Source organism: Nothobranchius furzeri, chromosome 11, assembly GCF_043380555.1.
Source record: "Nothobranchius furzeri strain GRZ-AD chromosome 11, NfurGRZ-RIMD1, whole genome shotgun sequence".
Taxonomy (NCBI): domain Eukaryota; kingdom Metazoa; phylum Chordata; class Actinopteri; order Cyprinodontiformes; family Nothobranchiidae; genus Nothobranchius; species Nothobranchius furzeri.
This window is the reverse complement of record NC_091751.1, coordinates 45,545,487-45,687,945: the sequence shown is the minus strand read 5'-3', so window position 1 is coordinate 45,687,945 and position 142,459 is coordinate 45,545,487. Positions and strand designations below refer to the sequence as shown.

At 41.8% G+C, this 142,459-nt stretch overlaps 8 protein-coding genes across 15 annotated transcripts in view; 3 read left to right on the top strand and 5 right to left on the bottom strand.

The window, feature by feature from the left end:
• Window positions 1-5,513, top strand: part of sec62 (SEC62 homolog, preprotein translocation factor) — a 7,413-nt gene extending 1,900 nt beyond the window's left edge. Inside the window, exons 3-8 of the mRNA XM_015956372.3 lie at window positions 3,549-3,654; window positions 3,806-4,007; window positions 4,297-4,383; window positions 4,469-4,529; window positions 4,612-4,731; window positions 4,831-5,513. Coding sequence (XP_015811858.2) covers window positions 3,549-3,654; window positions 3,806-4,007; window positions 4,297-4,383; window positions 4,469-4,529; window positions 4,612-4,731; window positions 4,831-5,348 — 1,094 coding nt within the window. The 3' untranslated portion in view covers window positions 5,349-5,513. The remainder of the gene's footprint in view (window positions 1-3,548; window positions 3,655-3,805; window positions 4,008-4,296; window positions 4,384-4,468; window positions 4,530-4,611; window positions 4,732-4,830) is intronic.
• A 2,109-nt stretch (window positions 5,514-7,622) lies between these two features.
• Window positions 7,623-18,042, bottom strand: nadkb (NAD kinase b). 3 transcript variants are annotated; one of them, XM_015956370.3, is made up of 12 exons: window positions 17,877-18,042; window positions 15,599-15,836; window positions 15,429-15,512; window positions 14,755-14,884; window positions 12,823-12,931; window positions 12,415-12,500; window positions 12,219-12,321; window positions 11,971-12,140; window positions 9,000-9,099; window positions 8,732-8,889; window positions 8,566-8,648; window positions 7,623-8,478 (listed from the first exon to the last, which is right to left on the bottom strand). In XM_015956370.3, the coding sequence occupies exons 2-12, from the start codon at window positions 15,832-15,834 to the stop codon at window positions 8,319-8,321; spliced, it is 1,419 nt and encodes a 472-aa protein (XP_015811856.1). In that variant the 5' UTR covers window positions 15,835-15,836; window positions 17,877-18,042; the 3' UTR covers window positions 7,623-8,318. The 3 variants fall into 3 exon arrangements, with proteins under 3 accessions (XP_015811856.1, XP_015811857.1, XP_070412175.1); XM_015956371.3 differs by lacking the exons at window positions 15,429-15,512; window positions 15,599-15,836; window positions 17,877-18,042 and adding an exon at window positions 15,184-15,336; XM_070556074.1 differs by lacking the exons at window positions 15,429-15,512; window positions 15,599-15,836; window positions 17,877-18,042 and adding an exon at window positions 15,009-15,076.
• A 5,715-nt stretch (window positions 18,043-23,757) lies between these two features.
• Window positions 23,758-26,179, top strand: gpr160 (G protein-coupled receptor 160). The gene is given in 2 exon segments (XM_070541880.1): window positions 23,758-24,584; window positions 25,989-26,179. Coding segments are annotated over 2 exon segments (993 nt in total). The 5' UTR covers window positions 23,758-23,782.
• An 8,209-nt stretch (window positions 26,180-34,388) lies between these two features.
• Window positions 34,389-58,408, bottom strand: skila (SKI-like proto-oncogene a). 3 transcript variants are annotated; one of them, XR_008563517.2, is made up of 9 exons: window positions 58,272-58,408; window positions 55,168-56,424; window positions 41,266-41,361; window positions 40,600-40,688; window positions 39,208-39,350; window positions 36,497-36,858; window positions 35,726-35,956; window positions 34,612-34,955; window positions 34,389-34,507 (listed from the first exon to the last, which is right to left on the bottom strand). XR_008563517.2 is itself a non-coding variant. In XM_054742010.2 (8 exons), exons 2-8 carry the CDS (start codon window positions 56,284-56,286, stop codon window positions 34,701-34,703), a joined length of 2,295 nt encoding a protein of 764 aa, XP_054597985.1. In that variant the 5' UTR covers window positions 56,287-56,424; window positions 58,272-58,408; the 3' UTR covers window positions 34,389-34,700. The 3 variants fall into 3 exon arrangements, 2 of the variants coding, with proteins under 2 accessions (XP_054597985.1, XP_054597993.1); XM_054742010.2 differs by having other exon boundaries at window positions 34,389-34,955; XM_054742018.2 differs by having other exon boundaries at window positions 34,389-34,955; window positions 41,266-41,358.
• Window positions 58,409-67,600: 9,192 nt separating this feature from the next.
• On the bottom strand, window positions 67,601-106,184 carry prkci (protein kinase C, iota). The gene is made up of 18 exons (XM_015956365.3): window positions 105,896-106,184; window positions 87,899-88,020; window positions 83,110-83,199; window positions 81,740-81,790; window positions 80,933-81,018; window positions 80,497-80,634; window positions 80,340-80,394; window positions 78,496-78,551; window positions 77,488-77,661; window positions 76,708-76,805; window positions 76,133-76,219; window positions 75,907-76,042; window positions 75,701-75,788; window positions 71,924-72,049; window positions 71,451-71,530; window positions 70,539-70,628; window positions 68,102-68,217; window positions 67,601-68,018 (listed from the first exon to the last, which is right to left on the bottom strand). Exons 1-18 carry the CDS (start codon window positions 105,976-105,978, stop codon window positions 67,931-67,933), a joined length of 1,764 nt encoding a protein of 587 aa, XP_015811851.1. The 5' UTR covers window positions 105,979-106,184; the 3' UTR covers window positions 67,601-67,930.
• A 2,608-nt stretch (window positions 106,185-108,792) lies between these two features.
• On the bottom strand, window positions 108,793-112,650 carry dapk3 (death-associated protein kinase 3). The gene is made up of 9 exons (XM_015956367.3): window positions 112,534-112,650; window positions 111,649-111,754; window positions 110,679-111,039; window positions 110,357-110,486; window positions 110,172-110,220; window positions 110,037-110,063; window positions 109,803-109,955; window positions 109,636-109,681; window positions 108,793-109,528 (listed from the first exon to the last, which is right to left on the bottom strand). Exons 2-9 carry the CDS (start codon window positions 111,708-111,710, stop codon window positions 108,992-108,994), a joined length of 1,365 nt encoding a protein of 454 aa, XP_015811853.1. The 5' UTR covers window positions 111,711-111,754; window positions 112,534-112,650; the 3' UTR covers window positions 108,793-108,991.
• A 1,963-nt stretch (window positions 112,651-114,613) lies between these two features.
• On the bottom strand, window positions 114,614-123,470 carry LOC107383605 (tropomyosin alpha-1 chain). Of its 4 annotated transcripts, none has more exons than XM_015956361.3 (9): window positions 123,165-123,470; window positions 121,249-121,374; window positions 116,664-116,797; window positions 116,326-116,443; window positions 116,158-116,228; window positions 115,994-116,069; window positions 115,849-115,911; window positions 115,454-115,523; window positions 114,614-114,959 (listed from the first exon to the last, which is right to left on the bottom strand). In XM_015956361.3, the coding sequence occupies exons 1-9, from the start codon at window positions 123,276-123,278 to the stop codon at window positions 114,877-114,879; spliced, it is 855 nt and encodes a 284-aa protein (XP_015811847.1). In that variant the 5' UTR covers window positions 123,279-123,470; the 3' UTR covers window positions 114,614-114,876. The 4 variants fall into 4 exon arrangements, with proteins under 4 accessions (XP_015811847.1, XP_015811849.1, XP_015811848.1 ...); XM_015956362.3 differs by lacking the exon at window positions 114,614-114,959 and adding an exon at window positions 115,072-115,275; XM_015956363.3 differs by lacking the exons at window positions 121,249-121,374; window positions 123,165-123,470 and adding an exon at window positions 118,148-118,456.
• Window positions 123,471-127,014: 3,544 nt separating this feature from the next.
• On the top strand, window positions 127,015-140,074 carry ap1m1 (adaptor related protein complex 1 subunit mu 1). Its single transcript, XM_015956360.3, has 12 exons — window positions 127,015-127,201; window positions 127,905-128,061; window positions 128,794-128,861; window positions 129,097-129,227; window positions 131,005-131,152; window positions 131,301-131,427; window positions 131,618-131,760; window positions 133,961-134,032; window positions 134,353-134,511; window positions 134,696-134,821; window positions 138,871-138,946; window positions 139,327-140,074. The coding sequence occupies exons 1-12, from the start codon at window positions 127,160-127,162 to the stop codon at window positions 139,347-139,349; spliced, it is 1,272 nt and encodes a 423-aa protein (XP_015811846.1). The 5' UTR covers window positions 127,015-127,159; the 3' UTR covers window positions 139,350-140,074.
• Window positions 140,075-142,459: the final 2,385 nt, after the last annotated feature.

Here is a 142,459-nt window from a genome sequence, read left to right as displayed (position 1 = left end):
TCAGGAGACACAGCACTGACTTGGCCCCCCTCTAAATCAACGGGGAGTGTGTGGAGAGGGTCCACACACTCCGGTTCCTTGGTGTCCTCATCCCCGCTGACATCTCCTGGGCGGAAAACATCTCAGCGGTCATCAAGAAGGCCCAACAGCGGCTGCACTTCCTGAGAGTCCTCAGGAAGTACAAAATGAACTCAGACCTGCTGCTGACCTTCTACCGCTCGTCCATTGAGAGCCTGCTAACCTACTGTATCACGGTATGGTACGGCAGCTGCACCAAGGCAGATAGAGTGAGGCTTCAGAGTGTGGTAAAGACAGCACAGAAGATCATCGGCTGTCCTCTCCCCTCCATGATGGACATTTATTCCTCCCGCTGCCTCAGTAGTGCAGCAAACATCATCAAGGACAGCTCCCACCCTGGCTTCAACATGTTCAGACTGCTTCCCTCAGGGAAGCGCTACAGGTGCATTAATACAAAAACCCACAGACTCAAAAACAGTTTCTTCCCCAAAGCAATAACCACCCTGAACTCACACATGCACCGATAACACAGCCCCCCACTTCCCACTTCCTCCATTGACCACCACTATCTATTGATACCAAATTCCATGTGCAATAATTGTATATACATAACATTACTGTCCAAATGTACATAGCGCTGCAGAACTGTCTCCCCCTCCCTCCCCCCCAAGTATGTTTGTTTTACACTGAGTAGGAGATGCTCTGTATCTCACTTTACACCTGTATAGTGACAATAAAGGCATTCTATTCTATTCTAAAGGGTAAATGTTGTGTATTTATATAGCACCATCTTAGAGTTCTACAACCCCCCAAGGTGCTTCACAACACAGTCAGTTATCCACCCTTACTGGTGATGATGATGAGCCACAATGCAGCCACAACTGTCCAGGGGCGCACTGATGAAAGCCACAAGTCAAACTGTGCCACCATGCAGCATGGCGGCACAGTTAGTAGCACTGTTGCATTGCAGCAAAATGTCTGCAGGTTAAAATCCCAGCTGTGACCTTTCTACAAGGAGTCTGCAACTCTGCATATTAACCTCATCCATGCAGGTGTCCTCCCACAAGCTAAACCCAAACAGGTTAAATTGGAATTTGCTTTGGATTAACTCATTCGCTGCCAGCCGTTTCCTGATCGGTTAAGCCCTTCGCTGCCAGCGTTTCTCACCGTTTTTACTGTTTGTTTGTGTTTTTAAGATTCACAGAACGTTGCGCGCTAGGATGACTTCGGCGGCGGCGCCAAAACTAAGTGGAGACTCACCTCTTACATCAGGAAGAATCCGCGCGTTTCAAGCTTTATCCGTTCTTTCATAATCCGTTGTTGAATTATGATCAACAAAAGCTTTTATGGTTCATGCCTCACTTTTTTTACAGCAGTGGCCCAAAACAATCTCCTAACACATGGATTTTCTGCGTCCTGATCACGTGACGTGTGACGTATGCGGATGAAGATCGGCTTTAGAGCTGAGATGTTTGTTCTCACGATGTGGGGGCTCGTTCCGACACCCACACAGTAAAAAGATGCAAATGATGACTTTAGTCGTCATTGGCAGTGAATGAGTTAGTTTCCTACGTGAGTGAGCAAAGGTTTTTACAGCTGACAGGTCTGGAGAGTCGCTAATATAAAATCTAAGTTGTGGAAGCACAATACTATGAGGTAGTGATTGTAGCTGTTTCGTTCAGCTCGTTGTTAAGCAGTCAGAGGATTGTTAGAAGTGTTAATTGTCTGTAAGCAGGAAGCTGTTTTCACTAAAAAGCTTTCATAAGCTCGCTGTCAAGTTCGTAAAGGAAACCAACCATGGCTGAGCTAGTGTTGGGACTCCTTTAGATGCCAAATGAATAATAAAGCTAGTATTGAGTGGTGCTAAGGTTGATTTATTAACTAACCCCTTAAGCCTGATTCATGCTTCTGCGTCAGTGCGGAGACACGCAACGCCATTATCCGTCCTTGTGGGCCTGCTGGAGAGCTCCGCAAGGACGGACAGAGTCGAGTTCTCTTTTCTAAACATCCATCCGTCGAGACAGACAACGCAAGCTTGTGATTGGTCAGGACGCCGCTGTCGTCTACACCGCCGCCATTGCGCCCTCAAAAACATAAAGAGAGCCGAGGATAACTAGCGGTAGACACAGAGCAGCTTGAAGAATACCTCGCGAAAAAAACTCTAAAAACATGAACGTTTAATTCCCCCGTGACTGGAGGAGTGAAAAGATGCACAGCAAGCGTTTTATTTGTGGACGGAAATGACAGGAAGCGTGGGTTTAGCAGTGGCGAGCGCATGAAGAGGTGGAGGAGGATGAGAGACAAATTTGTCTGTGTTAAAAAGTCTCTTATATACAAAAAACACAATATAAACGCACTATCTTGGACCGATACATGACAGGATACCACAGAACAGCGCTACGCCCTCTGTTGTCCTGGCGAGGGATTGCTTTGCAACACTCCCCATGTGACGGAGAAGCATGAGGGCAAAGCATCTCCATCCGTGCGTGCGTGTCTCTCCCTTGTGGAGCTGATGGAGAAGCATGAATCAGGCTTTATAACACAGTTGAGGCATAGGATGGAAAATCCACTTTTTGGAGCTTTTTACCATGTGATATTGTGTTTTTCCTTATGAAAACAAAAATCCAAACTCGTTTTTGGCAGCATTCATGCATTTTCCTGTTTCAGCTGCAAATTTTGAGTTTTACTTTGAAAATCCTGTACCGCGCCATTGGAAACGAATCTCCCAAAAGCTAATCTCTTCTGAAACCCGTCTCTCCCCTGGCCAGCACAGGATATGTATCTTAGGTGACTATTGCTTCGTTACTGACTTTGTGGTGCAATGTTTAGAGTGCCAGACTGGCATGTAGCTCTGCTCTGGTTTGCATCTGACTGACAGACTGAGCAGTATATTTTTCTTCGTTTTTAGCTACACTTGCCAGGATTATGTTTTCGACCTTTTATTGATAAACTTTAAAAAGTAAGGAATAATCTTCTTTTTTTTTTTTTTTTTACTTTTTTTAGCCAGTGTGAGTCCATGTGAGGTGAGCAGAGTAAATCAACTAAAATGCTGCTTGAAAATGACCAAATTCAATGCTGATGTTTAGAGGCACAAAATGTTTTGCAGAAAATAATCAATAAACCTAAAGTATAAAAACATTAATTCTGCTTCAGCTGGCTAAATAAATTACTGCCGAGTGCTGACACCACCGGGAGTCAAGCTGGCGTCAGCACGTTAAAACTAGATGAAAGGAGCTTAAACCCGGAACTACCAAGGCCAGTACAACAGCAAGCAGGCCTAAGATGCTGTTATAGGTGCGTTTTGTTAGAGCTTCATTGAATCGAACCGTTACGTTTCCGGTTGTAAAATCAGGCTGATGAAAATTACTTATATTTAAGATAAATGACATCTCAATAGTGTCATTGACTTGTTATCATATACTGTGCCTACCTCAAAGGTGTAAAATAACATGATATGGAACATTTTTATTGATCACTGTGGAGACTTTCTAAAATAAAGCCAGATTGTGTTCCTGTGTTGCTGCATGTAGCTTCCAAGGCAGTGGACTGTCTTCTGGACTCCAAGTGGGCCAAAGCTAAGAAGGGAGAGGAGGCGCTGTTCACCACCAGGGAGTCAGTAGTGGATTACTGCAACAGGTCAGCTATATTACACCTTTGCTTTTTAAAACTTCATGTGACACGTGATTACATTTTTTATTTCGCATTGCACAGTGGTGTTGCGTGGAGCAACCGAGTTTACAAACTTAAATACAGAGCACATCTAAGTTGAGCCTTTGGTCTTTCACAGACTCCTAAAGAAGCAGTTCTTCCACCGAGCTCTCAAGGTAATGAAGAAAAAGCCTGAGAAAGATCCCAAGAAAGAAAAAGAGAAGGAAAAATGTAAAACTGATAGCAGCAAGGAAGATGAGAAAAAAGGGAAGAAGGAGAAAGAGAAGGACAAGGAGAAGAAAAAAGAGACTGAGGTTGTCGAAACGAAGAAAGAGAAAAGTGTAAGCGACTCAAGACTCGTAAATATTCATGATTTACTGTGAAATCTGTGCTGATTGAGATCCTAACCCTGCTGTATGAGTTTAAAGGGCAGATCATTAAAACTGTAATGGTCATGTGACACGAGAAGATGTTCCAAAGACAAGAAAACAACTGTGAAAGATCAGTTGGTTTTGGTTGAAGCTAACCACAGATAACTGATAAATAAGTAGTGCTTAGCAAAGAATCCTATTGCGGTTTTTCAGTCTTGACACGCCTGACTCTATATAAATGCAAGTCCTTCATTAACAGGATGACAGTCCTAAGAAGAAGAAAGAGGTGAAGAAGAAGTTTAAACTGGAGCCTCATGAGGATCAACTGTTTTTGGATGGCAATGAGGCGAGAAACTGTGAAGATTCATAAAACCAGAGTGCTTGTGATTGTTTGGTACACAAATAACCTGAAGCTCGTCTCTGTCCTGCAGGTGTATGTGTGGATTTATGATCCCGTCCATTTTAAGACGTTTGCTATGGGCCTAATCCTTGGTAAGACGTCACTAAAAAAATCTTAAAATGGTTTAAAGTAAGTGAAGGATTATCTCATGTGGATCCTTATCTCCCTCTTTAGTTATTGCAGTGATTGCAGCCACACTATTCCCACTGTGGCCAGCTGAAATGCGTGTTGGAGTTTACTATCTGAGTGTTGCAGCCGGCTGCTTTGTAGCCAGTATCCTGCTTCTAGCCGTTGGTGAGTATTTTTAGTGAACTAATGCATTAACCGCCATTTAAAATAAGTAACATATTTTTAGAGTTGGTTGGTTTTCCCTGTGGTGTCCTCTCTCTTCAGCTCGCTGCATCCTCTTCCTGATCATCTGGCTGGTGACCGGTGGCCGGCATCACTTCTGGTTCCTCCCCAACCTGACAGCAGATGTCGGCTTCATCGATTCATTCAGGCCACTCTATACTCACGAGTACAAAGGACCAAAAACCAGCGACAAGAAGGGCTCAGACAAGACCAACGAGAAGGACAGCAGCTCCTCCAACAAGGCTCAAAAGTCAGACAGCGAAGAGAAGTCAGACAGCGAGAAGAAGGATGCAGATGATGAAGAGGAGGATGAGGAAGAGGGCGGGCGAGAAGAGAGGAAAGAGGCAGATGGGGAGGGAAAAGAGGACAGCCAAGACACAGACAGCGACCGCCAGGACGAAGGCTCGCAGCACAGCAACGGAAACGACTTTGAAATGATCACCAGGGAGGAGCTCGAGCAGCACACGGAAGAAGAGGAGGAAGAGGAGGAGGAGGAGGAGACACAAGTGAGAAAAGAAGGGGGCAGCAGTGAGACTAAACCCCAGACTGCTGAAACATAAACTTCTCCCAGTCCCATCACCCTTGTTTTCTCTATCCCTCCCACCCTTCCTGCTGTGACCCCAGGACCTGCTGGAGGCTCCATCTCTCGTTGAGATCTTCCACTAAACAGCACCGGGATAGATGCAACACTCAAAACGTTTACGGCTACCACAATGCATAAAGCATAAATTGAAGCCTTATGATGGATATGATTCCTCCCTCCTAAATGTTATTTATGCTTAACGAAACTGCCTCTGGATGCAATTGCCTGAGGAACCTATCAGACCAAAACACCCCCTTCAGTGGCTGGGCTGTCTTTTTCTTCTTTTTTTTTGTATCTGTGTCATAGTTTCTTTTAGTCCATTCAGCTCAGTGTTTAAGTTCCCTGTCACAGGTTTTAGTCCAGGTCAAATGAAGACAATGCAGAGAAGCCATGTTGAACTAATTGTTAGTCGTGGTGGTGCACATTTCAAATCTTGTTAAAAGCCAGCGAGTCTGATAGTTTTCTCAGGCAGAGCTTAAAGCGGAACGATCCGTGTATCGGCTATGAAACCTGAACTAAGTCAAATGGACCAACTCCTGTAGTTTACTCAAAGAAAACTTCCTACAAAAATCAACCGTCTTTTGACAGATCAAGTGTTTGGATGGCGGTAGTGCAGGTTTTTGAGGTACTAGCCATTTAATTTTTTATGTAAATGGCTCATGATCATAGTGCAATTCTCTCTGTGTGAGCAACTAGACAGCGCTGGCATAGTTTTTGTTTTAAAGTAGCAGAATTAGCTAAATAACAAAAGCTAGATTCCATACAGCTGACTGAATCATTTGTGAACTACCCGATACGAAGTAAATCCAACTCTAGTGCCAAACACAGTAAACATTATGCATGGTTTAAATGTGAAGGGCTGAGTGTGAAAGGAAGAATTTTGTTAATCCGTCTTGAAACTGCAGTGTCAAATTTCTCCAATTGTTTTGCTAAACCGACAGAAAAGCAAGCACAGTACAAGGTTGTTGGTGTGCAACTAAACAAAGATTTTTGGTGTCAATGAAACCATTAGAAAGTCTGTTCGACTCACTGAAGCAAATTTCATTAAGTCTTGCACAAGTCGTGTGAAAATGAGCGTTTTTATGTTAAAATCCAGCTCCACTCACAGGCAGCCGTGGTCCAAGCTTCACTGTCTTCAAACTAGAAATGTTTTAGATGCTCTTTTTAGTCATAGCGAGGATTATATTTAAATATAAAACATAAAAATCTATCATTTATATATGGATTCTATTAATGTATCAGATATGTGCATAAATTACTCAGAGCTTATGAAATCATGACTTCTCTTATGTGTTCGGAGTAAGGTGTCTGTTCGTGTTTTCATATGCTTAAGTGAAATTATTTAAAGGTAACATCTGGGATTAAAAACAAAAAATCTATAGATCTTTACATTTACCAATGTTAACAGAGCGATTGGTCGTGCATTGCCACATCTGCGTTTCGTCTCTCACAGCTGTTCTCACCCTTGACACCAAGCTTCCCTCCAACCCAATCTACCCTTTCTGTGTTTTCATGTTTCTCTAAATCAAATGTGTCCAGACTATTTAGCTTTCTGTTTCCTGCCGTCATTTATTTACAATTTGTAGCTTTTGATTTTCTGGCTTGTTGTCTTTTTGTTTATTTTTCTTCATAACGGGAAAAAGTGCATCTCTGTCTGCAGTTGTCCGCGTTCCAGTGGCTCCACTCAAACCATTTCACAAAGAGAGATTCTCCCAGTTTTTCTTGACTGTTGCACAGTATCAGTCTAGTTGTGTGTTGTAGTGTTATTAATCTATGCTGCTCTCATCACACATTACTGGGGAAAGTAAAGATTTAAATAGAAAACGTCCGTGTTTTATCTCTGGTCAAGAACGCCAAGTCGATATCATTTTTAAAACTGTCTCCTACATTATTGGAGTGTAATTTACTGAAATTGGATCTCTGGAATATATCTGTATGTTATTATTGCAATAAAAACTAGAAAACATTTTGTTAGGTTTGATTTCTTCCCTGTTTTTTGCTTTTGATTGCCGGTGAAAACATTAGTTGAATAAATTGATTAGCTGGCTGGCTGACAAGTTACGAGGCAGGCTCTTTGATGAAGTTAAAAGAAACAAGTGATGAATGAAGATTAAACCTGAGGTCATTTCCCTTTAGCTTAAGAAGCTGCAGAATTCAGTGGTTGGACAACAGCTGACCTTTAAATGTTTGCACACAGGCTGCAAATTCCTTTTGCTTTATTCCACGTAAAGCTACAGACGCAAAAATTAGACTTATTTTCATGTTACTGCTTTCTTTTTAATCATGAAATTAGTTGTTTACCATTCTTGGCCTCATTTCTGCTACATACAATCTGAATCAACCCAAACTTCAGACTAAATGAAGGCTCTGGATTATGTTTTATTTGCATCAGAAAACAATTAGTTCCAGCTTTCCTTGATTGCCTCAAGATATAAATTAAGTTTCAAGTAATTATAATTATTTCCAACTGAAATCTTGAAGTTATGTCATCGAAACATAAATAGAACCTGACATATATTCCTGCTAGAATCCTTTATGTACACATTTACATTTCAGGACTGAGAAGTTCTTATTTCCAATTGACTAATGTTATTTGGATTTTTTACCCATTCATTTAAAAGCCAGTCATGTATTTCTTCTATAGGTAAACATACAAATGAATGGGTTGTCAAACTAAAGCTGTCTACTGAATATTATTCATGACATTTGCGTACTTATCACAGTTTAACTTGTCATTTATTTGTTGTCATTTCTGCATGAGAGACATGCTTTTGCACTAGAAGCTTCAGATAAAACTGCACTGGAATGAGATAATGACCGAGACACTGAATCCCTTTTAGGATGGCTCTTTAAGCTTATTCCATTGCAGTCCAGAGTTTCCCAAACTTCTCCTCAGCCGCAGTGGGAAACTCGGCGTCACCTAGCTGCAACAAAAACATGCGAGGCTTCAGTTTTCTGTATCTGACGAGTCGGACACGTCTGCCAGTCGGGCCTGCCTCTTGCGAACGTTCCAGTGCAAACACTGGGCCAGACTTTCAAACCAGTCGTACACCAGGTCATGACAGCAGATAGATGGAACGGGGTAACAAGAGGTGGTTATCTTAATGCTGTCAGAAGAAATGAAAGAGAAGGAGAGTGGTCAGACATTAAGGAAAGAAAAATGTGATCAACAGCAACAGATAGGTGAATCTCACCAGTCTCCATGCTGGATCTCCTGCCTCCTCCTGCCATCAAATGACACCCACACGTTGTTTCTTGCATCAGGGGACAAGGCGATCTGTTTCAAAGAAAACTCACATCGTCAGTCACAAAATACAAATTAAAACTTCTTTCCCTGAATATTCATCTAAGCCTTTTTACCATGAGTTCTACTCCAGCAGGAACCACGATGGGCCTGAAGGAGAGCGAGTGTGGGCAGATGGGTGTGACCATGATGGCGGGGACATTGGGATGGATCATTGAGGCTCCCGCTGCAGCTGCATATGCTGTGCTCCCAGTAGGGGTGGACACAATCACACCTGGAGGGCAAAAATACTTTAACCGTGTTTATGTGATGGCCAACATTCCTCTGTTAAAAAGTTGAAAAGCATCGGCTGAAAAATAGGATTCCATATTTCAGTCTGCTCACCGTCTCCCTGCACCGAAGTTATGAGTCTTCCGTCCAAGTACAGGTCCACATTGGATAGGTAGGAGGATGGGCCGCGATCCACCACCACCTCATTTAACACCTACACACACACACACACACAGAGGGAGAAAGAGAGAGGCCACAGGTTAGATCAGGGTGGTTTTAGAGACCACTAAGGATGCACAACCTTTACAATCAGAATGCTGTAAAACAACCGGCCCATTGTGTTATCTACAGGTCTGTAACTGACATGTCCTCTTGTGTTTATGTAGCTTTTTAAACTGAGGTTAATTTGAACCAACTGAAACAAAAGCCCATTTAATTGGTTTCATATGGATGTGGAGCAGCTGCACAGCAGTAAAGATTAAAAACTAGATTGTGACGCATCTTCTGCTTCTCTGGAGTCTGCGGTGTGTAATTTCCCCTCACAGACATAAATCTGATCAGTGCTGTCAATGAAAAATAATAAAGCCTCCAGCAGCAGACGTTATTACGACCCCACAGCCCTAAAGGGAAAACACAAGCCGACTGACAGCACACCATTCATGTTCCACACTTCAGTCTCAGCATATTGCACCGCTGAGCTGTGATGTCTGACAGATGTACTGACGTCAGCTGAGCACAACGCAAACATCCTGTTGAGACGCAGCAGACGTGATGTAATGTCAGTAACTACAGTTTAGAGACCTGAAAAAAACAACATTGTTGCTTTTATTGATGAGAAAAGGCAGGTGGGAGCGGCGATGAAGAGGACAAAACACAGTGTGTGTGCATGTGTGTGATTCCAGCAATGAGGCATGTTGTTTAGTTACACTCTGTGCCAGACTGAGCATCAGGAATCATTAAATATCCATTTGGCGATGACTATGCTGTTGACGCCACTGTCTCCATAGCAACTGGCTCAACAGAACTTCACAACATTGGACATTCTCGCCCAGATCTGCGTCTTTGTTATGACTGTTGCCATGGAAACCTGGATGATGCTCCCTCACTGACCCGCACACACAAATACATCTGGGAGAAAAGAAAAATCTTGATATGTTAAAGCATCAATCTAAGGTCACATGAGCTCTTTGTCACCATGGAATGAAGGAAAGAGGCTCCAGGTAATGATTTCAAACTGTCAAAGGCACAGAGAGAAGAACCAAACCACTGCTGTTCCTGTCTTTAGTGAAACCTAAACTCTGGTTGCATTTTTATAGGTAAAAAAATGCAGAAGATGCATCCAAAGATGAAATGTAGAATAACAATAATTGAGCATGCAGAGTGATCATAATGCCTTTTTCCTCAATTTAAAATGTTAAAATTTTATTTATTTTTTCCTTTTAAAGAATATTCTTACTAACATTAAACGGTCTGCACACGGTGTCGTTTTCAGGATAAACTATAATGTGGCTGTAATTAGGAGTGAAAAACATAAATAAAGAATTAAAAGAAGGAGAAAAGTTTTGCTGGTTGCTTGGTAACAGCAAGATGACTGCAGCTAAAGCCAAGTGGTGCTCGCTGCAGAACCACAAAGGCGGAGCAACACCAGAGTCAGCCCCGCCCATTCCATCAGAGTCAGTCCAATTCCTTCCAGTTGTCAGACTTGATAGCATTCTGGAACCAAACAGGGTGTTATAGCTAGTATCATCTAAAATGCAAAATTGAGGACGGAGTTGAGAAGTTAACTGAACAGTTTTTGTAAAGGTTCCATATAATTAAAAATCTAACTTTTGGAACTTTTAATCATGTTATATTGTCATTTCCTCAAAAGAAACACGCCAAAGCCATTTTTGGCCTCATTCATGCATTTTCCTCCCATCTCAGCTTCAATTTGGTCTCCTCCCCCGAAGCGGGTCTGGTCTTGGTTCTCAAATCTGGATATTCTGTGAATTTTCTGACAAATTATTTCTGAAATGATTTCTACTGAGACACCGCCGAAAAATCATACGTCCCATCTACAAAAACACACTGGATGCCACAATTACATGTGACGCCACTTGCTTGTTATCAGATGTGGTGGTGAAGTGGTTATGGAGTCAGATTGGCATGTAGTTTTGCGCAGGTTCGCCTCCCGGTAGTGGCGCAAACCCTTTTCTTCTTTTCTAGCTACACTTGCCAGTACTGTTTTTAACCATTTATTGGTATACCGTTTACAATATAATGACTAATGTGTTTTTTTTTATTTGTTTATTTAGCCAGTGTGAGTCCATTTGTGAGCAGAGTTTTAACTAAAATGCTGTTTAGGAACGACCAAATTCAAAGAACTTTTAGAGACATAAATATTTTGCAGAAAATAAACTTTACAACTAAAATAAAAACAAATTAAATGTTTCAGCTGGATAAATAGATTGCTGCCGACCCCACCAAGCCTCGAACCAACATCAGCTGACGGGAAAGCAAAACTTAAGATTAACGATCTTGCCACTGGACTACCAGATTACACTAAAAAAATTGTTGTTAAATGCTGTTTTATGCCGGTTCTGTTGGAGCGGCTGTGGGCAGATATTCGCTAAAAGAAACCTTTTCATTTCGGGATATATTCAGGCTTTGTCAGGTAGCAAGTTATATTTATCTTGTTTAATTGGAGCATAGAACATAGCATTAACATTTGTAAAGTAGTAACAGCCGTAATTCATGTGGATCAGGTTAGTTTGCGATCAAATAAAAAAATAAAATAAAATAAAAAACAGAAGAAGTCAGTGGGCTAGGCTGTTTGCGTGAATGGGCGGGGCTGACTCTAGTGCAGCTCCGCCTTTGTGGTTCTGCAGCGAGCACCCTCTCGCTAAAGGGGCAACATCCACTAACATAGTAATGTGGCATTATCACACTTAAAGGCTGTTTATTCTGCTCTTTTTTTTTTTGGGTTTTTTTTTTGGGGGGGGGGGGGGTTGTTTTTTTTTGTCAAAATAGAAAATAACTAATTGTGAATTGCAGCAAACAAGGCGAGTAACAGCTGCCTCGCTCCTGCAGATAGCTGGGGTCTTACCTGCAGCTGCAGGGTAACCTTTCCAGCTTCACTGTTGGTGTGACCATGAGGAAGGAGTCCGTTGTGTTCCTGCTGCGTTTCTCTGCAGGTTGGCTGCTGTCCAGTCCTCTGAAGCATATCTTTCACCACCTTCACCTTCAGGCGACTGCGCAAAGTGATGGCCGCGTTCCCTGAGATCCCAAAATGATCAGATTGACATCAACTGTTGGCTAGATATTTACAGATCTCACAAAAAATGTTGTAGTCACCTTCTAACACTTTAGCCACTTCAGTTTTATACGATTCAAACTTGAAAGGTGTCAGAAAACCCAAAGAGCCTAGGTGGAACGCCATAACTGGTGGGACGCTGCCCTGCAGTGAGGAGAGATAGACCTCATTAATTCAAGATTTAAAAAACAGGTGTTAAAAGTAACTTTTGTTTCTGACTGAACAAAAGCAGAATACCTGGAAAAGAGAAGAGGCATAGAGCAAAGTCCCATCTCCGCCCAGACAAATGATGAGATCGATGCAATCAGAGATATCATCATAACCTATTAAAAATATACATTATAACACAAGATTGTAGCTTTTTAACTGAAATGCATCATAAAAGCCTTAAAAGGTGAAGAATAAAATGTCCTGCAGAAACAAAATGAAAAATATTTTCTAAAATCTGTTCATCTGGTGAATTTTAAAGCTTGAAAGAAAACATTGATTCGTTGGATCAAAAAACATAATTACAGCTAAAATTTCAACAATTATGACATATTTGTCTTACATTCATTTCTGATTCATCTACTCCACATGCACTCAGTATTAAAATGTTCTGGCTTCTCTAGGACAGCAATAGTTTTTACTTTAGGACTGTCTCACCTTCCCTAAAGGTGCAGAGCTGATTGCGGATGGAGCCAAAGGCCTCGTCCTTTGACAGTGTGACATCGTCAGCGACCCTGCGCTCCACATACACCATCATCTGTTTCTCCTGACACACAAACACACAATTTAATAACAAAAACATGCACATATGCTTTTTCAAAATAAATCTGAGCACAAGTCAAACATGCGCAGCTAACTATGATGATGTTTGTGTGGAATGTAAATACGTGGGGATTTTTAGGCCAGCGAGAACAGTCTGGTTTCCCAGGTTCTATTTCTAGAAACATGTGGTTAAAGCAGCTGGATACCAGACTCCACCACTCCCCCACCTGTCTGAAACACTTCCTGGATTATGTTGTTTGCATGTGGTTTTGTCAGCAAGAACATGTGTTTGGTTTACACGCTGTAAAAGAATTGTTCTTCAAATGAGTCCAGATGTTGCCTTTTATGTAAATTTAAACCTGCATAGCAAAATCGTTTTGCTATTGCTACGGTTGGTTTGGATTTCTAGGCTAGTCTGAATGCAGAACAACACCTTGGACTAAGGGAAGACCGACATATCGGTCCAACATATGCCATTTTTTATATATCAGCATCAGCCAATATACCTCCGTAGTAAAGACAAGAAGCCAGACACATCCCCGGGCAGCCTGGTGCTGTTGCAGAATTGCTCTAAAAATGATTTCCAATTAAAATTTATTTTTATTTAGCAGTTATAACTATTTAATACTTGGTCGATTTACTGATTTTTTAGCTTAGTTAGATGTCTGATTTTAACTAGGGATGCACCGATCAGGTTTTTTGCTGCCGATCACCGATACGATATCAAAGACTGCTGATCACCGATACCGATCACGTGGATTGGCCAGAAATTTTCTACAACATCATAATGAGTGCTACAAACTAGATAATCTGGGAATAAAGGAAATGTAACCTAATCTAAAATGGTCTGATCGGTCTGCTTTGATCCATTTTGAAAACTCCGATCAAAACCGATACGGGAGCTATCGGCCGATTGGGATCAAATGCCGATCCATCGGTGCATCCCTGATTTTAACACAGCAGTGCACAAAATTAAGATTTAATAGCTGGATAAATTTAGTTTTCAAAAACTGATTCAGCTTCTGAAATTTTTTGCATCAAATGATACTATTAGTGACATTTTAGCATGAGAATAAGGTGGAAAACATCTAGATATCGGTCATAAAAATCAGCCCAAAATACCTGCAGCACAAATCGGCCACTGGCTGACCATGACCTTTGCCTTTTGCCGTCTGTATCAGCAACAGAAAAACCAGAATAGGTCGACCTATACCCTGAACACAATAAACCTACACTGTTTTCTAATGCTTTAAAATACTTGTGTTTAGCTGATGCTGCACACATCTCCTGGATGAGAAAAAGCATTCTGTCAACACTAAGGACTGTAGAAAATCTGAGTGTAAATAACACATCTATTTACCAAGCTTTAAATATTTAACAAACAAACAGTATGTAAATAAAAATTTGTAGAACAATTACATTATAGAAGAAACCTAAAGAATTAACTTGCATCCAACCACAAGTAAATATCCTTTGTTGTATTTTACAAGCTTTGCTTTAAATTAATAAAAACAACTTTTTATCAGCATTTGTAGTTAACGTAGGACCAAACGTAACTAAAAATGAACAACCAGAACGTTTTACTGAAATTAAAGTAATCCTGTGTTTATTGTTTATTTGCTTAGATACTCTTCTACTTAATGTTAACAGGAAAACAGGAATGCTTGGTGGGGTGTTTTTTCGTCACAAAAATAAATTTCAGTCAATAAAACTATGTGTTTTTGTGTCAAATGTCGCATATTTTCAATCACAAATCATCATAAACAGAAAGTATGCAGGTTTTCTATAAAGCAACATAAAAAATTTGTTTGTTTTTTTTTCGTTTACCTCCACTAGAAACCCGCAGAGCTGTTTGAACGGCTCGACCAGACTCTCATCTCTGATCTTCCTGATGACGAGCACGTTGACTGGAGGTTTGTTCCAGGTGAGCCTCTGGCTGGCAGGGTCCTGGATGTGCCTGGGAAACAAAGCGAAAAATTATTTTCTCTCACCCACGTGAGCAAAACAAGCACATAAATGTGACGCACAAAGACAACTAAAGCCTGTCTGGACCCTAAAGTGAGAACAAACAAAAAACTAACAGAGAAGGATGGCTGATTTTTGTTAGTGTGTATTTTTTAAGAGACGAAGCCATGATCGTATTACGTTTTCTCAAGCAGGCGAGTCATTCATTAACTCTTATTGCACTCGGTTGCAACTATGAAGATCAAAATCCAAATGTGACGATGCAAAAAATAATTCTCATTTTCATTTTACCATTTGTTTTTTCTCTTTACGCAGCAGACGGCAGGCATTGTGCAGAAAATTTCATCTGCATGTTTTCAAATATGTCCTAGAAACCCCTTTCTGATCAGCTGTCCTGTGAGCCATCCCATCTCATGAAAAGAGCCAATACCGTTTCGTCTTATTTATCTCATAGTTGCACAAAACCTTCTGTGTCAATGTTCAAATGAGCAGTTTGAAGAAGCAAAGTTCAATTTATTCAGCGCCCTCATGCTTACATGACAGAAGTTGGGTTGGGAAGAATGCAGGCTTTGGGTCCGAAGTGAGTGGCTGGATAAGGTCCATGTAGAAAGTGAGCTCGTCTGTGGGGGAAATAAAAAGAGGAGTTAAGACAATATTGTCCCCTGCCAGTGACACAGCAGACCAGCTGGCAACCTGCAGAGCAAACCTTTTAGGAGAGCTTTCCGCTGTGTCGCACGACGAACCAGAGGGCTCCAAGTGCTCGTGTTGGCCTGGCAACCTCCGACGCTCCATCTCCCACAGCAGCTGTTTGTGATCATCCCCTCGTCGCTGCGACCTCTTCCCCTCCCGCCGTCTCCTTGGGGACCTAGATGGGTGCTCCTTGTTCTTGGAGGGCCTGGCTGATTCTGACTGGTGATCAGAAGAATTTGAAGGTCTCAACATGCCTGTCAGACAGTGAAAGGGACCTTGATGAAAGACTTGTCTCTGGATTCTCCGTTCTAAACAGAAGAACATTCTCATTCTAAACAACAAATGATTTTTTAAGTAAAACAAAAACAGTATGAATCTTGAAATAACAGAAAAATGTTCCCTTTATCAAATAATATATTTCTATAACTAGTTAACTATGCTAAAGGTGTGGAACACTGAAAACCCTTTTTTTCATTATTATTTCTGATTATAATCGGTCACTCTGAGTTTCTCGTGCAGGCTGAACAGGAAAATAGTCTCCTACACCTATCTCCTGCATTAGCTTTGGATGATAGAAAATAGACGGTGAAACTCTAGGATTTGAAAAGCCTGACAGACCTACATCACACCGTCACAACATTGATGGACTCACCCATCTTGACTCGAGATATGGAAGGCTGTTGTTGTTTTAGCATCCAGGAAACATCTCGACTAGAAGCTAACCGTTAGCATTAGCCACTCCACCATATAGCATAACTCCTTCAGGCTTGGGTTATTTGTGGAGATAAAACATCCATGTTGCAAAGCAAACAAAGTCAGTGTTAAATCACATTGCTTTTATCCAATCCCAGACAAGATATCTAAATATCAGAAAATAAGACTCCAAATCCTGCTGTCTGAAGCACTTCTCTGATGTGGCAATGGTCTAGTTCAGTAGCCTAGCCTGCCAGACTCACCCTCTGTCTCTACACAGAGGACAAGTCTTGATACTCAAGAGGCAGAGAGCACCATGAGGGGTGGGAGTAGCCAGCTCAAAAATAAACAATCAGAAAAAAGGCGGAAATGACGATTGTTTTGCTGTAGCTTTTTAGCTGTAGTCAAAGGTGTCATCTGGTGATGGTGCAAACATCTTTCTTAAGAAAAAAAGCTTTTAGCGCTTCTACTTGTTGTGGGGTTGAAGACATGTCCAAGTCGTTTAGGACAGAGGAAAGAGCCGCAGCACACTCCACTTCAGATGCCATCTTCAATGTTTATGAGAAACTGACCATTGCAGTATGTGACTTATGCTGCTCAGTGCTGGTTGGCTTGGTTAGAATTCTCAGGGGTGGTGTTATAGCGTTACTGGGGCCTTTGCATCCCACAAGAAAGCATTGGCATGACTGGCTAGGCTACTAGTTCAGAATCAGAATTCAATTCCTGTACTGGAGGGCCGGTATCCAGCACGTTTTAGTGATTTCTCTGCTCCAACACACTTGATCCTGTGGTTGGATATGAATGACCTGTTAAATACCTGCCGATTGAAATCAGGTGTGTTGAAACATGGTTAAAATTTAATCATCCTGAATACCGACCCTCCAGAACCAGAACTGAATAACCCTGGTCTAGTTCCTGAAACTGGTTCACCACAGCTTTTATTCTCCTTAGCATTCCTACTAGAGACCACTGCAAATGTATTGATTAAACAAGTGTTCCACACCTTTAAACATGATTTGGTGCCAGATCCAACTACTTCACCTCTTCTGGTATCATTATTTACTATATTTATTTTGTTCATTCAAGGATTTGAAAGATAGAATGCCAACATTTTCAGCACTACATCCAAACAAAAGTTTAACAAATTTTTAAAATAAGCATGTATTTTGTAATCATCAACTAGGCGCAGAGCTGCAACATTTAGATTGTTTTAAATATGGATTAGTCTGTGAATCATTGGTCAATGTTGGAATCAGACTTTATTTTAGACATGTGGTTTTTCTAGACATGGGGTTTTAGATTTACTTGTTTATTTCTGTAGGGAGAGGCTGAAATTAGATCGTGCGTCTAAATACGCTGAAAGCAGTGCTTAAATTTATTTGATTATGCTACGTTACACAAGATGTTACCTTAACTAAACAAAGCAAATGAGACCAAAATGTTAATCTTTTCTGCACTGTGGACATAAAATTCAGGTAACAGACCTAAAATTATATCAGTATCTGTCAGCCAAACAAACCGTAAAGCGTTACCTAGCAATAGCATAACTAGGTAACCGCGACTCGGGCACACCGGCAAAACGGAACGAAATAACATCTTACTTGCTTCACAAACAAGCGAACAAGCTCATATCAGTTCAAGCCCAAGATGACTCGGATATTGTAAGACGTCACTCGAAGAAAGACGAAAGGACAAACGTTAACATATAAAACAGAGTTCAGGACAGAACAGAAACGGAAGATGTGCCGCGTCACTCGGAGTGTGACGGATGCACACTGAAACTACAGCGCCTCATTTGCCCCTGCTGGTCACATTTTGAACTACAGTCACAGTATTTTGATTTGTACCTGTCACTATCCAACCTGTCAATTTTCGTTGTCGACTTTTATTCGTCGAGGAAACTGTCGCTCAGTGTTCGTCATAATTCAATCTTTTTCGTTTCGTTTTAATCCGCAAAAAGCCATTCATCACGAAAAAACCGAAACGAATTTAACACTGACTGGTTTTGCACAAAAAGAGCAGCTTGTTGTGCTTAGATCCAGAATGAGCTTTATTCATGGTTTCTCCAGTTTTTCCAGGGCTGCTAAAACCACAGAAAACACCCCAAAATAAAAATAAAACATCCAACTTTAGAATTACAGTGGATAATTGGCATAATCGAATGTCTTCCGATCGTCTGGTGATCATCTGAGGATTTGCTCTTTCTGTGATGGAGGAAGAGAACAGTGATGGGATGTCACATCAAAACGCACCAATCAGAGTTTTGCAACATTTGAACTGAGAACTGGGAAGCGCTTCCTGTTGTCAGCGGGGTGCTGCAAGTAAGCGATCATTTTGCGAAATAATGTTTGTATGTTGCTGTTATAGCTTGATGAGCAATATAATTTCATACATAAATAAGCATATTGATGGACTAAACATGAAATTAGAATTCAAAACATCAACTTCACTTTTAGTTTTAAAAATGCTTGTAAGTAAAAATATCTTTGAAATGTATTAAGTTGACTTTAGTGGATGTGTATGTATTTAGAGTTTGTTTAGAAACAGGTGTGTGTGTGTGGGGGGGGGGGGGTAGTATGATATTTGATTAGGTTAGGCAACAGTATAAGCTTCTGCCTAAACCTGTTCAGTCGTGGTATGTTCAAGTATATGAGGTTAGATGGGTGCCAAAACCTATGCTTTGGGCACCCATCTGACCCCATACTAGTATTCTTGTGTGTGTGTGTGTGTGTATGTATGTATGTATGTATGTATGTATGTATGTATGTATGTATGTGTGTATGTGTGTGTGTGTGTGTGTGTGTGTGTGTGTGTGTGTGTGTGTGTGTGTGTGTGTGTGTGTGTGTGTGTGTGTGTGTGTGTGTGTGTGTGTGTGTGTGTGAATGTATGTATGTATGTATGTATGTATGTATGCATGTATGCATGTATGTATGTGTAACCCAGGTTATCTTCCAGAGTTACTGAGCCTAAATTCCTTTAAAAAAATTCTCCATTGTTAGGAACCGTTTTTCGGTAGTATAAAAAACTACGAGGGTTACTTGAACGCAGCATGGAGCCGAGCTGCCTCCCCACACCGGAGAAAAGAGGAAAAAAAAAGGTTTTTGTCCGTTAGGCTGAACCATAGACTGTACATACTGGACAAAACGATTCCATAGGCTCCAATAACACGTTTTTTGTCTATAATGGGAGGTGGCCACCACCGCCATTTTGACCGTGTCACAGGTTCCGTCCAGCCCAGACAATTCCATAAAAGGGAAGAGAGGAGGAGCTGAGGGTGGGCTGTAAGGCTGGGATCAACTGACGACACCCGGTCGAACTAGCTACAAGCTAACCCAAAGCTAATGCGGAGGTGGGAGCTAAGCTAACGGAGGTAGCAACCTAGCTACAACCGGAGTTAACTGTGCGCAACACCAGAGCTTCTGAGTCAGAGATACGCCGGGCTGACCGCTGGGTAAAACTGGGTGGAACACAGAGGTCCCCGAGACCTGTGGAAAGGTTTCCATCCCAGAGCTCCACGTCAGCCCGCGCAGCACACGGAAGCCGCGATCAGACAGATGCGCCGAGCTGCTGGGAGAACCAGCCATCAGCCCGCCGCAGCAAACAGAAGCCGCGATCAGACAGAGATGCGCCGAGCTGCGGGGAGAAGTGGTGTATTTTGGCGGTTCTGGCTTGCCATAAGAACCAGCCGTCAGCCCGCCGCAGCACACAGAAGCCTCGATCAGACAGCGATGCGCCGAGCTGCTGGGAGAACCAGCCCTCAGCTCGCGCAGCTAACAGGAGCCACGATCAGACAGAGATGAACCGGGCTGCGGGGAGAAACAGCCGGCATTCCGGGTGGAAAACATCGGTCTCCCGAGAGCTCCACAAGCCGATAGTCGGAACCCAGCTCCACCAACATGTTATATTTCAACCCATTTTCTAAAGTGCAACATTATGTTAAATGCACTGGGTTTTACCCTGTTACATTTAAATTTCATGGTTAAACAGTACATGTTAAAATCTAAGCTCAGCTCGGCAGTGACCTAAAATACATAAATATAATTTGACTTACTGAAAAAAATGAAGTGGAGACTCCTTGGACGCTCTATTAGTGCAATTAATGCCACAGCAAGTCATTTTGTCCAACAATTGCACAAAAAATATCCAAAAAAGAATACACAAACACAGAGACTCAAAATGCCGGAGCAGTTCCCAAGCCAGGCCGAGGCTCTACTGAGGACTTTCCACGGAGCTAGCTCTGTGGTCACGTGGGTCTGATGCTCATTAATTATACACAATTTTAGGCTTTTAATACACTTAAACAGAAGAGTGAGAAAAAAAATCACCCCCTCAGAGTTGTCATGAGTGTAAACTAGATAATTTAGACAAAAAACATGTTTTGGTACCAGGCTGTAAACATGTTTATTTCTGCTGTGAAATTGGTATTTTTAACATGGGAGTCAATGAGGATTTGCTCGCTTCTGACACCAATCCCCAGCGGATGAGGGTGGAACTGCAATTTTTGTACTTCCGGGTTTGACTCACTTTTAGAGCTCCATTGTGGGGGCTTGGTGTAGCCAAATTTTTAAGCCATCCGGCTAGCTGTTAGCTCAGTTTCTGTGAGTAGATGTGTTAAACGGTTGAGAAAATGAATTGTACACAAATTTCCTGTGAAGATAAGGTGATTTGTTTTGCTTTTATAATTATTTTGTAAATGAAATCTACTTTTCCAAGTATAGTTATTTTGTGAGTTTGGAAGATAATAGAAAAAAGAGTGGCATTATTATAATTTTGTTGCATATGTTTTATGTAGGCTTGTTGATTGATGTTTAAATCACCTTTTCCTGCCTGGAAAGCCAACACATTTAAGGACTCAGATGCACTGCTTTGGTCCACTGGAGTAGTGATGTGTCGGTCGCGAACGAACCGGCTCTAAGAGCCGGCTCTTTGAAGTGAACGACGGGAGCCGGCTCGTCATTGGGAGCCGTCCCCTCCCCTCCCCCCTCCCCTTTTGCTTTGGTGAAAGCTACAGGCGATTGGTCAGCATGCGTGTTCAGACTGTCCACACACAGAGCAGAAGGGGCAGGGAAGAGGGAGGATCAGACTCAGACACACAGCAGAGCACATGCGGGCGGAGGGAGACGAGAGGCAATGAGGAGGAGGAAAAAGGCGAGAGAGAGGGAGGAGAGTGCGACAAAGACGGTGAGAAAATGAGCGCCAGCAGTCGGAAAGTGGAGATTTCTGAAAGTGTTCAGTTATTAAATCCATAGAAATGATAAATATTTGATATATTGCATTTTTTTTACATTAGTAAATTATTTTACTTATAGTTTTGCATTATTTTGATTATAAATGTACTCTACGCAACAGAAAATCTGAGGAGCCACTTGGGAGCCGAAAGAGCCGGCTCTTTTTGGTGAGCTGAGCCAAAAGAACCGGCTCTCTAAAAAGAGCCAGAATTCCCATCACTACACTGGAGTATTAATGGGTATTAATACTAATGGGTGCCACATCCATGGCAGGACGTCTTCATCATATCCTGTTTCATCAAAGATGTGGTAGGATCATTTAAGACCTCTACACTATTCAAAGGACTAAGGTTTTTTTTCCCTTCCTGAGTGAGGGTTTGGACACTTTTTTTGGCAACTTTCCAACATTTTAATGGACTGAATTATCCATTTGCCCAAAAGCAAGAAAACTATGACATAGTCCTGAATACATTGTTAAAGGACAATTGGTTTTATTTATTTATTTATCTATTTATTGATTGTTCGATTTTATCATTCCTCTAAGAACCCTCTAGGACAGTGGTTCCCAACCTTTTTCCCAAGGGACCCCTTTTTTACCAGTAAAATTTTTGACGACCCCCTCACAATCTCTCTTCCAGTACAAACAGTATTAAGAAATAATAAAATTGTTCAAGCACATTTTAATATGCTTTGATTCAATAGATAACAGTAATAGTAAGCTCCAGTACAGAACAAAGTCATTAACAAAACCAAACAGAGCATAATGTGCTTGACAGTTTGTATTACTTTTCTGAACACATTGTTTCTTGTAAACACTGATAAATCAATCATTCCTTTCAATAAACATTTGACACATAAAAAATACACTGAGCAAAATGTACATAAATGTGTATATTACTGTTTATACTAGATTATTTACTGTAAAGGCTGTGATTAATCAACCAGTCCTATTTTTAATGAACTTTTGACACTTGAAAATAAAACAGTGAGCTGAGCAAAACGTTCTTAAAAGTGTGTTACTTTTCCTGTACTAATTATTTCCTGTCTTAATATCAGTAAACTTTTCACTCATTAAAAAAAATGTGAGCAAAATGTAGGCTATAAACAAGTAATAAATGAAGTTTTAACCCCTTAAAGTGGAGAGGTCCTGGCGACCCACTGAGAGGCTTTGGCGCCCCCTTGTGGGGGTCGGGACCCCCAGGTTAGGAACCACTGCTCTAGGAGAGGGAATTTAGCATTTATTTCCTTTATGATGAATTTTATAAACTGTTACATACTTCAATATATTTAATTTATTGAATTGATTGTTGTGTGTGTGGTTTGTGGGTTGGAGGTTTCAAACCTCAGATAATGAGCTACTACTGCTAAGAACCCAGCAATAGAGTTCAAAGGAACAAAAAGCAAGAAACTTTAGGAAATAAGACACATTTGATCCTGTAGCTCCCACAACACTTTAACCTTGAAGAAGTATTCCGCGCTGATATATTTGAATACAGATACTCAGTTTTTCAGGGAGCCACAGGTTACATATGTATGTATGTATGCATGCTTGCATGCATGTATGTATGCATGTATGTATGTATGTATGTATGTATGTATGTATGTATGTATGTATGTATGTATGTATGTATGTATGTATGTATGTATGTATGTATGTATGTATGTATGCATGTATGTATGTATGTATGCATGTATGTATGTATGTATGTATGTATGTATGTATGTATGTACGTATGATGCCTTTGTCTGCATGGATCAGTTATGACTGAATACAAATAAATAATTACAAAAACTATGTTACAGCTAGAATCTGTGCCTTTTTGTTTCACTCACATTTATGTTGCAAGCGACTGCAGCTCACTCAAACTTAGCAGCTTGTTTTCGTGCGCATGTGCAATGTGCATGTTGGTGTCTGAGAACAGGAAGTCCTGTGCCATCCAGTTCTTTCTAAACTTCCTCTCCTTAAAACACACACACACACACACACACACACACACACACACACACACACACACACACACACACACACACACACACACACACACGTTGAACCTTGTGTACCTTGTTTTGTATCTGTTGGCTGCATGAATAGCATTCATTACTTCAAAATAGATTTACAGATTATGACTACAATTAAATTCTGCTGCATTAAAATAAGCAGTTTATTTGATCATTTTTCATATTTTATTTTATTTTTTAAATGTATTTTTCCAAATAATTTCCAACTGGTTTTTCTGTATGTCTCACAGCTGCTGAAAACATCCTCTAGAACACACCTCATGTATGTCTCCACCATCTCCATCCTTCTTCATCTGGGAGGCAAATGTCTGCTCAACTGGTTCCTGGTGTTTCTCCAGAGGATGCACATCTCCAGAAGCTTCCTGGGAATCTTCAGCGTTTCTCTTGCTGCTGTAGATACAGCTCTGACTTTCTTTATCATCGTCGTTCACATCCAGAGAGGCGGATATGTACTCCTCCTCGGTTACCTGATGACCAAGTATGATCTGTGTTTGCTTGTCCAGATCATCGGACAGATCAGCAGAGTTCTACGCTGGCCCATTGCGGTCGTGGCGGCTGTGGATCATTTCTGCATTGTGACTCAGAGGTTCACCTTAAGATGAAGATGGGTTGTCTATTTATTAGTGACCATCTTCCTATGGTTCCTTACTGCTCTCTATTTCTTCCTGCTGTTTGACTTCATTCCTGATATTCCCAACCACGACCCACTCAGGTGCCGGGTCATCCACTCCCTACGGACCATACACATCATAGTGCTGCTCTTCCTCGTTCTGGCCTGTGTTGCAGCATTTTCACTGATCAGCCCTGTAGACCAAAGTCAAATTCCCTCACAGAGAAGCTTTATTCAACAAACACTGCAACGATTTGTCTACACTTGGATTGTTTTCCCGGTGTTCCTGGCCATACTCCTCTTTCTGCCGATGGGAATACCTTCCTACCTGGATCTGAGCATTGCCTGGCTCTGTTTTCTTAACAGCCTTCTGGTGGCCGTTGTTTTATGTGTATTCTCTCTGTTCTCACAGGGACTGCAGGGCTTGGTCGAGGTTCCTGCAGACAATTTCTGTGATTGGAGTATTTAGACAATTTTAGCCTGAATAGAAAAAAAATTGAAATAAAACATCAAGTAACCTGTAGAAAAACATATTTTCATTATCTCTGTTTCAAGACTTGTGGCAGGACTGTGTGTATTTGTTACCACTTCACCTTTACCACAACTGTTGTTTGATTTTTTTATATATATATACATATATATATATATATATATATTTTTTTTTTTTGGCGTACCAATATTGTTGCTTTTTTATTTTGAACCACTTCACAGCACTAAAAGACATAAAATTCCAGCTTTGATGGGATGAAAGATTAGGGTCACACAGAACTGGAGGTCAAAGCAAATAAGCAGAAAAAGCACCAGAACCTCCAATTATTCACAGTTCTGCATGATAGCTTATGAGAGGGATGTGGTTAAACTAAAACACTAGACTGAAATCACGTTTAAACTGTATTTAGCTGTATATTTGAGTGTAATCCTGCAATGATTTATTTTAAAATCAAACAAAAAAAAAGATATTGGCAAAATTCCTTTTATAGGCATCATTTTAATATCTGGTGTTTCCAATGATATAGGGATTTAATCAATAAACTCATTTCCTTGAGTCGAAGAGAGAGAGACAAGAAACAACAAGGCAGACATACAACCAAATTATAATTTGTGACAAGAGCACGAGGCAAATGCCCCGAATTCTGCTCACAGAGTTTATTTATTACAAAAGATAGTGAGGCCATGTGAGGGAGAGAGAGAGAGAGAGAGAGAGAGAGTGTGTGTGTGTGTGTGTGTGTGTGTGTGTGTGTGTGTGTGCGTGCGTGCGTGCGTGCGTGCGTGTGTGTGTGTGTGTGTGTGTGTGTGTGTGTGTGTGTGTGTGTGTGTGTGTGTGTGTGTGTGTGTAATGGGAGGTACAAGGACCAGAATGTGTGTGTGAGAATGCTTTCGGGACATTCAGTTAATAGGATTAAAGTAATGAAATGTAAAATTTCCATAACATAATCCCTCCTGTTTATCCAAATAGGATAACCAAACAAAAAGAAAACAACAAAGAACAATTAAGTAAAATAATAAAGAACGAATAAGTAATAAAACACGATAAGGCAAACACGACTGACGATAACATCAAACAGCAGTTTACAGATATATAAGTGAGATCATGGAAATCAGTTGAATCAACGCCATCATAAACTTAAGAAAAGCGATTTCTTACATATTTAAGTGAATTCACTGTAATGCAACAGTTCTGCAATTTATAGCAGTTCCTGTAAAGAGGTTGGGAAGGGTTAGCGAAACCATATTACATACAGAAAACCTCAGTAGAGTTTATTGAAACATCAAATGAATTTAATTTAAAGCTTCAAGTTGCAGATGAATCTTTCTGTGAATGAGGAAAAATGAACGTGTAATATTAATTTATGCAGCTCTAACTGTGGCAGATGCTGAGGCAAATCAAGCGTTCTTCATCGAAGGGCTTGTCCGTGGACTGAGTCCCGGTTGGAGAATAGTTTGGAAGGTCAGAGTCCTCTTCCATTGGTCAGGACGGTTTCAGTCTCACGTCAATGAGAACCTTGAAGTCCAGGTCCAGAGTGCAATAATGGAGTTTGGGATGTGAAAGCGCACAGTTCAACTTTTCAATAGGAACATGTCAGGGTCCTTCCATGGCGTGTCGAGGCGATTGTCCAATTGTCAGGGAGCTGATCTTGTCCCCGAAAAGTCCTTCTGATCCTTTGACCGTGAAACCAGGTTGGAGATTGGGTGCAGGTGATTGAAGCAGTTGTCCTTTTCCAGCGTCTCGTCGTCGCTGTGTCCTGTCGTAGGTGCGTCCAGGGGGTCGTCAGCCGAGGTGGGTACGATGTCATGTAGGTGTGTGGTTAGGGAGGAGCCCCAGTCCGTCGTTCCAGTTCCAGTTCTTGTACCCCCTTCAGATGCTGCTGTCCCAGTTGTTCCGTCAGGTGCTGAGAGGCGGCCCAAGTGCAGGGCCACGGACGTGCACCAACATCACAATGTGGTGAACCCATGTTAAAAAAACCGGGGCTGGAAGTGACAACCTTAGCTAATTACAGGCCCATCTCAAAACTCCCTTTTCTTTCCAAACTGCTGGAGAAGGTCGTGTATTCACAATTGGTTGCCTTTTTGGACACAAATGATTTATGGGAAACCTTTCAGTCAGGGTTCAGGAAAGGTCACAGCACTGAATCTGCTCTTTTAATGGTTTTTAATGACACGTTTTTAGCCTGTGACATGGACAATGATGTTGTTCTGCTATTGCTTGACTTATCTGCAGCTTTTGATACAGTTGACCACGAAGTCCTTCTGGACCGACTACAGCATTGGGTGGGGATAACTGGGCAGGCCCTCCAATGGCTTCGCTCTTATCTTCAAGACAGGACATTTAGTGTTCAGATGGGTGAGGTAACGTCACCCAGCGTGAAACTTCGTTGGGGTGTGCCACAGGGCTCTGTCCTTGGTCCTCTCCTATTTGCAGTTTATTTGCTTCCTCTTGGAGTCCTCCTTCGCCAGCATAATATGAAATTTCATTTCTTTGCTGATGACTGCCAGATCTATCTCCCTCTTCAACGTGGGGAGGATAGATCTGTTTCTCCTTTACTGGATTGCTTGAAGGACATAAAATGCTGGATGGCTTCTAATTTTTTACACCTAAATGAGAGCAAAACGGAAGTTATAATACTTAGTCCTGGCAGAAGAAATGGCTCTGGTGCTGTTATGGACCTTGGCCCATTGACACCCTATGAAAAGAAAATGGTCAGTAATTTGGGGATTAAAATCGACTCAGCACTTAATCTTGACACTCATGTAAATACAGTGGTGAGGTCCTGTTTCTTTAACCTGAAAAGACTATCCAGGATCAGGCCTCTGCTGTCCAGAGCTCATCTGGAGTCCGTGTTGCATGCCTTCGTCCTGTCCCGGCTGGACTACTGCAACGCTCTGTATGCTGGTCTGGCCCAGTGCACAGTTGCACGGCTCCAGTTTGTGCAGAACTCTGTGGCTAGGTTCCTGACAGGCACTAGATGTCGAGAGCACATTACCCCAGTGCTGGATGCTCTGCACTGGCTCCCGGTAAAATATCGAGCTCAGTTTAAAATCTGAACTCTCGTTTATAAGGCCCTCCAGGGCAGTGCCCCCTCGTATATTATTGCGCTTTTGAACAGGTATGCTCCATCTCGGGCTCTTCGCTCAGCCGAGCAGGAACTTCTGGTGGTCCCCCGGTCAAAATTTCGATCGAGGGGTAGTCGTGCTTTTTCTATTTTGGCTCCAACTCTGTGGAACGAATTGCCACTGAGCATTAGACAGGCTCCATCCCTTCAAGTTTTTAAGTCTCGTTTAAAGACTCATTTTTATCTGATTGCGTTTCAGCGCTAGGGTCACTTGAATTGCCCTAACATTATGGTTTTAACTATTCTCCTTTTTATACCGGATGCTTGATTTTATTTTGTCTGACATTTGTTTTTTTTAATCGATTGGTCTTATTCCAATATCTCTTATCTGTAATGCTGTTTGCTTGCTATTTTATGATTTTATGTTTTTATCGTGCTTTTATGCCCATGTATTGAGAATGTTTTTCTTTTAATGATGTTGTTCAGCACCTTGGGCTTCGGATAATGTTGTAGAAGGTGCTATACAAATAAAATTTGATTGATTGATCGATTGATTGAACCCAGCAAGCTTGATGCAGATCTTTATCTTTATCTTCACCGAGGTTGAGACATAAATACCTATATATAACTAATTAGCCCATTTTTAAATTTCAAAAGACATATTTTAAAATTTGAGTGACATTCACGAAATCCACAGAGCTCCAAGGAAATGTTTATTTTCCTTATTGGAAGAAATTAACCCTCTCAGGCTCAAAAAAAGTTTTGATAAGGACGAACAACTGAGTCCTTCAGGGGTACTTTTGAGTTAAATAATGCTCGTGAAATACTTATGTGGAGTAACCAGGTGCCTCCTTTATCAAGCTTGCTTACGCACAAAACGGGGTCGGAAATTGCGTAAGCAACTTTCCACGCAAACTTTGGGATTTATCAAAGAAAACTTAGCGGAAAAATGTGCGCAACTTTAAGTTGACTAAGGACCTGGCTTACACACTTGTTGGACATGGAGAGCACCTGCAGTGCTGCTGCTGAGAAGGATACAATTATGAAATCCTGCAACATTATCACTTGTACCGCTTCGTTTTCACACAGAACAAGACCTCCCACATGCACACACGCGTGCGTACACACACATGCGTGTGCGGCGCACACACACACACAGCCTGAAGCGCAGAATACGGAATGCAGAATATCAGCAGGGGGACAGACTGAGACAGAATGTCATGCATCTGTGACAGTGTGTGTCCTGTCACTGTGACCCGATTGATCATGTGCCCTGGCTGCTTGTATAAGAGAGATCCCTGTTTGGCTGACTGGTTGGAGCGTGTGACTTTCATCCGGGAGATGGGAGATCAAATCCTGATTTGATCATTTATTTTATATCCACCACAGATCTCTCTGAAGAATTCACAACATTGACGGCTTCAGCAACGCTGTACCACTCCGTGGATTTTCTCTTATTTGTTTTGCAAAAGCACTTCCTTTCATTTCTCCACCTCACCCACAGGTACCTCAATTTCTGCTTCTGTGAAATTGGCTTCCTTAATCTGCCTTGATCTACGGTCGCCATTGTCATTGGCGGAGCGCTGCAACAGCCGACTCATGTATATGCATGAGATCCACAAGGCACTTTGCATTGACTATTTATGGCAGTAAGTGGGCGTGGTGAGGGCGGGATGTGACTAAAATGCAGCTGAGAAACATTCTCCTTAGTCTCCGATTTATGAAGCGGAGATTGCGTGCAGCTGTGTGTACTCCATGTTTGATAGATCACAAACCTACTTGGCGTAAGTACGTTTGTTTTGCTGAGTTTAAGTACGGTTTTAGTAAGGATTCTACGCAATGTTTGATAAATGAGACCCCTGGTAGGTAGGTTTTAACAGTTGGAAATCTGCAACGCCTGCCTCCAGAAGGTTAAAGGAAAAACATTTGAATTTATAGACTTTTTCTTGATTCTCATAACAGCACATTTTGGTTTTAAAAGTGTGTGTGTTTCAAGCAGCCCTTTGAAAAGTAAACAGACTCATACACTATAACAGGCCCAAGTTGTGGAATTAAAGGTGTGTGAAAGTCATTTAATCAATACATTTGCAGTGGTCTCTGGTAAGACTGAATGCCTTGCAACTTGAAAGTCTTACTTGGGGCAAAAAAATAAGGGCACGGACAAGTGTGCTGCTGCACAGAGTGGAAGCAGGTGATCTTATTCCCTGATGTTTGGACATCTTGCCTCAGATTGGATAACAGCAATGGAACTGTTTGCTCCGTTTTATCTCCACAAATAACACAAACCTGGAGGAGTTCTGCTGTGTGGTGGAGTTGTGAATGCTAACGCTTAGCTTCTACTAGTCAGGACATTCTCTTCTCCGTCGTGAATGTTAAGTTACAGAGTGTGGAACATCTAAACACTCATTCACCTGTTGGCACACACTGGTTAACTTAATAACTATAAGTAATTCATGAGGTGTCACAGCAAGTGTTGATGGTTTTTTAAATATGTTTATGTAAAGTCAGTCAGTTAATCTAAAAACATAACAGAATTCTGCTGAGAAATTCTTAAAAACAGCAGCAGGCTTTGGAGTACGCTGAGATGCATTTATTTTTGTTCATCTTAATTCATTGATAATAATGACAATAATAATAACAATAAAAATGATGATTTGTGTCTTAAGTGTTCATTTTTTGAAATTAAGAAAGTTCAGTGTGGATCTGAGGATTTTCAAATCCTAGTTTCACCATCTATTTTCTGTCAGAAGCTAATGCAGGAGATAGGTGTAGGAGACTATTTTCATGTTCAGCCTGCATGGAAATCTTACAATGACCAATTATAATCAGAAATGATCATTAAGAACACCTTTAAACTCTTTATTCAATAGTGTTTTTGTCTTGTTTGCACAACATAGAAACATAATGCATGACCGGTGTTGCTTTAAAGTCAAGTTTCAAGTGTAAGAATTTAAACATGGTCATCAGCAATGACCAATGATTTAGTTTTTTACTCTTCAGATATGAAAACGTGGAATTTTTTTAATCTATTGGAGCTCTACAAACCAAATTTATTCCAGTTTTATATTGAAATGGCTTCCAGCTTAATATTTTCCATCTTTATCATTTAGGTGAGATGCAACGCAGACTGGATGGGTTTGAATTATTGTGACATGATTTATATATGTGGAAAAAGTGCAGAGACCATCTCCATCCATCCACGAAGGGTCGCGGGGGTCTGGTGCCTAGTTTCCGGGTGAACAGGTGGGGTACACCTTGGACAGGTTGCCAGTCCATCACATTGCTTCAAATTAGCCAAATATTCTTGTAGTCTGATTATAATTCTTCAGAATAAATTAGAGAGGCCAGCTTCTTCATAAGGGGATAAATAATCTCAGGAAGTGACATTTGATTTTTATTCTCTTTCAGCTGGTCACAAAGACACAATTTGGTGCCATTTCTTGAGCGTCTTGCTCTTCTTTTATTTTCTTTTTACATATTGCCCATTACGATGTCACGATCAGATTTAAGGACTGAAAATGAGCAAACAGGCTGCTGACGTTCAAAGAAAACCTCAAGAGATCCTCAGAAATCCTGGAGAACGAGAAAGTCTGACTGCTGGCAAAAAGATTTTGAGCAGCGGCAATAAAAGACAACCAGAACAACAGTTTTGACACTACAGAACTTTACTTGAATTTGATCCAAGTTCATTGTCTATACAGGGTTTATTTACAAGATCCGAAATCAGAGAAAGGAAAAAAAAATACAGAAATAAACAAACACTAGATACAACTGAGGTATCAGCTCAAAGCATTTACAGGAACTAGGAAATAATGATGCTCAACAGTTAAGAGATGCAGTGTCTTCTGCTTAAAAAACATCTTATATCACAACATGAGGTAGGAGAACAGTGTCTCTATTCATGCAAGAACAAAAGTCTCATCACACTGTAGTATTGGCAACGTAGTATGCAACGGTCATACAGACACAGAGTTTCATGTTTCAAAACAGCAGAGGGAAAAAATGCATTGCGCAAAGCAACAGATCATTTTTCTTTAATATCATTTTAACTTTAAACAAGGTAAAATTTTGTGATCAGTGTGATCAATCACCACTGCAGCAATATCAAATAGTTTAAAATTAGACCCCCGGCTAACAAAGCAAGCCTCCTGCAGCACGGTTGGTGCTGCCTATCAGAGATGTTGGCTCAAACATTGCTCCTTTTCCTTGTTTTTGTCTTTTTTGGCAACATCGACACCCAGAAATCTTATCTAAGTTAGATCTAAACTCTCATAACACTGCAAAAAGCAAAAGAAAGAGCCCAACATGCTGTTATAAAGGATTATTCCATCCTATCTGTTAGTAATTGTCACATCATAGTACATTAAATAGGCTAAACAGCGCCCCCATGTGAATGAAATGCAAACTACGCTACAAGTTACAGAATGGGCTTCAGAAATTTGCTGGATTTGAGGAATATTTTAGGTTTCTGTTCTGCTTTGGAGGGAAATAAGTGAGTAAAAGCTAATACTGATTATCATCTGAAAGACAAATGACTGGATAACACGTGATTTAAAAAATGTGAAAACAAGCATCAAGAGCTACATGGGTGGGTTTTCTTTTTCTTTCCCTCATCAGAGCATCAGACACTCACACACGCTTTCAACTCAAATCAGGTGACAATTTACATTCTTTTTATCTCACTTTAACTCTATATTCAACTGGCGTCTTTAACCATTAAAGATATTTACGTTTCAGTATTCATGCGTTACTTGGGAGGGAAGCTTTGCATTTAAAAAAAGAACAGTGTAACCTGGAGATACAAAAAAGGGCAGCAAAACATGCAAAAATGTTTTTCTTTTGTTTTTGTTGATCAAATCTTCAAATGAGCTCAGGAAATTCAAATAGGAGCCAAAAACTAAAAAGCTTACATTACACGTTACACAGTCTGCTAAGATGAAATCCGTGAAAACAGACGCATCACTTCTAAAAGTGGGTGAGAAGTGTGTAACAATGTTTTTTTCCCTGTTGTCTGAGTAAACCATGCATTTCATCCCCCCCCCCCCCCCCCCCCATCCACTCAAGAAAAGCCAAGTTCTCATTTCTGCAAAGACCATCTGTTTATATAAAAAAAGCAAAAACAATAATAATAATAATAATAAACCATTTAGGCCTTTTGGAGCCTTCTGGTCTAAATTATATACCATTTAAAAAAAAAGATTATTTATATAAGAACAGTTAATATATTAATGACTACTTTATTTACAAAGTGAATATAAATCTTTAATGTTAAATATTCTCTCTCATCATCTTAGTAAATGTTTCAACGGAACGACGTTTGTTGCGTTTTGCTTTTATCTGCACTTGCTTCCGTGATTACCAACAAACCATGGCTGTCTGGGCGTTTCTGTAAAGGGAAGCTGTGTGAGAAAATCTGCATCGAGACAGGATGGAGCACAGTGGAATGTCTTATCAGTTTGCATTAATAGCAGATGCATAAAAAAAGCTCAGAGTTTAGCCGAGGCTGATCCCATTACACACTCTCTCTCTCTCTCACACACACACACACACACACACACACACACACACGCTCACTGGGACCGTCTTAGTGGCAAAAAAAGCGCTTTTGCCTGGCAACTGACACAGTAAAGTTCTTTTTTTCTCTCTCTCTGACCGCACGTCTGATCACTTTTGTGGTCATCTAGAAAACACTTTGAGGCCCCGCCCCCTCCTCAGAATATGGGGTGCCCCAACAGAGGGGAGAGGGCCCCAGACGACAGCAGCTGCCCTCGTTTTGGCGGTATATAAAAAAGGGATGCCTCAGTACCCCAACCGTCCAGGCCACCCAGCTTGACGTGAGTGAGGAGGAAGAGCAACACACCTCCCTTCTCTTCCTCTCCCTCCCTTACTACCTGGACATGGCTGTTGTCATTTGTTTAGATGCCGCTCTGACACACAGCGAGAAGATAAAACCTTGCAGACAACGAGCCCAAAGAGCAGCAACACTGGAAACGAGGGGGCCGCCGTTCTGCTCCAATGCCTACGACACACTGACACACTCAAGTGTGTGCATGCTTTTGTACATCTCATCATGATAACACAGCCCAGCTACAGCTTGTTTTCCTTCTTCAACAAAACAACCTCTATGTCCAGACATTCTCCTCTACTGCAAGAATTCTAAAGAAAATAGCATTTTAAGTGCAACAACACCGCTTTTTAAGCTATGCTTGCATTTCTGGCAGTGCACCGATGGAAGCTGTGCGTGGAGGGATGGAGCAGCTGGTGGATCGAGGGAGAAGGCAGGAAAGTCTTAGGGGCACTGCCCAACAGAGAGAGGAGGGAACAAATCTGCTATCTAGGCCAAAACATTTTATAGCTGTCTTTTAAAAAAAAAGGGAAATGGGGTGTCACTCAAAAACAGTCAATTTCAACTTCAGCATCACTTATTGGCATATTTTCACGAGGTTTTACAACAAATGATTTCTTCTGTACAGTAAAGGTCTTTTACCTCCTTAAAGACTTGATATTGTAGCATCTTATAATATATTTGTGTCAAAACAAAAAGAAAACAAAGTAAAATTGAAATGTTTCTTCTGTCTCCTGCACCCGCGGGTGCTTTTGGGGTTCATGTTTATAAAGACAAAGAAGGCACACAGCTAGGCAGCTGCTGTGCCAGGTAGTAGCGTGAAGTGTTGTCAGTGAGGAGCGGAGAGTCCATAATCAAGCGTTTCGCTCCAGGGAGATGAGAAGAGGGTCCATTAGGGTGGGCGACATAGTGATGGATGTAGTTGGTCTCTTCTGTGACCAGCCTCATGTCTCTAGAGCAGCTGTTTGTTCAGTAAAATCTATAAATTAAATCAAACATACATGCCCAAAAATGTTTAAATACTGTTTAATGAGGAGGGGGAGACAAAAACGTTAAATTAAAAGGGAGAAAAGGATGGGACACCTCAAAGACAGTCCTCTCTGCCTCTGGTTGTAGAGATGGTAGACAACGGGAGGAAGAGGTGAATAAAGGGAAGGAGGCACCTGGAGAGGTTACTTTTGGGCCATCGCAGGCGCCTCAGACACGGAGGAAGAGCAGGGTGGAGAGTGGGCATTCAGGGGTCCGGTGGAGGGGGTGAGAGGAGGAGATGGGCTGCCTCCCATCATACCAGACTGGGCCATCTGCTGCTTGAGCTGGGCGATGGTGTGCTCCAGCTTCTCTCGCGCCTCTCGTTCCCGGTGCAGCTCCTCCTGCAGCTCCTGCCGGTCGGCCTCGGCCCGCTCCAGCCTCTGACGCAGCTCCAGCAGCTGGGAGGACAAGCAAAAACAATAACATCAAGACACTTCTGGTTCAGCATCAAATGTCTAAAGCTGTTAACTGTAAGGTAAAATTATGTCATCATTTCCAGTTATGTATTATTCAACCAGCCGCCCAGACAGGAGGTGATAGTGCAGCTCTGAGCTCCAGCCAACACAACACAGCCTGCTGAGATTAAATCTGGTGGAAACCTAAACAACAGCCCTGAGTGACTCACTCAAGGGAAAATTAATCATATCTGGAAAATCCACAAGAGAAAGAGCAAAATGCTCTTCCCTTTATTCTAAAGGGCGTAATCGGAAGGTTGCGGGTTCGAGCCCCGCTCAGTCTGTCGCTGTCGTTGTGTCCTTGGGGCAAGACACTTAACCCACGTTGCCTGCTGGTGGTGGTCGGAGGGACCGGTGGCGCCAGTGCTCGGCAGCCTCGCCTCTGTCAGTGCGCCCCAGGACAGCTGTGGCTACATTGTAGCTCATCCCCACCAGTGTGTGAATGTGTGTGTGGATGGGTGAATGACTGATTGTGTTGTAAAGTGCCTTGGGGGGTTTCAAGAACTCTAGAAGGCACTATATCAAATACAGGCCATTTACCATTTATCTAAATATAACAATATACAAAAATAAAATAGAAAAGTAATTAAGTGTTGATATTTTAGGAGCAACTTTCCTCTCGTTTGATTTTCCCAGATTTAAAAAAAGCACACTAATCTAATATTTGTAATTCACTTATACTTTTAAAAACAGATATTGCTCCAAGCCCGTACCTGTGCCGTGTAATGAGCCTCTTGCTGGCGCTGAGTCCCCAGTTCGCAGGCGCAGGCCTGCTGTCGGAGCTGCTCCAGACGGGTCTCCAGCTCCAGCTGCTCCTGGCGAGCCTGGCTGAGCTGCCGAGTCTGCTCGTTGTGCACCGCCTCCAGCTCGCTGCGTAGCTCCCGCTGCTCGGCACTCAACTCCCGTAGCCTCGCCGCTTCGCCCCCTCGCAACGCCTCCAGCTCCTGAAGACACACAGTCGAGGGGAAATTACAATATTAATGTGACACTGTGCTGACCCCTGCAGGAAGAACACTATAAAAAAGGCTGAAGTTTGATGCCACAGAAGGGTCAGAGCCGCCCAAATCCTGACCGAATCCAAAACTGTGCGTTTATAACCTCTGACACACATTTTCATCTATTCAGTGGGAGGGCAGCTTGTAATAACGGGCAAAAAAAAGAAGTGGAAAGAAATAAATGTGTACATAATTTAAAATAATACAATTTGCTGATGGATTCACTCCAAGTCCCAATTAAATAAAGACATTTGAAGCTGTGAACAGCAACAGTTCTGTTTTCATGAACTTTAAATAATGTAATTTACTCTATATGGTCTACTAGCTTATACTAAAACCAGCCCAGGTGTGTCATGTGACTGGAGGAGGAGATGGAGGGGGTTGGTGGAAGGCGAGCATCACCTCCACATCAAGGACACTTCTAACGACGGGAATCGTCACAGTCCCTTTAATCCTGCCACAATTTATCTTTCCCGCCGCCCGACTCACCATTTCCAGCTGCAGCTGCTTATGCAGGGTGGAGTTGAGCTTCTCCTGCTGCCTGCTGTACATCTGCATGATCTCCACCACAATCCTGTCCTTGTCGTCTTCCAGCCCCCCCACTGCTGCTGCAGCGGCAGAGCTCGTGTCCTTCGCCGCTACTTCCGCTTCCGATGACAACATCGACACCGACGAGGGAGGTGGAGGAGGAGTGTGGGAGGGGATGTGGGTGGCTTTCCTGCAGCTTGGGCTGCTCGTCTCCATGGAAACTGCCAGGGTTTGGCATTCTCGCTCGGTGGCCGAGGCAGCGGCGGCACTTTGGGATTTAGCCTCCTCAATGGGAGCGGCGACGGGAGGAGAGGCATGGAGATCTGAGGAGCGAATGGAAAGGAGAATGAAGGAAAAGATAAAAAAATAAAGAGGAAGTGGCTGAAAGGCGAGTGTCGTGTCAGCGCACACTCCCTCACATGCTTAGTAACGCCTTCACACAACCTCATAAAAGCTCAAACTTCTTCCTAAACGAAAGCACTCACACACACACACACATCCACATGGCAACAGCAAATACTCGCCCACAAATTCTCTGTACTTTTGCCCTCAGACACACAGAAAAAGAATAAAGGCCTTGTGTAGGAGCGCTGCTCCACTCTGCATAAACTCCTTGTTTCTTTAAGCTCTGGTTTGCTCCCTTACTGTGGTCTGTAGATTCTGCATCATGGGAATCAATAGGTGGGATGGTAATTTGATTTGATTCTGAGACTTTCATTTAAATTAGATTCTCTTTTCGAATAAGTCTGGGAAAGGCCTCCACACGCCCGAGTGAGACCGCTGTCACCGCCTGAGTTCACAAAAGGTGTTTAAATACGTGTTTTTGTAAAGCAAAACAATTTTTCACAGGTAATATACATCAGGTTTCCTATAAAGAGTTCATGTTTTTTCACAGAATAGAGGGAGATGAAAGGGGGAGAAAACACAACAATAAAGAGATGAAAAAAGTAGAGCTCACAGCAGGAGAAGAGGAGTGGGAGGAGGGTTTGACAGCAGAGTGAGAGGGAGAGGAAAGAGACAAAGATGGATGGAAGAGAGGAGGAGTACGGGAACAGACGGAGAGCCGAATCAGAGAGGACGGAGAGTTGGCTGCCAGGAAAACAGAGAAGGAGGACAGATAGAAGGCAGACAGATTGGTTAGAGGAGGGAGAAAGAGATGGAGGGCAGCCTGGCAGTCAGACGTTGCGTTAATAATGACAGACGGAAATCGTTCCTGTGATTCATCCTCTGTGTCTCCACAGATAGGTCACTGCTGCTTCCACAGCACTGTTCATCGATAGTCAGGAGCCCGCAGAGCTGTAATATGAAGGTCAACGAACGATTCTGTGCATCACTTCAGGCTGCAAAGTGTGTGTGTGTGTGTGTGTGTGTGTGTGTGTGTGTGTGTGTGTGTGTGTGTGTGTGTGTGTGTGTACTGTATGTTTACAGTAAGCATGTGTCAACTCTGAGTGAGTTGTGTGAACTTGATCTGTCAGTCATTTCTGCTTATGCTGCATGTAGACAGCTGCTGCTTTCTGCATTGATTTCAAGTATTTATAGTAGATGTGCGTCAGACTGTGTCTGATACACACACACACACACACACACACACACACACACACACACACACACACACACACACACACACACACACACACACACTAGCTCAAATTAGAAATGATTTAATGGGGAAAAATCTATTTTTTCCCCGCTATTTTATAAGGAATTAAAAAAAATTGTTCAAACAAAAGCTTTTTTTTTTGTCAAACACAACAAAAAAATGAATTTTAGATTATATTTATATATGTGTCGTCCAAACAGACAAAACATATCTGATGAATAATTTACAGGTAAAAGTAAATGAGTAAGTATTTGGGAAATGTCAGTATATATTTATAATTTCATCTGAATTTCATGGAATGATTTGTTGTTGTGTGTTTAAAGCCTTTATTACTCATACCCAGTGTTTACGGCTTTGTTTACTGATGGAAAGAGCGACCTAAATATTAAAGGTCACAGATGACTCAGCAGTTTTAAAGCACATTTGCTAATGTTTAATAGATATTATTATAAATTACTAAATTTTTTAAGCTCAGAAAGAAGTTATTAAGTAAAATCAGATTTCCTCAGCAATAATAATCATGTAAAAGTTAATTACAGGAACATGAAACTGGACTTTTACCTGATTTCTGGTGTTATTTACTGTCTAAATCTTTCTACAGGTTTTCTTAAATTTATGGTAATTTTCTGTATTATTCTTTCCTTTTACTATTTATAGCCTAGTTTTTACACTAAATATTTTAAAATTTCCAGTTTAGCAAGTTCCATTGGTCATCATCACACACTGGTGTAACTGCTCCCCAGGGGGAGCGGTGAGCTGCAGCAGCGGCTGTCCTCGGGAACTATTTGGTGGTTTAACCCCTCAAACCAACCCCTTAAAGCTGAGTGTCAAGCAGGGAGGCATTGGGTCGCATTTTTAAAATCTTAGGTATGATTTGAACTCCGATCTCCCAGTCCCAGGGCGGACTCTACCACTAGACCACCAAGAAGGTGCATAAGCAAGTTTCCTTCAAAGAAAGTGACATTAAATCATTCTTCTCAGACTTATCCTCATTAGGAATCACATTTTCTATACTGGACAGATTTTTTTTACTCTCCTATAATTAATGGTTGTTGAGCGTGTCATTACTGACCCATGGGCGGCTCATCGTGGCCCAGAATTCGGCGACTGTAGTGATGTTTGAGGAGCACACCGAGCATCTCCGGGCTCATCTCCGCCTCCCTCCTCAGCGACACGTTGGGAGCCACCATCTTATCGTATGTGTACAGGTAGTAGCTGTCACAAAGAAGCACACAGAGAGAAAGAGACACTTAGAAATGGTTTGTTTAACAAGATTTTAGTACTCTGTATTCTAATCGAACGGCTATCGGTGATTTATGTCCCTGTCCAACGAACGTATCTGAACAATCTTTGATTGGCATCAGTTTTAACTTAAAGCAACATCTGAAGTCGGGAGCACAAACAGGATCTGTCGACAGGATCTCACTCTTAACAGACCTTCAGCTCATCACTGATGTCCAGGTAGTGGTCCAACTGGGAGAGACGCACTGCCTGGAGATGCAGTGAAACCATTAAAAAACATGTTCAGTTTATTCTAGCTTTGGACCCCTCCCCCGTTCAGTCAGTAGGACCCTCCAGACAGCGCTGAGGCTTGAGCAGTGAACTAGGCTAAGCCTGACAGCCCAGTGGGCCTCTGCGTGAAACGCTAAAGCAACCATGTCTTCCTCTGACGTGGACGAAAATGACGGACTGCAGGTTTGCAGGAGCATCAAGCAACCCAGATGAGATCGATTTGATGTTTGCAGCAAACTAAATATGACTGAGTGTTATCTGAGGGTCTTTTATTATATTTTAAACAATGACTGGTTTGAAGTAGCAAGATGCTGGCAGGTGATCACGGCGTTAATCCTCCTCCATTTAGTCTGGTCTGATGTCTGCAAGCCTTCACAAAGCATGCCAAGGGCCGGTCACATGTAGTAACAGCACTATAAACCCTCTAATTCCAGGTTTTAATCTGGGGCAGATTATTGCTAAAGATTTGCTAAAACTGAGCCATATTCAAACAAATGGTGGTGCCACCCGCGGACGGAAATGAGAGCCGGAAGGAAAGAAAAAGGAAGGAGGAAGAAAGACTCACAGGAAAAAGAGCAGAAGAGTGGCGGCATTATCTTGAAAAAACAAAAAGGATGAAAATGAAAATAAAGTCAAACAGAAACTTAACAGAGGAGTAGAAAAACCACCTCAGATCAATGTTTTTCCAAAGGTGCAGCTTCTGGCTTGTACGTGAACAAAGTTCCGGGTTGTTTACAATGGCAGCTTCTAATCTTCTCTCGGACAACCACATAGAAGCTAGCCACCATCGTATCTAAAGCCATCACATCTTAATGATCACAACTGAACCTTTGGGCTGTCTGTGCAGCACTTCATTTGCTGCCATTTGAAAAACACATTACTACAAACTGTAAAAAACCTGCTTCGATTGACCGTTGGTTGGAGATGAATGGACACAGGTGGAGTGTAATACCTGGGATGGACCAGGGTGGGGTGTCCTGGCTCCTCCTTGATGTCTGTGAAAAGACGGTTGAACACCAGAGTGGGCGGAGTCGGTTTGCCCTGCAGAAAACCAAACACACACACAAACATCACATTAAAAAAACAACGTTATGATGAAAAATGTGTTCATCTATTAATAAACTTCCTGGTTGAATAGACGAATCACTATAATGCAGCTGAACCACACACACACACACACACACACACACACACACACACACACACACACACACACACACACACACACACACACACACACACACACACACACACACACACAATTATAAAAGCAAACAGCAGGAGGAGAGGGGAATGTGTGCCATCTCTTGAAGCTATAATCTAATGAAGCTAATATATGCATGCATAGATGGGATGCGCGTGAGGGATTACCCATCAGGCATCAGCTGAGACACTGAGCACGACTCAGAAGAGAAGATAATCGAGATAAAGAGCTTCTTCTCTGCATGTTAACTTGTGTGTGCTGCGGTGGGGTGAAGGAGGGTGGGCAGAAGGGGTGAACTTTGTTGTGTGTGATGGCCTGTGTGTGTGTGTGTGTGTGTGTGTGTGTGTGTGTGTGTGCGGAGGAGGGTGATGGAAAGGCACATGAATGTTTACAATAAAGGAAACAACTACTGACCTTTCTCGCAGGCTCAGCCTCGGCTAACTTGTCGCCGGCGGAGCAGAGATCTACCGAGGACTTCCTCAGCTGAATCTCCTCTTCCTCCCCTGACTTCTGAAGGGCAAAAAGACAACACAGTCTAACAAACCATCCTCAAAAGAAGGACAGAGCACAGAATAGATTTGTTATCACACTTTTGAAGAACCATAAATGACTGAGTCTGTTCAAAAGCGAGAGGTAAAGAAAGTCTCGGAGTCACAGAGGGAAATGAAAATGATAAATGACATTTAAAAAAAGATTTATATGAGGGGGAATGCAACAAATTGCATTAGAGGTTGAGTAGCAGTCAGTGAATCAAGAGGATACTGTGCAAGAGGAGGAAAAGGCAAATCTGCAGAGCAAGGCCTTTGAATAAAACACAAGTTATGCATGACCTGCCATCCTCTGTGTTTGATTTACCTGTAACTCAGTCACACACACCTGCACATCTCAACATTTTGAAGTCCTCATGTCAGCGTCTTAGCCTCTTGAGGGGCCTCCTGTTAGTCTGTTTGCACCTTTCTGATTCTTTTTTTCTTTTTTTGTATTTAAAGGAAAGACAGGGCACGCTCCACGAGAGGCCACAAACTGACAAGAGTCGATGCCTATCGGAAGCAGACGAGCTTCTCAACACACACACACACACACACACACACACACACACACACACACACACACACACACACACACACTTTGAAGTGAACTGGCAGATAGTGCAGACACCAGAGACACGAGAATTTCCAGCATTGGATTATGCACTGCTAGGTAGCCGTCCGCCACGAATGAAGGATAGAGGAGAGGGGGTGGGAAGAAGAGGAAGAGGAGGAGGAAGAGACAGAATTTGATGGAAAGCTAAAACGGTGAACAGAAAGAGGAATTGGAGACGGGTTGTAGAAAGCATCAATAAACTTAACTTTTAAAGATGTCTATAAACACACATGCACACACTGAACATTAAACCTTTATCTGATTTTCCTCAGGGATGCAGCCGGCAGCTTATGTCTGAATTATTTACCATTTTATCATTCAGACATATTCAATTAAAAAAGAGAAGATATGGAGGTTCCTTCTCAGCTCCTTTCAGCTGCTTCTTCCTAAATTGCCTTGATCAGAGAGTGTGTGTGGGTGTGTAAGACAAACACACACAGGTCATCTAGAGGTCCTTTATATGCTTGACCCCTTCTCCCCATGACAGCAGACACGCTGTCGCTGAGACAACGGCAGCCCATTAGGAGTGTGTGTATCTTTATCTGTGAGGACCAATTAGAAACAGACTTAGTTTTATGTTTCAGACAGAAATGAAAGCATGTGGAAGAATAGAGGACACATGTATCTGTGAGCACGCATGTCCACATACAGGCGCTAGTCTCATACGCAATAATTCCAGCTCACCTGATAGCTTTATGCCCAACGCCTACACAAGGCCCCCCCCCCCCCCCACACACACACACACACACACACACACCCATGCTCATTATCACTGCTGGTCTCTGTTCCTTAATGAATGTTTGCACATTTCAGCACAACTGCTTTCCTCTGCTACTGCTCCTCTCCCACCCCCACTTTGCTTTATTAACACACACACACACACACACACACACACACACACACACACACACACACACACACACACACACACACACACACACACACACACACACACACACACACACACGGCTGCTACTCACTGCTAATCTGCTCTAACGAAGCACTTCTCTTATCTGGGTTGTGTCTGCGACACACATATGCACACGTGTAGTGCACACAAACAGCCCTTAACCCCAGCGGGTCTCCGGCCCTTTGTCGGGCCGAGGCTCGACTCCTGACAACGTGGATTAGCATTCCATGCACTCGCTCTGATGAACTCTGCCCTGTTGTTCCTAATCACCAGCGGTCCGCCTGCTGCTGCTTCTGCAGCTATGCTCATCCAGTGCAATGAAACCCTCCGCTCCAGACACAAACATGTGAACTCTCACAATGACCCACTTCCAGAGCCTCTCGTTTAGACCCCCTCCTGACCGTCAGTGCACGTGACATTTCTGCAGCAGATGTACTAATGTAGCAAAAAGTGCTTTTTGAGTGCCGTCAAATCCAAACTGTGCTGCACTCATCCATAACTCCACATTACCATAAACACTCTGAGAAAACAGGCACAGTAGAATCACTTGAGCCACATCTTTGCATCTCTGCTGAGTGACACCTGCAAAGCACAAACATTTAACTTTTGCACCTGTGTGCTTTTTCCTTTTAGTCTGAAAGTGACATCAAATGGGATGTTTAAAATGTTTTGCAAACAGAATATATACATGTAAATCGAAATTTTGCAGTTTTTTATTTATTTATTTTTTGGTCTTAACCAGTTTTAGGTTACAAATGTAACAGAGTGTCATCCACGTGCAACTGATTTCTGCTTGAGGTGCAAAACACTCCAGAGGATACAAACAGTTTCTACTCTCTTCTTGGACTGTGTGTTCCTCTAAAGATGAAGGTGCCACTGACACAGACTGACACACTGGCAAACAGCGCGCAAGCTAGTCTGCGGTCATGCTCTCCTCCTCCCGGTCACGTGGATGCTCCAGATGACTGCTGTTGCACAGTAACACACACACACACGCGCGCAACGTTACTCTCGGCTATAAATACACATGCTGTCTCCTTACATGCATAATGAAACATGCAAAGTTCTCAGAACACACACACACACACACACACAGACACACACTCATCTACTGACTAAAGTGCAGCACTTTCTAATGGAGTGAACTTTTCAATTATTTAAAATTAAATTAGGAGGAAATAAAATGTACTTCTTTAGTTTTTTTCTTGCTTTCCTTTTTTAGAAGAATATCTAAAAGTTTAAGATCAGGTAACTGATGCCCAGGTGAAACGGTAAAACACTTTCAGGATATAAACACACACACACACACACACACACAAAACAAGTCTCGACAAGCCTGATGGCAACTGTTATCAAGGGCACAATAAAGCTTTGGCCTGACCTTTCATCTCAAACCAGTGGATTCGTTTGTTTGTGAGTGATGTTAAAATCCCTTCTGAAGCTCAAAATACGAACTGTTATGTTCACATCTGTTTAAACCTTAGCATCACTGGCTGGGAATAAAAACTGAAACGCACCACTGGCAGGCACTACAACCCCCCACTCGCCCCATTTTCAGGACTGTGAGGCAGAGGAGTCTTAGCGGCGGAGCAGCTCATTCTTCTTCTTTACCCCTGCAGGAGGAAGTAAGCCGCCTTTATTTGGGTGCAATCTGCTGCAGACAGTTAAATGGAAATTGGAGAAGGACATGTACAGAGCCGCTCAGTGAGACACTCGGTCCCACCCCGTCTGTGTGTCTGTCTGTTTCCAAACCACATCCTGTTCTGCTGCAGTCATGAACTGTGTCAAAGATCAAACTGAAGAGTCAAACACTTCCTGCTTGATTCATCCAAAACAAAAATACAGGAGATGCCAGAGTAAACGATGTAAACATTTATGCCTCTATTAGTCATTTCCTCCTTAAAAGATTTATATTGGTGAAAATATGTGTGTGTGTGTGTGTGTGTGTGTGTGTGTGTGTGTGTGTGTGTGTGTGTGTGTGTGTGTGTGTGCGTGTGTGTGTGCGCGTGCGTGTGTGTGTGGGTTACTGGGGTCCTGCCCTCTGGAGGTCCCACTGGCACACCCCATAGACACTAGGGGCTTTTATAGGAAAGTCTTAATCCAATAAGCCATTTATCCATGGACTGGGAGCCACGCTTTGTTTCAACAGCCAAATCAATAAAAACCCACAAGGGAACCAGGCAGTAAAGTGGGGCAATTAAAGGAATATCTTCCTGTTGTTTTTTTGTTGTTGTTTTTTTCTACAAGATTCTTGATTAACACTGTGAAAGAATACAACTGGACTTTGTTTCGGATCTATATGTTCAGTTCTTCACTAGTTCTCAGAAAAACGCCTGGCCTTGTCAAACGCACAGGGCAGGCTGAGTACAAGATCTTTTATTTTCCTCTCGCTTTGGCCTTGCACAACGAGATAAGAGATCATAAAACACAGAAGCCCCCGGGACGAGGACAGGTTTGACAGGTGGCCGGTCAGACAATCATGTGACGAAGGGAGGGGGGTTAAGCAAAGAGCCAAGACAAATAAGGAGACAGACAGACAGACAACATGTGACTGTCAGCCTCTGTCCTCAGAAAGACACACACAGAGAGGGCAGATAAGGACACGTACCTCAGAAATGTGCCTTGGCTTCAGGCACCGAGTACACTTTTTGTAACACAAGGGCCCTGAGTCTAGACGGCCAAACATGCACACTCGTCCCTCCTCCACACTAAAGTGTTAAGCTCCCTCCTGCACAGCTAGAGTTCCAGTCAGCCATCTTACAAACATGTTAGCTAAAAACCAACGGGCCACAGTCTGATGAGAAATTATAGCAGAAAAGAAAACTAGTTATAAAAGCAGAGATGAGGAATCAACTCTTTGCTTACAACACTTCCCTAAAAAGCATCTCTTCATTTCATTCATTCAAGCTTTCTATTCATTCTCCTCTCCTTCCTTCTTTTTTCTTGCTCCAGATAGGGATTTCTCTTACAGATAGAGTGAGACGCTCGGTCATCCGGGAGGGGCTCGGAGTAGATCCACTGCTCCTCCACATTGAGAGGTGCCAGTTGAGGTGGCTCGGGCATCTAGTTAGGATGCCTCCTGGACGCCTCCTTGGTGAAGTTTTCCAGGCACGTCCAACCAGGAGGAGACCTAAAGGAAGACCCAGGACACGCTGGAGGGACAATGTCTCTCACCTGGCCAGGGAACGCCTTGGGATTCCCCTGGAAGAGCTGGCCCAAGTGGCTGGGGAGAGGGAAGTCTGGGCCTCTCGACTTAGGGTGTGGCCCTCACGACCCGACTCCGGATAAGCAGAAGAAAATGGATGGATGACAGATTGACCAACAGCACCCCGCTGCAGTGATGAAACATCACTTCAAGACACTTTGAGATGTACTTCCCCTAAGGATGTTGCATCATAGGCAAAAAGTACCATCGGTGTGAAGCAGAGTGCATTCTTACAGACGGCTTTTACTGCTGACTTTCAGACACGTTCCGAGAGGAAATACGAGCAAACCTTGTGAAATTCATACATAATATGAACATTTACTGCACATTTGAGATACTGAAATGCAATTTAGCTGCTCATCTTACTGAAGCATCACAGAAAACGATCAGACCTAACGCTCTTCCTAGATTAAGCCATGATTTAGACAAAATGATGGCTGAAACTCCTAAAAGTCATAATATCTAACCAAGCTAAGTCCTCCGTGCACCCATATCAGCATTACGCCTGCTCACACGTGCATGCAGTCCACATAAAAATCAAAGGGAGTTTGAGTCAGTGACAGACATCTTTAAAGAAAACCCTCCCTGTATAGTAAACAGGACAGCATCTGAATCACGTGCAGCTCGTCGCCTCCAGCTTCATTAATTGCCAGCGCTTCCAGGACTCACCTATGTGAGCAAACCAGGCCCGCAGAGAGACAGCAACACATGCACACACACACACACACAGATGCAAACAATTGAGTAAACAGACATCCCATCAAACAATGGCTCCATCAAACAGCTTTGTGGGAGGATGACGCCGTTTACTACAAGCAAACAAATGCAGACAGACACGAGCACACACTCAACGCTCCCAGGAGGACACGCTGACTGAGAACGAGGCCAGTGGGCCCTTGTCTTGTCTGTGGATGACTGTACTCATCATCTGAGCTTTATCGGGGCCAGCGCCGGAGTGGGTGCGCGTGAGATTTATGATCTTCACGAACCAAAAGAGAAATTCTGCAAAAATGCTTGCCATCACGGAACGATCTTTGGAGGCAGGTTCAACTTCACAATCGGGGAACAGACGTGCACACGAGTCAGCTGCCTGCTCGTCTACGTACGGGAACTTGGCTTACGATTTGGATGGATGAAAGGAGTCAGAGCGCTTGGAGACAAGAGGCGAGTGAGAGAGCTGCAGAGAGGACGAGCGTTGCTAAGCAGACTAAAAGCTGAGAGAGACTGTCGGCGAGCCAGCAACGCGCTGCTAACAGAGAAACAGAGAAACAACACAAAATGGAGACACAGCTTCGTTTTAATAAATAAAATTATTTCACAAAAAATGGTTCAGAATGCATCCTGGTGCCTTTTTTAACTGTGCTTAAAAAATCTCAAGAATTAAGCATCAATCTTGTTCTCAAACGAACCAAAGCTCGCCTCTTTCTCCTTTTTAACCAGATGTTTCTACGTCTTTTCAAAATATCAAACTGGAATGGTTTCATTTCCTGTTCTGGACCTTCTGTGAGGTCATTGATTCATAGTTTGTGTATCCGTTATTAATGTCAGCACTTAGGTTGGCTGTCACTGTCTGTACTGAAGCCAGAGGGATGCAGAGGAGAGAAGGATGGAGAAAAATGTAGAAGTGAAGGAGATAGACCAACGATGCAGTCCCAGTGCTACAAAGAGAAAGATCCACCTGGCCAAAATGCTCCCGCGGGGTACAATCTATCACAGACACGAGGAAAGAGAGGCTGTTAAATCCAAGCCGGCCCCAGGTACTCTGACTGTTCTGCGGGAAGCTCGGGTCTCATTCATATTACATGTAGGAGTGTGTTTGAAGCCTCTGCTGCTCCTCTCTGCATGAGCAGCCTGGCTTTGGCGTCCAGACCCTTCGGGTTTCTCTCTCCCTCAAAAACACACACAGCTACAATGCTGCAAATCCATCAGCTTTCATGTCACCACGCGCTGTTTTCTGAGAAAGTTTCTGATAATCATTCCTTCCTGACTCCTGCAGCGAAAACCCCTCTTTATATATAAATATAGATTCCTAAATGTGAATTAATAAAGGAACTGAAACACTCGCAATCTCCCTCATTCACACACACACCGACATCTGAGGCGAGCCTGACAACAGACCAAGACGAGCACGTTTGGGTTTGGAAAATCTCATTCTGGGTTGAGTCAGAGCTCCAAGTGAACACACCTGGGCGAAGATCAAACAGAGAGAGGGAGAGAGACCAGCAAAGTAATAAATCTCCGTCCCGGCTCCACTGTGACGCTGATGAGTGGAGAGCAGACCGCAGCACGGATGGAGCGCCGTGACTCATGCTGCAGGACAGGACTGGCATGGCGAGGGGAGGAAGTAGCGGCTGCTGGTTGTGTTTGTGTCCGTGTGTCTGATTGCATGATCCTTTGACTGCCTTTAGGAACAGGCTGTGACATCTGTGCCGTGTGCTTTTTTTTTAATGAGAGAAGTCATCATATGATTCACCAACTCGTGTTTGATGACACAAGGATGTAACAGCGAAGCTCACCAGTGGATTTCTTTTCAAATAAAGATCCACATCTTAATCAAAAGGAAGAAATAAGGAATCCTGCCAAAAACGTGCATCATTACACCGAGGGCTACAAATCTTCCTTCAATGTGAGTCACCCTAACGAAATCTGTTCTGCATGTGGCCTCATCTGGGACCAGGATGTGTCTCAGACAGTTAATTTTCATAGCAATGACAAATTGAATGTCTGGCGTTACAAAGTGCACATGTCATAGGAACTGGTTAAACTGTAGCCAGACTGTAAAACCACAAGGCAGTGCTGCACTCTCCGAAGGATAAAGTCAAGGGTAATGAGACTGTCATGGCCAAGTCTCCCCGGCAGCAAGGCTGTTACAATATGAGCCACTGCGAGGGCGGAAGCAAATCTCAAAATAAATGAATAAATAAGAGCTGCTTGCTCAATAAGAGTCCCTGTGCAACTTGGAGATACTCATCTATTAGCTCCAATGTATGGATGGTGAAGTGCACTCACCGGTTTCAACACACGCAGCCACTAATCGGGCTTCCATAGCTGAAGCACACTCAACTAATTGCAACAGGAGGTCAACAATTTTGAAGACAAGTCTTGCTTTTCAGCTGGTGCTGTGAAGAGCCGAGAGGCTGAATATCCAGATCTAGAGGTCTTCTATTCACGGGATCTAGATGAGCTCGTTTTAGCGCCCGAGGGACGTGATGAGGCAAAGAAAACAGTATGTCTGCATGTGTGCATCTGCCTTTAGAAATATCAGCGAGACAGATCATTCCCATGAGCGCCGTTACCGCAGGAGGGAATAACAGCAAGATAAACACATCAGCGTCTGGCAACGCGGAAACACAAAGTAATAAAGGACCAGGCGAGGAGCAAAATGTCACTTGTTTCTGCCTCAACTATGCAGCCTGCTTCCCAGTTGCTAACTTTACAGTCTTGCCTAGAGCAACATCACTCAGGCCCCTTGAGAGATTTACAGGGTATGATAGGGTTTGAAGTTACTGGAGCAAAGGTGAGAATAAAAAAATAAGACTTAAAGGGTGGCGAGAGCTTAGCAGGGTTGCACCCTGGGAGTTTTTCTGTTTGTCTCGACTTAAGGTCAAAACCAGCAACAAGGATGTGATAGCACCTAACCTGGTGAGCTTTTAAGCATGCGTGGCCCATTTGACAAAGGAATGCAGACGACTAATCCCAAACAACGCAAGAATTACTTCCACATGGAAATCACCAGGCACTGCCACACCGGCAAATCAACTACCAGCAAAGTGGGGATTCATTTATTAGTGCGGACCTCTCTTTCCCCTCATTCTTAGGTGTTTGCAGCATGCATAATTGATCAATGTGGTGGCTGGGTTTAATGTGTTGTGGACGTGCCGTGTGGCAGCCCAGTGGGACATGCCTTTGATACCCTGTTTATGTCCTTCTCTGATAGGAGCCAGGGGGAGAATATATGAGAAAATGAGTTTAAGTGCCTGAAAGGTGGTTCTCCTACGGACAGTCTCCTGGTTTCTCTGTTTATATCTTCATTAATCACGGTTTCCCCACAGGGAAGGCGGCACGGAGCTCCTTTCAAATGCAAACACGCTTTTCTGCCTGCACACAATAAACACATGCTGGCCATCTCCCACTGGCCCATTACAGTAACCCCTACTACACACCCTGGCCTCAGCGCAGCACACAACCAGCTCGTCTCACTGTCTCCCGTGGAGACCAGACAGTGGACAACTAATCTCCTCATCAGCAGGTCGATTAATTAATACTAAGATTATTCCGGTCTCATGGAAAACAGCCCAGACAAGCAAGTTGGGCGTGTAACTCAAGCCTCTTTCTCTTCTAAAAAGTCTTGTTTGGACTTGTAGCTTATTACAAACTTCACTCTTTTCACTTTTATCACCCTCGTTTAACTCAGAAACAACAAACTGGTCTGACACCCTGAGGGGAGCAGACAGCAAACATGCAAACAAGCTGTCAGTTTAGGACACTTTTAAAGTCTGCAGGAGAGTTGGGGAGGAGCTCAGCCAGTTTGTTTAGTCTGCGAGACTGCTGGCAGAGCCTTCTCTGCTGCTGTCGGGAGGGTGCTCGTTTCAGGCTTGCAATAGCACGACTCTCATCTTCAGGTGTTGAGGCGAGAAAAAGAGTCCAACTGAAAGAACGGTCAAAGCTAACGAGATGTAGCCGAGGAGCGAAATGATCGCTGCCAACCAGTGGCACATTTTTTATGTGTAGATATCACGTAAGTGACAGGCTGTGCAATGGTGCATAACTAATGCATGTAATGAAATGAGCTGGAGCTGAGGCCTGTGACCACATGAAACCCCAACCCAAAGAAGATTCTTATCTGTTTAGGACAGACTGAGGAGGGATGATTTTGGCATCCATCCAGTGAGCTAGGATGTTTTTACAGCTCTGTAATACTGGCACTGACCTGATGGTGACATACCAGAGGCCCCTAGGCTCAGCCCCTCCCACTTTGAGAGGCCCTGTTTAGCCCTTTACAACAGGCAGCAAACGTTGGCCAAGGAATGGCTGCTTGTGAACGCTCTCCCCCCTACTACTACACACAGCCAGGGTTTGTCTGTGAAAAAGCAGCTGTGTGTAACTGTTCTCTGGAAAGTACAGGGACATAAAATTATGGATATGGGAATGTTGGGTTGGAGAGATTTGTAGCTGGGGAAATGCGAGCAATTGGGCAACCAGGAGGGCAGTTCCAGGACAGATTTGTGGTTCAGCTAAGGTCGCGCAGAGGTTAATTTTCAACTCATGGGAGAGGAGAGCTGGGCCCCAAGTTCAGACGAGGCCTGTTTCATGGAAGACCACCAAAGAGTAGAGCTGTTTGTGACTAAACTGTAGCTTTTATCAGATTTTCATGTCAGTCCCACGCCACAGGGCTTCAACTTTTAATTTAGTAGACAGACAAACACAGAACGAAACTCGTGCAGCTAGCTGGGATCAACGTAACAGCATGTCAACATTTCACACCAGCCCCTCTCCAGGAATGCGTCTTCTTCCGTTCCACGTCCACCACAGCTCGCCACATTTATCAGGCACGCAGACCTGATCAATAACCGCCGGCATTTCCTCCCATCCAACTCGCAGGCGCACACAAGTGGTCTTGTTGCTTATGTAACGATTGTCTCATCGGGTCATTTGGCTGCTTGCTTTGTTCCCGTTCGGTGACTGGGGCCTGGAGGGGGCACGGACATATCCATCATCGACAACGGAACCGTCAGGTTTGAAGGGCGTGATGATGAGCAGAAGATTGCGGTGCCAGGAGCAGATTGCAAGTAAGGAGGTGAAATGCATGAAGAAGAGAAGACTGATTAAAGATGGAGATGGAGGAGAGAACAGCAACCACAGAACGGGGAATGATTAGCATGGGTGCCAAAATCCAATTAGATTCAACCCAAGAGGAAGACTGACAGGCAGACAAGACAGACAGGAGCCAGCCAAGGAGTACAGCTGCACCACTCTGTGGTAATGAAGTCACTGGTTTCCAAATAGCAAATAGAGGAAGCCAGGGAGAGAGATGCAGCTGTCTGCCGTCTGTGCCGCAGCCCAGCCGGAGAGTCAGACAGAGGAAGGCTGTTCTCTCCGTCTGACTCTTCTGACTCCGGGCCAGAACAAGGTTACAAACAAGGCTCAGGCAAATAAGCAACACATGTTAGGGGTTGAGTTTGGGAGGGTTTAAAGGTACAACCTAAACCATCAGCGGTAATCTGAAACCAAATGAAGCAAATAATGAAACACTCATTAATTATAATAGTTATGTTAGTATTTTTTTTCATTTAGATATTTTGAAATCCATTTCAGCACACAAAATATAATCATCCACTCTTTAATTCTGTTACTTCCCATTTTCTTTTCTTTTTTTTTGAAGTACAAACTAAAATCACCCACTGACATGACGCCACCTGACGCCTCGGTGCATGAGTGACTGTCACAGCCCGTGGAAGCTAAAATGAGCTCATTGTTTGAGGAGAACTAAAATAATTTGTGCAATAAGGCTTCTGGTTTACTTCTGTCTGTTAGTGGCGTCCGTCTGGCAAACTCTATTTACACAGCAGGGATCTGTAGACAGGGCAGCGGTGCCTCCAGGCACAAGGCGCCATTTATAGAGCACAAGCCCTGAGTTTTAAATGCACCTACTCAAGCCAAACACTCCTAACAGGATATGGGACTGCTGGCCACTGGAGAAAGTCAGAGAAGAAAAAAAGAATCGACTTCCAGAAGGACGCTCTTGTTTTGCGACCGTCTCTTCTCGTCCCAAAATGAAATGGCTTGTAAATGGTAAATAAGGTCTCATGGGGAAAACGGTCTTAATTCGGGGTTAAAGCAACACCGAGGGGTGAGCCAACATTCTTCAAAGCGTGTGTGACTGCGTGAGCTGCCCGGCTGGCCCTCTGCTTACATCCAGTGGAAAGTGTGAGTCACACAGAGCAAGGAGACAGTTGGACACGGAGTCTGGAGGATGTTCAGGGTGAGAGACATGTCCTCCTCACATCCTGTTCAGTCAAACACACTTTCATTTAGCAAATACACAAACAGAATGGGTTTCACTAGAAGGGGGAAACCACGGCGTTGTGACTGAGTGAAGTGGGACTCTGAGTTCACGCTCGGTGAGCAGTTTCCGACCTTTGATACACTCATATCTGCTCCAGAGGGGACAGCTGAAGTGTCATCCTCTTTTAAAGCACGAGATCACCTGCTTCCTGGAAACTTCCAGGCTCTCTCAAGGAACGCGTCCTTTATGGAAAAATTCACTGACACGTTACTTTTTCTAATAAAGCAAAACCTTAATAAACAGCAAAGAGAGATAGGGGGAAAAAGCTGTGAAAATCACCTCGCAGAGAAGACAGCACCTCACACTGTGGTGAGACACAGGCTCCAGAAAGCCTGGCAAAGTGTGAGACAGAAAGACGAAGATGTGTCATGCTAGCCTCCAATTATCTACTCTTTTACACACATGCAGAGCTGCAATGTCTGGCACACAAAAACACAGAAAGACTCATAACCACCCCGACATTACATATGCTTGGACGTTTGTGACGCCTGTTGTCTGCGTCCGCTTCTGTTTACACTCAAAATGTCTCTTTTGCCTCAGAGAAAGAATGTCTGCATCGTCCAAGAGGCATACCTTAAAGTGATCCAGAAGAAAAGGAGAGGGACGCTGGGGAAGAGGCGGGACGGGAATGCGGTCGGGACGCGAGACGAGACAGGAGACGGCATTTCCGCCACATTCACACACCGAGTTAACCAGAGATGGAAGATACTAATTATTTGTCTGTTTCACATAAACATTTGTGTGTTTGTGTGTGTGTGTGTGTTTTGGACACCTGCAGTCCCTATAAATACACCGTGTGGCCTTTCTGCTCCACAGTCTTACACACAAACAGCTAGTTTGGTGTGGATAGAGGTAAACAAACCATGAAAGCAAGGGTTGTGGTTTTCGTTTAAACGGTCGTAAAAAAAAAAAAATTCTGGATGCAGGAGTGACAAAAATATAATCAAAACAATAAAGACAGGGGTGCACGAAGCTCAAATGAAGGTCAGGAATCATAAAACACTCAGTGGCAGAAAAAAATTAAAATCCTGAACAGCATCCCCACCCCCCCAATCGAACATTGACTGTTTTATTGACTTTCTGGCCTTGAGGTTTTCATCATTTTCACATTGAAATATTTTTCTTCTCACTGCAGGAAGAAAAAAAGCTAAAGCATCCACTGTGGGGGACCGTAGCATTTCAAGCTCCAGTTATGAGTGGTTTTATTGCAATGAAGCAATTTCAATTTCAGGTTTGCCCGCAGGTGAACGATGGACTCCTGAAAAATGGCTTTTGCCACATCTAGAAATGCTCTTCCTCCAACGAACCCTTTTTGTTCCAGGTTGATTAACAAAAACGACGTGTGAAAAATGACAAATTCCACAAAAATTTACTCTGTTTTTTAAGCGCTACACAAATGACTAAATAGGTAACTGCTTTTAGAGTCTCTCAGAACCTCCTACTTTAGCCTTTAGCTGAGCGTCATTCCCGCTGACCTCCAGGTGACCTAAGGGAACAAATGATGCACTTCCTCCTCAGCCGTGACAGCTGATCTATAACTGTGTCTGATCTGATGATGCAGATGTCACCACTTGTCCACGGCTTCAGACACACCCAAGGTCAGGGCTATTCAATTCCGGGCCTCAAGGGCCGGTATCCAGCATGTTTTGGTTTTATTGCTGCTTCAACACGCCTGATTTCAATCAGCAGGTGATTAACAGGCGTCTGCAGAGCCTGGTGAGCTGCTGCACAGGTGATTCAACCACTGAACCTAGTGTGCTGGACTAGAAAAACCACTAAAACATGCTGGATACCAGCCCTCGAGGCCTGGAATTGAATAGCCCTGCCCTAGGTCATAAATGATTTATGTAAATGCCAACCATAAGGTAGTCTCCCACCCATCAAAAAGAATGAAAACGGCTTAAAAAAGGCCTACTGAGATTTTTGTGCATAGAAAACATGCAGAAACACAAACAGCTGACACCAAATGTTACCGTTAAAAGGTGAACTTACTTTGTCTAGCGACCTCTTCAGTTGATAATGGAACTTCTCTTTGACCTCGTCCAGGAGCTGCTTGAGTTTGGGTTCCTCGGGCGTCCCCTGGTACTTCCTGGCAAGTTGCAGATAGCATGGCCACTTGGCTGAATCAAAGCCCCAGTGGCAGGTCCTCTTATCGGGTGACTTGTGTGAATGCATGACAAACTTCTGAGGTGAAAAGAGCAGCTGGCACTCGACACACTGGATGCATGGTGCCTCAGGCTGAGAGTAGAAGTGGGGCACGAAGAGACCTTGGCACTTCCCCAGACACTGGTGCTCCACCTGGAAGCTGGCCTCGCTCTCCTTCAGCAGGCCCTGGACCGACAGCTTGCCGCTGGGATCGGCGGGCAAAGCTGCCCCGGGACGCAGGAGAGCATTGCACAGCCGCTGCGCATCAGTCAGCGTAATGAGGCCGCAGGACGGCGCGTTGAACGGTAGAATGCCCAGAACCTTTAGGATGTGCAGCTGCTCTGCGTCGCAGCGAGAGCAGTAAACGTACAGCTCGTCGCACACCGTGTTGATCTGCTGCAGCGAAAAGTCACGGAGCACAGAGTTGAGCACCTGAGGCAGGCACAGCCTTTTCTCCCCACCAACGACAAAGCAGGAGATGGACTCTCCTTCCAGTAGCGAGTGGGTGAGTTCAGTTGAGCTGTCACATGGAACCAGTAGAGGGCCCCCTCCTAACACAGGAGGGGAGGGCAGGGGGGGCATACCAGCAGAATGCTCATGGCCAGTTCGGGCTGAGAAGGCAGCTGGGCCCCCGAGGGAGCTCTGGCTGCTGAGAGTAAACTGGGCCAGTGTGTGTTTGAGGCCAGGACTCAGGTCCAGAGCTTTACCTGAGCCCATGACATGCATTTCAGCCCGGCCCTCCACATCCATGTCAACATCATGGTGCAGATCCTCCATCTGCTCCCTCTTCACTTTAGGAGTTTTGGTGAGGGGATCCAAACCACGCCGCTTCAAATTCATTTCGGCCATCAGTCGCTTCTTGATGGGTGCGTCTTCCATTCGCTCTCTGTACAGACGCTTCATGTTGCCCTTGAAGGAGGTCAAGTCTTTGAAAGGAGTTTTCAAACTGGTCTGGGTGCTGGCCATGTCCAAGCACAGGGTTACAGTCGCTTGTCTCCTGTTCTTCTGACTGTTTCTCGTTTTCCTCTGGCTTCTCACCCCCTGGAGTCTTTTTTTAAATGACGCAAGTCTTCATGATGGTTAGGTTGTCTAGGTTCTGATCTGCTGCCTGAACATGAAAAATGAAGCAATTTAGAAAGCAGAAGAGACAAAAACTTTAAATTCCAGTGTCATCGAAAGGTGTTATGACCAGTGTTTTAGGTTTTATGCCTTCCCTGTTTGGGACTTCAGAGGCTGTTATTATGGTCCAAATAAACCAAATGGCAATTACCATACTTCACACAAACACGAGGCTTTTCTTAGCTCTTGCAATTGAACCCAAGAGGAAATTCAAATTAAGGTTTCAAGCACAAAGTGAGAATTTTAACAAACCGGTTGGCTGGGATTTGAAATTCACCACCCACCCGGTTCTCATTACATTGTTAATGAAAGGCAAATACACAATGGTCAGGGGGGGGGGGGGGGAAACATTTCACTTTGCAAATGTAAAGTGTCCTTCCCAGAGCCACACCATGCCATCCCCCATTCGTCTGTTCACCCATCAACCCCATGAAGAACATGATAAAAGCGTTACCAGCGGTCAACCCTCCCCGCCTCCCCTCTTTGGTCCTCTCACAGCTTGACATGCAGCAGCACTACGGAAAAAGCAGCGTTCACCCCTTTATTTGATATATACATCAGCAACCTGATCATCATTTAAAACGCAGTGTTGACCGTGGCCACTGCTGCACTAAGACACGAGACACGGCAGCTTTAACCCATTTCAACTTGGAGAAATTTGGATTTCCATACGGTGAAATGCTCTAAATGCAATTTTTCGGTCTTGCAAATGAACATAAAAGATGCAGGTGTGTGTTTTTAAGACATAAAAAATAGTATCCCGTTTATTTTTCCCCCAGAAATCAGGTAAAAACGCAGCTGCGGAGAAAATCTTGAATTTGCAGGTTGATGCGTGAGGGCGTTTTAATGGCAAACCCCCACCGTGGGTAGACTCGAATCTACACGGCAAATCACCGACCAATAAGTGAGGATCTTCGGGGGAGCCACCTTCGGCTGGGATCCCGCTGGTACCAGACAGAAAACGAGGCGCGCGACTTTTCCTTAACAGAATAAACCGTGAGTAAAGTCCGTCTTTAATGTCACCCCCCATGTCTGGAACCGTTTTTGCTGCAAGGACACCGCGTATTACGCTGCTCCTGCTCCCCCTCCTCCTCTGCTGGCTCGGCGCAGGTATGCAGACAGCGCTGATAATGACATTCACTGTCTACACTACAGTCTGGTCTGGGAAGGCACCGCGCTTGTCCGTTACGCACATGCCAATTTAGTGAGGGCACGGCGGGGTTTCCGACCGCGATGTGTCCATACCCCCCCCCCCCCCCCCCCCAGCGGTTGGAAAAGCACCATTTAACACTCCGCATTCTGTCTGAGCGTGAAAATGTTTAACTAAATTACCAGGGCAGTCTGCTTTTCTTTCTCTTTTTTCTTATCTGTGATCTTCAGAAAAAGAAGGTGTAAGAATCTGTGCAACGTGAGTGTAAATCAGTGAAACCCCGATGGGTAGCGCACCCCCAGTCTCCTCGGTGTAAACTGCTGTAAACCTCCTCAGAGCACAGACAGGCTAAATTAACCCAGTTCCCACTAAAGCGGACTGACCCGACTCGGTTCCCGTCCAAACCGATGAATATTAGCCCTTATATTTATTAGGGCAGGCTAACCCAACATAGCGACCGATAAGCAGTTTAACCCTGCGGACCGAAAGCGCTAATATTACAGCAGGCTAACCCATGATAGAGAGCGATACGGCAGGCTAAAGCTGATTAGCTTCGCCCCCTCCGTCGGAAGCGACTAAACACAGGATTTCAACCGTTTATGTCAAAATCAGATCCGCTAAAAGAACTCTTATTTACCCGGTTAATAAAAAAAATCCTTCCATCCCACCCAACAGCTAACACTTGCCTGAACAGTGTGTCAGTCGTCCTCACTCGTTCGGAGTCCTCTCAGCACTGGAAAAGCCTGGCGGAGCGTCAACAAGATGCAGCTAGAAGCTCCACACTACAGCCCGCAACGTCACACTGCACACGGGCTGAGAGGCGGAGACGTCACCCGGCTGACGGAAACTATGCGGGGGTGTCTCTCGTCTGTAGGTCTGTCTGTCTGCCTGTCTCGCACAGTCTGGGACGGTTTTTTTCTCCAGCAGCAGGTAGAGCCGAGAGCAGAGCCGGGGAAACAGGGCAACTGGGTCAGAGGGGACTCAACATTGTGGCGCGGGGACTTTTTCCAGGTCGTGAAATGGTTCAAATTTGGTCCTCACTGCAATTCTTTAACACAATTGTTCATCATCATGTAAACAAATTAAAATGTTACAATTTGTAACATACACTTAATATAATTGACTTTTAAAACCCATTTTAAGATTATTTATGACTTATGTACTTTAAGATTTTAAAACATAAATACCATTAGGCAGTTCTTGTTATTTGATGGAAAGTTACGAAGTAAAAGTACTTCATTATGTACAAGTATTTCATTATTGTACTTAATTACAATTTTTCCATGACTGTAATTTTCTCGAGGTCTACTTTTTACTTTGACTCCATTACATTTTGTCCGACAGGCAGCACACTTCCAAACACACAACTCATATTCAAATGTTAGTTGAATACCTTCATTGTTTACTTTTAAGTACATTTTCAAAATACTTTTACTGAAGTCAATATTTTCTTGGACAATTCTACTTTTACCTATGTAATTTTTACTACTTTGTCTGTACTTTTACGTAAGTAAAAAAATCAAGTAGGCCTACTTCCTCTACTACTGTTATTTAGTGAGGTAGCAAGTGCAACATAATAATTTAATATATAATCACTTAATTGTCTTTCATTAAGATAACAATAATTATACAATATATATATCTTGCACCCATGTGTCGTTTTCAATGTCTGGCTCTTACAAAACAAACAAAAAAACTCATTTTATTGAGCATTCACCTTTCAGCACTCATAAAGAAACAGAAAGCAAAAAAGGAATAACCTAAATCAACAACAATAATAATGTTGATGTGCATAATTAAATGGTAACAGATCATTTGGGTTTCAGACCTTCACCTCTTTTTATTTGCACTATTTTCAAAAAGTTATTTACTCATGTTAATACTTTACATATAACATAGCAATACATTTAATAGTAAAAAGTTATATATTAAAAGTATTTAATTATATTTATTGTAACATGGTTACCACTTAAGTTTTCTGTTGCTTGATTATTATTATTTTCCTTGAGCGGTGGATATCTGCAGCATCACCCAAACTGCCAGCTGTTTTATTTATCTTGTTGGCTTCCCCACTGAGTTCACAGAAAAGCAAGAGAATAGAAGAGGACAGACTCAATGACCAAAAGCCCCCCCCCGCGCGCTCCCTTCCCCCAACCATACAGACCTGTCCTCTGCAAACGGTCAAGAGGTCATTCAGGAGGTCTATTGTGCTCTTGGAGATGAAATAAGTTAATAAAATCCAAGTAAGAATGACAGAAAACAGATTATTTTAATTATAGATCAGACATTTCCCCTTTGGTGATGGGGTAAGTAGCTTTAACACAAGTACTTTCTGAGTCTGCTCACAGAAATCACACTAATTCCAAATCTTCTCAATCTTGGGAGGTTATCGTCCTTTGTCGACATGCGCCGCTGTTTTCTCAGCTGGAGTGCACCCTGGCCGGCTGGCTGACCTACAGTCTGATGTTACACGTTGGTGAGAGCAGAGAGGCTTGATAAAGCTTTGATAAACAACACAGTTGGCCGTTTCGCCGCAGCCTCTCTCACTGGCTTCACTGACAGCAAGGTCAGCAGTTGTATTATGAGAGCAGATGTGCATACACCCTGTTCACCCCCCAGAGAACAAGAGGGACATTGATTTTCCTGTAATAACATCACTCTGTGTTCTGCGGGGAGTAAATTAATCTCATATGTGCAATAATGTGACCTGCACTGATTGTTCATCAGAGGTTTAACGCAAAAAGTGGAAGGATGATGAGCACAGAGGTGGGAGAGCTGGGACTTGTGGACAAAGTGTGGCAGACTGGTGCATTGATAAGCCTCTCCATTAGCCCCAGAGTCTGTCTAACTGTTATTGGACTTAGTACTAAGTGGACCCTTGAGGCCGACACCTCTCTAGTCGTTTTCATACATCTCGTCTACAATCAATGGGAGTTATTGAAATGTGTCTTAAGTTGTTCAGTGGATGTATGTGTAATTTGGAGGTAATGATGCTTACAGAAGTGGCAGTCTGAGGCTTCAGGCACACACTACAAAGATTTTCTGCTCTGTGATGTGTGTCAGCAGGATGTTTCTGGTTTTATCTTGCACCCATGTGTCATGTTTTCAATGTCTGGCTCTTACAAAACAAAACAAAAAAACTCCTTTTATTGAGCATTCACCTTTCAGCTCTCATAAAGAAACATAAAGCAAAAAGGAATAACGTAATTTAGGAATCGACACTCCTGAAAAGGTGCTTTATGGTAAATGTCGGAGAGTGTGATGACATCTCAACTCCTACTCTGGTTATTTTTGTTGAATCTGACAAGAAAGCTACGAAGGTAAAATGGCAACACAATCAGTCACCCGCCCATTTTAAGGTGACAGGTGACGAGGAACTACAATGTAGCCACAGCTGCCCTGGGGCACACTGACAGAGGCAAGGCCTGCCATATGCTGGCACTATAGGTCCCTCTGACCACCACCAGCAGGCAAGACGAGTTAGGTGTCTTGCCAAAGGAAACAAAAGCAGCATTCTCTGGTGGGAGCTAGGATCAAACCTGCAATCTTTCAATCACTGGACATCATGCTCTACCCCCTAGGCTACTGCTGCACCTGGAAGCAGTTGAAGAAAAATAATAAGTTAGCTTTTTCTGTTGGTATCATGGTGGAGCATGGAAGTAAAAATAAGAGAGTAATGTCTTTGGAGGTGAAGCAAAGAGCTACACCCGGAGTAGACATTGGCGCGGCCGAAGCTAGTTTGAAGGAGCTAAAGGAGGCTACAAAATCAGGGACTGATGGTGACCTGGCTTTGTTGCTACTGGACTTGTAAGTAATCATGTTCAGTGCAGATGTTTTACATTGTGGTTTATTTTAGTATTTGTGGGCTCATGTTAGCGTTAGCTTGTTTTTTGTGCTGGTGGCATCAGGGTTGTTTATGATGGTTGTTATTCCACTTTCAACTAGCAGGATGAAGGAGCAGGAAACTGCTCATTGTTAATGATCCCCACCCCACCCCTTCCCAAGAAATATTTTATGATTATATGACATATTCTGTCATAATATAACCATTCCACAAAAAAGGATTAAATATGTATTTTACTTTAAATTCCAGTGTAAAAAAACAATGTCAAATGGATCTTTACTCAAACTAAAGACTGAGCTCTACAACCTCTGGTCACTTTGCTTCCTTTGAACTGCAGCTGATTAAAGTCGGGCGTAAGGACCCGTTCTACTGTGCTGTGGTCTATCGTCCACCTGGTCCAAACAGTTCTTTCCTTCAGGAGTTTAGTGACTTTCTATCCTCCACTGTGAAGCTGTCCAGACTGGTGATTGTTGGTGACTTTAAAATCCATGTTGATGATCCCTCTGATCACTTTGCCATGAATTTCTCCAGCCTTATGGACTCCTTCAGCTTTACCCAGCATGTTTCTGGCCCCACACACACCAGGGGGCACACTCTAGACCTTGCTTTTACCCTGAGTCTAAATGCTGACAGTGTTTGTCCTGAGGACGTTTATATTTCAAATCACCATTGCATTTTCTTTAACTTGTCAGTTTCTGCGTCCCCACCTCCTGCTCGCCGTATGGTTAGTTCTCGTTTTCTTAATGAGAGCACAGCTAGCAATTTTTCTGCTGCTTTTGATCCACCCCGTTCTTCTGATAACGACCCAGATTCCTTAACTTCTCAGTTTAATGATCACTGCCTCTCCATTCTGGACAACATCTGTCCTGTCAGAACCAGATCAGTTCCTGCAGTGAACCCTACTCCCTGGTTTAATGACGGCCTTCGCAGCCTGAAGCGCCAATGCAGAAAAATTGAGCGTTTGTGGAAGAAAACCCATCTCCACGTCTATCTGCTGCACCTAAAGAATCTTCTGACATCCTTTAACTCTGCAGTCAGAGACGCGAGGGTTTCCTATTTCTCCAACCTGGTGTCCCAGAGCAAAGGGAACCCCAAGGTGCTGTTTAACACCATCAGCAGCATCGTGTCTCCTGCCTCTCCTACAGCCTCCATCCACTCTGTTGCAGACTGTGAGAACTTTCTGTCTTTCTTTGTGGACAAAGTCAATAAGGTTAGATCTAGCATCTCTCCTTCAGCCTTATCGCCGCCTCTCCCGACTCCAACCAGGCCCATCATCCTAGATAGCTTTGCTCCTGTTTCTCTGCCTGAGTTAACCAAACTAGTTAACTCTATGAAGACCTCTGCATGCCCCCTCGACATCTTACCCTCATCTTTGTTTAAAAGTGCTTTTCAGTCCATCGGTCCCTGCGTGCTCTCTATAATCAATGCTTCTCTGGTTTCTGGTCAGGTCCCTGCTTAGTTTAAGAATGCTGTAATCCACCCGCTTCTTAAAAAACCGAGTCTCGACCCCTCTCTCCATAGCAGCTTCAGACCCATCTCTAAACTTCTGTTCATCTCCAAGATCTTGGAAAAGGTTGTGGCTAAACAACTCACAGCTGCTCTTGATGAACATAACATCTATGATAGCTTCCAGTCAGGTTTTCGTAGAGCTCATTCTACTGAAACAGCTCTTCTTAGGGTCTCTAATGACCTTCTGACTCACAGTGATGCAGGGGACTGTTCTGTTCTGGTCCTGCTGGACCTGACTGCAGCCTTTGACACTGTTGACCATCACCTGCTACTGGAGAGGCTGAGAGACTGGGTAGGCCTATCAGGATCTGCTCTGGAGTGGTTCTCCTCTTATCTCTCTGAGCGCTCCTTTTCTGTGGCCGTCTCCAAGTTTAGGTCCTCCACCACCTCTCTTACCCATGGTGTCCCACAAGGTTCTGTGCTGGGGCCTCTACCCTTCCTCCTCTATCTGCTTCCTCTTCAGCACATCCTGAGCTCCTTCAAAGGAATCTCCTACCATCTTTATGCAGATGACATCCAGCTGTACATCTCCTTTAAGCCCCATGAGATGTCTAAGCTCCAGCTGTTACACACCTGCTTAGACTCTATTAAAACCTGGATGGCTGGGAGCTTTCTTCAGCTGAATGAAGATAAGACTGAGATCCTCATCTGTGCCCCAGACAAGCTGGTTCCCAAAGTCAGAGACTCTCTTGGTCAGCTTGCTTCCCACACCAAACCTTCAGTCAGGAATCTTGGCGTGACCTTTGACCCAGCTCTTACCCTGGATTCTCATGTCAGTTCTCTTGTTCGCTCTTCCTTCTTCCATCGCAGGAACATTGCTAAGCTGAGTCCCATTCCGTCCCGCTCTGAACTTGAGACTGTTCTCCACATCTTCATCTCCTCACGCTTAGACTACTGTAACTCTCTTTTCACGTGTCTGAGCAGAACCTCCCTGAACCGTCTACAGGTGGTTCAGAATGCCTGTGCTCGGCTTCTGGCCAAGTCCTCCAAACACACTTGCATCACCCCGCTTCTCCTCCAGCTTCACTGGCTGCCAGTCAACTTCAGGGTTCATTTCAAGATCCTGGTTCTAGTCTATAGGGCCTTTCATGGACAAGCACCATCTTACATTGGTGATCTTCTTAGTCCCTACACCCCCAGCAGGTCCCTGAGGTCCAGTGACCAAAGCCTACTGGTTGTGCAGCACCAGGCTAAAGACCAAAGGTGACAGATCATTTGCTGCTGTGGCTCCCAGACTCTGGAACTCTCTCCCTGAGCCTGAGATCAGTGGACTCAGTGGTCTCCTTTAAAAAGCAGCTGAAGACTCACTTGTTCAAGCTGGCTTTTGTATGACCTTCATCAACCCCTATCTCCTTGTTCTGCTCTCCCCACCTATTCCACCTTCCTCAGGATCCACTGATTTCCCTCTTTCCTGTTCACTCTCTCTCTTTCTTAACATTTTTTTCTTTTAAATCACAATTGTCTATTTTTGCTCATTTAAAATATATTTTTAAACATTTTCTAAATGCTTTTTTTATATTTTAACATTTTTTTGTTTTTGTGAAGCACCTCGTGATTTTTATCTTGAGAGGCGCTATAGAAATGATATTTTCTTCTTCTTCTTCTTCCTCATCTCAATCAATCCATCCTGTTCTTCTAGTATCTGTTTGATACAGTCTCCCTAAAAAGATACAGCACTCGACTGACCTACATTACGTTCAGATTCTTTATCAAAAAAAACAACATCAGTGTTGTTACTGTACATGCCATTTAAAATGACCCTGGTAGGAAATGGTCTGATTTAAGATAGTCGTCCAACAGCCTGTTAAAGAGACAAAATCAGAGCTGCTGGCACTAAAATGACTGATATCTCTGTCGGCGTACACAAACGGCATGCTGTGACATCAAGAGCAGTTTGGAAAGCTTTATTTCATTTTAAAGATTTATATACACTGCTCCTCTACATGCTTCATGCTCATTTGATTCTTGTGATGGTCATTAATGCCAAGAGTCTGTAGATTAAACACATGTTTCTCTTACATTTAACTATATTAATACAATCATTAGAGGAGCACACTCCAGTCTGTAGCCAACAGCAGACGCTTGAGATCACTCATGGATTTGCCGCAATACAGTCTGAAGCAGCATTAAATGCAGTACGATGGCAGTGCCAAAGGGAGAGCTAGCCTAAAGTGTGGTGTGTGTTTTTAAGGAATAGCATTTAGCACCAAGTTTGCTGCAGCTTAATTAATCCCTTCAGGGACTGACAGAAACACCCAACAAGATAAATGCAATTAGAACAGGATGTTTTCCCCTAGTTCCTCCTCCGTAGTGCATCATTAATTAAACAAGGTTAGTCTTCCTCGTGTCTTTTGCAGGACTTTGTGCCTGGAGAGAAGCACCCCTGTTCTCAACCAGGGAGGGCACAGGAACAATGTCAAACACGCCATCAAGGGACTCGCATACACATTAATCCTAAGTGAGGGAAAATGCTCTGGCCTAATTTAGACAACATGCAGTGGTTTACTGGATCTAAAACAGCTTTATTGTTTTTGACACATCATTTCCATCATTTATCACCTCACTCAACACTTGTGAGGGCAGAGAGGAGGGCTAACAGGCCGGTGACCTTTTCACCCCACAGGGAAGACCAGGCCTCTCTAAAAGCCTGGTGGAGCTCACGTGTCCAGACATCGACAGGGGAGACCGAAGGGCACTGCTCAAGCTTAACACATCCAGTCTAATTCTCTTCACACCAGGATGCCCATATGGGGGGTTGGGGAGCTCAGGTTAAGTCTCTGCAGCAAAATGACGCATGACAGGAGAAAATGCCATGTGGTGCAGGAGCCCGAGATGTCAACGAGATCCGGTTTTAGTAGGTCAGTTACAGGGACTGGTCCTGCATGGGGAAGGTTTATAACCAAATGTAAGAAAAAAAAAACTGAATGACTTTGGTGCATTTGCACAATATCATACTAAAGTATGAATTCTAACAACTTTAGCAGAAATCACAGTATCATTGCAAATTTTTTGCCGTTTTCGCCTACAAATCATTCAAGTCACTCACAACAGGTTTCTACATCCAATGTTTTTTTTAATACTAAAAGATGAAAAATGGAAAGCAACATGCATTCCTTCCAGGACTTTTACTTATGGGATCAGTGAGTCAAAGAATCATTATATTTCAGTAAAACGTACCAAAACCTGGAATGCTGTTTAAGTGGACATTGCAAAGAAAAAAATCACGTTTTCTGTGTTCGAGTGCTTACATTTGCATTTCTAAGGCTGCTTATCAATTCAAAACAAAACACAGTCCTGCTAATTTGTTTAAGTCAGTGAGGAGTCCAGCTGGCTCGCATGAAGGGAGCTTCTCATACAAAATCCATTCTTATACACATCGGTGTGTGCCAACAAACCTGAGCAAGTTCAAAAAATTACTTTACCTGAAATCTCATCAGCTTAAAGTGCCAATTTATAATTTGCAAGTATTTGGATATCAGAGATCTTAAAATAATTATGAAATAATGATCAACTGAGTCGCATGCTGAGGTGTTAACACTAACAAATGACAGAGTAAAAACCACAATCACACATTATTACAAGAAGAGGAATAAAATGTTTATTTTACCATCTGGATTTTTTTCCTCAAATGCACTAATAATAAAGTTGTACAGATGATAAAACATCTGCAAAACACAAAACAAATACAAACAATAGTGTTAACAGCGGGTTCACACCCCATAACGTTTTGGAATAAATGTAGTGATCATTTAAAAAAATCTGAATGAACAGAAAAGTAACAATAAAGTAACAGTAGAATATGACCACATGAGCCCCAAAGCATGTTCTTAAACATGGACCATTTCCTAGTGTTACATTCAGGAGGTGGAGAGTTCAGATCTTTAAAGCTGTTTTAGAAAATCCTCACATCAAAGGTCTAAATGTAGGGCTGCAGGCTTAAAGCCACAGTTTAGGACTAAAAACTGTAGATTTAGACTGTAAACCGAGCTCTTGAATCAACAGTGTCGACAAACGAAACGACAAACATGGAATGAAGAAAATCCAAAAACAATAAGAGATTATGTTTCAGAAATATATAACAATAATACAAATGAGAAAAGATATCTGAATGTATAAATTCTATGACCTAGGACAGCACATTTTTTTGTACCATCTAACAAGTACCAGCTAGACATTTTTCATAAAAATGTTGGGTTTTTTGGTCCTGTGTGTGTATAATTCTGCGCGGCAACATTTAACCTGTGCTCGGGCATTCAGGTACTTTGTGCTATTCTTCCAGCTCATTCGTTCACAGTCTGAGAGCATCAACTCAACATTAGCGTCATACTCCAGTTTGGTTTCCTTCATTATGGGACCTGAAGCTTTTATTTTCTCAGATTTGAAGCGCTTGTCTCGTTCACTTACCCCAACTAGATGTGTAACATTTATGACTCAGATTATGTTAAATAAAATATGAGAAAATATATATTTTCATCTTTTTATAAGGCTAGTGTTATGTTTTTTTATGATATACCAGACAAAGATGGCAATTAACATGCCATTTGTGTGGCTTGAAGCTCCATCTAATGTTTTTTTTAATAATTATTTACAAATAAAATACGCATGGAAACGCCCCGCCAGCTGAAAGGAGTGGATGCTCAGTCGGCTGTGACTCGCCTCTCCTACACCCACGTACAGCAACCCTGGAAGAACGTTGCGGCCATGATGTTTACTGAATAAAGAACTGATATTTGAAAACATTTACATGGTATAAAAATAATTATGAAAGAAGGTAGAATTAAGGGCAAGTGGTTATAAATGGCAGAGTGTGAGACTGGTTTTGGCAAATAAGCGTTCTGCTGTGCACGTGTGGCCCTCGAACAAAAGGTGGATGTCGCCGGCTCGTCTCATAACCATGCAGTTTGAAGACACTGCGACGCCACGTAAACACGTACTGAAGTGTGTATGTGTGTGTGGGTGGTCTTCACAAGGACAAGCTGTCACATCTCTCACACACACTCCTCCGCAGACATCAGCAGAGGGTTGATGTACTCGAAGCCTTCGAACTCTGACTGGTCGATCTTCTTGACCACATCGCTAAAATAAAACAAAAGGATAAATGCAGCGTGAGCAGAATGACGATGAGAGCTGGAAGCCGAGGAGATGAAGAGGAAACTCACTCGTCATCGGGTGTGAGCTGGATGGGCTCGTTGGTGAACTGGGCGTCGAAGTTGTCCAGTCCGAATTCCCCTGAGATGTTGGGTTTGAACGGAGGGACCACCTGCTTCTGCTCCAGCTGAAACAGCAGCAAATAAAACAGGAATGTGACCCAAGAGGTTTTAATATAGGCTGAATTAACATTTTTAATATTGATCTGTGTGTCTTTTATTGATAAAATGGAGAGTTCACTTGCAGAAGTAATTTTTCATTAAAATAACCAAACTTTATTTGGACTGATATCAAATTAAGTAAATAATAAAATATGCATTTAAATATATATATATATATATATATATATATATATATATATATATATATATATATATATATATATATATATATATTCAAGTTGGGATATTTGTTTTCCCAATTGAAATCTTTAATATTCTTTTTTTAAAAGCTGGTGCAAAAAGCACACGTAGCACCTCATACTGCAGTGAAAATCCAGTATGACACATTTCACACGCGTAGTTCCCACCACAGAATTCATACTGGTTCCCAGAAAAATAATTTCTTCTAAAAAGCTCACTCGCTCTTTGATCAAATGTGTGTGTGTACATCAATCAGTTTAACAGGTAGAACTCATTGGCTACTTGGAAACTGGAGATGGCTCCCCCTGCAGGCCAGAGAGTAAATTAAAGGTCAGACTTTTGGAGGATTTGCATTGGGAGGGGGTGAAGGTGGAAGGGGGAGGGAGTGTAAGCTGATCTGTCCAGACACTCTGACCAACTGCTGGGTCTCTGCTCCAGACCAAACAGGGAAAAGGAGGTCATGGTGATCCCTGCTGAGCTGCCCGCTCTGTTTGTCATCCACCAGCACATGCTGGTCTGTCTTTGGAGATGAAATGAGCCTGATCCTGCTCACGTGGGCAGCTCTACATGTACAGCTGCTTGTCTGGACAGGCTTTAACAAACTATACTGTTTACATCTAAATACATTATGTTCAAATGTTGCATATGGCTGTTTCAGTGAGCTACTTTATTTCACTTGTTTTTTTTCCCCTTGATTAAAGCTGTTATAGCGAATCGACAGAACAAGTTAGGTTTTGAATGCAAACACAGTCATGAAATACTCACCCCTCCCCTCGGGTATCTTCCCTGAGAGCATTGCCAGAGGAAACAAGATAGTGCTAAACACCAGCTGCTGTTTTCTAGGTTCGTGACTTCAAATGGTGTTTTTCTTTTTTGGACTCTGGTAGTTTGTCCTAAAAAGTTGAAGTGGTAGCAGCCGGTGGTTTCTCCTGATATTATTGAGCCGAGAACCTCTCACACCAGTGGTGTTCTGTAGCTAAATATGCAAGGAGAAGAGGACGCAGGGAAGTGCGGCGTTTCGGCGACACCGACAACTGGATGGACCAAACGTGGTCCTAAACGTGTTATTGGCGGACATTTTTAGACAAATGTGAGAGAATCGCTTCATTCATTTTTTTTAATTTATTTTTTATCTTCACGAAATATTTATAGCTATACTGTTAGAACATTAAGAATAATGAAAAACAACAATTTAAGGTAATTTGTTCTCCAAATTTGCCATTGCAGCTTTAACATTTTTTTCTAGACTGAAATATTTTCCTGGATCATAGGAAAAAATAAATAAATCAGACATTGATTTTAGATCATAGTGATCACTGTCACTAAATAAAATTCATTCATTGCTGAAACTGAAAGCAGGAAGTTTAAACCCGAGTATTTCTGGTTCAGATCACATTTCACTGATATTCTTTAGAGATGTATTCTGATACGTCTCGCATGTGAGGTGCCGACTTCCTCGACTGTGTCCCACATAAAGGAATTGCTTACGAAGAAACAATACACATAATTACACATAGTTAAAGGAAAACTCGTGAAGAAAGTCAAACGTGGTTTTCAGCATCACTGACCAAGATTACAAACCACTGTTTCAGAGGAAGTTAGAGCAGCCTATCTGAATACTGGAACCTCAGTGGGTTGTTCAAACTTTCATTCTGAAGTTAGAGTAAAACCATTGCTAAAAATAGATTTCATTGTGCCTTTTTATGAACATGAACCACAGACAATTCAGACATCCACAGCTTAGTATTTTAACTCTATATGCACCATCTCTACTATCCATCTCCTCTAATACTGTTTTCCCATCTTTGGTGTGCGTGGCAGCCCATGTGTTAGTCATCCTGTCTGCTGTTGTCAGCCTTTTGCCTGGCTTGTTTGTCTGCTTTCAACAGGGATATGAGTCTAAATCCATAGTGGCTACACCTGCAGGACATGACAAGAAATATATTTTGGCCCTCTGCTGTCTAAATTACATGGTAAACGGTTCCAATTTCACTCATTTGGAGTTATTAATAAAATAACAACAACTATGTGAGAAGATAGAGAATACGGTATAAAAGAGAAAAGGCAAAAATCTCTAATCACTCACAAGATCCCAGTCAACGTTTCGGAAGAACGGATGGCCCATGATGTCGGCGAAGCCTGTCTGAGGGTGGCAGCCCAGACGCTCCTTGGGATCCTGCGGGAGTGAAGATAAGAGGGTGAGAGACGGTGGGAGATCAACCCACATGTCAGAAAACCAGCAAGAAGAAAGAAAAATGGAAGACAGTTTGTATGGGCAGTGGAAAAGATGATTTTTAATAAAAGGAAACATGAAAGAAAAAAATCCTGCAAATGTCTTAAGGATGAAGACCATTTCTGTCTATAATTTACTCATTTTATGTTGAAAAGATTGTGTATGACTGAAACATAAAAAAAGAGAAAATAAACATTTTCCTATTAGATTTAAAAACTCATGTTTCCCCTGTCTTGATATCAAGGTCTTTGCTCATCGAGTACCAGTTTCAATAATCATACCTAGTTATGCACAGCTGTTACATAAACAGAAAGAGAGGCAGTGATCACAAGAGGTCAAAAAAGTAATTTTATTATAAACAAATATGAAATGACACCTGAGCTGATGGACTGCGTTCCACCATTGACCAGCAGGGGGCGACAGTTTCGATTTATCGCCACAGTTTCACATTTTTAATGCATTTACAATGTTAAAAGTTAGCCAAAATCCCAATAAAGCATAAGAAAAATGAATTTGTTGTTTGCTACACACCGGTTTGTTTAAATACTACTCAAAATAATCAGCCCAAACAAAGATCTCCAGAGAGCTCAATAACAAAAATAAACACAAAGTACTAAAAGTAAAGAAAATGCTTGAGCAGGTTAGACAGAAAAAAGGAGGAACCACGTGGAGATCACAGGCAGCTAGCAGGGCCACCACAGTGTATCTCCCAGCAGGAACAGACATTGTTTAAGACCAATAACGACCCATCTAATCCCGTCTTACCTTGTTGAGGAATCCCTTTAGAACGCTGGCAGCTTTGACAGACAGCGAGCGAGGGATTCGGATCTGTTTTTCCAATATAACTGCAGGGGGTGGAATAAGAGGACACATTGAGATAGACTTTCCTGGTACTACTAAAATGACAAGTTCCTGACACTGCTGCAGCTAGGAGTCCAATATTACTCATACTGATTCATACAGTGGTCTCCAGTGATGGATGCTGTGATAAGATGTTTTGAATTATGCATCAAGTCAGTAAATCCAACACCTCAGTGGCTATTCTAAGAAAACAAAACACATACTGAGACCATATTTATGATGAAACAATGGGAAAACACATATTTTCACACGTTTCCCTGCAACAGATGGCATGCTCCTGGTACAGACAGAAGCCGTTATAAAGGTGTCAAGAAAAAAGTGTTGCATGCTTCCACACAGCAGGTTGTAGCTGAAAGACGTAGCTGCGTGTGTTTTACCTTGGAAGAGGTAGTCTTCTGTATTTTGGTCGGGGTTGTCAGAGCTACCGACAATGTCGAACGGCGATCGTCCCGCCATCATCTCAAACATCAGCACCCCCAGTGCCCACCAGTCCACGCTGAAACCTGAGACACACATTTAGTTTGTTACAGCTTACATTTAATGCAAAAATAATCCAAGATTTGTTTAAAACTACAAAAAATAAAAACAAGAACATTGGTGTCAACGCAACCACTTTTTTCAGGAGAAAAAAATCTGTGCACGTGCAGTATGAAAGCCTACATCTGGCTGCACAAACCAGTGTGAGAATAAACCTTTATTCTGTACATAGACCTAACTTTTTATCCAAAACATTAGGATCTCTAGTGATTTACTGCAGTAAATCTGATGGTAAAAACTAGGAGTAGACCGATATATCGGTCAGCCACTATTTACCATTTTTTATACATCAGCATTGACCGATATATGTTTTTCGTAAAGCCGATTTTAAGTCAGGCACATCCTCAAGCAGCCCGGTGCAGTTGCAGAATTGTATTTAAATGCATTTTTACGTATACTAATAACATCTGCATAACAAATACTATAAATTTACTTAATTTATGTGTCTGACTTTAACACTGAGCAGTGCACGAAGATTTAACAATTTGTTAAATTCGGAGTTCAAAAACTCATTCAGCTTCAGAAATTTTGTGCATCAACTGATGTAATCAGTAACATCTTAAAGGGGCATTATGGAAGTTTGACAGCCAAAACATGTATAGAAATAATAAATGTCTTCTTCATACATTCTCCTGCAATGCCCTGGTCCTGTAGAATGAGTCCTGGCATTTTTACTGTGATTGCCTGTTTTTCTGTAAAATCACAGAAAAAGAGATCTGCTCGGGTCGAGCAGGCTGCTTCATGCGCGTTGACGCTCAGGCGTAGCCCGTAGCATTTGCTATCCGTAGCTTTAGCAGCAGAGTGAGGTAGTGCCAACTCAGCGACTTTGTCGCTGTTCCTAACGCCTAGTGACGAACCTAGCTACATTTCTGAGGACCCTTAGCTACTTTCTTCTAGATATTTCCTGCAAATTAGCAACAAAATAGCCATTTTCACTCCGAACTGTTCTTTGAACGTTATTTCAGCTGTCATCAGGAATATAAATATTACAGATACAAAAGACGTCACTGGTGCTATAGCACATCCAGTAAAGCCGGGCGTACACTGTGCGACTTTTTCACTTGCAGCGTTCAGCTTCAGCTCAAACTGTACGGCTTCCTCGCAGGGCAGATCTCACGAGTCATGCGCTCACACTGCACGACCCAGTTCTCGGATGCGACCTGACTACTCACACTGTACGTCTGGTAGCAACACGTCGGCCCTAAAAATGTGCTAAAAATAGCAGTTTTTACTCAACACGTCAGACTTTTTTGTCTTGTTTTGCCTGTTGTCCTTCGGGAATGCTGCAGGAGGACACACAGGGATTTATGGGGGTTGGATGAGGAAAACGAAATAAAGAAAGTAAATCTGTGTTTTGTGATCAGTTTAATTTGACATGAACACGACAAACACGCTTTCTTGACAATCTTTGTGAGTAAAAAAAACGTGTAGAAACACAAACGAACAGCGTGTGTTATTAGGGAAATAGCGGGGAGCGGCGCTGATGCAGGATTGCGAATACGCCGTGAGTGGTTCTGATACTTTTTGGGTCGCAGCTGCTCGCAGCGCCGCTTCAACAGTGCGATACCCTCACGAGGGACGAGCGAAATAATAAACACGCCAGAAGTCCGTGCAACCTCACGACTGCTGATCGGCAGCTGGTCACGTGGTGTTAATCGCCTCTCGTAACCCCCTGTACACTACACGACCGCTCGGCGCAAAACTCGCCCAGATGTCGTGGATTCTCGTACGACTGGAAAATCGGCTCAAAAAAGTGAAAAGGTCGCACAGTGTACACCCGGCTTAAAACGGCGGACTCCCGTGCGGAAGACCCGGGTTCGATTCTGGGTGTGAACATAATTTATTTAGAGTTTATTTTTTACATTAGTGGTATATTTTTTTTACAGTAAGATGCCCAAATTTTTATTTGAGACTCGCCAAACGGCATTGAATTCACAGATAAAAAGATGTGTGTTCAACTTTCATTTCGGAACAATTTTTCAAGCAAGGGATGGGAATGATCTGAGCATGCAGGAAGACTGACCCATCATAAACCTTTGTCGGCTGTGCTGAAGAGAAAGGTACAGAACCAAATTATTTTATTAATTAGCTGCACGTTCTCCTGTCCTCCGGGCCTCCCACGCACGCACGCACGCACGCACACATACGGGACTGTCTCAGCTGTTATTTTCGTTAAGGAGTGTGCACGTACAGCATGTGCGCCTCGTGCACGAGCCTACTACTGAAGCTGCCGTTACGCTTTTGGCCTGAGGGGGCAATCACGAGCATAAAAATTCAAAACTCTGTAAAGTCCCTTTAACATGAAAATGTAAAAAAAACGTCTAGATATTGGCCATAAAAATGGACATATCGGCCATCGGCTGACCATGTCTCCAACATATCGACATCGGCAATAGAAAAACCAATATTGGTCGACCTCTAGTAAAAACATAACTTAGTGATCCAGGAAGAGGTGAGCAGTGATAATATTTGAAGTTTAAAAATATTTTAAAATAATTTATAACTCAACCTTGTTTTAGTTTTGAGTTCAAGGACAGGATGTGAAGTATAATCGCCAAAAAACAAAAAGAAAATTCACTGTTGTTCCCAAATGATGTGTTCATCATGGCAACTAGACGTCTGAATGGGAACAGAAATGGAACCCAGCCATTATTCGTCTCTGTGCTTCTTATTCTATAATACAATAAAAATCTGCAAAGATAAGCAGCTGATTTCATTAACTGAATTTAAGCCTTTAAAATAACTTTTTTGGGTTGTTGTGAAACTCGTCGCTATGATACCAAATCGGTTACCAAAGAGCCCTTTCTATTTTTATTTTGTTTTTACGTATATGAATTCTTGCATGCATGAGCCTCAGTCGTGATGCAGGAAGTGGTATTTAAGTGAGGCCCCTGAAACTGTCTTTGCTAAAACAATAACTTCTTAGATCTTTGAGTCATACTTGTAGATTTACAACCCTCCACCCCTTTAAAAAAATGGTGCATAGGTGTAAACATAGACAGCATTTAACTGGGAGTGTCACGGTTAAATATGAAGAAATTAAAAGAAATTAATATAATTTTTTTTTCATGTCCTGTCTGGCTGTGAAGCAAACAGAATTGATGTCTGAATGCTGGTGACAAACCTTACAGATTTACTCTCAGGAGGAGCATCAAAGCTTCTGCTTTTAATGTCACACCGGATACTTAAAACTTTATTGTTATTGTTTTTTGAATGCTTTGCAATTCCGACCAGACACGGAGACAGAGGTGAAAGAGAAAGGAAGAGACGGGGGGGGGGGGGGGGTTGGGGATTGTCCCCACGAAAATAAACATTCAATGATGAACAAGAGTCTGCTTCTAGACCTGCAGAACAAGGACACACAACAACACAACAAGAGCAAGCTATCAACTTGATGAAGAAATGTAAAATCAACATTGTTTTACTGAACAATCACACGATAATAAATCACAGTGCATTTAGTGCACAGCCTTAAGACATGTGTTGAACGTGCCCAAGTCCATACTTATGAGAGCACCATGTGAAATTCAAATCATTTTAAATAAGCAGCAGCTCAGATATTTCTCTGAAACGTTTTCTAGATGATCATCCGAAAGTGTTTCTGCTGTAATTCTCACCGTAATCCTCTCCTCTGAGTATTTCAGGAGCGATGTAATTGGGAGTACCACAGAAAGTGCTTGTCGTATCACCTGGTCTCAGCCCCTCCTGCAAACGCAAAAACATAGATCATCCACTAGAATTCACATCAGCAGCTTTCACCATGAATGACTTTACAAAATGAACAGAAAAAATATGTTAAATAAACAAAACAAAACAACCCCACCTTGCACATTCCGTAGTCTGTAAGTTTGATGTGTCCCTCAGAGTCCAGCAGTACGTTGTCCAGTTTCAAATCTCGGTAGATGATTCCCCGCTCATGGAGGTAGTTTAGCGCCAGACTGATCTCTGCTGAGTAGAATCTGAAATGAAAGAAAGAAAAAAATGCTGCGACATAAAGACAATCACTTTATTGCATTAAAATACACATAAAAGAAATTGTTTAAGCTTACCTGGCATGTTCTTCTGGAAGTTTCCTTTGTCTTTGCATGTGGAACATGAGATCGCCCCCATTTACATATTCAATAACAAAGAAGAGTCTGCAGAGAGAAAACGTGCCTTACACACCTGACACCAAGTAACAAATGTGGGGGTTTCAACATAACGGGGATCTTCCCAGAACAATAAGTGACCTCGATTATGTCCTGACCTTTAAAATAGCTTTGCTTACCAATATGTATGGGTATGTGTGTATTGTTTCAAACAATTATGACCTTTAATGACAGGATGATTTCTACCTCAAGTCTCAACGATATAAAAGGAAATCTTTGTGACATTTAAGCTATTTTTAATAAATCTAATCAAATACTCGACTATAGTTCACATAATTATCGTATAGAACTTATACCAACCAATAAATCAGGAAATCTATCAAGTGAAGCAGTGAGCAAAAAGGTCTGCACTATATGCATACTTTAACTGGTTTCATCTGACTTTGGAGAGCTCCATTAGCATTCCTCAAGACTTGTTTCTGGACACCAAACTTGTCCTGAAAATAATCAGGTGAGAGGGGGCAATCCTATCACACCTGCTTTCTGTCTGGAAACAGGAGTGGAGGCCAACCAGGAACGGATGGTTAGACGCCTGCTCAAAGACGTGCTTTTCTGTTTGGACCCAATCGATGTCCTGAAAGAGAAACACACACAGACACACCCGAATGTCAATCAGAAAACGTTCTGACATAGTGCCCTTGAACTGATAAAAGCTGAATAAGCAGCACGCTCCATCACATGTGCCAAAAAGCTTGGGGTCCACTTGTGTGGAAGGCAGCCAGCTGCAGGAGAAAAAGGCTGAGCTAGGAGAAGCAGTAGGAGGCTGCTATCGATGCTTGGACGATAATATGTTTGGACACGGATGCCACTCACGTCAACTGGGCAGGGACAGCCCGACACTTCAGCATTGATTGAGAGGCACTTGTCAATTTGTCAATCACGCTAAGTGTGCCTAATCAAAGCTAACTAGTCCTGTTGCCGCTGGCTGTGCTGCTACATGTGTTGACAGAGATCAATTTCTGATGGTTTATCTACACCTGCTTAGAAAGACCGATGGCTTTGAAGAGGTCTGTCATGTTGACAAAATGTTACACAAAACACAAAATTATTGTTCGATCACATGGGATGGGTATTGTTTATGCTAGAAATCACAGCTCCTAGTCAGCCTGCCAATTTTGAAAATTATACATAAAAAATAAAACAAAAGAGTGGCTATTAATTAAAAATGTAAACAATCTGTTTCTGTTTAATGTTTTATAAAAGTTAAATAAGTCCCTTTTACATGTGCGATCCGTCTCCCTGGGATAGATCATTACCTCGTCATCATTGACTAGCTCCTTTTTGACCACCTTCATGGCGTAGATGCGCTCCGTCTTCTTCAGCTGCACCAGCAGCACTTTCGCGTAGCTGCCTCTGCCGATAACCCTCAGCAGATCGAAGTCAGCGAGGCCCAGGCTGGCGGGCGATTTCCCCGTGACTCTGCTCCGCGCCTGGAGAGCGGGAGGTCAGATAATTAATGAAGGAAAAGAAGATTTGGTGATGACATATCACTCAAACAGTAAACAATTATTTCAGCCCAACAACATTCCTCAATATAATTTCATCTGTAAACTATCGACAGAGCTGATGATTGGGTTTGGATGCGAGGATGATTTCCTTTGGGTGGCTTTGTAAATGAAATTGAAAGCCCTCCCTGTGCAGCCTGTTGAGAATAAATCTTTGTAATGATTTCCACGCGTCTAATAAAAGCCATTATGCTGCTTTCATCAAGTTTGGCACATGTATTACAGTCCTACCTCTCTGTAAACACGACTCCCACCTTCACCATTTACTCACCCATCTTTTCTCCTGTCTTGTAATTATCTCTGTAGAGAACTAGTTCCATCTGTCTAAGCTCCAAGAGCCAAAGACTTATTTGAATTCCACTCTTTCACCTTTAATTTCATCCATCTTCATTTCTCCTGCTTCAACTAAACTACACTTTAACCCCAAACTATATACCAAACCATTCATCAGTTTCTAGAGCTAAAAGCTGTGATAAAAGGTTACTTACTTAGCTCGACCAAAGGAAATCAATATCTACCATAATGCTATGGTGCCTACGTCTGCATGCTCTCCATCACAGGAGCAGGTAAAAGGATCACCCAAATGTACGCCGTGACCAAATGGATAACAACTATCCCTTAATTACAGATTATCTGTTTTTTTCCCTTCTTGAGCAAACTATTTGTCTCTTAAGATGTTTTAATAAATACTCATCTCGTCACATTGACAAGTTGGCAGACAATGAGCCACAAATCAGCGTCTGCAAAGGCTTCTCTCACCTCTTTCTCCTCTCCGTCGTAATTCAAGCTTTCTTTGGAGTCTTTATGCTGAGGGCCTGCGACAGAGAAAGGAGAGGAAAATAAGAGCAGAGGAAGTGACAGACATAGTGACAGACACGCATAAGGAGAGGGGGAGGCCGGAGGGAGAATATAGGAGAGATGAGAGAAGAAGGAGAGAAAATAGGTGAGAGACAGTCACACACTCTGTTCACACATCAGTGCAGAGCCAGAGTAACTTGTCACTGTTTAGTAGAGGGAAAAACAAATTTTCTGTTGTTTTTGACACAAATGGAGGGGAAAGACAAAAATGTTTTACTACTGAACTCCACAACACCCTGGGAGCCTGCAAGGCTTCACAGCAGGGGTTTCAGCTACCTTTATCTTAAGCTCTCACAGTTCAGTCACCCTCTCCAGCACCTGATTGGACTTAAGTCTGGAGTTAAACAGAAACCTGTAAATACAGCCAACCACCTAATGGCTGAGGTGGTTAAAAGTCCGGCTGCAGCCAGGAAACTTTAAGCAGCACATTGCTGTTCTGTTATTCTGAAATTAGCATAAAAAACAAGAACTAGGTAGGAAATAAGTGGGAGATTAGCAAAAGTGCAAATATGACTAGGGATGTTCCAATCACACTTTTTTATTCGTGATCTGAGTCAGAGTCATTTGATTTTGAATATCTCCCGATATCGGTCCTGAACTGATATTTCAGCCAAGTATAAAAGTTGTTGTCTGGATTATTTCTTTAATCTGATGGTACCATCTAGTGGCTGACAAGCATGTCACGTCTTGACTTACTCTCATTTCTGTATTTAAGGCCGAAGGCAACGCTTCTTGTTCATGTACGCGCTCCTCTAGCCAACAATACAGAGCTAAAATACATTGTTTTACAATTATTATGCACACGTTATGTTGTGTATTCATATATTTATATTTTAAAGACTTAGTTGTCCGAGAAAGGTCGCACACCTGCATCAACCAAAGTACGTCCTTAAATGCTAGAGCACGTTCTGTGATTAACAACTGTAGGAAAGCTGGAAATGCTACTGGTTAGTGCTGACCGCCACTCAGTTCATATTGCATTGAGCTCTATAAGACGGGGGTGAGCTTAGAACGAAAAAAAAAAATCAATAAATAAAAAGACGTATTTTGTACATTATATCAGAGTACATAATAAGACAGTCACTTTTATGGATTTCTGAAAAATCATAATTCCTGAAAGGGAAAAATTCCAGAAAGCAGCTTTAAAATAACAAGAAAAAAGGAAAACATCAAAGTTTTCCTTTGTTTAAAAAAAATTATCATTTATGTATTTTTTTCTTTCTATATTATGTAATTTCTTTAGTTAATCTGCAAAAAACATTAAAATTAAGCCATTGTTGTTCCTCTATCTCAGGATGAATTGAAAGTCATGTTTCTTGCCTTATTAGGTTAAATCTGATCTTTTCCACCCAATTCCAATCCTTTGAAAATCGTGTGATCGGGCCTGATTTCCGATCACATGATCGGATCGGAGCTTCCCTAAATATGACTAAATGAGGGGAGACGCAACACTTAGACACGTAACTCTCTGTTTGTAATCAGCTTTTAAAGATTTACAAGGAGAATTGTTATTTTGGCATTAGATGTACAAATGAGTCTCAGAGGATCATAGTTTCATAGAAAAGAGATTAAAATAAGGACGCTTTTGAGGCTCTGATGTGCTTCAAATATTGAAAAAAAAAATATATATTTTCTACGATGCAAGCAATAACTAAAACTCGCAAGTTAGTAGGTGTGTGTGTGTGTGTGTGTGTGTGTGTGTGTGTGTGTGTGTGTGTGTGTGTGTGTGTGTGTGTGTGTGTTACCTTGGTGTTCAGCTGGGTCTAAGTGACTTTGTGGTGGGCCGGGCATTATTGGTTCCTGGACAACATTCATCATTAATTACGAGTGTGTATAAATAAAGTGTGCAGTAGATCTGACTGAGGAATTCTTTACACCACCTTCATGCCTCACACATCTCACCTGGATCATCTGTCTGCCACACTCCACTGTGACCAGTTTATGACACTTCTTGTGCACCAGCAGCTTGCAGTTGATGCATTTGTAGCCTTGTCTTCCCAGACCCCAGATTCGATCTGCACAGATGGCACAGTGGGCCCGCTGCATAGAAAGGTGCACAGAAATCAGCTGATTATGAAAAACACACCCACTTTATATTCCATAAAAACACGTTTCAGGAACACACCAACTAGCTGATATGAAATCAAACACCATGAAAGCTTTTTCAGATTCTGCTTCTATTGGACACAAAGAGTTTCTTGAGTTTTACACATCACATTTCTACAAATGAATAACTATTTATGAAAAACTGTTGCACACTTTGTTTATGAAGTGAGAAAATAATCAAGAAATATGCTTCAGGTCCACCTTTGAGACAACATTCAGAATCAAATCTCACCCTGTTAAAGCGTTTGGCCTGAAAAGCGTGACCGCTCGCATAATAAAGCTTCCTCCATCGCCGGGCGCCACGACGATATATCGACTCTGTGGAGAGAAGAAAACCAATCCTGTCAATTTGTGCATCTGCTTTTTTATTTATTCAGAATGTATGCTAAAATCTCCAGCATTTTATTCAACAGGAAGCTCATTTTTTTGCTGGAGTGTCATCGGATGCGAATAAAACATGCACACCTTGTCTGACTGTTTCTATTATAAAAAAATCCAAAAGGATTTATGTACTGCGACATCGGACCTGTAAATTATGCTCAGAAATAATAATAAAAGCTGTGGATTTACATTTGAAAAGCATGCACACAGACTAATCATCACCTATTGCATTTTTAATTTTGGCCAGTATAGTTCAATTATCGAGTGGGCTAAACAATTTGTAAATTAATCAAATTAGCAGACTGATCTCTAAGAAGTTAAAGACCTCTAAATGTTATTGATCAGGCATACTGTTCAGACTACATCACCATCTAATAAGCTATCAATGAAACACATCTTTCAATTAGCAGATGGATGTTGTTCAGCCTCTCCTGATCAACTGATCAAATCTAGAATAAATTTAAGAGGTGAAAGCAGACTTCCAAGGACCTCACCAATTTTATTTTCCCTCGTCCTTTTTCAGAATTAATGTTACTCAAATATAATTTACAACCCTGCAGAGCAGGGGGGTTAATGCAGCTGAAAACAGATCATAACTTTCTACTACCCTTCCTCGGGTCTTACAAATGATTGTAAATTAGAAAAGGGTTGGACTCACTGTCTTCTCCTGGACACGGCATGCCAGGTTTCTCAGGTACACATGGAAACACTGGAACAAAATCAGACAGAAAATGGTCTTTAGAAAGCTTTTAATTGACTGTTTGAGGCGGGTTAGACTAACAGCAGACACACAAAGGTATTTTTAGGCTACCGGGTCTATTTCCTGTTGTCCTGCCTGCTCAAGTGCTGTTGACTTTTCAATGAGTGAGTGAACAGGTGAATAAATACAAATGTAAAGTGCTCTGGAGAGCCTCTATGTCTAAACTGAGCTATAAAAGTCTATACAGTTTAACATTTATCACCTGTGGCAAAAACGCTATTGCGCGGTGCGAATCACAATGGGATTTCACTACAAGCTTGTTTTTGTTCGGCACTTACAGGAAATGAGAAATATAAACAACCTGATAGTAGAGGATGATGAGGAGACACAGATCCCCAGACCTGGAGCCGTGTGAGTCAGAGGCAAGGCGTGGGCTGCAGCAGACAACCTCATTACCAAGCAGACCTGGTGACCCCCTACATCTTGCTCACATCTTCTCAACGCCCCCACCCTCGATTCATCCTCCCCCATCACAACGCCACCCGCTGCACTCTAAACCTGTCGCCTCCGATTTGATTAGAATGTTACATTAACCACAGTCCCTGTCACTGCTATCCCCAGGTTGCAACCACACACACAGACAAGCTGTCAATCAAAGGATACAAACAACACCACACGTACAACCCTTAAACTGTCACGACACATCTCCAACAAGCTGCACAACTATTTTTGTCAACAAAGCTCGGCTCACACAGGAAAGTTAGTGAACTGCAAATCAAAAAGACATATCTGCTGCACAAGCGTGCACAATCATTCAGTTTTAAGTGTTTTTAATGACACATCAGAGGGTGACTGCAGGGATTTTTCAGGTTCCATGTAGTGTAGAGAGCAACTCTTCCCTCTCTACCCCTGTGAGCCGTCAACAAGCAGAGTATGGTGATCGAAGGATTGGAAACCCCCAAACTTTACTCTCAGTGAAAATGACAGTTATAGCTCGGTTAGAAATTTTTCCGATGACTGCTGATAAGAAGATTTCTCATCAGAAACCCCAATCATTATTATGATGTTAAAAAAAGAGAAAACCAGACATTTATGGATAGACAGAAACATGATAAATGCTGTTGCTGGTGCCCTACATAATAAAAAAATCCTTTATTTTGAGAGAACATTGACTACTAATTCACCTAATTTTGCCTATGCCAAAAAAGATATGTAGGTTGGGAAAGCTCACCCGCTACAATTAAAGACCTGGCCCGCTCATTTAAAGGTGATGAAGATTTTCTATTCCAAATGACATTTATTCCTAATTTGTGTGTTTAAGATCTCACCGTGTATAATAAGTTCTGAGTCTTTGTTGAGTTCATAGAGCCTCAGAGCTTCCTCTAGTTCCAGTTGAGACGATACAGTGCAAGGGTCACCTGGAGGCAGAGGAGACGTTATAAAACACGGGAGCGTGGATCAAGAACGCCACGTGAGAAACCAAGTGAAGGTGGAAGGTTCTGATGCTGTGGGACCTGGTCTGGGTTTACACAGCTTGCAGCTTTGTTAATAAACAACGTTGGATATCTTTTTCCAATAACTTTATGAATCCTGGTAAAAATCCCATTCATAGCCATGCAAATGAAAACTGGTCACCATTGCAAAGTGAGATTTAAAAATAAACAGCGAGCAGGTTAAATCTAAACAAAACGTGACAGATTAAAGTTTCTGGAAATATTCAGCATTTTAAAAACTGTCTGAATAAATGATGAGATACAACAAGAACCTGAATAAATAATTCCAAGTTTATGAAAAAGTACAATTGAAATGTGATGAATGATTTTGTGAGTAAACAGTGAAATAAGTGTTAAGCAGAACATGTAGGAGACTACAGTACATGATGCAATCATTAAAATTTCTGTTTAAATGTTCGGGACAGCTTGGTAGAAATTGTTTAAAACACACAGATGCAGATTATTAATAAGAAAAGTCGAGTGCCAGTCGAGACTCACTGATTGTAGCCGCTCTACCAACCACAACAACAGTCTGGGTATACAGTGGGGCAAAAAAGTATTTAGTCAGCCACCGATTGTGCAAGTTTTCCCACTTAAAATGATGACAGAGGTCAGTAATTTTCATCATAGGTACACTTCAACTGTGAGAGACAGAATGTGAAAAAAAATCCATGAATTCACATGGCAGGATTTTTAAAGAATTTATTTGTAAATCAGGGTGGAAAATAAGTATTTGGTCACTTCAAACAAGGAAAATCTCTGGCTCTCACAGACCTGTAACGTCTTTTTTAAGAAGCTTTTCTGTCCTCCACTCGTTACCTGTATTAATGGCACCTGTTTGAACACATTATCTGTATAAAAGACACCTGTCCACAGCCTCAAACAGTCAGACTCCAAACTAGGGCTGCAACAAACGATTATTTGGATAATCGATTAATCGGATGGGGTCTCGACACGATTAATCGATTAATCGGATTACATAGGGACATTTTTTAAAACTGCTAGGGAAACGTTATTTTTCTCCTTCCTTCACTTTATTAAACACAACATTATTAGAAAACAGTTCAATAGCAGAAAAACAACATGCCATCACCTAAATTGTCTTATAAGGTGTATAGACAGAGACCCTAAGCTACACCTATCTGTGACCTAAAATGCTTGGTCCAAGTTAAACAGCTTAAAGAGCAAGTCAACCCCTACCAGAGTCTAACTCCACTCCCGCTTCATGTTTGAAAAATGCAACACATGCTGTTGCCTGGCAGACCGAGAGGGCGGAGCCGCTAACAAATACACACACACTCAGGCTCACGACAGCATTGTGACATCATAATGTACCAGTTTACATCATAGCATACTTCTTAGCCAATAGCGGTGGCAGATTTAAATTAAAATACAGTGCAGAGTTTTTACCTGACAACGGCACAACACTGCCAGTTTTAGGCAGAATATTTAAATTTTAACTAAGATGCACTGAAGTGCCAAATTATTGACGACACGTGTCTGCAGCACGATTAGACACTCGTTTATTTAGTTTATCAGCAAAAAAAAGTTTATTTGGGGGTGACTTGCTCTTTAAGGGCAATTCTCATCTGTTTTGTTTGATCTCATCTGTAGACATTTATTATAATTGGGGATGTCAAACAACTAATTTTTAAATGTAATTAAACATAGGCTGTGAATTAATCAAAATTAATCACTATTTCCAAAAATGACTGAAAAATACCAAATAAAACAAAAGTAAATGAATGCCATCCTCCTTGCGATGATGCCCTGGGCAACTGCCATAAAGTCACATCAAGAAATGCTGCTGATCATTCCAATGATCCCAAATAGACTCACATTAGGCCACATGAAAGCAACTGAACCCAAAAATATATTAACCAGTATATAACTGCACTCACACACAACACGCCTGCAGCAACAGTTAGGACTCCTCCCTCCCTTTTAAAAGCGTTTTCGCTTCTGAGGACATTGTGGTTGTAAAGCCACATGTTAGTGGTCTGGCCCCGGTGTGATCAACCAGTTTCTGCGGGAATGTGACGGCGGAACCGGTTTGCAGCAGCGCAAGTCCCCCCACCCCCACCCCACGCCTATCTAATAGCGTCGCGCTTACAATTTTATAGACTTTTTTTTAATGAGCTTAGGGCATGTCTAGCGTGTGTAATAATCCGGGGGTTGGGTGAATCACTTTTGAAAAGTTTTTAACTTACCCGGACACAGAGCTCTCTCCCTCCTCGCTGATGATTCTGACATGCTTGTGTTTAAGACGCTGCATCATCACCGTAGTACTCCCGTGCCATACTAAGTCTGACCTACAAACGTTGCATGTCTTCACCTGATTTAACTGAAAATGCTCCCAAACTTTAGAAGTTTTTACTTTTTTGGGGTCTCGCTGCTTCTGCCATGTTCCTCTTACAAACACCTGCCGGCTCTCCACCGGTCTGCGCGCAACGGCGGGCAGGAGGGGAGGGGGCTTTTGGAAGAGTTGCACAACACAACGAATCGATGACGCAATTCGTTGCCAACGCTTTTAGTAATCGATTTTCATCGAATTTATCGATTCGTTGTTGCAGCCCTACTCCAAACTCCACTATGGCCAAGACAAAAGATCTTTCGAAGGACACCAGGAAAATAATTGTAGACCTGCACCAGACTGGGAAGAGTGGATCTACAATAGGCAAGCAGCTTGGTGTGAAAAAATCAACTGTGGGAGCAATTATCAGAAAATGGAAGACATACAAGACCACTGATAATCTCCCTCGATCTGGGGCTCCACGCAAGATCTCATCCCGTGGAGTCAAAATGATCATGAGAACGGTGACGAAGAATCCCAGAACCACACGGGGGGACCTAGTGAATGACCTGCAGAGAGCTGGGACCACAGTAACAAAGGTCACCATCAGTAACACACTACAATGGCAGGGAATCAAATCCTGCAGTGCCAGACGTGTTCCGCTGCTGAAGCCAGTGCATGTCCAGGCCCGTCTGAAGTTTGCCAGAGAGCACATGGATGATACAGCAGAGGATTGGGAGAATGTCATGTGGTCAGATGAAACCAAAGTAGAACTTTTTGGTATAAACTCAACTCGTCGTGTTTGGAGGAAGAAGAATACAGAGTTGCATCCCAAGAACACCATACCTACTGTGAAGCATGGGGGTGGGAACATCATGCTTTGGGGCTGCTTTTCTGCTAAGGGGACAGGACGACTGATCCGTGTTAAGGATAGAATTAATGAGTCCATGTATCGTGAGATTTTGAGCCAAAACCTCCTTCCATCAGTGAGAGCTTTGAAGATGAAACGTGGCTGGGTCTTCCAACACGACAAAGATCCCAAACACACCGCCCGGGCAACAAAGGAGTGGCTCCGTAAGAAGCATTTGAAAGTCCTGGAGTGGCTTAGCCAGTCTCCAGACCTCAACCCCATAGAAAATCTGTGGAGGGAGTTGAAAGTCCATGTTGCTCGGCGACAGCCCCAAAACATCACTGCTCTCGAGAAGATCTGCATGGAGGAATGGGTTAAAATACCAGCTACTGTGTGTGCAAACCTGGTAAAGACCTATAGTAATCGTTTGACCTCTGTTATTGCCAACAAAGGTTATGTTACAAAGTATTGAGTTGAATTTTTGTTATTGACCAAATACTTATTTTCCACCCTGATTTACAAATAAATTCTTTAAAAATCCTGCCATGTGAATTCATGGACTTTTTTTCACATTCTGTCTCTCACAGTTGAAGTGTACCTATGATGTAAGTTACTGACCTCTGTCATCATTTTAAGTGGGAGAACTTGCACAATCGGTGGCTGACTAAATACTTTTTTGCCCCACTGTAATTAGCACAGGAACAGAAACTATGACACATACTGTTAATGGAAATGATTAAGGTTGAACTAGATGGAGGTTTGTGACAATCACCGCGGTAAACGTTTGGTTTCAGGAACAGCTGTCATGTTTACGAGTTCACAACACAGAGGTGGAAGATACGGCCAAAGTAGATCACACATTTGCCTTTTACTGAAACAGATTACTGAACAGTGCAATCAAACCATCTCTTTAGAAACAAAAACATACAAGATCTGTACAAAAGATGATGAGCTGAAACTTGAAAATGTGTTGTTAGGCTGTGAGTTAGCCATAATTGAAATGGTGGTACAGAATAATAATTTGACCATTCTTACCATAAAAGGCACAATTAACAATACTTTCTGCTTATTTTATGAAGGCATAACTGAGGCTTCTCTTCAGGAATAGTTTGTGAACATAAATTGTGTCAGGCTGTGTAAAGTGTGTTTTTAATGGGGCAGTAGGACAAACAGCTACGGACACACACTAAAGACTAGTCATAGTCTGCAGGTGATGACAAGTGAGTTTGCCTGAGCCTAATGAGTTTTGGTAGGCTGACCTTCTCCCGGGATGAACAATCTGATAGCTCAATCTTGTCTGCGACAGGATTACTGCTGCCCGACAAGTTGAGTGACACAGAACTTGACAGGAGACTAAGCAAAGATGTCAGTGTTATTTTTTTATCAATCCTTACGAGCAAAACTTACACCTTAAATTTGGTTTCTACATGCACTTTGACTCTGAGATGAATTCCAATTTAAACATTGACAGTAGTGCTTACCTTCCTCATCGATCCACTTCATGGTGAAGAGCTGGTCGTTGTCCATGGCGCACATGTCTTTCACCTCCCCGTGAAGGTCTTCATACGAGATGGACGGTTCAAAATGAGTGATCATGATGTCCCTGCAGAAAAGGGGCAAAATGCATCAGCCAGAACATTAAACCCACTAACAGAAAAACAGCAACTGACACAGGTAATAATACCAGCAAAACTTAGTCACGCATTCTTGTGGCTGTTGGAACAAACCTGCATTAAACCCCCTTTATGACTCACGGTGTACAATAAAGACAAGGAGCATTTTATGGATATTTAACATGCAAATTAGATCATTATTGGAGTCAATCACCTTCATTAACATTTATCTCCACCAGAGTTCATGGAGAACTGTTCAGTGTAAATATCAGAAACCAATTTAAAAAAAAGAACTATTAAAATCTTTCAAATGTTAAATAGGATGACCTCTAATAATTTATTACTTTTTGAACAACAATAAACATAAAAATAGGAAACAACTGGGGGACAAAATTCACAGATGCCTGACATTTTTTAACAGGTTTCTAATCGAATGAACAGCACAAATTGGCTTCAAAGCATTTAATGAGCCGTTTCATCACGTCTCCTTCTAGCTGATGTACTTGAGGACAAATCCAGCAGTAAGCGAGTCACTGTCTTGCACTTTGTCACAGTTGTGTTCATTCATTCGTACAGTATGATTGCAGGTGTGAGGGAAGAAGAAAAAAAGAGCAAAGCTGATGCTATTATTTTTAGCCCATTTGAATTATTAGGCTTATTTGAACTTGGCCTGGCACCAACAGCAACGTGCGTGTGTGTGTGTGTGTGTGTGTGTGTGTGTGTGTGTGTGTGTGTGTGCGTGTGTATCCGTGTGTGTGTGTATCCATCTTATTATTTAGGATACAAAGAGGAGTGACACTAATGCTTTTAGGCCTTAGCTGCACATCTTCTTCCTACCTTCTTTCAGTCTGATCAGAGTATTCTGATTGGCTCATTTTAGTTGTCAGTTGTGCACAGAGCTACAGATTTAAATAAATCACCTCTTCTTTCAACCCTAAAATTGAAAGAGGATTGTAAACCATCAATCTCTGAAGAGGAAATCACCTATCCCCTTTTTTTTTTAAATGACGCGAGAATGATGGATGCAGCCTGACAGCAGATCTTTTCTTTCGGTCCGTTCACAACCTGAAGAGAGGACAGGAGATGGAGCGTACTGCAGGAGACCAAGGTCAGGGTTCAGGAGGCAAAGCATGTGATATCAGAAAAAAGTAAGGAGACAAAGTAAAAAAAAAAGACACGAGCAAAGCAAATAAGATGAATAAAAAGAGGAAACACAAGGAGAAAGGTGTTGTACTGTTTTTACGGCCATCGTTAAAGATGGACTCAAATTTCATCAACCTGAGAGCTTTACGGCAGGAGGATAAAATCCTAATGCTTAGAGTTAAACAACTCTGGATGAAGGACATCTGGTGTAGAAGGACATAATAAGTGTATGAGGTCATGGTATGGTTGTTCCTAGCAAGCACATAAATACACACTCGACTGTAATTTATTAGCAGATGATCCAATTTCACATTAATATTGAGCATCTAAATTGAAGAGTCGTAATGCAGCTTCCACACAGCAGTTAATAAAGCTGCCTGGGTGGGGAAAAAATCACACATAGAATGAATAAAGCACTCTGAGCAATAATACTCTGACGTTAAGAGTCAGTCTAAAGCTCGCCTCCCATCCCACTATTTTCTCACCCTCTTCCTCTTTCCTGCTAGTGTTAATCACTGCCTTGGAGGGGGGAGGAAAAGACTGACAACTATGCACTGCCAAAGTCTGATCTCGCCTTCAGCATAGCAACGTAGCATACTACTAGCATAGCAGTTTGACTTCCTCCTAAAACCCTGATAATACGAGAGGACGGTGTGCACACAAACACACAAAAAACTCTTTACACTACAGTTCTCACATAGTGACTACAGGCTCCACTTTGTCATGTGTAAACAGGCCTGATTTGGAGTTGTAGTTACATTTTAGCCACGTCTCGGTTGCTTTAAGCAATGTTTGATGTAACAAGCTCAGCATAGAGCAACAGATAAAGGAAACTTGCAATACCTTTGAAACGTGGCAGCTATTTTTTTTACCCAAATCCGGTTTTAAAAGATTTTTTTTCATGTTTGCAGTCTTTATAAAGGCAGAAGAGAGCCACGTGGCAGCACAAAAAAATGCAAAAGGTGAGTTTTGCATAATATGTCGCCTTTCAATTGGTTTTTCAAATTTTTACTGACTAATTTATGAAACCAACGCATAGACCTGTGTGGAACAAAGGCAGGCAAGTTTGGGAGTGACTAAGGCTGTGTGGCAAGCAACCGGGAGCTTATCACTCTTGAGGAACAAAAAGCAACAGCATTCCAAGCAGACCTGGCATTCCTCCACACTCCACCATCCCACAGTGCAGCTAAATCAGGAGGGGAGGGGAGGACTTGCAGGAGAGTGCTGACCTATGCGTTAGACATCTTAATTGTTGTGAGGACTCTGCAGTCCCATCTGCTATCCTGCAGGAAAAGAAAAGAAAAGATGAAGGCGCCCTGGATGGGACCATCCTTCTCCTCGTCAATGTAGCTGTGCACAAGTCACACAAATGCAAAGCAAATGCTTCTAAATCAAAGAAAACTTATAAGTAGATGCATTTACAGTTAGTCTCCAGTCCTGAAAATTAGCTCTGCTGGTTTGACTGCAGGTCAACGTGGTCTCCAGGCAACATGGCCCACCTGCAGAGTTGAATATGGGTATGAGGGAGAGCAAACCAAACACCCTCCAGTCGGGCCTGTGGGCAGGGTCACACGTAACATAAGGGGTATGTAAAATGTGTAGACAAAATCCCTTTTTTACACTTATTTTAGCTGCTAGCCTAGAAATCTAAATAAAACTGTAGCAGCAGTAACAGATTTTACTATCTTTAGTGAGTGCTTTTAATCTATTTAGAGTTAGTCTTTACCAGAAACCACATTATAAATCCTTTATCTTTGCTTGGATTGTGATAACACTCCCATCCTGTCCTCCAGTAACCCAGTGAGAGCCGGTGTGCAATTGGTGGATGTAGCTGAATGACTTTGTGAATCTTTGCTCGAGTCTTTTAAAAGGTAAATAGAACACCAAGGAACACTTCACATATTCAAACAAAGCCATGCCTTTAAGCGCTGATGCAGATGAAAGTCTTTTGTCAAAGAGCAACTTCTTCTGAAAGAGCTGACTGAACTGCACTGTCAAATCAGTGGAATCTTCTATTTAGGGGCAAACAGCATCAAGTCTGGCACCAAAACAGATTTTAAAATCCTGCATCTATACCATCCACGTAACAGAGGTGGGTGGCAGCAGTTGAAATTATCTACTTGTCTGAGCTTGCCGAGAAGGAAATGTGATAACAGAAATGCTTTTTAGATTCTGGCTCAAAACATTATTCCTGCAGTAATGAGGGAAGTTATTATCTTCAAAAGGATTTTACTTTTATCTATAGTTATCATTTCTTCCTGTCACTGCATGCAAATGTTTGTCTTACAGAAGAAATGCCACAAAAAGCAATTTAGATTTTTCTATAAAACAACATACTTGTAATCTGACTCAGGTTGCATAAATAGCATCTTGTAAAGCTAGCATCACATAGCATTTCTGCTCGTGTTTTTATTCAACTGTTCAAATCAAAAGGTTTAATAATTTTACTTAAAGAAGTGGGTGACTCGTTTAATCAATACATTTGCAGTGGTCTCTAGTAGGAATTAATGCCTTGTAAGTTGTTCTCAGGGGGGAACAAAAATACTGGTGCATCATTTCTCAGATTTACCCACATCACAGCTGAGCTTCCGATGGCAGGATTTGCAGTCTTATTTTCTGATATTTGGACATCATGCTCAGATTGGATAACAACAAAGTGACTCTACCAACGTGGATGTTCACAATAACACAAACCTGGAAGACCTGGTGGTGGTAGTGGTGTTGCTAATGCTAACAGTTAGCTTAAACTATCAGACGTCCATCGCTGATTACCAGCCAGTAAATCAACAGCACCCTTCCTTGTCATGAGTAAAGGTCGGTGAGTCCATGAACACTAATTCACAGTAGGGGTGCTCGATTATGGCAAAAATGATCATCATGATTACTTTGACCGAAATTGAGATCTTGATTATTTTAAACGCTTTTTAGATTATTGTTGATTTTATTTATTCGGTCATAAAATTGCACAGAGCACAATCTGGACAAAAACAAATAAGAAAAGGAAACAAGATAATCACAAAAAACAACTTATGATTCCTAGTATAAAGAGGCCAATACACTTGCTCATAGTTTGTGACCCAAAGGGTTTAGGCTGAAGTTTAGCTTATTTAAGCCTACCCAATACAGACCCAAACATCTAGCCAATATCTTGCAAATACTGACAGCAAGAATTATACAGTGCATTTATAATATAATATAAACATATATGTTTTAGTGACATTCACAAAATGTTGCATAATAATTATTTAGTCCTCTCCAGCAGTGCTGTAGGGAAGTGTACAGCAGCAGCAGGGTGTCACTCAGAGAGATGAATTATTATTTATCAGCGTGAGGAACTTTTTTTTATATCTATTTCTAAGTTATTTATTTACAAGCCTCATCAGTTAATGTAAAAATTGTCAGTCAGCGATCGGAGGTGTGCTGCACCCCCCCCCCCCCCCAACCTGATCTCACAGCAATCAGGGGCCAACTGAGTGTGCAGTAGAGCTGAAACGATTCCTCGAGTACCTCGAATAATTCGAGTACAAAAAATCCTCGAGTCAAATTCTCTGCCTCGAGGATTCGTTTAATTCATATTTAATTAATTCATGGCTTTGCAAACGCACGGGGTCAGGTTTCACCCGGACCGAAATAAGTGACGCACATGCCCACTGGACTGAATGCACACGCGAGTAGCGAATATAACTTAACTTTCTCTTAAGCCATGGCGGACAACTTGTACCCCGGTGGAGTGAGAAAAAGACAGAAAATGTCAAAGGTGTGGGACCATTTTTCACGTCGTAAGGCGGAAAACGTAGTCCAGTATAAATACAGTAAAATGGATTTAGCCTACCACAACACCACATCCTCCGTGCTGCAGCACCTGACCAGGAAACATCCACATGTAAATGTCACTTCTGCATGCGGACTCGGAGCCTCTACAAGATAATGCTTTTTAGCCTGTTTTTCTATATATTCTGCGGACACTGTGCGACTTTTTCGTTTGTAGCGCTCAGTTTCAGCTCACACCGTACATCTGGTAGCAACACGTCGGACTTAAAATGTGCTAAAAAACAGCAGTTTTTACACAACACGTCGGACTTTTTATTGTGTTGTTATTGACGTCTGTTGTCCCTCGGGGTTTCTGCAGGAGGACACGGGTATTTATGAGTGGCGGAGGAAAACGAAAGAAAGTAAATAAATGTTTTGTGATCAGTATAATTTGACAAAACCACAGCAAACATGCTTTCTCGACAATCCTTGTTAGTGTGAGAAAAAAAAGTGTAGAAATTAAAACGGACGTGTGTTAATAGGGAAACAGCCGGCGAGCTGTTTGCGCCGTGAGCGGTCCTGGTTCTGTTTGGGCCGCAGCCGCTCGTAGCGTTATCCTCCTAGTTTTTGTCTGGTTTGCAGGCTAGTAGATTCTCGCACGAGGAGAGAATCGGCTCAGTTTGTTTACTTATTTTTTGCACAGGCATTTGTTTACTGTGAAGTAAAGTTGAAGTGCTGAAGTTATGCAAACTAATTTTGAATAAAACTTGAAGAATAACTGGCAATTGCTTTCTCATTTCAAGAGGTCTTTCATAATTATAACATGCTATTTGATATCAAATCAAATCACTTTTATTGTCACGTCACATGTGCAGGTACACTGGTACAGTACATGCGAGTGAAATTCTTGTGTGCGAGCTTCACAGCAACAGAGTTGTGCAAAAATACAGTAATGTAAAAACAATTAAAATATAAAAATGGCTAATCTAAGTATACAAATGAATAAAGTAAACAATAAGATAAGAGATATAAAATGTACAGAGGTTGGTATGTGCAAAACAGTGGCATTAATGTACAGTATGGAGCGTGTAATGTTGGAACTTGGTGGAGCTCGCGACGAGGCAGCCATACTCGGCGCCATCTTGGCTCATCAATATATGATATAATGGTTTACAAACACAAAAGAGTAATTTATTAGAGTACTCGATTAATCGAAAAAAAGATTCGATAGAGTACTCGATTACAAAAATATTCGATAGCTGCAGCCCTAGTGTGCAGCACTCTACATGCGCACATTAAGCTGTTTTTTGTGGCTCAGGAGCCTGTGGGTACACCGAGTGTGTTTACATGCAGCCAGTAACCCTTTTAAAACCTGAATATTCACAATAACCCGGTTCCGCACGGCCATGTAAACACGCCAAAAACCCGGATATGCCCGGTTACTACACCTGGGGTAACCCTTTTCTAACCCGAATGTTTGGTCGTGTAAACGCATATCAGGATATCCCCATCAAAGCGTGTGTTCTGCGCATGCTCGGTTCACAAGGAATCTTGGTCTTTTGAGTAGCGAGACGTCTTGTATGAGCCAGAACACCGGAAGTAAACAACAAGTTGGGAGCAACATGGCGAGTCGCGGCACAGCACCACACTTTTGGAGTGACGAGGAAACTAAAGTGCAAACAAATGCGGTCGCTATCTCTTCCGAACTGGGAAACATGTTGTTGTTTCCACGGATACCGGAACAAGAAGAACCGGAAATGACACATATTGCGTCTAGACGTAGTCCATACGTCCTGACGCTACCCCAACGCCCGCATTTAAATCGGGTTATGCAAGTTAGGGGTAACTCTTTCTATTTATGCTTGTAAACGGGTTATACTGATCAACTCAGAAACCCGAATACCGACCTTAACCCGGATATTGGCTGCATGTAAATGTAGTCATTCACTCCAGCTAATCCAATAGGGAGACGGTTCTGAGAGCAGTTTCTTTCGCGACCGACAAATCACTACATCTACCCTTCCTAATGTCCTTCCGGACGGTCCGGTGCGCAGGCTCAGTGTTTTGCTAACCTAAAGGAACAACATGTTCTCACACCCTAAGCATCAAAAAATAATGCGGTGTGACCAAGCGTCAAAATATGACGCGTAGGGTGCCCCAGCTCGTCGGGAGAGGACGCGCTGTGCCAGAGCGTCAGTATCCGACGTCCGCGGTGAGACGGACATTTGACCGATTTGGGACCTTTACCCTCTTGCTATTCAACCCTCCCCTCATCCCCATCCTAACCTTAACCAGCTTGCGCATGCAAAGCTTTGTTTCATGTTCCGTCACTCCTCTCAAACACGCTTAATTGAAAATTTACACAGACATACTGGGTTAAGGTTAGGATGGGGTGAGGGGAAGGTTAAATCGCTAGAGGTTAGAGGTGAAATGTCGGTTAAACGTCCGTCTCACCACGGGTGTCGGATACGGATGCTGTGGGACAGCGCGTGTCCCTGCGCGACCTCTCCCAACGCGCTGGGGCACCCTGCGCGTCATATTTTGACGCTTGGTCACACCGCATTATTTTTCGACGCTTAGGGTGTGAGAACGTGTTGAAAGAAAATGTCGACGATGGTTATTCAGAAAGTGGCTAAGGGTTACCAGAAATTATTCTAGGTTGTTTTCTAGGTACTTTAAGGATTTAAAAAGGCAAGAAGGGAGTCTGAAAAGCTGTTAGAAATAGTGACAAAGTCGCTAAGTTAACAGCACTGTGGGAGGAGCGTTTCATTTATAACTCGAAGCAACGGAAGTGGGAGGAGCAAATGATCGGCTCATTTTGTTTCTATAATCGTTCAAAACTCAGATCGTAATTCACAGTATGATGTAGATATTCGAGGTGGGGAAAATGATCGATTCTAAGATGCATCGCGATTCAGCCGTGCATGAGTCTGCATCGATGCAGCAACGTGACATAATGAGATTTTCTCCCTATGTCTATGTCGGGGGTCGGCAACCTGCGGCTCTGGAGCCGCATGCGGCTCTTCCATCCATCTGATGCGGCTCTCTGTGCTTGTAAAATAATGAATGGATATTTAAATAAAATGCTTTATATTTTACTGCATTAATTTTACATCTGTATGCCAATTCTAAATGTAAAGATTGTCTGCGTAAACCTGAACAGGTCCAACCCGGTCTAACCCCGGCTTTCCACGGGAGCCGTCAGCAGCACGTTACTGCAGCAGCACGTCATAGCTGCTGATAGGAACCGCTGTGGTCAACAGAACCTTTTCCACTGGAGCCGTCGGCAGCCGTCAGCAGCGCGAGTCGGCCGCGTCTCAGGAGCAGCATGTTGCGGCCTTTACGCGCCGGTTCTATTTTCTACGCGCGACGCCTCTGAAACGGGTCAAGTTCGACATTTTTGGGGAAGGAAAGACAGGAAATCGGACGCGGAAATGGAGAGAAGCTACCGAGATTTTCAGAATAAAGAACGTACTGCCTTCCGGTTGCTTTACTTTTAAAAAAGGTTACTAACTGTGCATCCCCGTGAGAAGTTATCATCTAGCTAGCGGTCTCCTTTGTTTTTCAGGTCTGTATTGGCGATTATAAAACAGACAGAACATAAAACACAAACCATGTTGTAATTTTCTCCTGCTTGTTGTTGTTAGGGCTGGGGGTAAACGATTATTTTTAAAACGATTATTCTGACGATTATTTTATCGAATAGTCAACTATTCTAATGACTATTTAGACAATTAATCTAATGATTATTTTTCTATTGCACAGTCAATAAAAACCAAAAAATCTCTAATAATTTCCTCAAAAAAATTGATAAATTTTTACTGTAAGAGAATAAACACTACAGGCCTTCCATTTTGTATAACACTGCTTTTATTGTGTTGCGGTTGGTTATATTCTGGTGACATGTAGAACTTGGGAGTGCTGGCTGCTGCCTGACAGGTGGTTGGAGACGGAGTGTCTCCATGCTGCTTTGTTTTGGTCACTTATGTGCGTGAGGCGAGTGGTGTTACGACCCTTCCTGGGGAGTTTGGCTTGTGTGCAAAAAAGAAGGGATAATAACGGGATTTAAAAGTTAAAATGATGATCAGGTTTATTTACAACTACAAAAAAACATAAATCTTTCTATCCACAGGTCGGGAATATTAAAACTAATTCTGCCTGTGGGGAATTAAAACAAAAGTATAAATAAGTAGGGATGTCCCACTGGACAAAGATTACAGGGTTCTGGACCAAAATACGAATCTCCAAAGGTTCAAACTCTAAACTGGGCGGTTAAACCAAACTCAAGGTGATATTTTAAACTAAACCAAAAACCCACAACACTGTAAATGTAATAAAAGGGAGATCTACACCACAAAAAAGATGAACTATAAACCAAAACGTAACAGCTTGTCCAAACGCAAGAAGCTGTTAGCGGAAATGCTAACAGTAGCTTTACCAATGTTAAGTTCAAGTTACCAAGTTTGAATAAACCAAAAACACCCAGCAGCAAACAGACCAGCATGGAGGAGAGACTGCTACCACAAAAACGGCTCTCCTAATGTCTGAAAGAAGCTCCTTTATGAAGGGAGAAACGCTCCCGATGGTTTTCTACATCTGCGGTAGAGACAGAGCAGCGCATCTGACCCCGGAAGCTGTTGTCCGTTGCCGGGAGACGAAGGCGGGCAAAACAGGAAAGGAATCTAGTAGCGGACGGACATTGTTCCGGGTCTTCGGTATTTGGTGGAGATGTTAGTGAAGGCGGAGAAGAGGGCGAACTAGAGGAAAAACAGGCAGATTCCTCCTTTATTTACAAACTCCTGGGGATGCAACAAGTGGGCGTGGTCCGTCGACTACCGGATCTGACGTCGACAAATTTTTAGAATCGAGCCGTCGACATCATCGAGGCTTCGCTACAGCCCTAGTTGTTGTGTTTACTGACGAAGTGCTCGTGTGACTTCGTGCCCTGTCGGTGACAGCTGCTCCCCTGCTGCTTCGCGTCTCGTGGGAAGGGCCAAGCAGCAGCTTACGCGAGCAAGACATGCTGCTGCAGTAACGTGCTGCTGACGGCTCCCGTGGAAACCCGGGGTTACTGTGAGACCGGGTTGACGCGTCACGCTTGTGCGTAATCATATGCGCTGTCTGAGCTGACGAGGACGTGAGATTCTGGGCTTCTCCTCAGACGGCTCTTGGATGTGTCGCCACATTGGAGACAGGAACAAGCGCTATTCAGCCAAAGTTTCATAATCAGGGAACATTTTCTAAGCGACAAGTCTCGCTTCAGTCGGAGGAATCTTCCCACATGCGCTCTGGTTCTGCGACGTGCTCCAAGCCCCCCTCCACATCTTCAGCTCGCTGTGTACCTTATGTAGTACACGCTGACAGTGAGCTGCGCTGAGCAGTGTCCAGCTTAGATGTTCAGATGGGAATCTTTTCTTGAGTGATTTAGCTACATCTGCGATGTGCGTAACGAATAAAAATGTCAGTTCGTCTGCATGCTTCGGGGTAATTCTTTCTATTCTTTCTCCGTCAAAATAAACTGTGAAATACGGGAACTGTCCGGTCAACACAAGCCCTGCTTTTAACTGTTCTGTTTTCTTGTGAAAATTGTTGCAAAGAGATATAATTTAACTTGATTAACACCAGAGCCAGGCGCACTGCGCCGTTATCTCCGTCACTGTAAATGAGGGAAAAACAAAATGATCGGATCCTTTTCTGACCTTCCCCACCTACAAAGTTTAATTACAACAATCAAACGTGACAGAGCCTGGATTTGTATTCTGAACAGTCTAAACATGTTTTAAATGGGGGGGGGGGGGGGGGGCGCACAGGAATTAAGTGCTCGCCCCGCAATCGGAAGGGTGCAGGTTCGAGCCCCGCTCAGTCTGTCGCTGCCGTTGTGTCCTTGGGCAAGACACTTAACCCACGTTGCCTGCTGGTGGTGGTCGGAGGGAGCGGTGGCGCCAGTGCTCGACAGCCTCGCCTCTGTCAGTGTGCCCCAGGGCAGCTGTGGCTACATTGTAGCTCATCCCCACCAGTGTGTGAATGTGTGTGTGAATGGGTGAATGACTGATTGTGTTGTAAAGCGCCTTGGGGGGTTCCAGGACTCTAGAAGGCGCTATATCAAATACAGGCCATTTACCATTTTAAAAAGAAACGTATGACAAAAGTGGCACCTGCTCAGTAAAACCACCAACAGGGTGAAAAATATCAAAATATTGTAGGCAGAGATGGGCTACAACTTCTGGATCCATTTTATATAAATCGTTTTATTGATTATCGTCTTATGAAAGATAAATTTGACGAACACGAGCGACCGGTACCGGCTGCTGTCACCTGTTGTGAGCAGCGCTCTGCTGTCTGAGGGTAGGCCCCGCCCACAACGCCGCGGCTGCTGTGGCTCCCAGTGTTTTCTTTACTGTGGGAAACGGGTAATAATGGCTCTTTGATGGGAACAGGTTGCCGACCCCTGGTCTATGTCTATGTGAAGACAATAAAGTTTTGAGGTTTTACAATTACTTCTGGGGGCAGAGTTGCAATGACATGCGCACTGCGTTGCCCTAGAGCCAATTTAAAACAGAAAAGGCGGACAGGGATGCAGGGCCAACATTACCAGTAATCAAAGATGTACCCGTTACAATTAAATCGGATGTCTGGGCTAATTACGGTTTTGGGATCCTGGATGTGAAAGAATCACTTAACACAGTATTTGTTTACTATTTTTAAGTTCAGTAATATTCCATCTTAAAGCTGCTCTACCGAAAACATTATTTCTTATATTATTTAAGTAATTATAGGCAGCACACACTGCTCACTATAGTGAATAGATGAATGTTCTGTTTTTCAGGGATTTCGAAATCAAAAAGAAATTGAAAACTATTCTACTGCTTTTATTAAGTAATGAAAATTTTTGTGTGAAGAATCGTGATGCATTTCAGACTCAAATCGAATCTTTAGGCGAATAATCGGAATCAGATCGAATCGTGAGGCAGGTAGAGATGCACACCACTAGTAGATATGTGAGGATTTTCAAATTCTAGAGTTTTGCAGTCTAGTTTCTATCAGAAGCTAATGCAAGAGATAGGTGTAGGAGACCATTTTCATTTTCAGCCTGCATGAAAAAGTGTGACTGATTATAATCTGAAAAAACATTTTTAAATAGTTGTTCAGACAACCATACCTTTATGCTGCAAAAAAGAGTGTCTGATCCTTGACCTTTGCAAGGGATGTACAAGGTTTGCCTTAGAAATCCTGTCCATTCTGAGTTTTTTTTTTTGGGGGGGGGTTGCTATCAGTCCTTTTCCGTAAGAGCAGGGGGGTGGGTGGCAAATAAAGCGCTGGGGGAAACCCTGGAGGCACATAGTTTGCCAATAATTTCATAACTGTGTAACATCCAGCATTTAGGTCCTGTTTGACCATTCAACATCTGGTCAAAAAGGAGACACGAGACTGCATGTGTTCCCTTTAAATCAGCCTGCCTTCCTCACACCAGCTGGAGCTCAGAGCCTGCAGCTCTGACAGAGATAACGAAATCATAACATTGACATCCTGTTCTTTCCAAGGTCCCTCACAGAGCACCTCTTTTATCTAACCCCTTCTTTCCACCGGAGCTGTCAGCAGCACGTTACTGCAGCAGCACGTCTTGCTCGCGTAAGCTGCTGCTTGGCCCTTCCCATGAGACGCGAAGCAGCAGGGGAGCAACTGTCACCGACCGAGCACGAAGTCACACGAGTGACTTCGTCAGTAAACACAACAACAAGCAGGAGAAAATTACAACATGGCTCCAAAAGGTTTGTGTTTTATGTTCTGTCCGTTTTATAATCGCCAATACGGACCTGAAAAACAAAGGAGACCGCTAGCTAGGTGATAACTTCTCACGGGGCTGCACAGTTAGTAACTTTTTTTTTAAAGTAAAGCAACCGGAAGGCAGTACGTTTCTTTATTCTGAAAATCTCGGGCGCTTCGCTCAGTTTCTGCGTCCGATTTCCTGTCTTTCCTTTCCCAAAAATGTCGAACTTGACCCGTTTCAGAGGTGTTGTGCGTGGAAAATAGAACCGGCTGCTCCTGAGACGCGGCCGACTCGCGCTGCTGACGGCTCCGGTGGAAAAGGTTCTGTTGACCACAGCGGTTCCTATCAGCAGCTATGACGTGCTGCTGCAGTAACGTGCTGCTGACGGCTCCGGTGGAAAGAAGGGGTAAGTTTCCTTGCTCACAGAAGAACAGAAGAATGGTTTTTAAAATTAAATATGAACTTCTAGAATTTACAAGCTAGATAAGCATTAAACATTTGTTTATTGCTACTTCTAATAATTATAAAATAATGAGATGTTCATAAATCTGTGCTGAATGATATAAGTTTCAGCATGTTTACTTGACAAGGTCATAACATTTGCACTCACACAAGAACAAAGTAAGGTTAAGTTAAATCCATGACACATTATTAGCCTTTGTCCCAGATCAGAACCTCTGGATCAAAGAAGGCGTGTTTCTGAGATTCTTGGTAATATCCTCAAACTTGTCAACCTCTGGTTGGCTACACAATCATAACATGAGAACATTAAAACCAGATCATGCTGGTGATCCTTCAGTTCTAGAGAAGCTTCAGGCCAGCCACCTGAAGCAAAAACCTCTTTAGCCCACCATAGCTTTTGACACGTCGCCAAAAACTGTTTGCATCTGTGAAGCTGATAAAACAAAATAGTTCCTGCAGAACAAGCTGATTTGTTCAACTCCTTGAGAGTTATTCCTGAGAAGCAAACTAGTTCCAACTGTCGTTACCTGGAAATGACTCTGGACTGACTCTGGTCGTACTGCAGTTAATCTACGGACTTCGGTACCTGGGGGGCCTCTGACCCCCCCGACATCTTGGATCCGAAAAGGGCGTCTCCACTTGCAGTGAGATTGCGTCTGGATGTGGTTTTGATAACAATCAACCTCATAGCTCAACGCAAACCAAATTCTTTTACATCCTGAACTCACCTCTCCTAGATACGGACGTTCTGACTAACATCTCATTCACACATAGGTTTCATACATCACAACAAGTTCCATCCATCACAGTAAATGCTTAGTGAACTTGTCATGTTTCAATTGTTTGAAAATAAATTCTTACTTTTATAAACCTGACTGTTTTCTGAATCAAAACGAAGTGTGTACAATCCCCTAATAAATAAAGAATCCTAGAATCTTCTGATTAAACACAATAAGAGACCAAGCAGGGTGATATTCTATATTTAGATAGAGTATCACAGCTTATTGGTCACAAGTAGAGTTAATATATATATTGAGCTCCTAAAGTACTCAATTTACCTAACGCTACAACTGGGTAAAATTGTTTTGCCCGGTTATAAGCTTAAAGGTGTGGCTGACAGAAAAAAACATCATCATTCCATTTGTAATAATAAACACGTTTTCATATTACAAAGAAATACTTTTTGCACAACTGTAAATTTGATATTAAGTATTGTAGCGTCCAGCAATGGTCAGTTTAGGCACCGTTTGACCTTCCATCGTCTATTCAACATCTGGTCAGAAAGGAGACACAACACTGCTTGTGTTCCCTTTAAAAGTTCTGCCTTCACACCAGCTGGGATTCAGACTCTGTTAGTCTGAAAGATAAACAATAACTTTCTTTCCCCAAGGTCCCATCCGTCTGCCTCCAGAGGAAAGAAGAACTCCAGTTTGAATCAGTTGCTAAATTCAAGATTGACTTGATAAATCAATATTGACTCCATCTATGACTTATAATCTAGATAATCATTAAATAAACATTTTTTATTACTACTTATGATAATTATAGTATAATGAAATGCTCTATTAATCTGTGCACACTGAATGGATGTGATATTATGTTTGTCTAATAGAATCTGCAATGTATTCACCATGTTTTGACGACAAGGTCCTCACACCTGCTCCACACAATAACGAGCAAGTTAAATCCATGACACATAATTAACCTTTTACCCAGATCAGAGCCTCCAGATCAAAGAAGGCGTGTTTCTGAGACTCTTGATAATATCCTCAACTTGTCAACTTTTGGTTGGCTACACAATCATAACATCATAACATTAAAACCAGATTTATGCTGGTGATTCTTTAGTTCTAGAGAATCGCTCAGACAGGCTATCTGTAGCAAAACCTCTTTAACCATCAAAGATTTTGACACGTCGTCAAAACCTTTTTGCACCTGCAAAGCTGATGAGCAAACAGTTCCTGCAGAATAAGCCAATATTGTGTAGACTCCTTCAGAGTCCCAGATGCTCGGTTCCAGCCCTCTGTCGTGACCCGAGACATCTCTGGACTGAAAGGATCGGTACCACGGTATTCTACAGCCCTCCGGTGCCAGCGGTCATCCAACCTCTATGACTTTCAGATCCACCAAGAGGGTCTCTGAATACGGGTAATGTAGACACACAGATAGTGTCTGATGTGGGTTTGTGATAACAATCAACCTCATAGTTTAACACAGACCAAATTCTTTTACATCCAGAACTCAGCTCTCTGAGATACGGAAGTTCTGACCAACATCGCATCCACACATAGGTTCCAGACATCACCTTTAGCTCCATCCACTCACAGTACATAATAGTTAACCAATTTGTCATGTTTTAAATTGTTTGTAAAATAAATACTTACTTTTATAAACTTGACTCTTTCTTGAAGTAACACGAAGTGTGGTTGATCACTGAAAAAGCAAAGAACCTAGATCTTCTGAATTAAATCCTAGAATCTTCTGAATAATTACAATAAAGACCTCGCAGGTTAATATTTTATATTCATATAGAATATTACATATTCGTGGTCATAACAGATAAAATCATCAATTTGCCTCCGCTACTGTATTTAAATGAACTAGAGTTCTCCCCAGAATAGTCAGATGGTGATTAGAATCAGCAAATATTCATCCTATAAGCAAATCGATAATTGACCAATCCTTAACTTAAAATAAATAAATAAAAATAAAAATCAAGGGTTTTTTTTTTTTGCTGGAGCTTTTTCTTTTTTTTCCTGAAGAGAAGCATTAAAATACAATTTAAAATTTGCCAAAATATGTATCATCAAGTCAGAGCCATGCAAAAAGTTAGTGCATCTCTAGAATAAACCCAACATCTTGCTTTTTAACACCAATAATCTGTGAATCTGCATCCACTATCAGCATGCTAGTGTCTGTTCATCTTTAGATCCTCACACTGAATAAAAATGAGCCAGTAACAGACTGGGACTGCTACAAGATGACACCAGTCTGCACGTGCTGGCCCACCCAATCTGACTGGAGGCATGCAAAGTAGAATGAAAGGACACCACACAGAAAATCTATGGGATAAAGCAAGTCACTGAAAGACTCACAAAGCTAAATGTTTTTGCAGGAATAAAATAACTCAATAATTGGAATAAACATAAGAAAAGATTAGTTGCTGCTGTAATATTTGAAACAAAACATGCATATTATCAGTTCCTGATGGTAAAGTAGAAGGTTTATCTTACACAAACACCAAGCAAATTTAATTTGCAGTCTCTGTGGCTGAGTTTAGAAAATGTTAGTGTCAAGGGTCCAGACCTGATAAAGCACTGACCTTTGACCTCTGTAGGTTTGATCTGACATCAAACACCACCCCTCTTAAAGCAAATGTAAAACACAAACACCCAAATGGAATGAATTTCAGATTGAAGCAACATTTTGTAACAGGTGTTTGATGCATCTCAAAAGCAAAATATTAAAACCTTTTTTTTACGGTGTTCAGCTCTGGGTACATAGTTGAGATTGTTCAATGGCAAAGTCAGAAATACTTTGGATGCTTTGCGAGATGACTCCAAATGACAGCCATCACATGACAGAGTTCCTGAGGTGTGTCCCACCATCAGTAAAAAATACAACAGGTCGGGCGGATGTGACTTGCATGACATGTTTTTCAAGGCTCTAATCACCGTCTCCTGATGAAATAGGAACAAACTGGGGAGAGTGTGTGTAAGGAAATGTATAGTGACCAATCATTACTGTCGCTGTTTTTGGACTGGAAGATAAAAAAGCCACTCTGATTGAGAGGATAATTTAAGACTCATCAAATAAAATAGAACCAAAACATCAGACATCTTAAGACTTTTTTTAGTGTCATTTTAGTACTCCCCTCCCCAAATTATGGTTTACACTGAATTATTCATCAGTTTAGAGCAGTAACTGTAACAATGTAAATAAATGAAATATATGTTCAAAAGAAAATATATGAGCAGCTGCTCCGACACATTTATGGAGGCAAAAATGTAAAATATGTGCTCCTTCCAGGTCTCAAAATATGAATCTAGGTTCCTCCCTTACATACAGTTATTTGTTGATGATAGGTGGGTGGGTGTGTTTTGAACAAACAAGAAAACTAGCTTTTACAAAAACTGAAAAGTTAAAATGCCTACCACTAATCATGAACACATTGTGAAAACTACAATGATACTGCAAATAGTACTAATACTAATACTAGCTGTACCGTATAATATTGCCCCTATATAATGCCTTTTGAACTATTTTTTTTAAATTCGTACATATTTCAGGTCTGTATTCTTGTCACATCTATCATAACAGTTTAAAAAGACGGGGTAGCTTGTAACAAGAGTAAATCAGGCAGACAACAACCAAATGCTTGTCAATCTCAGTTGAAGATAAGTCAACTTAGTTAGCATTGTTAGCTATTTGAGCTACAAGAAAAGATTCAAAGCTTTTAAACTACTATGCAAAAGAAAACACACACTTCGTTTAAGTAATACAAAAATTTTAGATGTCCAGCTGACACATTTATGAAATTCCACAGAGACTACTTTCAGGTTGACAGGACGTCTGGACAGTTTCACCCGATCGCTCAAGTTTACCGAAACCTGCTGATAACCCAACATTAGCTTTCCGTTAGCTCACGATAGCTACCTGATTAGCAACCAAGTCTAAAACTTTCCTTTGAGAGTAAATATAAAAAATATGACAGCATAGTGGAAAACACATTGAGTTATTACCCTTTATAATACGCCTTCACCCGGACTTGGTGGGAATTTTCGCCGGGGTGGGACATGGTGCTGTCCCGCAACGTCGGCATCATCAGCTCCGCTCAGAATCACCGATACCTCTCTGCCCTCTTCAGCTCTGAACGCATTCACCACGCCCTGAAGCACTCTGATTTAATGGTCCGTCGAAAGGGGTACTTAATGAGGCCAGTGGTGATAAAAGTCGAGACGTTGGCCCTCCTCGGTCAAACCAAATCAACATGTAAAGTAGAGGTAAACTTACAGGGTCCGCCAAACAACTCCCTACCGCAAAGGCCTAACGATGGACTGAACCATTGTCGAAAAGATAAGGGGGAGAAACTTAAACGCGCACACTCGTAGAAAACAAAAAGAAAACACATACTTTTCAAAATATCAAGAAAATACGTAGTAGTTAATATTTAAAATCAGCATAACGCCAAAAACACCCCAAAAATTTCAATTTATCCACTCTACTAAAACTGGGACTGAACCAACTCATTTAGCTGTAGTCCAGTGCTGCCTTCACGTTCAAACATTTCAGCTCGGAAATCATCACGCCCCTTTAAGATATGTCTACCTTTCAAGATCTCTGGCTCGGAAGTAACAAGACAACAATGAATAATAACAAAGACAAACTACTTTATATATTATTTTTAAAATAGCCATAAGGGTTATGTTGTAGTGCGTTAAAAATCGGGGAAGTGGTGCATGTACGGGTGTGTGAACATTTGTCTCGTAATACAAATACTAATGTTGAAATATTATTACAATTTTATGTCCTTCTAATACATCAGAAAACATTTGCAGTTACAGACAAAAAACAAAATTTGAGCTGCCAACATAAACAATAAGAAAGACATATAAAAACGTTTGAAGCAATTTAATTTGAGGTTAGCATTACTATTTCACTTTTAATAATAATTTTAAAAAAATCATCAAAAAACGACCATTTCAAATCTGCTACATGTATTTTGCCCTCTGGGGGCACTGGAGTACTACACGTGGTAAATACCAATTATTTTTGTTTTTATTATTACTGTATTACTGTTTTTATTATTGCTGTAATTAAGTCCATTATTCATCATCGGAACTGTTAATTTCTCAGAAGGGTTGCAGGGAGTTTGTGCTTATCTCTAGGAGCCACTGGGGGAAAGGAGAGGAGGGGGACACCCCGCCCGCCAGAGCCATTAAGTTTTTAATCCATAATCAGATGAGTAGCTTAATCTTTAATTCACAATAGCAAGTATGAAAATTAATTAGCAATCTGATTAAAATACATAACATGATTCAAGCAGTGAACGATCAATACTGTAGTAACCATGGCAACGGCTAACTCCATCATCCACCCCACAAATAATCAGACAGTTCAGGTAAATAATTTTTTATTTTGAAACTTCACCATGTGCATTTCATGTCAGTCCACATCAATGTATTATTAAACCATTATCCCTATTAGGTTTAAACACCTAAATAAATTAATAGTGAGAGTAAAGTGGAAGAAAGAATGATATACTCACATATTTCTGCATTCAATTTGCTTTTGATCCATTGACGTGAAAAATTTGGCAATTGTTTTCTCATAATTTGGGAGAGGAACAGAAAACAGGCACGTTTTTCAAGATATTTATCAAGATGAAACAAACTTAAATACATATTTAAAATCATTAAAAGTTTTGACATGAATAGCCTCAACAATGAATGAAAACTGAATTAACTGGTATTAATTTTTTCCTAAGTAATAATTAGAGGTTCTACAATAACTCAGAACAGACACATTTATTGGCTGTTATTAAAAAAATAAATTTGTGATTTGAGAAGGGTAAAGGTGGAATTGTTTTGGTGCAATATTTGGGAAAAGCTCCCAGCTTTCATGTAATCCCGCTGAGTTCATCCTAAATCAAATGGATTTTTAAAATTTCTCATCTGAAACGGTTTCTGTATTTCAGCAAACCACCAGCAGAGGGCAGCATTTATACTCATTTCAGCTTTTTACACATGAACTAGCTTCCAAAAAGAAGCAGAATTCAGCAAATCTTGTAAACTATAAACGATTTTAATGAAAACACCTATGAAGGCACATTAAAGTGAATTTTAAGCAATTCAGTAAGAATTTGCTTCAGTGAAAATTCTTTTTGAAACAGGCCCAGACAGCTTTTCACAATCTTCTCTGAAGTCAGTGAACACATCAAAATTAATTCTGAAACACTGCTTTATTAGAAGTGCAGATGAGTACAGGATACTACAGACTATACATATATAATATATGCTTTTTGTTATATTTACAGGGAATGTAGATGCTAGATGAGAAACTGATGGAATGTATTGCATGTGCAGAGATGAAGCATAAATCCTGCAGTTTATACACTGAAAAGGTTTCCATGCACCATTTGGTTTACATGACTACTGTGCAAAAGCAGCTGCAGTTTAAGACTAAATGTGGCAAAAATGCTGTTAGCTTGATGGCAGGTGATCGCTCAGCGAGGCACCTCAGGCACTGCAAATACTAGTTTATACATTCCCAAATCAGGCAGCTTTACTTTACAGGTCTGTAATCTGATTCAGATTGATTTAATGATAATTTTCGAGAATAATTCCTGGAAGACAATATTTGGCACCAATTTAACATAAAAGAGAACCACTTTTAAATAAATTATAACCTGTAAAACAAAGCGTTACCCTAAAGCTGTGCTGAAAGTCTCAGTCCAGACATCAGGGAGACTTTAAATGTCGACTGAAACCAACAAAAGCATGTAGCTGTATGAATAAATACCCCTGAATCCCTCATAAATCTAGTATTGTACATGTATATTGGGGAACTTTCTTAAATAATGATGCAAACTTGGAAAAAAAGAAAAAAAAGACTAAAAAAGTTCTTAAAATAATAAAGTGGTAAAAAAGATGCATTCCAACTCTCAGATTGCAACAACAGCTGATTTACAGAACATCAAAGGTCTAAAATAATAAATTAATTTATAAAATGTATGGGAATGACTTCAACATTCTATCCTCTTGACCTACAAAGGAAGGAGTGTTTCAGATGAGCAGCAGCACAGCGTTGGAAGATGACAGTGTGTGACATCGTCCTACTCAGGGCATGCTGCCAGAACCGAAACCATCCATCTCCATGGACACGGACTTGATCAGCTCCTCCACCCAGCGAACCTCAGAGGCCACCTGCTCAACCAGGACCTCATAGCGGTTTTCCAGCCGCCCAAACTTGCGCTTGAGGGTGTTGGCGCTCTGCATAGTTTGCCGGGTGTCCTCCTGGCACTTCTTGCGCTGGGATTGCGTGCGCTGCAGCTCCTGGCGAATGTGGCTCAGGTCGGCAGAGATACTCTGGTTCTCCTCCTTGTACCAGCCCTCCTTCTCCTCATATATGGACAGCAGAGCCACTACATCCTCCTGGCAGGAGCGCTGGTTGCGCTCCAGCTCTTTCAGGCCCTCCTCTGCCACTGCTATCTCTTCAAGCACCTGGGAGAAGCGCTCAAAGTTCACGTAGGTGTTGTTGGGAGGCATGCTGGAGTGGGACTTGATGGTGTACTCCTTCAGCCGTGTGGTCTTCAGACGCCGACGCTCCGTCTTGTGGTCTCTGTCCTCCTGCCGAACGTTCCGTCTCTTGATCACCTGGAGGAGAAAAATATATATATAATCTGGAATAAAAAGTGACACCCAACAAGGAAGGCAAAATGTTGAGGAATCCACTTTTCCTAGAAGATAACGAAAATGCTCACCTTAATCCAGGAATGCTCAAGACTCTCATTTATTGTCATTCTCTTCCTGTGAAAGACAATTATCCATCAGTTTGAAAATAAGTAGACCAAGATATTTATTAGATTATAATTCTGATGTTTTCTTTTACAGAATATACGCAAATTTGAGACAGGAGTGTATATTTTACTTTGGATCCTTGACCAGCAGACGGCGTATAAAGTCCTTGGCCAGCTCGCTGGTGTTGCTGAAATACTCCTCATCAAAGTCGTAGTTAACAGCAGAAATATTGGTTAAAGTCTCCTGCTTGGTCTCACCCAGAAATGGCGATGCGCCGCTCAACCTAAGGTGGGACAGAGTTGGATGTAGACCTCGCAAGACCACAGTGACTCAACAGACAGACGTGATGTGATGCGTTACTCACAGAATGTACGTGATCACTCCGATGCTCCTGCAGACAAGAGGAGACAGGTAAAATAAGGAGGGGAAGCATCAGACGGTTTAGTAAAAAAACTTCTGATGAGAAGGGGGGGAAAAAAGGTACAGAATGGCATCTTACCACATGTCTGCCTCCAGGCCAAGTGGCTCGTAGTTGACTATTTCTGGCGCTGTAAAGAACAGAGGAATGAGCGCTTTAATTCAAACCAGATGTGATCTGAGGGGGAAAATCTTCCACTCTACATGGTTTAGCTGAGAGGCCTGCTTGGAAGAACGTCAGCTGAATTTTAGGTTGTGGGTTCTTACCGACAAACTCTGGTGTTCCAAAGATGTTTTTGAACTCGTTTCCAGCTTTGATCTGGTGAGCGATCCCAAAATCGATCAGCTTGATCCTGGGGTTGGGCACATTCTTGTCCAGAAGCATGATGTTCTCAGGCTGAAATATTAAAGCAGAATAAAAGAAAATGATGTGAAAACATTTTTAATTGTTGTTCCAATATCATTAATCAATATTTGTCGCTCTGAGAAACATCATTAAAGTCGTGCTCGTTAGTAGTTCTGATAAAAACGTCTAAACTCTGATTCTGCCAAATATTTTACATCCCCAGCTTCCCTTTAGGCTGCTGACCTTCAGGTCGAAGTGGGCGATGCGTTTGACGTGAAGGTACTGAACTCCGTCCAGGATCTGCTTCAGAAACTGCGTGGCCTCCTCCTCGGTCAGAGACTCCTTCTCAGCCAGGAAGTCAAACAGCTCCCCGCCGGACACCAGCTCCAGGATCAGGATGACGTCCGTCTTGTTTTCGAAGATATCGTGCAGGGTGATGATGTTGCTGTGCTCGATCTCCCGCAGGATGTTGACCTCGCGCTCAATCTCCTCACGGCTCACACCCCGCCGGCTGGACGACAGGCGGCGCTTCTTGATGAATTTGGCTGCATACTCGATACCCGTGCTCTTCTCTTTGCACTTACGGACGATGGCAAACTGCCCACTGCAGAGGGAAAGGATGAGAGAGACGCTGCATCAACAAATTGTGTTAGAATATTTTAGGGTGAGATTTAAACTGCCCAATAAATGAGGAGGTAATCTACCAGAAAATAGATAAGTTTAGATTAATGCAATTTAACAACAGAAAAAAGAAGCACACAGCATTTTACAGTGCAGTCCATTCTCCATCACTTAATATGTGCAGCTTGTCTTGGCAAACTCACAGCGTTCTCATCTTTGGAGACAAAGCCGAGGTGGAAGGACACACTTGGTGGACTTGATGTCACACTTTTGCTGCATTACTGCAGAAGAAAACCAGCTAATACAGAGAGGTGGGTTTAATCTTTAAAAAATGTTGACTCATCTCCAGAACTGTCCAGCACAGCATAAAGGGATGTAGGATTATTTTTATTGTTGCTGGTGCAATGCAAAAATTATTTAGCCCAGTTTGGATGCTGAGCTTTGGGTCAGATGAGGTTGAAACTGAGCATCTTGTGCCTGATCTGCCTTCAGTTCTCAGAATTACACAATTGTTTTTTTCCAAGCACACATTTGAGGAAAAAAAAAAAAGAAGGAATTTAAAGCATCATGATGTTTTTGATGCTGTTCTTACCTGCCCAGCTCCTCCCCCATCTCATAATACAGCTCTACATCCTCCTGCCTGAAGCCAGCCATGGTGCTGACTCGAACAATGATGGGAGAGATGCCTTAAAAACTTCCTACAGCAAAGGAGAAAAGTTAGACGCACGTAAATAATAACATACTGACGATTAAAAATGTGGCACAAACACAATCAATATGACGATTACAGCTGTAAGCTTTCATTACAAAGCATCGGAGTATTGTTCAGTCCAAAAATGGTAAATCACCCCTTATGACCTTGACTTCTTCCCTCCTTATTTGGTTCTAATCAACACAGCTTCAGTGTTTTTTTTTTCTCAGAGACTTTAGGCTGATGTCAGACCTCTGCATACCAGTCCTACTGACATCACCTCCTGTCCCGGTCCAGCTAACTCTGGCTCGATTAAAGGGGCTGGAATTTGTCCACACAGACATGTTTTAAAGTTTGTTTAGAACAACTGCAGATAAGTTGTATAGTGTAAGGGCTTTTGCAAAAGCATAAGCTACAACATCCGGCTGTTGTGTCAGAGAAGCCAGCAACACAGACCTTCCTCACCGACAACTATTAATAAAAACAGCCCGACTAAAGAGCTTTATTACACGCAGCTAGGAGAATAAAGTCGACAAACATCTATTCAATAGTAACATATTTAGAATGATATGAGAAGAACTAAATTAAACCGTGGCCACAGACGACAGCTAGCTGTACTGGTTAACAAGTTAGCGTAAAAAACACCGGCCGGGATGTCTTTGTTTTCACCACACCTCCGTATCCTGATACTTTAGCATAAATACGTTTATTGTTAGATACTAAAAGTACATTTTTATAATACACAGTTAACCCTAAGAATCTGAAGTCAACAAAATAGTTACTCACGGTATGGATGGCTACCAGCGCTGCATTCCTTATCCTGGGAACTGGGCGAGCGGATCTTTGGTCTGAGCAGTTTCAGTTTAGCCACAGCCAAACAACACGCTTCCGGTTTGTTGTGTCAAAATAAGTATTTAAAACCTGAAATAAATGTGGTATTTTAAAAATAAATTTTGTAAGAATTTTGTTTTATTCAGTTTATTCTGGTCTGTATGTTTTGTTTGGAAAATTGGAAAGTATATAATAGATTTGGTGTATTTAAATGCTTTTAAACTTTATTGTGAAATCTAGCATAACTTATTTTCCGGTGCTGACGTTTAACTTGACAAAGGTAAACATCCAACAGGACAGAAGGAAGGCCATATGGAATGACATCAGGCTGAGAGAATTGACTGAATTACGTCTGAAAAACAAGATTGAGCACGCAACTGCAATGATTAAGGCTCCTAATGAGGAACAGTGGAAAGAAAAAAAACCTTGGTTCACATGGCAGAAAGTTTCATGTAGAAAATGTTGGTTTATTTTTATATAATGGCTGGGAAATGAACAATCATCCATACACGAACGTTTACAAAATATTGGTTACGAGCATACGAGCCAAGCTAATTAGAGCCAAGGAGTCTGTCAGGAGCGCGCACTGGAAGGTCACTGGACAGGTAGCGCGGATCCAGTGGACTGCGCCTTGATTCCAACTAGTTAAACGTAGAATTAGGTTTTTCCAAAATATTGTGTCTTTACATAATCATTCAGTCTGTGACAACAGAAGGTGCTACTTTTTTTGTTTGCATTTATTATTACGACATTGCTGGATAAATGTCACCCTCTTGTGGGGATTTAGTGAGCTTAGACAAGACGTCTTTTTAAAAATGCCTATTTTTCTAATTATGGGGTTTAATTTTTTCACCTATTAGGTAAGTCTTAGCTTTGGCTCTAAATGTTTAGGAGGGGTTGATTTTAAAATCTGTTGAAAATCCATCCAAAAATGGATGAATGAATGTATGATTTTCAAATCAATTGTAGCTTTCAGTGAGAGCTATCTGAAGAAGGCAAAAGGAAAAGAAAACGGTTTCTCTTCCTTGACTTTTTGACGCTGCTTGTGTGACGTCTGTCGCCGCCTGGTGGTAAATAGTTGAAATTACAATTAAAAAATAAACCTTTTCTATGGTTACGCTTCCTGATGGAACAAAAATCATAACATCGTAAACTAATCATGTAAAACGCAACAAAAATTCCATTCAATAAATTACTATAAATTAAGAGAACTTTCAAAAAGAAAACTGTCGCAACTGTGAACATGCCAACGTGCTAAGGTCTTCTTTCTTTGGCTGCTGTTTCCGCTGAATTTATCGCAACCTGGTGGCGATTTAGTGACATTACAACAAATCAAAAATAAACCTTTCTAATGGTACATCGCTACCTAGTATTTACAGTCTATGATCGCTACGCTACCTGAACGCAATGACATATTTTATTCAATAAATTGCTATCAATTAAAATAACGTGCACAATGTTGCAACTGTGAACATGCTAAAAGCTCCATTCTTCTTCGCTGCTGCACTATTTAAGACATTCAACTCTTCATAGTAGACAGCGACTATTGCCATTGAATGAAAGAAAACAGCTCATTCAAATTATCTTACCAAAGCAGGGCTGAATGTTCTGACTTATACACGTTTTACCCTGATATAAAAAAATCAATTTAATATAAAAACAAAACAATTCTATCTGAGACATCTTCCCAAACCATTTATTTAAAAAGTTGTTTGGGGCGGGGTTCTGAATTTGTTGTTGAAATGTACATTTTCAGCCGAGTTTTAAGCTCAATAATTTTTTTGCGGTGAGAAGCAGAAGCATGAAGTTAGTACTACTAGGCTTTACAACACAGTCATGATGCAGATCTGATGATAAAATCAGAATTCAGTGCTGTGACAGTTGTGGGAACAAAGATTAGGCAACTACTGGAATAACGGAACGCACTGAAAACTGCATGTCCATACAGGTAAGCTGTCTGAGAGCGGGTTTTCTGCAACAAAGCAACAGAAATAAATACACCAAACAGCAAAAAAGACACTCTTCATCACTACTGTTCATGTATTGAAAATGACATAATCATGAACTTTATTTTTGCTCCGTTTGGTCTAAAACACAATACCTAGCACCAATACTGTAATTGTTTGGACCCAAAACCATTTTTAAAGACAAATGAACAAAAAAAAAAACATAAATACATAAATGGGATAAAAATGTTTAGCAGTCATGAGTGAAATTGAAAGAATTGAATGGCATGTGGAAACTCTTTTACAAAATCTAGTTCTTTTGTTTTCGTCGTTGTTGGATGTTCTTGTCATTTTACAAACTGTTCAGCTCCTGCAGCGTTTGGTCCAGGACTTGGTGCATTCCTACATTTTCCTCTTTTGCATGTGAAAGGTTCTCTGTAATAAACAGAAGTAGAGTAAACAAAAATTAAATGCAATTATACTTTCGTGCAACACGCAACCCCCAAAAAGTTGATTAGACAAAGAATGAATGAAAGAGGAAAAAGAGTAGAGAAAATATCTTTATTGTGCTTCAGGTCAGAACAAAGGCACAAAGGAGCGGTGAGAGAAGAAGCGACTAAATGCCTTTAAGATGCCACACAGAAGCAAACAAAGTAAAAACACAAGTTTTACAAGGTGTTCATATCATTGAGGGCGTGATCCAGCTCCTCGCTGATAGCCTTGTATCTCAGCTTCTGGGTGTACAACTCGTCTGAAGGTAGGAAGGCACAGAAAGGAGGAAGGCAGGGTGGAGAGAGAGGAACATTGTGAAGACAAAAGGGAGAAAAAGAGAAGTGAAGATAATTAAATCTTAACTACAGTAAAGGAATGAAGAGGCTCAGTGGAAGAGACAGTATGGATGGATTAAAAAATAAAAGTACAACACAAACCTTCTAGGTCATCTATGGTCTTTTCAAGCTTTGAAACTGTCCTTTCTGCAAATTCTGCACGAGTTTCCGCCTTTTAAAAATAATAAAAAAAAAAAGATAAATACATATTATTAGTATATATTAAATATTCTGTAGTACAGAAGATGACTAGGGCCACTGAAAAGAAAAAAGTAAAGAAAGAGAATTCTGACTTTTTCCTCAGGATCCAACTTTAACAACCCTGAGATAAAAAGTCAGAACTCTGACAAAAATCTATGAGTTCTGAGATTAAAGTCAAAATTCTGAGGAAAAAAAGTCTGAATTCTCTTTCTTTACTTTTCATTCTTTTCAGTGGCCCTAACCCTCTTCCGTGCTGAAGCAACCCCGAAGAGCAACTCAAAGAGACGAGAATTTACCTCCTTAAGTCTGTCGTTCAGGACTTTAATCTCCTCTTCGTATTTGTCTTCTTTCTCAGAGTACTAAACACAAAAAGGAAACGGTTTTGTTGTAATCAGCTGTAGTAATCAGTATTTATCAGTTTCTGGCAAACTTCGGTGATACCTTATCAGACTGAGCCTCCAGAGATTTGAGGTTGTTGGTGACATTTTTCAGCTCTTCTTCCAGGTCGCTGCACTTCCTGCAAGAACAACAGACACATTCTTGTTCCAGTCCTTTCAACAAATATTAAATAACAGCGCGTGGCTTTTTTTTGTGATGGTGCGTACAGTTCAGCGATTTCCGCTCTCTCTTCCGCCCTCTCCAGCTCCCCCTCGAGGATCACCAGTTTACGAGCAACCTGTTAAAAACACGCAAAATCACCGCTGATTAAAAGAGGAAATGATGTCAGAGCTGTTTCAAAACTGTACCAGAAACACGGATGTGTGAGCATGTACCTCCTCGTATTTTCGGTCAGCCTCCTCAGCGATGTGTTTGGCCTCTTTGAGCTGCATCTCCTGAATCTCCATCTTCTCCTCGTCTTTCATGGCTCGGTTCTCAATCACCTTCATGCCTCTGCAGATGAGAGTTTAACGAAGATGTGATCCAAGATGCAAAAATGAACTTGTGTTTTGGTCTTAATGTAAAAAAAAGTTCCTATTATTTCACTCTAGAGGTCAAAACAACTTGTGAAATATTCCATTTCTGTGAAGAGTCTTGGTTTTGAAAGATTAAACATAAGAATGTAAAACTTTGACTTATTAGAAGACGTTTTCTGGCTGTTCTGGTCCGTCACCTTTCACTTTCATCTGCAGCCTTCTCGGCCTCCTCCAGCTTCTGCAGGGCCGTGGCCAGCCTCTCCTGGGCCCGGTCCAACTCCTCCTCCACCAGTTGGATGCGTCGGTTCAGAGATGCCACTTCACCCTCGGCCTTTAGCCACACAAGAACAGCGAGAGATTGCAGAAGAAATGTTGGAGGTCATCCGTAAAACATTCTTTCATTCCTTCCTAGAAATCCATCGGATCAACATAATCTTACAGATAACAGTCAAATGATATTTAAAACATCACGTTGGAACACTTAACTAGTCCACAAGTCTGAACCTGAACACGAGTCGGTAGAGCACTGGGGTTGCATGACATGATGAAAACTGTGACATTACTGAATGTTGTGTTAAATTTAAAACCCAAACCAGGCATGGCCATCACGATCTGTGATGATTCTGACTGGCCCCATGCTAGAAGGGCATACTAGCCTTTGTTTCACTGCAGTCCTTCAAAAGGTGATGCTGGTATATTTTTGTTCTAAATTGCACCAATTATCAGCCATAATGAACATCCATTCTTTTTTTTCTTTTTCTCACACAAGCTCTTGCTCCAATATTCTGAACACAGGAAGTGATGGGTGAGTTTTGATAAGATTCCACATCTGAAGACGTCAACGTGCCGTCATTTAAAGCGTGACTGATGAGTCCCGACTTGCAGGAATCTGCATGCATCCCAACGTTTACAACTTTGAGATTTTTTATGTGCATTTTGCTCAAGCTTCTGCATCAAAACAGCAAAAACTGGGATCAACCTTTGATGTGTGTGAGATCACTCAAACCTCTCAAGCAACATCCCTTCCTGATCAATCATGAACTGGAGATGTGCCGCTGCAGCTATATGGCCGCCCGTTTCACCTTTAGCAGCTGTCATGAGGACTGGACTTTGCAGCCTGAGTAGACACTTTGAAAACATGCTGACACAAAGAAAAACTCTGAAAACTCTGAGACGCTACAGCTGGTCTCACAGGCTGCTTCCTGCAGGGCTGATATCTCAGATAACCACGTCTGTTGTCCTCTTCCTGTGGCCCCAAAACAAGGAGGATGCAGGAAGGATTACAGCTCCTTATTTCAGACGGGCTTTGTCTTAAAAGTTATTCAACCCTAAAAGAGTAAAGGAAGTGGAACAAAGACTTTTGGATGCTTGACCGAAAAACTGTCCTTCATGTCTCCAACTGGTGGGGAACAAATGAAATCCTATGTGAACTTTATAAACGTGCAGTTTATTTTTAATTACACTGATCATATGGAGCTGATTGTGTGGATAGGGGTGGGTTGATCAACACAGCTCACAAAATGTGGGTAATAATTAATCCAGATGACCAAACATTAGATAAAAGAATGAAAAAAGACAAGTTAAAGGATTTAACTGTAGACTAATAATGAATAACGGACGAGTTTAAACCCTTAGATGTTTATTATTTACATAAACCGGATTAAACATTAGTTTGTCTCACTTTTTCGCGCAGTTCCTGTTCTGTTTCCAGCTCCTTTTGTATCACCAGAGCGCGATCCTCTGCCTCATCAACCTGCAACTGCAGAGTTTGGATTTTCTTCTTCACCATCTCCATGTTCTCGGTGATTTTAGCGTCTCAGAGCAAAGAAAAATCCCAAAAGAGAGCTGACGGTCTCGCTTCTGAAGCTTCAAACTCTGAGGAAAAAGTTTCTTTCCTTTTTTACCGACCGACAGGAAATCATGGACGCGCAGAGCTGGGATGGGATGGGTTGGAGAGAGGGGGGGAGAAAAGAAAAGAAATAGGCTGGGAGTTTTCAGGAAATTTATGACGAGATCACCCAATCCCGGCTGGGGTGACATCACGGCTTCAGGAGGGGAGGGGGCAGCCCTTTTCCTCCACAAAAGAGGTGCGTAACGTCGGTTCTTTTAGGGTGAGGACTTTATAAGGGTGTTGGTGCGTTCTGCTGCTCTGGATGAGGAGATCAAGCTCTGGATGAGTCATTTTGAATATGAATCAGATCTGATTACTTGAAGAGGAAATGAAGAAAGCAGGAGAAAAAGGGAGGAAGAAGTAGAAAAAGAGGAGGAGGAAGGGGAGGAAGTGGAGGAAGAGGAGGAGGCACTGGGTGGGGCTGCAACAATCCCATTCAACTAGGGTTGTTGACCTGCTCTGGCCTGGAATGTAAATTGATTTGTTTGGAGACTTGACCCGCAGCCATCGGGTGTCAAAACATTCCTTCGGGGCCCCTTTGTGCCCCCTACCTCCGTTTTTTCAAAGCAGATGCTGGATTTATTCTTTCTTTCTAAACTTTCACGCATCAGCTCCCCCAGACAACAGATGAAGTAACAGCAGTTTAGCCTACAAATAAATGCACCTGATGTCGTCTGTTTGCACCATTAACCCAGAAAGGGCTCCACCTTTAAAATCTGACCTCACCTGATTTTGCAGAGTGAAAAAAAGCAATATGTAGATCCAGTATGTATAAAATGACCACTATTCCTTTACATGATGCTTCCAGCCAAACCATCATGGATTAAAATAAAATGATAAACAAATATAGTTTATATATTTCAAGCTCTAAGTCCATAGTTCCCTGGCTTTTGGGGACCCCATTGGGGGGTGATGGACCCTAGGTTGGGCCCAACTGCTCAACGTTATTATTTAAAGTGTTTATTCTCTCTCTCTCTTCTTGTTGAATGAAACCAAGATTGAAACTTATAAAATGTGTGTTTGTGTTTATTGGACCGCTTTAGAACAACAGCAAAAAGTCAATAATGCCTTTCAGAGCACAAATCAATATTTAAACATAAAACTTCCATCTCACGCTTACCTTCCCTCTTCCCTTCGAGCTCAGGTGCCACCAGAGGCCTTGGAGATGTTCTTGGAACTGAAATCTTCAGATCACGGAGATTGCTCCTTGGATCAGTTTGGGGTTCATTTCTCTGATGCATCAGCCTTCTACAACTACTCTAAATCCTTTTTCAGATCTTAGGGTTTTCCCCACTTGTTGGGTCCCTGGTTCATCTTTGCTGCCAGGTGTTCACTGAGAGCAGTTATCTCCAGCCAGGTGTGTGGATCATATCAGGATCTGATGCAACCTTATCTTTGACTTGTTCTTGGATGTCTGCCACTGTGATATGTCAGGCTTCCTGTTCTGAGAGACTGATGCTATAATCAGAGATTTGCTTTTTCCATTTGCTTCTCTGGTATTATCCAGTTTCAGCTCTTGGTCTCACATTCTTCCTCCTGCCACTGAGACTAAACCTTGGATGGTGAAGGCATACAGCGAGGTTTGAGTCCCTGTTCGATCCCATCCTAGCCAACCTTGAGCGACCTCGCTGAATGAGCCAGAGACACAACAGTGCGACTCAGATGTCACCCAGATCAACAAGGTCCACGTCAGTTATTGAGAACCAGGAAATTCTGACGAGAAATGGTCTACCAGAATAAAACACCAATGCACAATGGATGTATATTTATTCGTTTTTCTTTTCAGTTGAATTTTAATGTGTGCTTCATTAGGCGGAAGGGACTGAAATGGTCTCTTTGTTTAACCCTCTCAGGCTCAAAATAAGTTTTGATAAAAGGACGAACAACTAAGTCCTTCAGGGGTTCTTCTGAGTTAAAAAATGCTCATGAAGTACGTACGTGGAGTAACCAGGTAGGTGGGTTTTAAAGTGCAACGCCTGCCTCCAGAGGGTTAACCAGAATGACAAAAGGTTGAAAAAAAAATACACAAAAGTTTGTGTTCAAAACATAACAGAAAGAAACGATGGGTGTTTTGTCTTTGTTCAGTCTGGTTAAAAACCGTCTAACAACAAACCAGTTGAACAAATAGAAATCCCACTCAGAGATGTGTTGGGATTATGAAATCAGGAATATGTGTCATATTTTAAATATGTTGCCTAAACCATCTCCATCCTAATCTAGACATTTTAAACACAAAACATGAAGGTTCAAAGACCATTAACTATTGCAGATGGACCATAGTTTGTAATTCAAGGCCACTCAGTAAACGTGTAATATTCCCCCCACCACAAAAGGCCAAAGCATTGATTTCATTAAACACTGCAGCATGGGGTTCTCTGTTTGCTTAAGCTGCATTCCTGGGATTCCTGCTCGGCTACAGGCTGGCCGAGTTTTGTCTGCATCTGAGAAAAGTGTTTAGTTACTGCCTTCAGCCAGCAACAAGTAACCTTTTCAGCACTGCCTGGCTTAGAAGATAAAAATCACCCATGTTGTGAGTTGTATGGTTACCACAGGATGTGAAGAGTGGGGCAAATGAACGAGTTTCATAATATTGTTGCAATTCTTCAAAATAAAAGTCCTTTTTATTCAATCTTATGAGTTTTTGAGTGAAAGTCAATGTACAATTGTGCTATTTCAAGAACCTTAGGCAACAGAAGTAGAAATGTGAAAAACCGCTGCATTTATTTAAACTAATCTTTGTTTCTCTTTGTTTTGGGATCTTGTTCTGTTGTTTAGTTACTTCCATCTGCGAGAGCGGACATTGATACCCTATAGGAGAGAAACCTGGATGGCTGCGGTGGCAGTGTGGCATGAATAATGTGTTTCACATGGCAACGATGCAGCAAACTCACATCTGTGGCTTTCTTTTCCGACAGTTCCAGCTTCTCCTGAGCCTCCTTCAGGGCCTCGGAGAACTTGTCCAGCTCGTCCTCTGTTCCCTTCAGTTTCTTCTGCAGAGCAAGCAGCTCGTCCTCCAGCTGGGAAGCAACAAAAAGGACATTAATGAAAGCTGACCGGAGAAAGCATTGACTTGTTTTAGCACGATTTTTGAGTCTAGGGTTAGGGTTATGCAACCTTTGAAGCCAAACAAATAAAATATGGGTACCACAGCTACTCATCATGAGCACAGAGCACAAGACAAAAAAAATATGCCTGTTTTGCAGATTCTGAGCTCAAATTTCATTGCAATTTTACAATATTGCATTAATCTGTGTTTGTGTAAGATTTTTAAGATGATTGTAGTTTAAAACTCTGGAATGAAAGGCGATGAGTATTCTGCTTTATTTCAAGGAATGCAAGGGCTTTACTCGGTTGTTAAGACTCTTTCTGGGTATCACTGAAGCTCATTGTTTAAAACAAATATCTGTATTGTAACACATGACAGTCCATCAGTCATAGTTGACATATTGACTGGTTAAAACCCAAAGTTTTACCACGACTCCATGCTGTCAACAATTTAATGAATGTGGATAATCTACCATGCTGCCTGTGGTTGATCAGGAGTAACTGGGACACATTCCTCATGGAAACAAGCTCATCCCCTGAATTTTCCAAATTCTTATGTAATTTGGTTTTACCCACTCCTCTAATTACTGCTGAGTCCAGGGCTGGTGTTCCATGTAACAGATGCTGATACTGCGCATTAATCTTTGTGTATTTTCGGTGTTTTCCCTCCTAACTGCACCATCAGCATCTTGCCAAGAATAGCAAAGTGCCTTTCAGCGCTGCTAGCATCCACGCCATGCTAACAAGCAAAAGAGCTCTGCATAATCTTCTAGGGTTTCATGACAACTGTAAGACATGAGGAGTGTCCATGTGTGCAGCGATAGTGACAAGTGTCACTCATTGAGCTCCGTGAGGACGTGATGAGGGCATCAGTCTCCTGAGAGGGGATTCCTTCCACTTACTTTAATGCCCATCCTGGTTTTGGGTGATCTTCTGCAGCTCCCTGCTCTTTTGCATTCCTCCCTCCCCAACCACAATGATGACACCTCCTCCAACGGTGCCATAACGGCTCACATTTAGAAACCTCAAATGTCCTGTCACATCCCCAGATTCTACTTTGTTTAAATAATGGGGAATAACTACTCTGTCATTATGTTGTGCTTGGAGATGGTTCAGAGGCTTGAGTGCAGCAGCACCAAATATGGATATAAGATGTTTTTTTCTTCTTCCAGACCTCATCTCAGATTAAGATGATGGAAGAGTAACTGGAGATTAAGTGTTTTGATTCTGATAGCTTTGTATAATCATTCTGATTCAGTCATGCAGCTTACACTTGATCTTTGCTTTACTGAACACTTTCTCCACTTTCTTCTCTCTGCTGTGAGCTAACGGGCTCAACAGCTGCAGAGTGTAAGTCAGCATTGTGTGCATCTGAGAAATATCCTGACGCATGTTTAAATCATACTGTTTGTGTTTGTTGTTGACCTAACTTCAGTTTAAAACCATTTTTTACATGTTCTTAGCATTTTACTGACACATGGTTACTATAAAACAGAGATTATTGATAAAGGTTATTAAAAGATGTCCTAGAGTCAAAAACTAACAAGTTATGCTAGGAAAACAGAACTCTGGTAGACGACATGTATGACCACAGGTTTTGCTCATATGAGCAGGTTTTTCTTTGATGGTTCGGTTTGTGCCAGATAATAAACACTTCTTCATATTTAATTTTGATAAATTGGTCTGTAGGATTTGGTATTTAGACAAAAATTATATTGAATTATTTTTCCAGTGCATCTTATTTTCTATCCCATCATCTCACCTGCTTGCATTTATCCTCAGCGTCCTTCTTGTCGGACTCCGCCTGCTCCGCCCTGTCGATGGCATTCTCTTTATCCAGCTTCAGCATCTGCATCTTCTTCTTGATGGCCTCCATGGTGATTGTTGGTGCTCAGTGTCTTTTGGGAAGGAGCTTTCTTTTTCTCCACAAGATGCAACAGATGAGTTTTCAGAAGGAGGTTGGTGAAGAGCGATCTGCAGATGGAGAGAAGAAGAGAGGAGACTGCAGGAGGGGCCGGGAGGAAGCAAAGTGAGAGTGTGTGAAGCTCAGTGTGATTTAAACCTGACTGGAGGTTTGGAGGCAGCTCCAGTCCCCTGTGACAGCCCTATCCCACCCGTTCACCCCTTCTGACACTCCCCATCTTCACTCCTCTAGAAACTGCTGTGCCCCCCCCCCACCCCACCCCCCCACTGTCTTTTTCTAATCTGAACTTCACCTCTCTAGAGCTCTTTGGAGGAAGAACATGTTGATAATCTGGGAATGTTCGTGTTTGGAGAAGATTAAGGGACAATAAATTAAAGAATAAGAGCTGAAATTAAAAATTTACATTGTTCCTTTTAACGAGTGGCTGTTTTTCCTCTTTTTGGAACGTCTATAGGCCTGTGCTTTTACTTAGGAATGCTCAAATTGATGTTAATACCAGAATTGGTTAGGAAGGACATAGCTTTCGTTCTACCACTGAATAAAAAAGAGCTGGATGGAAAATGAACCAGCCAAAGAAAATTTAGGGGGGAAGAGCTGTCTGCATGTGATCTACAGCAGACCGGCAGAGTCGAGCTACGCAGAAACAAACCAACTAGAATTTAGATCATCTTAATTACTGTTGGTTTGATGGACCTTTATTTAGATCAGATGTATTTGTGAGGGGAAATTCATGAAAGTCTTTTAGATTTCTGAGACTGTTTCCAGGATTTTCTAGGTGCTTGAAAATTAGCTGAGCAAAGACTTTATGTTGTTTGTCCACAAGACTGTCGTGTTGGAAGTTAGGATTCAGAAAGAACAGAGAACAAAAGTCCATTTTTCTATTCAGAGTTTGCAAATTTTGAACTAAACTATGAATCTGAGAACTTGTTTGTGTTTGTTGATGATGTTAGCAGCATTAATGTGTCTGCTTGTCTTCAGCTCCTCTGTGTCAGCTGTCCAGGCTAAAAATAAGAATTAGCAGAGAACCAAGAGAACAGCGGTGGTTCTGCAGAGGCCATTCAAGCTACACTCAGCGATGAAAGTTTAATGAAGGCAATGTGCATCATCCTTTTTATTCAGACACATCCTAACTTCCCAGATTGTTTTTCAGAAGACTTTGTTCAACATCTATCTTGGTTCCACGATGAATCTCCACAGCTGGAATTTAGAGGTTTTAAGAAAAAAGTTTAAAAAATCTGTTGAAGGAAAATGTTTAACTATATCCTGGGATCTAGCCCATCACATTTGCTAAAGCAAAACTGACACAGCAGTGTTAGCATCATCCAACTAAAACGAACATTGTTTTTCCAGGTTTAAACTTAAGCATATCTTAATAAAGAACCTTTTTTCTGACCCTAGCTGTGCTCACGTCAGCAGATAAAGAAGTATGGAAACCCACTAGTATCTGTGTTTTATATTTTTTGGCTTCCCAGACCTCTCCCTGAGGAGAACTATCAAGTTTAACATGAAGGAAAATGCAGCTTTTCTTCCTTCTAAAAGAGTCAGCCAGTGTTGTGCCTTAAAGGTGGGAATGTTTCTGGACAAATTATGGAAACTGGCCTTATTTGGCTAAAGTTTATGAAAGTGAAGGCAGTCAGCACATATTTTGACTCAAATGATACAAACTTTATGTGCTTTGTGAAAAATACTGGCTACCAGTATTATGATTTAAAGCTTCAATAGAGACGCTACTTGATGAAACTCATTGAACGCTGGACACAGACTGTAAGAAAAGAAAAGAGAGATGGAGAAAACAAATAGAGATGGGGTGAATCAGAAGAGGAGTGAGAGAAATCAGAACCCTCCCACAGGAAACCAGGCTAAACTCCTCTTCTCCTTGTATGGTAAAAATTCCCTCAAACGCCACAGTATCGCCTTGGGAGTAGAGTCAGTCCTGCTAAGTATAAATCACAAAGCTATGGGAACAGTACAGCAGACAAGCGTTTATATGAACCCTTCCATGAAGAACGCAAACTATTGTTAACCCTCTCAGACTCAAATAAAGTTTTGATAAAAGGACGAACAACTAAGTCCTTCAGGGGTACTTCTGAGTTAAAAAATGCTCATGAAATAAGTGTGTGGAGTAACCAGGTAGGTGGGTTTTAACGTTGCAAATCTGCAACGCCTGCCTCCAGAGGGTTAATGTCCGCTTTAGCTTACATAAATAGGTACATGTATAGATTGCTTTAGTGGTGTTCACACATGTGACTAATCCAGTGTAACACTTGTGTGATACCCCAGCATCACGACAGCCTGATGCCGAAACTCTGAAGTGTTTGGAAAAGATCTGAAAAACTTTTTTCTTTTACTAGAATAAAATATTGTTTTATTTATCTTGTATAATTTGAGACTGTGTACATGTTATTCTTGTTCATGCACCAAATCTCCTGGGTTGATCTTGTAGTAGCTTTATTTTAAGCCCATGCCACATAGCAGTAGTTTTGTGTCTTAAGACACTGACAGATTCATGTGACATTTATAGATCAGGGAGCAAAAACACACTGACTTATGTTTCATGAGTCTATTACCTTCTGATGATCTCAGTGCTGGCTGCTTGGATGCCATGTTTTGCTCATTAATAGCAAGTCAGTGGAATTATTGACTGCTTCGGGGAGGGTTTGAGCAGATAAACGTCAGTGTTTATGACCACAAGGAATCATACCATTAAATAATTTAAACAGCAGTTTTAGTGATGACTGTCCCATGGTTTTGTACCACAATAACATGTTTAGATTTGATCTGGCATGGTAGATATTTGTGCAAAGAATTTAACCCTCTCAGGCTCAAAATAAGTTTTGACAAAAGGACGAACAACTAAGTCCTTCAGGGGTACTTCTGTTAAAAAATGCTCATGAAATACGTATGTGGAGTAACCAGGTATCTGTTGCAAATCTGCAACGCCTGCCTCCAGAGGGTTAAACAGAATAAATGATGAAGTGATCATGTAGTTAAAGTAGTTTTAATTAATGCCAAGGCTAGGGGAGGGGGGAGATCAGTGCAGAATTTCAGTGCAGATGAGGTACAGCATAACAAAAAATCCAGTCAACAAATCTCATTAACCATATACTTTCTGTTTTTCTGTCTCAAAATCACTCATTCATTTCATTTTAGAATAAAGATGTCTAACCTTTTAATACCACCTCCAACTAGAGCAACTACAACTTTTCTGACACAATCACAAACGTTTCTTATGGATTCCATTATTATTATTATTATTATTATTATTATTATTATTATTATTATTATTATTATTATTATTATTATTATTATTATTATCATTATTATTATCATTATTATTTTATTATTATTTTAAGCCAGACCTCTCATTTCACTCCTTTGCTGTCATGAATATGAATGGAAATGCAGCCAAAAGACAGAGAAAAACAATTAAAAGATATTTATACCTGCTTTAATTATAAAAATCATAGCTAGAAAAAATGTTTCATCCACATTCTAAAATGATTTAATTGTCTAAACATTGAGAATATCCCTCATTCGTGTTTAGTAAAATTTATGATTAAGTACTCGGATCAAGTGAATGAATTAACAAAATTAGAAAACGTCTCTGAAGGAATCATACTGGCTTTCTCTTGCAGTGGTTCCTCCTGCGCCATAGAGGGCGCTCAACAGAGACACAGAGGGCGTCATAATCAAGAAAGACTCGATTTCTTCTCAGTATTATGAATGAAGTCTGATTTTTTGTTTTAAATGTTTCCTTTAAGCGTGTGATCATCTAACATTAACCGTGAAGTTCTTATAACGAGCAAAGATAAGCTCGTTTAAACCGCTTTAAGATGTCTGCTAGCGCTGTGTATGTCCTGGATTTAAAAGGAAAGGTAAGAGACGTAGCATCGTGGCTAAGCTAATATTAGCCTAGCCTGCAGCCATCTACTTTAGTTTCGCCGACCAATTAAGATGTAGCTTTGACGATAGCCTATATTCCTTTATTAAGGGTTGATACTTTGATACAAGTCGATTACTTGCATGCAAACGTTCTGTTCGCATTCATGTGATGTGTGAAACTATAACTATAATCCAGAAATGGTTCATTCTAGCGGTCAGGTGACCAGCTGTGACAGATGGAAATAAATCTCTCCAGGAAATGTACAACTGAACGTTAACGCTCATAAACTGACATAAAAGATAAGTTTTGTAATATAAAAAGTCATTTTTATTTAAGATGGTGAAACGTTGCCAAATCACTTTAGATTTGTAAAAACTTCCGTAAATGTATCAGTTTGCAGAAGTTTTTTTTCCCTCATCTCCAGCTCACGATGATGATGCAAACATGTTACAACAATTTTCTTCAAAGTTGCTTAAATTAAACTTGATTAAAAAGTCCCAAATGCATTTTAGAGATATTTGGGGGAATTTGCCATGTGGCATTATGCCACAAAGGAAAGGAAAAATACTAAAAGTTCCCATCAAAGCTAATAATAATAAATATTTTGTGACACCTAATTCTATTCCTTCCATAGCAAACAATGAAGGACAAGGTTTCTCTTACAGTTTCATGCTAACATCTGCTTCTGATTCCAGGTGTTGGTGTGTCGTAACTATCGGGGAGATGTGGACATGTCTGAGATCGAGCACTTCATGACCCTTCTGATGGACAAGGAGGAGGAGGGAACACTCTCCCCGATCCTGGCTCACGGAGGAGTTCGTTTCATGTGGATTAAACACAATAATCTTTATCGTATCCTTTCTGTTCACACTACATTACTTTCAGACACATCTTTTATTTAAAAATGGATAGTAGGGCTGCACAATACATCGCAAATGTATCAGCATACACAAAATGCATATCGCAAAGAACAGAAAAAAAACACAATGAATGGTCAGCTCAAACAGAAGCGTGAAGTTTTTGACAAACCAAATAGAGCTCTTTACCCATTTGGCCAATCGGGTGGGTTCTTAGAGCTTAGATGCCCACCCCTTAGGCCAGGGGTAGGCAACCCTGGTCCTAGAGAGCCACCGTTCTGCATGTTTTCCAGCCATGCGTGAACTTGCAACTTCGAATTGGCTGAACACACCTGATCCAGGTAATCAACAGCAGGAACAACAAAGATAGTTGGAAAATAAGCAGGACTGTGGCTCTCTAGGACCAGGGTTGCCTATTCCTGTCCTAGGTGAACGGCACTGAATTTGGATGGCTAGCAAAATTTCTTTGTTTTTGATTATTTTTGTTTTGTTCTTGACTTACGTATTTGTTAATTGCAAGCCATATTGTCATCGAAATATTACTGGTTGTGCAGCGCACCAGGCTAAAGACCAAAGGTGACAAATAATTTGCTGCTGTGGCCCCCTCTAGTTAAGAGACACCTTTTGTTAGTGTTAGAGCCGACCCGTGCAAAAGCCTATACTAATCTTATAATCCTCCACATGTTCTACTTCATTCCCCTCTTTTCTTTAACTCACATTATTTCAGTGGTTGCAACATCCAAGAAGAATGCCAGTGTCTCATTGGTTTTCTCCTTCTTGTACAAAATTGTTCAGGTATGAATACAGGTTCTGCTGGCCTTGGTCCAAAACAGTGGGACCCAGGGTTGAGATATGAAACTAAAAATGGGGGAGTTGGGAAATTTTCTCTAGAGATAACATCGCAGTTGAAAATGCATACAAGTATAACGAGATACAGTGTACTGTTTTACTTCGACCATCATGCCAGGAATTGACAGCAGCTGTTTGAAAGCTGTTGCATGTTTTGTAAATGCTCCTTTGGATTTTTCAGGTGTTTTCAGAGTATTTTAAAGAGTTGGAGGAAGAAAGCATTAGAGATAACTTTGTCATCATATATGAGCTGATGGATGAGCTGATGGACTTCGGTTACCCTCAGACCACTGACAGCAAAATCCTGCAGGAGTGAGTATCCCCTCACTCAAAAAAATTTAACTCTTCTGTGTGTATTTCATAACTATTATATATATACATATATATATATATATATATATATATATATATATATATATATATACATATATATATATATATATATATATATATATATATTAGGGTTGTCACGGTAACCGGTATAGCGCTAAACCCCGGTAAAAAAGTTGACAATAAAAATAACCGTCCAGTTTTTAAAAAATTAAATTATCTCGGTGGGTTTACCGTGGCCGCGGTTTAGGCGCGGTGACCCTTACCAGCCACCGTCGCTTCAGCTGAAGTTCCCGCGGCGCGCGCACACACTTTTTAGTTTGCAACGGCACCAAAACTTTGAAGCTGAAATAATGGCCGAAGGAGGAGACGGCAGCGCCCAGGACATCCATCAGCCCTCAAAGAAGACTAAATCGGAAGTATGGGCATATTTTGGATTTCTGAAAAACGCTGAGGGACAGTTAATAGAAGACGGCTATCCCGTTTGCAGAACGTGCAGGAAACAAGTGTCTGCAAAAGGCAGCAACACTTCGAATCGAATGGCACATCTGCGTGACAATCACCCACGTCTCTACAGCCAGTGCAAGGTAAGTTGACATTAGCATTTTAGCTTAAATGCATGACGTGAGGACTTTTGGTTGAGGGAGAATGCAACGAGTCGCTATATACTGCAGCTGCAGCGTCCTCTGCCAGCATTTAAACCGTGTCACGGACACCCTGTTGCTGGATGAAGCATCTTATTTGTTGATGATGAAGAGAAATATACAATTAGTTCCTTGTCATTGATTTGTTTACTTATTCAATGCCATTTATACTTGAACATTTGGATTTGATTACATAGTGTAGTAGTTATTTTAGTAATTTGTTTAAAGTGGCTATTTATTTTAAATACATATTTTTTAAGGTTGACTTGTACAGTGCTCAAGTCAAGTGTGGACTGGAGTTTTAGATTTTCATTTTGATAATGAAGAAAACAAGTATATGAGAAAACAAGTGGTGTTTCTTTGATTTGTTTACATATTGTTTATGTTTTGAATGTTTGGATTTGTATAATTTAAACCTGCACTGACTACTGTAACATGTTCCAGAAAAAGAAGCTATTTGTTCCTTTACTTGTGAAAAGTTGCACTTTTGCTAAGGCTTTGTGTTATTTTAGGTTTAATAAACACTGTTAAACCTTTTCAGAACTATTTCAGTTTGTGTAGAACAGGACTATCAATGCTTTCTGAACATATGCAACACCGTTTAAAAAATACCGCGATAATACCGAAAACCGTGATAATTTTGGTCACAATAACCGTGAGGTTAAATTTTCATACCGTGACAACCCTAATATATATATATATATATATATATATATATATATATATATATATATACAAAATATTTCTGTTGCAGTATTTTTTTGTTTTTTCCTTTAGTTAAACAAACCAAAACTACAGTGCTGGCTGGCCACGCCCCCATAGACCCCATTGACACACCCCTCCCAAAAAGACCGAATAAACATGTTTGTTTACAAAAACATCGACTTAAGTTTTTGCCACCTTAAGGTGTTTTTATTTCAGTTTTTTCTACGTTTCCCAAAGGTGGATAGGATTTGGTTTCATTGCAATTGTTTACGTCCACCACCAGATGTCACTAAATCCAAACCATTGTTCTTTCTTTTCCTCTTCCACTTCTTGTCATTTCTGTGTGTCTGTGATATAACACCCGACACCAGATAGTTCATAACCTCTGTGTTTACATTTCTATCTCTCAGATATATAACCCAGGAGGGACACAAGCTAGACACCGGTGCTCCTCGACCCCCCGCCACAGTCACCAATGCTGTTTCCTGGAGGTCGGAGGGCATCAAGTACAGGAAGAACGAGGTCTTCCTGGACGTCATTGAGTCAGTCAACCTACTGGTAGGAACTCCTTCATGTTGCTCAAGGAATGTCTGACTGTATTTCCTTCCTATATATTTTTTCTGCAGTCATTTATTAATTTATTTTAAGGTTGCTATAAACTGTCTACTTCTGACCCACTGACTCTTTAAGTCTCTTTATCTTTCAGGTTAGCGCCAACGGGAATGTTTTGCGTAGTGAGATTGTCGGCTCCATTAAGATGCGTGTTTTCCTGTCTGGAATGCCTGAGTTACGTCTGGGTCTAAACGACAAGGTTCTGTTTGAGAACACTGGACGTGAGTTCCTCTGTTTCTGACGGCATATCTAAGAGTAAATGACTTAATCTTGTTGAATGTGGAACACTTTTGCAAAGCATGTAAAATATTTCCTTTTCCTACCCCCTAGCTGTCTAAAAATTCCATAAAAGTTTAGTTCAGTGTCATTTTGTTCTGGTGGAAGCTCATTCTGATGTTGTGTTTAATGCAGGAGGGAAGAGTAAATCAGTTGAGCTGGAGGATGTGAAGTTCCACCAGTGCGTTCGTCTGTCTCGCTTTGAGAATGACCGCACCATCTCCTTCATTCCTCCTGACGGAGAGTTTGAACTGATGTCGTACCGCCTCAACACCCACGTGAGTCCAGAACATGGTTTTAAGATTCTGTTTAAATAAAAAAACTTATATGCCAACCGTTTGGAATCCTGAAATACTACTACTACTACTACTACTACTACTGCTTCTGCATTTTATATATTTTTTTAACTTGTTGTTGGTCTTCTATTTTCTTCTGCTTCTCTTGTTGTCTTCTATTGTCTTTTTCTTCTAATGTCTTATTTTTCTTTTAATGTCTTCTTCTTCTACTATTGTCCTTTTATTCTGCTTCTAATGTCGTCTTCTATTATATTTTTCTTCTTTGGCTTCTATTTTCTTCTGCTTACATTGTCTTCTGTTGTCTTTTTCTTCTGCTTCTAATGTGATCTTCGAATGTCTTATTCTTCTGTCTTCTTCTATGGCCTTTTTCTTCTAATGTATTCTTTTTATATTGTCGTTCTTCTGCTTCCATTTTCTTCTATTTCTAATGTCTTCTTCTAATTTCTCCTTATTCTTCTTCTATTGTCTTTTTCCTTTTGCTTCTAATGTGGTCTTCTATTGTCTTTTTCTTCTAATGATATCTTCATTTTCCATTGGCTTTTTCTTTCTGCTTCTAGTGTCTTCTACTTTCTTCTTCCTTCTGCTTCTAATGTCTTCTTTTAAAGGGACTTTACAGAGTTTTGAATTTTTATGCTCGAGATTGCCCCCTCAGGCCAAAAGCGTAACGGCAGCTTCAATAGTAGGCTCGTGCACGAGGCGCGCATGCTGTACGTGCACACTCCTTAACAAAAATAACAGCTGAGACAGTCCCGTGTGTGTGTGTGTGTGTGTGTGTGTGGCCCGGAGGACAGAGGACAGGAGAACACGCAGCTTACTAATTAAATAATTTGGTTCTGTATCTTTCTCTTCAGCACAGCCGACAAAGGTTTATGATGGGTCAGTTCTCCTGCATGCTCAGATCATTCCCTTCCCTTGCTTGAAAAATTGTTCCAAAATGAAAGTTGAACCCGCATCTTTTTTATCTGTGAATTCAATGCCGTTCGGCGAGTCTCAAATAAAAATTTGGGCATCTTACTGTAAAAAAATATACCATTAATGTAAAAAAGAAACTGTAAATAAACTATGATCACATCCAGAATCGAACCCGAGTCTTCCGCACGGGAGTCCGCCATCTTACTGGATGTGCTATAGCACCAGTGACGTCTTTTGTATCTGTAATATTTATATTCCTGATGACAGCTGAAACAACGTTCAAAGATCGGTTCAGAGCGAAAATGGCTATTTTGTTGCAAATTTGCAGAAAATATCTAGAAGAAAGTAGCTAAGGGTCCTCAGAAATGTAGCTAGGTTCATCACTAGGCGTTAGGAACAGCGACAAAGTCGCTGAGTTGGCACTACCTCACTCTCTGCTGCTAAAGCTACTGACAGCAAATGCTATGGGCGATGCCTGAGCGTGAACACGCATGAAGCAGCCTGCTCGACCCGAGCAGATCTCTTTTTCTGTGATTTTACAGAAAAACAGGCAATCACAGTAAAAATGCCAGGACTCATTCTACAGGACCAGGGCATTGCAGGAGAATGTATTAAGAAGAAATGTTTTATTTCTATACATGTTTTGGCTGTCAAACTTCCATAATGCCCCTTTAATGTCTCCTTCTATTGTCTTTTTCTTGCAATGATGTCTTCTATTGTTTTTCCTTCTGCTTCTATTGTTATCTTCTTTTATTGTCTTCTTCTAATAATAATTACTACAGTAAAACTAAATAAAATGTAATTATCGCCTCAAATAATAAAATCAATGTCAACGATGACTACATAGGTTTTTTGGGTGTTTAAATTAAACCTTTTCCCCTCGGTTTTTTGTGTTACTTTTTTTATTATTATTATTATTTTTTTAGATTAACATTTTTTTATCCAACTATTTGACTGAACGAAGATCAGATGGAATTCAGATAGTTTTTTACTTAATTTACTGACCAATGAAAGGCGAGGTGACTCCTGAGGTTTTGTACATTTTTCTAAAATACAAAGAGTAAAAAAAACAATGTTCTGAAACTGAACATAAACAATGGACTGTTTCCTTTTCCCTTTCAGTGGTAGCGGTGAAAAATCAAACATCATCTTTGAGTCTTCTGTTGTAGTAATGATATCTACCCACTAGGTGGCGACTGCTACTTGTTATTTAAGCTTGAAGAAGTGATGTGAATAGGTAATGTAACTTTCTGTTACTCTCCTCTCACAGGTGAAACCTCTGATCTGGATTGAATCGGTTATTGAGAAGCACTCTCACAGCCGGATCGAGTACATGATCAAGGTAGGCCACTTTCTCCGCAGGAACGAGCTGCTGTGTTTTTAGCTAAACCGTTGTTATGTTTCGGTTCCATTATTCATGTCAACAATACTGAAACAACAGAAGACTGAAAGGTAGCTCAGTTCCAACTGGCCTGAGGTGAGGTCACGTGCACAGAAACATGCTGCATTGATCTTGAGTCTTATTTTCTTGTGGATCATCTTGTCAAGTGGGACAGTCGTGATTACACTGTACTTTTGTGAAGCAACAATCCTAGTCCTGGTTGAATACCTGTTTGAGGCTGCACAGCGTGTCAAACTCGTCCCGCTTGTTTTGCTCGGCAGGCAAAAAGCCAGTTCAAGAGGCGCTCCACCGCCAACAACGTGGAGATTCACATTCCTGTTCCAACGGACGCTGACTCACCCAAGTTCAAGACCACAGTGGGCAGCGTGAAGTGGGTGCCTGAGAACAGTGAGATCGTCTGGTCCATCAAGTCCTTTCCTGTGAGCAGAAAACGTGACTCAGGAGTTTCACACTAATGAATGCAAATTATTTTTGTATTTCACCCAATAATTGTCACGATTTTTCTCAAAGCACAAGGAGCACATATGATTTAACTTAAATTACAAATTATTTGTCATTCCTCTTCAAGCTTAGTTAAAATGCTTGTGCTTTAATTTGTCACAGGGAGGAAAGGAGTATCTGATGCGGGCTCACTTCGGGTTGCCAAGCGTGGAGGCCGAAGACAAAGAGGGGAAACCACCAATCAGTGTCAAGTTTGAGATCCCGTATTTCACCACCTCGGGGATCCAGGTAGGTTTGACACTTATGACCTGTCAGGCAGTAATCCTTCACAGATCATGTCAGACGTCAACAGAAAAGGCTCAAAAACATTCACCAAAGCTTCGCAGTCAGTCAAAATAAGAATAATGTGCTGCAGAGCGCTTTTCCCAAACAAACCTACCAAGTGCTTTTCAAGTGGGGTAAAGGTGAGTTTTCACTACAACAATAATAAAAACATCTGAAAACATATCCAAGCGCTGGCAAAGACACTTAGAAACATGAACAGTTCAGGGTGGGATTTGATTATTATTCTGAATATCTAATTTTAGTTTTATTGCACCATCTTTTCTCTCTCACCAGTCCGAGAAGTGAAACCTAATTTAGGCCAGCGGGGGCAGCGTGGAGCACTTGTAACCTCTGTGTGGTTAAACACATTTCTGATGTTGCACCAGCCAGAAGTGCTCATCAACATGAACTTGACCCTCTGTTTTGATCCTGATTACAGTGATAGAAAACGTCACTGCTAGCACCAGGTTAGCAGATTAATTGGAGTCTGATTGTAATTTCCATGCTGTTGAGAGAGCGAGAGAATGAGACTAATGTTTATATTTCATGTTTCCCTCACACTGACCACAGACTAACACACACGTGTTACGTTTACCGTATAATCACAGGACAACTGTGATTATATGTGTAGCGCAACAACACAAAATTAAGTTTCACCATGTCTTGTTGAGTGGAAACAAGGTTAACTTCATTTTAAAGTGTTTTTTTTTTTTTTGCCAGAACTTGATGCATTATAATATATGATTAAAGTTTTTCCACAGTTTTTCTAAATAATATTCTCAATTCTGTGTTTTTCATTAACTGGTGATGTATTTTGAGAATAAACTCTACAATTTACAGCCGGAGGCTCTAATCTCCCTTTATGCCATAACGTTTACACGCCGTCACGATTTCCAGCTTCCCAACATTTCCTATCATCATCAGTAGGACTTTATGAAGTTGTAGAGACATTATGCAGCCCACTCGGAAACGAGCTCAAATTAAAGTTAACCGACTTGTAACCAGGGCGCTGGTTTTAGATTTTTAAGATTTTCCCAACTCGATTTGTCAGTCAAAGAAATAATCTTTTTATTTTTTGCTTTTTTTGGTTGTAAAAACATAAAAGGAATATGTTTGAAAAAGTGCAACTGTATAGCTTCATTATTCAATAAAAGATTTTCTAATGTTGAAACTCTAGCCTAAAAAACGTTTAGATGCTGTTTAAAATGACACAGAATGATCATTTTAAAAACATTCATTCTGGGTTTAATGGTCTAAAAAACATCTTTTATATGTTTTAAGGGTTTGCCAAGTCACGACCTACGCCGGCCGTGCGGTCTCTGTTGATTTAGTTCTCACGTGCTCATCTGTGTTTTGGTGATGGATCCTCTTTTTGTGGTTTTCTGCAAACCTTGATGACTTGTATTCAAACACCAGTGGTTATCCTGTTCGGTTCAATCTGGACACACCCTCCAAGTGTTTTCACCGCAGCGATGAGAACGAGGCGGGTGGTTTCCTTTTATTTGCTTGAACTTTTGTCATCAGCTTTACCTGAAAATTAGAAATGAAGTGAGCAGAAAAAGTTGCATGCAGATGTTGCCTTTATTATAAATATAGCATTGAATTGTAGGAGTTTAAACTCACTAAATGCATGTAAAACCTAAAAATAAGCAGTCAGAAGCTTTAAATCTACTTCATTATAACAAAACTTCCCATGTCATCAGTGATGCTGCACCACCATATTCCCATCCAACTCCCGTGTCAAGTGTGTAACCTGTCCCTTATTACAGGGCTGCAGCAGCCTGGCTCTCAGACTCTAATGCAGCCACTATCTACGTGTGAGAAGAGGCTGTGAAGTTTAATTAGATGCATGTAAATATCAAAGCATGAGAAAGTTTCTCTTAACTCCACCACTAAGTGTAGGGCAGTGCTGCGTGTGAAGCGTGGATGATGCACGTTAAGCCCCACCGTATAAATTTAACTAGGATGCTGCGTAACCCCCACACGTTGGTTGAGGGGAAATCGGAGCCAAACTGTTGTTTTATTTCCAAATGTTGCGTCTGTAGGTGAGAGAAGCCAAACAAGTTGGCAGCAGGTTTTTTTTTTGGGGGGGGGGGGCCTTGTAGCCTGATAAGTGCAGACCACACATGTAGTCTGTACTTAACCAAAGGAGATACTACGAACACCCTCCTTCTCTCTTCTCATCCTTCAAGCCAAGATGATATTTTGTGGAGGTTGTCCTTTCATGCCGTTTTGCTGACGCTGTACCCACGGTCAGGCCCGATGCATGTTTTGGCTGCAGGGCACACGGAGAAGTGCTGCGCCGGCAGACTCTGTGATCCCGCGTCTGTGTTTGTCGTCATGTCTTTGGTGACCACGTCTCTCTCTCTCTCTCTCTCGCACCTCACCGAGAAGTGGACGGTAATAACAAGGCAGCCAGTGCTGAGGCCTTTTCACCAGAGCGCTGCCGCCTCTTGATCCACAAATTCCTGCTCTGTCTGACCTGATTCAGATGGAAGCACGGCGACATCTCCCACTGAGGGGGTTATGTCGGCTTTGAAAACGGCTGTGCCTTCACGTTGCAAATTGCAACTTCTGCTTAAATGTTTGTGAGAACGTTTTCCATTGCAGGATCTTAAAGGCGTGGAACACTGAGAAACCATTTTTTAATGATTATTTCTGATTATAATCTGTCACTCTTGAGTTTTTCATGCAGGCCGAACACGAAAATAGTCTCCTGCATTATCTTCTGATAGACGGTGAAACTCTAGGATTTGAAAATCCTCACAGATCTACGCCACACTGTCACTTAACATTCAAGGACTCACCCATCTTGACTCACGACGGGGAAGGCTGTTTTGGTTTAGCGTTCAGGAAACGGCAGAAAACATCTGGACTAGTAGAAGCTAATCATTAGCATTAGCAACTCCACCACACTGAGCAGAGTCAGTAGTGGAGTTGCGTTGCTTTTGCGAGATTTCCAAATATCAGGAAATAAAAGTCCAGAGCCTGCCATGTTCTGTAACTCTTCTCCAGCTGACTCCGTACTGAGCCCCCCCGACTTACAAGGCATTCATTCTTACTAGAGATCACTGCAAATGAATTGATTACACGGGTGTTCTTCACCTTTCACAACTAATATCTAGTACTTTATAGCAGTTATTTGAACACATTTGTGAAATTAAGTGTTTTAGTATCTAGAAACACTACAGAGTTGTTACATTTCCTCATTTTCTGTTTTATTTCGACACTTGGTGGTAAAAACTTTCTGCAATGTCCTACAAATGATTTATTTTTAGAGTTTCTTCTCGACATTCACCTCTGTGGTAACAGCGAGCTGAAATATCGGTTAATAGCTTGTGAAAGTTGGATCTTAATTGTGCTGATTTGCACTTTTTTCTTTTTTTTGGTCTCAAAAAACCCCCAAAAGTTATGTAAAAGAACATAGTGAGTCCCTTGAAAGCTGCTCTGTAGCTTCTTCCTTCTTCGGGGTGTGACTCATACTACTGCTTCCTCATCAGCACCACAGCGCTGCTATGATCTACCGCTCACCGCAAGCTGGAAGGTGCACACCTCTGAAAACATGCATTTGAAAAACAGTGATTTACAAGTTCACTTGAAATAAATGTATCAGCAGGTGGGGTAGAGAGATCAGACGTAAGTTATGAGTAGAAAAGCTTAACACAAACTTCAGTGCATTCCCTCATGAAAGCAATCTGTCAGTCAACTCAGAACTAGACAAAAACAAGTCAGGATTTGACCTAAAAATAGTGACTTTAGTTGTTTTTCAGTTTGCATTTTGCCCCTTGGGGTTCTGGTTATTTTTAAGGTAAATTTGCTGCTTTAAAAATTCCTTTTAAAGGTGTGATTGTTTTACAACTGTTAGTTTTTTCTTCCAGCAAGATCATTACTTTCATCTTTTAGTGCAAAATATGTGTAAGGAGATATTTTCTCAACCGTAAAGGAGTTTGACACGGTTTCTGTTGACTTTAGTTACGTTGCTAACAGCTTTCTTGTGTTTTTGCCCCCGGCAGGTGCGTTACCTGAAGATTATTGAGAAGAGTGGCTACCAGGCCCTGCCGTGGGTGCGTTACATCACCCAGAACGGAGGTAGGTCAAGAGTTCGGCTGTAGTTGTACCCATATGTGCAGGTGTTGGGCAACAGTTGGGCAATGCGGTGCAACATGGTGGGAACTAACCTTGAACAGATGCAGTTCTATGAAAAGGGGATACACGTGGCAATGTGGCAACATCCTGCCAAAATGTGAGAAAGTGAACTTTCTTTTCCCCGATCATCATACTAAGATTACCCAGGTTGCACATGTCCATCTTTTGGCTAATGTTGCTGCTAATTGCCAAACATCCTCTTCTCATTTCCTTTGCATTTCATTCAATATGGGCGGAAAACATCAGCCGCCTCCACTTGATTTCTCTGAGATTCCCTGATTTTCTTTGTCCATTTGATTAAGTCTTGTCAATTTCCTCCTCAGATTACCAGCTCCGGACTCAGTAGGCAGCGCCTCGGCAGGTGGAAGTCGGGGCGGGGCGGAGTCGAGCCGTTAATATTCTGTCAATGGCAGGTGGCAGTCAGGAGAGAGGAGGACTGTCAGTATTTACTTTTAGTGTTAAATTCTTTATTTGTTAAAGCTCTATACATTCAGGATCAATGCAAATATCGGACGAAGGCTTCAGTAGGGCAAGGGTTAAAGAAACATATGAATGTGTGGCTCCTGAAAGGACGGAGACCAAAATAATGAGGAGTAATGTTTACAGAGGGGTTCACAATCTGTCAGCGTGGGTTGTAAGGTTGAAAGAGTTTGTTACAAATCTCATTTAGAGTTACTGTAATCACCTTCACAGGTCAGCGCATTCACTCACACTTTATATATTTTCTATGAAGTTGCCACGATTCATGTTTTTTGATTATCTGTATATATTTGTTACATGTTAATGAATTTGGAGTCAGTGTTATTAGTCAGAGGACGGAAAATAAATATGTAATTTTTTTTATTATTACCTCCACATGATGCCATCGACACATGCCAAAGCAAAGCCTTCCTGCTTGGCTCTTGCTCCACCTTTTTATGGCTGTTTGACTCTGTTAATGTTCAGCTTTGCGGAAAAAAAAATGTAGATGATTAAAGGTGCACAGAAAGCATCCCGCTACCTGATTTCCTCTTCTCTGTCTGCAGCCGTGTTATTTCCAGTCATTAAATGTAAATTTAGAAAAAAACATCATCTGCTTTGCGTCATTTCTTGTGTGATATCACTGAAAATGATGAGGGGGTGGGGGAGGGGCGTTCTTGATCAGGTGTGTGGTTGTATTTAACCCTCGATGGTTCCACACCTCAACGTGGTGGAAAGAGCCAACAAATTACGTCCAAGCTCTCCGTAAACAAGCGGGAGAGCTGGAAAGGAAGTGACTTAGACTGCGGTCAGCAGTCGCAGGCGCGTGAGAGAAGCACAGACTAGTTATTGTTCACGCCCCGAGGCCCCGCATGAGGTCACTTCTTAAATTTGACCTGCAAGGAGGACTGTGATGCTCCTTCCTTCATGCGAGTTGACTAGAAATACAAGATTTGTTCTCGGCACACGTTAGACCGAAGTTCCAGCTTTGTTTCTGTTTTGTTCTTTCCGTTTGGAGTCACCTGCTTTTGTTGGAACATGTGCACAGCAGACATGCCAAGTCTAAAGAAAGATGTGATTCACTTTTTTGAAACAGAACGGCATGTTATCTGGCTTTCGATGTTCTAGATCAGTATCGAGATAAACCCCAAGCATTCCCATGCAAGGAAAATATTTTGCATCACTAAAGATATCGTAAACTATATTTGTCCATCCAGACTTTGTTTTTCATCCTAAAAGCACAAGAGGATGGTGAATGAAACATTTTCTACAACTGTGATTTAGAGATGGCTGAAAAAAATCAAATCCCTTCAGGATGTCATATTAAAATTATTTATCTGTTTCCAGGGTTTGTTCGTAGCTCTTGCTGATTTAGTAAATCTCCAAGTGAGCGCCTGTGGGCGGTGTGTTATTTCAGCCTTAGAATGCAAGCCCTATCTAGCAGCGTTGTGAATGATGGGTATGAGACCGGTAATAACATCTACTTAGACCAGATTAAGGTTTATCTTGTCTGCATCGAGCTTCTTTAACCTGTCTAGAGCTGAGAAAGCTCTAGAAAACAGGAGGTCCTACTGATTACATCTGCTAGTTGCGTAATCATTTGTGTATCTCTTAACTGCTGGCCAATGTGTGCTCTTTCTCACAGGGGCACAGTTTCTGTGATACTTGGCGGGGCGCATTAATATAGTTTTTGGCAGACATTGAGAGGTACACATGCGCAAGGCAAACTGCAGAGTTTAGAGGAAAGACCCTACATACCTCATGTTTCGGGGTTGCTTGGAGACGGCTCGGCTGCTGGAAAACACGAGTGTACGCCTAAATATTAAGCACAAAGTATTACTTTTGAAAAAGATTTATCAAAGAACATTAAAATGTAATTTTTGAAAGGAAAAAAAGGTTAAATAAAAGCACTTAAAGTTCTCTAATAATTCTGTCAAATGCACATTTTTAATCATCATTATTTATCTTTGTGTGTTATAAGTATAATTCAGCTTTAAACTGTTGCAAAACCCCACTGGCACATGCATAAAGTCTCAACCTGACATTTATACCATTATTTGGTTCCCATATGAACATCCCACTATGGACACTAATTTTATGGTTGTTTCCGGTTGTGGAAAATCACTATGGTTACCTAACTGGCAGTGGAGCAACAGGTAGACCTTGACGCCATGGCTGCGTCAACTTCACACACAGGTGTGCCACGAGGAACCCTGTTGCTTGTATACAAACGGAACCCTGTTGCCTAGCAACTGGAGGGAATCCTCTCCTGTCACGTCAGGACTCTGATCCTTGTATGACGTCAATGAGACGAGGCTGCTCCTCTCAGGCATTCAAAAGTGTCCCTGTAATCACGCGTGGAGCGTCTATCCTTTCCGTTGTGAAATAGTTGGTGAGTCACCGTGAGATGGTGACTGGAGAAAAGGTATTCCTATTGAGGTGAATGAAGCCTTGGTGCGAGAGGGGGGCACTTCCCCCTACAGAAAAACCTGAAATAGTTATTTCACTGGTTGAAAAACCTCAGGCGCTCGGTGTGCGTGTGGTCCGGGCTACCTTTACAGCAGGCTTCCACAAGAGGAAAATTTCCATCCTTCTGTAGACTTAAGACAATATTGGTTTAAACAGCATATAGCCTGGTGCTTAACCATACCGGCCTTGAGACGCTGCTGTAATCCGGCAGCGTCTCCTGCCCACACGTTGCTGAGAGAGAACAGAGGGCAGTACGTGACAGGGAGACATAAAATCTTCATGTTGGGTCACTCACTTATTCTGTCTCTGGGTCAAAGTGCACATCAGGATAAACATTTGGCACTGTAGCTATATTTACTTCCCTTATTTTACAGCAAGTGTTTTGGAATGCCTTTGCCTTGGAAACTGACTCATCACCAGTGGAGTCCGAAGTCTGAAACATCAGCAACTTCAGTGCAGCACGTACAACCCTTGTCATTTCTTAGAGTACACACTGTTATTACCGAGTAACAGTAATGATTACCGAGC

Coding starts and splice junctions, on each gene's coding strand:
- nadkb (XM_015956370.3), bottom strand. CDS start 15,834: ATGTTGAGACCTTCAAATTCTTCTGATCACCAGTCAGAATCAGCCAGG. Junction 12,322..12,414: donor ATGCCTCTTCTCTTTTCCAG/GTATTCTGCTTT, acceptor TCCTCACTGCAG/GGCAGCGTCCCACCAGTTAT. Junction 9,100..11,970: donor AGGTTACCCTGCAGCTGCAG/GTAAGACCCCAG, acceptor GTGTGTGTGTAG/GTGTTAAATGAGGTGGTGGT.
- skila (XM_054742010.2), bottom strand. CDS start 56,286: ATGGCCAGCACCCAGACCAGTTTGAAAACTCCTTTCAAAGACTTGACC. Junction 41,362..55,167: donor TGAAGAGGTCGCTAGACAAA/GTAAGTTCACCT, acceptor TTTGCCCTTCAG/AAGTCAGGGGAGGAAGAGGA. Junction 40,689..41,265: donor AGGCTGAGCCTGCGAGAAAG/GTCAGTAGTTGT, acceptor GGTTTTCTGCAG/GGCAAACCGACTCCGCCCAC.
- prkci (XM_015956365.3), bottom strand. CDS start 105,978: ATGATGCCGACGTTGCGGGACAGCACCATGTCCCACCCCGGCGAAAAT. Junction 81,791..83,109: donor CTCAGAACTTATTATACACG/GTGAGATCTTAA, acceptor ATTTTGTTCCAG/TGTTTCCATGTGTACCTGAG. Junction 71,531..71,923: donor AGAAGACTACCTCTTCCAAG/GTAAAACACACG, acceptor CACCCCCTGCAG/TTATATTGGAAAAACAGATC.
- dapk3 (XM_015956367.3), bottom strand. CDS start 111,710: ATGGCTGGCTTCAGGCAGGAGGATGTAGAGCTGTATTATGAGATGGGG. Junction 111,040..111,648: donor ATGGGGGAGGAGCTGGGCAG/GTAAGAACAGCA, acceptor TTCCCTCTGCAG/TGGGCAGTTTGCCATCGTCC. Junction 110,221..110,356: donor TGGAACACCAGAGTTTGTCG/GTAAGAACCCAC, acceptor TGTTCTTTACAG/CGCCAGAAATAGTCAACTAC.
- LOC107383605 (XM_015956361.3), bottom strand. CDS start 123,278: ATGGAGGCCATCAAGAAGAAGATGCAGATGCTGAAGCTGGATAAAGAG. Junction 115,912..115,993: donor TGGAGGCTCAGTCTGATAAG/GTATCACCGAAG, acceptor TTTTGTGTTTAG/TACTCTGAGAAAGAAGACAA. Junction 115,524..115,848: donor TGAACGACAGACTTAAGGAG/GTAAATTCTCGT, acceptor TATTTTTAAAAG/GCGGAAACTCGTGCAGAATT.
- ap1m1 (XM_015956360.3), top strand. CDS start 127,160: ATGTCTGCTAGCGCTGTGTATGTCCTGGATTTAAAAGGAAAG. Junction 129,228..131,004: donor GACAGCAAAATCCTGCAGGA/GTGAGTATCCCC, acceptor TCTATCTCTCAG/ATATATAACCCAGGAGGGAC. Junction 134,033..134,352: donor GGATCGAGTACATGATCAAG/GTAGGCCACTTT, acceptor TTTGCTCGGCAG/GCAAAAAGCCAGTTCAAGAG.